This window comes from Sardina pilchardus, chromosome 19 (genome assembly GCF_963854185.1).
Source record: "Sardina pilchardus chromosome 19, fSarPil1.1, whole genome shotgun sequence".
NCBI classification, from domain to species: domain Eukaryota; kingdom Metazoa; phylum Chordata; class Actinopteri; order Clupeiformes; family Clupeidae; genus Sardina; species Sardina pilchardus.
The window spans coordinates 15,532,411-15,676,589 of record NC_085012.1 but is presented as its reverse complement, the minus strand read 5'-3'; the positions used below and the strand labels follow the sequence as shown (position 1 = coordinate 15,676,589).

The 144,179-nt window shown below is 42.8% G+C and overlaps 3 protein-coding genes across 4 annotated transcripts in view; all 3 read left to right on the top strand.

Annotated features, from left to right (window-relative positions):
• Positions 1–32,286, top strand: part of xylb (xylulokinase homolog (H. influenzae)) — a 33,744-nt gene extending 1,458 nt beyond the window's left edge. Inside the window, exons 4-19 of the mRNA XM_062521216.1 lie at positions 2,127–2,207; positions 2,314–2,400; positions 3,130–3,258; positions 3,736–3,801; positions 4,109–4,181; positions 4,324–4,442; positions 4,528–4,609; positions 6,151–6,191; positions 7,585–7,700; positions 11,741–11,856; positions 12,055–12,128; positions 12,914–13,010; positions 16,654–16,712; positions 18,165–18,252; positions 22,296–22,390; positions 31,798–32,286. Coding sequence (XP_062377200.1) covers positions 2,127–2,207; positions 2,314–2,400; positions 3,130–3,258; positions 3,736–3,801; positions 4,109–4,181; positions 4,324–4,442; positions 4,528–4,609; positions 6,151–6,191; positions 7,585–7,700; positions 11,741–11,856; positions 12,055–12,128; positions 12,914–13,010; positions 16,654–16,712; positions 18,165–18,252; positions 22,296–22,390; positions 31,798–31,866 — 1,392 coding nt within the window. The 3' untranslated portion in view covers positions 31,867–32,286. The remainder of the gene's footprint in view (positions 1–2,126; positions 2,208–2,313; positions 2,401–3,129; positions 3,259–3,735; positions 3,802–4,108; positions 4,182–4,323; positions 4,443–4,527; positions 4,610–6,150; positions 6,192–7,584; positions 7,701–11,740; positions 11,857–12,054; positions 12,129–12,913; positions 13,011–16,653; positions 16,713–18,164; positions 18,253–22,295; positions 22,391–31,797) is intronic.
• A 54,882-nt stretch (positions 32,287–87,168) lies between these two features.
• On the top strand, positions 87,169–130,244 carry LOC134065909 (activin receptor type-2B-like). Of its 2 annotated transcripts, none has more exons than XM_062521027.1 (11): positions 87,169–87,679; positions 115,304–115,511; positions 118,446–118,555; positions 119,390–119,532; positions 120,732–120,875; positions 121,393–121,536; positions 122,049–122,197; positions 122,423–122,537; positions 122,631–122,769; positions 123,136–123,266; positions 123,886–130,244. In XM_062521027.1, the coding sequence occupies exons 1-11, from the start codon at positions 87,628–87,630 to the stop codon at positions 124,081–124,083; spliced, it is 1,533 nt and encodes a 510-aa protein (XP_062377011.1). In that variant the 5' UTR covers positions 87,169–87,627; the 3' UTR covers positions 124,084–130,244. The 2 variants fall into 2 exon arrangements, with proteins under 2 accessions (XP_062377011.1, XP_062377012.1); XM_062521028.1 differs by having other exon boundaries at positions 87,170–87,679; positions 123,889–130,244.
• A 2,084-nt stretch (positions 130,245–132,328) lies between these two features.
• LOC134066385 (nuclease EXOG, mitochondrial-like) lies at positions 132,329–137,483 on the top strand. The gene is made up of 6 exons (XM_062521711.1): positions 132,329–132,641; positions 133,695–133,844; positions 133,941–134,080; positions 134,337–134,413; positions 134,506–134,620; positions 136,274–137,483. Exons 1-6 carry the CDS (start codon positions 132,491–132,493, stop codon positions 136,724–136,726), a joined length of 1,086 nt encoding a protein of 361 aa, XP_062377695.1. The 5' UTR covers positions 132,329–132,490; the 3' UTR covers positions 136,727–137,483.
• The last annotated feature ends 6,696 nt before the right edge of the window (positions 137,484–144,179 follow it).

The following is a 144,179-nucleotide window of genomic DNA, read 5'->3' as shown; positions in this document are numbered from 1 at the left end:
CCTCATTTCTCAAAATGAATATTTTGTCCAATGTTTAATTATTTCATTGTCCTGATTGATTCTGTGGAGATGTTTACTGTATATGGTGATATGCATTTGGGTCATTCCGTGTCAAATCAGACAAAATCCAGGAAAATGGTTGCAGCACCGACTCGGATTTTCTTCAAAGTTTGTCTACACAATGTTTAGGTTCCATAACTAAAATCTGTAAAATATTTTTGTTCAATTCTATTGTTTTCATTGTCTTTTTGCCCTTGCCTTTTTACACCCTCTAAATGACCTTATCTTGGAGGCCATGTTAAGGTACTCATATCTTAAAAAGTATCATTCCTAGCCTGACTAAACTTTATAGAATGGAAGACAAGCATGTTCTCAGTAAGATTCAATGATTAAATGTTTGTACCACAGTCTCATTGGTTGTACAGAAGTCCCTAGTTTCTGAAAAAAACATGCAAAAAAAGTGATATTGAGGGTCTCAAAACTTTTTTATTGGGACACACCTGCCATCAATGAGTCTTTTCTATAGAAATATAATCCTTTGTTAATGTTGTCCCAAAATGTGAAGTCTCCAAATCAAATGAATTTGACAATAATAAGGATAAAACAAGACATGTTTGTATTTTTGTGTCATTTTCATGCAGCTGAAAAGCTATGTGGGGTAGGTAGTGGGATCATGAAAATCTATGTGGAAATAGAAAAGTATGTGGACATGTAGTGTGTAAAGTTCTAATATTGCATCTAAGCCCCGTTCACAGAATAAATGCATGTAGTTACAGGTGTTTTGGTAACACCAGAATAAACATTTACAATAAAAAAAAAAAGTGAAGTTTGGCACCCCCCTCTGGCGAAACAGTAGCATTTTGCTACTTTTACAAGGAATTAACTCTGGTAGCTATTTGAATGGAATTAAATTCATGTGCTGTGTGCTGTGCCAGCCTCAGCCACTACCAGGACAGGACGGCAGTACTCCTCGGATAAGAACACGTATGAAGATATTCAAATGGCCTTTGAGAACTTCACAGCCATTTTAGATTAATGGTTAAAACATAATTTCAAGTACATAATTCGGTGTATTTGGCATCCTTTTCAATTTCAAGGTAATAGGAATTTCTGCTTCTTTTTGAATACGAGAAGTAAAATACAGCCTTTCCATTCCATTCAAATAGCTACCAGAGTTAATGGCTTGTAAAAGTAGCAAAATGCTACTGTTTCGCCAGAGGGGGGTGCCAAACTTCACTTTTTTTATTGTAAATGTTTATTCTGGTGTTACCAAAACACCTGTAACTACATGCATTTATTCTGTGAACGGGGCTTAGATGCAATATCAGAACTTTACACACTACATGTCCATATACTTTTCTATTTCCACATAGATTTTCATGATCCTACTACCTACCCCACATAGCATTTCAGTTACATGAAAATGACACAAAATACAAACATGCCTTGTTTTATTGTTATTATTGTCATGGTTATTTGTTGTGGAGACTTCAAATTGTGGGAAAACATTAATTAACTACCGTATTTGAAGAGGAAATAGTGACTCATACCAAGTGAAAAAGATAAACAGTTTTTTTAATACCCTAAATATGCACTTAATGCACGTTTTTCCAAAATTGAGGGCCCTTTCGAGAGTCAAGAGACATTTAGTACAGACTTTAAATTGTTTACACATGCTTATTATGAGTTGATCTTCCACCCTAGAAAATTTGGGGAGGCTAGGGAACATATTTGTCAAGATATTAATGCCCAGACATGGCATGTGTTTTTCAAGCTGTAAAAATGAAAGAATTTCAAGGTCTTAAAAAGATATGAAGACAGATGATTTCGACAGAAATATTTCACAGGCCTTGGTTTTAGGACCCATTGATGATATACACAAAGTTTGAACAAAATCTGAGACGGTACAGCAACAATCTTATCTGATTTGACACGGAATGACCCATTTAGTCACTATTTAACTAATCGTCCAAAATATACAACAATGACTAATGACACAGTTCACATGTTAGTAGGCTATGCATTGTGTAACTGAGGTAATGGCGCTGGAATTATAACAGTGTAAATATGAGCAAATAACTTTGTTGAACAGTGAGTCAGGTTTCTTTTGTCTGTTTTACTTTCAGGCTCTTGACATGATCCTTGACAAAATGAAAGCGGCTGGCTTTGATTTCTCCTGTGTTAGAGCCCTCTCTGGAAGTGGGCAGGTCTATATTGCTCCCTCCGCTTTTGCATTTTATTTCAACACTTAATCTACCCAAAGTTTACACAGAATGTGTCATTTCACTGAAGAACTGCTCTTGTTTCATGCAGCAACACGGCAGCGTCTATTGGAAAAAAGGAGCCTGTCAGGTGCTTAGTCGTCTTGATCCAGAAAAGCCATTGCATAAACTCCTCCAGGTAAAGCCTGTTTGAGCAGCTGTCGTTTGCTGCAGTTTGAATAGTGTTCTAAGTTTTTTTTTTGCCACCAATGTCCTTTTCAGCATTTCTTGAGTGATACTTTAAGCAATTGCTAAACTGAATCTGCAGGAACCAGCATCCGGCTGGTTAATGCGTCAACTAGTGGGTGAAACCCATGTTGACATAATGACTTTCCCATATTTGCTGAGCTTGTAACTACAGTATGATAGGCCTCAAGTTCACTGGTGAAATAGTCTAACATTATAATTCTGAAGGATTACCATGCAAGGAACTTGTAGTCCTGAAGTATTCTGTGATGGGAAGCAATTAGTGTTTTATTTATTTTTTTACTTTGAAGAGGGAGAGAGATCGAGAATGATCGTAATGATGATAGACAATAGACATAATCTATTCATTTTCAACTATTGAATTAAATCCCAACTATCAGTTAATCGGTTTGTGTCAAAAATTCTAATTGCAGCTTCCTAAATCTCGAATATTTTCAGTGGTACTTACTCCTCCATGACCATGAAGAAAACTTTATTTGCAGCTTTGACAAAACAAGGCATTTGAGGACATAATATTAGGATTTTGGAAACCCTGATCAACATGTTCTGACATTTTATTGCCCCAGGCAGCAGCAGCACCAATCGTCAATTGAGCTGATAGTTGCAGCCCTAGATACAGTATGATTTAACAGAAAGTTTGTTTTGTGTGCATTGCATTTAGGATCAGTTTGCTGTTGAAGACAGTCCAATATGGATGGATTCTAGTACTTCGACCCAGTGTTCAGACCTGGAGAAGGCTGTAGGATGTGCTCAAACCTTGGCTGACATCACTGGTTCTCGGGCATACGAGGTGCGACCATTTCTAATCTGGAAAAGTGCTGTAAATGAGTGATAGAGAGTTAGCCACACTGCACACCCTCCCTGTTTTCTGATCTGGTAGCAGTGTTGGCCTACCGACCAAACTGCATGCCCTCTCTGTGTTTCTCGTTCCAGATGGCTTTTTGAAACTTAATGTCACTCAAATGGACACTTTAGAGTGTCACTTTAGAGATTTCGTAAACAGTCTCTGCTAGCTGTAAAAAAAAAAGATCATCATAGTACCCCCTGTAGTAGCCAATCAGGAAGTTTAAAAAGAGATGGGCAATTATTTGCATGTACAGTACACAGCACGCTGAAGTGCTTATCTGATGGCTAAACTATGGAGGATCGAAAATGCTAACATAAGTTAGTAATCTCATTTGGGTTGAATGTAGTCTACTCAATTATCTTAATTATTGTCCTGAACATATGCACGTATGTTGATGCATATTATTCCATGTTTTAATAGCGTTTCACAGGAAATCAGGTCGCTAAGATGCATCAGTCTAAGCCTGATGTGTACAGTGAGACAGAGGTAAGAGGCTATCTGTTGTTGAAATGGCCATTGTGTATGCTACAAGCTTACTTAACAAAAAAGTATTTTTTTATGAAAGAGTGTTCTGCTAGTGCCTTAATGATGAGTGCATATTTTTCAAGTCTGTGTGTGTGCGTATGCGTGTGTGTGTGCGTGTGCGTGTGCGTGTGCGTGTGCGTGTGCGTGTGCGTGTGCGTGTGCGTGTGTGTGTGTGTGTGTGTGTGTGTATAAAGGGGCAATCTAATCTAAAAATGGTGGACGTACCTCTCTGTAAATGTACATGTAGAATGTGTGATATTTATTTCAGAGGATCTCACTCGTCAGCAGCTTTGCTGCCTCCATATTTCTGGGTGATCATGCACCGGTTGATTATAGTGACGGTAAGCACAAACACACTTGAGAATAGTTTATTTTGTTTCTTCTAAGTGTATATTAAAGCTGGATGAGGTTGAAATGAAAGCTTTCCTTTGCCAAATAGAGTTTCCTGGCGTTGACTGTTTGTTTTTTTCCTCTGTTATCCAGGTTCTGGGATGAACCTGATGGACATATTCTCAAAAAAGTGGTCACCGGCCTGTCTTCAGGCCACAGCTCCTGGTCTACAGGCTAAACTAGGTGCTCCAGTCCCATCCACTGCTGTTCTGGTACAGATTTCTACATTCTGTGTTATCTTTTACTGTGCAACATCATAACTGTTTTTGAAACGAGACTTATTGGCTGTCTGTGTAGGGGGATGTGTCCTCTTACTTTGTGAAGAGATATGGCTTTCCTATGGACTGCAAGGTGGTGGCATTTACTGGCGATAACCCAGGTAAATAGGAATCATTTTGCATGATGTCAGAGTTAGTGCTGTGGTTGGCTGTAGGGCTGAAGTTATATGTTTATAATTGCATTCGTCCTTTAGGCTGAAGAGTATCATTGGTTTTAATTTAACTATGGTTAATGGTTTTAAAAGTGTTTTAATTCCACCTTGACTTCCTGGCTTTCTGATATCAAGCCATTCTCTAAGATTTAGTGGATGTTTTAGCGTCATCATGTCACTAGGTGGCAGCAACATTTCACTCAGTGTTTCTTTCTACTACCACTCTGGTGTGTTTAACACACATGTCCACCATCCAGGAGGTGTGTGTGTGTGTGTGTGTGTGTGTGTGTGTGTGTGTGTGTGTGTGTGTGTGTGTGTGTGTGTGTGTGTGTGTGTGTGTGTGTGTGTGTGTGTGTGTGTGTGTGTGTGTGTGTGTGTGTGTGTGTGTGTGTGTGTGTGTGTGTGTGTGTGTGTGTGTGTGTGTAAGAGAGAGGGTAAGAGCTGGCCCAGCGCCAGACAGACAGTTTTCACTCGCGCCTCTTTGGTAGGCGCGGGTTGACATTTTTCAATTAAAAAACACCAGACGCAGATCACCACAGAAGTGACCCTGACACCCGCCACCCCATGCCATCCTGGCTCAGCGGTGTCATCTGCATAAAAGGAGCTTTATGGCCAATAAAAGTGGCGAAGACGCCCCAGCAGAGGGTGTGAATAGCAGCCGCCAGATCTCTGCAGTGTCTGGTGGTCAGCCTGATGAGCGATTTCCCATGGATTAATGGATCCAATTGTGCAATTTACCCCCATTCAATTAATTATCCAACAGGGTTGCCACATCAGGGGCGACCAGGATGCATCATGGGTAAGGGGCTATGAGAGACGGTCAGCTGAATCGTAATTAGAGTCGAAAAAGCACTCGAGACGGGACCAGCTGAATTTTCATCTTCGCGCTAAAAGAACTCCACCGGTGTTGACATTAATATGAAACAGTAGGTATCTCTTTAGTGGGTCTCCCGCGCGTGTTCAAAGATTCAGGATGGAAATGCAGGAGCTGAAATGAAAGGACAGGCGGCTCCTGATGTATTGAAATGAGAATTTGGTTGCGGGATCATTTTTCTTGGACCTGTCATAGCTCGCAGGAGCCCCCCACACATGTCACCACATGGGGAGATTTATCGAACTTTTTCTGCAAGGTCACCAAGAAAGCCGATGGACGGGAATGATTACATTTTAACCCAGTCCGCCCACCGAAGTCCAAATTAAAACATGTAAAAGATGCTGCCTGACACTTTGGGTCTCGTTTATGTCTGGCGCAAAGGTTTAACATCTGTATCACAGTTGCTAACATTATCAAATGTCGTCTCTCATAGATGTCCCTCATTAATGATCAATATGCTGGCCATGCCGTATTGGCAGTTTGCGCCTGAGTAGGAAATATCTGAAGTAGCTCATGGCTGAGATGTGCAAGCCTTAAATTAAAGTAATTTATCCACTCTGTGCATGAGTGCCCTAAGAGCAAGGCTGCAGACTTTGATTGAGCTTCATGTTTTCAGGGTCTCTTGCTGGAATGAGGCTCCAAGAAGGTGATCTAGCGGTAAGTCCTCTTTGAACTCAAGTGTATTAGTTATGCCATCGTTGTGGTTGAGGTACATATATGCCATGTTTGCACCCCAGATTCACTGCACTGGAGTGGGAACATTTTGTGATGCTGCAAATGCAACATGGAAGACTTATACAAGTATTGAGATAATTTATTCAAGAGCTGGTGGGGTAGATATCTCCAGCTGTTCTCTTCATCAAAGTGTGGTTGAGATCGATGTAGTTTATATGTCAAAAGAACAGGCTTTGATCTTCACCCCTAAATGATGTATCATGCATGGATCATACACTCTTGGAATTCTCACTGATAAATAATTCCTCTGACCTTGAGCCACACATGGGTAGCCCGCACATTTACCAAATCCAGTAAACTAACTGCCATTCCGTTTGTGTTTAACTTCAAATACATCAGAAAGATTTCTGGCCAGTAAAATGCATCAGTAAGATTACTGGGCATGCTTGAATTGGGTCTGACTTTTTAGTTGTCTTCGTTGTTAATGCAAAGCAATGTTTTATGATGTTTCAGAGACATTCCCATAATAAACAAAGACAATGAAATAAACAAATGATCCATCCTCCACTTGCAGTGATGAAAACCTTTTTGGTAACCTTGGAAAACTGGAGTAGGAATAACTTATTTTGGTTTTGGAGTTTTGAACTGAAAACCCCAATAAGTATGGATCTGGAGCCAATCAATGTGCCATAGAACCCCACTTCCATAATTTGAATTATGTGCACAGCACAGTTCAGTCAGCTCATAACACTAAATGTGTCTCCGTATAGAGGAGTGCGATGCAGTGGAAAGTAGCATCTCGTTTTCCCTGGCAAAGAGCAGATCTTGCACACATTTGCAAGGTTGACTTTTAGTAAAAGCAGTTCAGCATGGCATACTGAAATGTGTCTTGTACCAGCACTTCATCAGACAGTCATGTGGACTTTAGACAGATGACTGAGATAAATATGGGTGGACAGTGGCTGTTTTCTGTGGTGCATGGGTCATAATCGAAGGACACACAGGAGTGTTATGTAGAACAAGAGTGTCAAAGCTTCATGTCTCCTATGTTGCTATACAGGCTGTTGCAGTAGATTGTCTGGCCACTGACCTGTATCACTAACTGTGTGAACGTGGACATCAGGGGCATCTGCCTGCTGAAACAAGGGTCATTTGGAAGTCACATCACAAATATAAAAAAATGAATACAGTAGGTTAGTGTATTAATGGAAGCACTAAATGAAGAGACGATGAGGCAATGTGTCATAAAAAAATTTATTGTATTTGATGATCCTGGTGCTTTGGCTGTTAAAGAGCCTTTGATCAAAAAAGTAACGTGATAATTTGAATATCAAGACTCGAGATCCAAGAGTTTCACACTTGCTTCTCCCTTTAGGTCAGTCTGGGCACTAGTGATACAGTCTTCCTATGGATCAAGGAGCCCAAACCTACCATAGAAGGCCACATCTTCTGCAACCCAGTTGACTGCCAGTCCTACATGGCTTTGATATGGTAAAACATCCAGCCTTTCTGTCGCACAGTGGGAGCTCTGGATGATTTGTGCATCACATGAGCTCTAAAAAAGACAAAACCGCAGGGAGGGCCCGGCCTGTGGTGACTCGCACAGAACCTAAAACACGACACACAATTAATATAGACTTTAGAGAGGTTGATGCACCCATGATGATGATATTAAAATTTAATGAAGCCTCAAAGGGTTCACCCTCATGTCCAGATAATTTTATCAGATTGTGGTGGACTGATAGTGGTCGTCTATATGAAGGAAGGGACTCATCAGTGGCCTCATGAAATCTGATGTTCCGTGTCTGAAATGATGAGCTGTAGAGACATAAAAGACTGGGTGCCTCTCTTATTCGTACCTCCCCTGCAGTGCCGAGGAATACTGGGATGCAGAGGTTCTGTAACAGATCTGGTAATTACGGTCTTGCAATTAGAGAACAATTGAGTGGCTAAGGTTTTATTGAAGTAGGTTGGATTCCAGTTCCAGGTTTGATTGTAATATTGCGTCAAATATGTTTGGGGTCCAGCTGTATGCTGTTTCATCGTGCCGTTGTTGCGAATCCCTTTTGGAAAAAAACTCCATGCTCTCATGCTGAGCGTTGCCTCCTAGTCCTAGTCTGTAACTGTTCTCTGAAAGTAGTGATGTTCTCATATTTTTGTGTGCTGACAGAAACGCAATCCCTCCTGATGCCACTTTAAACTCTTATTTTACATGTGTATATCTCTGTAGAAGCTTTCCCTGTTCACTATTAAATAAGGGTCTACAGTTAAGGAGGGACGTGTGAAACAAGATGGTGACAGATTTTGTCCTTGTTTTTACCTCTATTATGTTATCCTATAAGTAAGACTTATGCCAGAACGACACCTTTGCAGATTGTCAGCCACAACATCAACAGAAATGCAATATGTCAAGAATGCCAATTACCTGAATTCATGCTCTACCTCCAGGGACTGTGCAAATTGAGAAAAACTAATATGCAACCCTGGCATACAGTATGTGATGTTTGTGAAATTAGAAATACTCATATTCAATATCCACTCAATATATGGGTAGATGACATGACGTGGCTTTTTCACCGTCACAGAAGATAAAACACAATTAATTTCACATTTTCACATTTTAAAATACTGTAAAAGGTTGAACATTTCCTTGCTTTACATGAATTTGTTGTTTTAATAGCTGAGTCATTTATCGTTTTTTCAGAACTTTGAGCCAAACCTTAAAATTGTCCTATGGTGTGATGGTAGACAACATAATTATATAAATGTTAACTTTTATAAATAGAGGAAATAATGCTTAAAATTTTTAATGAACGCTTCTGGCATAATTGTGCAAGTGTCTATTTTACTAAGTGGCAATCACTTTTCCCATACATACATTTCTAAAATGGTAGGAACTCCGTAAAGTTCGTCACAGAAAAAAATGTCCTTTGGTGTTATGCAATAACCTGATGTTAAGTTGGCCAAAATCATGGACAACTACATTTAGTTGAAAGACCCCATTCAAGGTCATGTGACTGAAGACCCTAATGAAGCCCTGGAGCAGTGAACATGGTGAGAATTTCTCTCAGAATTGCTCAAATATTCAACTATGTTTTCAGACCACTGAAGTTGTTAAGTTTTATTGTCCTTTGGTGTGACACCCCTAAATGCCATTTTTGTATTCAAATTTGTATTTTTAACAGCAGGACTATGTAATATTATGCAAATGCATGATGTCAGTTGCTAATGACAGCTCAGTTAGTATTAGCATGGTCATTAACTGCCACAAAAGCTTAAATGTCCTTTGGTGTGACAGGAAATGTCCTTTGGTGTGACACCTAATAATAACTTAAATTCAAATATTTATTGCTGTTTTAGAGACGACATACAATGTTCTGAAGTGTTACCAAAATAACTATAATATAAAGTACATAAATCTGAAACTTTTTTTTATAACAGAAAGAACCTCCTTGCAGGACCTGTGGCCCAACCTGCCCCGGAACTTCCAGTGTTGCCACCAACGAATATAATGTCATTGTAGATAATTGTGTCAAATATGATTAAAAACTGCTCTAACAGCTGAAAAAACAGCCTGACCAGCTTAAGGTGGTTTGCTGGTTGACCAGCTTGTTTGACCACCTTATGATGGTTAACCAGCTATAGACCAGCAAAAGTCTTGCAAAAACATACCTGCAGCTTACGATGGTAATTCTGCTGGTTTTGCTTGTCGTACCATCTCACGCTGGTCATTTTAGTTGGTGTTGCTGGTCTACATTGCTGGTTTTTACTGGTCATGCCAGCTTATGTTGGTGATTCTAGCAAACCAGCATGGCCATCTTACACCTACAATGTCAAGCTTGGCAGGCTGGTCACCAGCATGACCATCTCACACCAGCTGTATCCCACACGACAGGCTGGTCACACCAGCATGAACAGCTTCCTTAGATGGTCACGCCAGCATGTCCACCTGGTGGCCTAACCAGTTATACCAGCAAAGACCAGCAATAGTTGGAGAAAAAACAGCAAAAAACAGCTAAAACCAGCTACCAACATAAATTGGTTTCTTGCTATTTTTTCAGTAGGGATGTTTTAGATAGAGTGGACTTCATGAATGTAACGCAATGTTTTAGAATGGAATTTCCCTATTGAGGATTGTGGTCCCTCTTTTGGCGATCAAAAACGGATGGTCAGAAGCACAACGTTTATAGACATTAAAGGCATGGCAGTCCACATTCACTAATTTAATGGTGTGATTTTGTCAGGTGCTGGACACAAAAGGGTTGTTCTTATGTCTCTTAATCAGTCATGGGTGTGTTTTGGGCGTAACATCCTTTAAAACAATGAGAATAATATCTATCATTTCCTTTAACAGCAAACAATGCAACTTCACACAGCAGCACATTTGAAGGAATCTGCATGCACACAAGACTATATGGAACAGGGATTCCACTAAAACTTGGTTTACTAAAACCTGCTTGTGACTAGCAGAGTATAGCCTACATGCATCTGCACTCACCTATTATTTGAACTCATAGACAAAGTGAAACTTCACAGTGGTTTCATAGTCGACAAATTAGTTAAGTACACACAGTTAAGTACTATTACTATTGACTGACAATGGGTCATCATCAAAAAAATAGCCTGGAAAAAGCAACACTTATCCAACAAATGTCCTCCTTTATCACTGTTACAATAAACACTACATATATTCTGACTCACTTCATGCAATAACTATCTTTGTCCTTTAGTGTGACATTTTGTCCTATAGTGTGACAAACATAAAACAACAGAAAAACATCCTTAATTTCAAAACATACTTTAAAAAAAGCCAGGTTTGGCATGAGGGGAGCTCCAATAATAGCTCCTCTTAGATAGGTACAATTTCAAACAGTTTTGTAAGGTTGGCGGAAAAAAATGTATCGACATTCATAGGAAAAAGTCAATCAAGTGCATCTATTCATGGTGAAAATGATTGTAATTAGTACTTTTATCTGAAATAAATAGAATTTTAAGAAAATAATGATTAAATAATGTGAACAATTCTGTTTCATGTATTTTTTTATGTTATTCAATATCATTTCTTAGTACTTTTTAAATGTCACACCATAGGACACATTCACAGTGCAGATGAGTGTAAACGTGGAAAAAAACATGTGAGGTCATTGACAAAATGAGTGACCACTATTATTTTCAGAAACTACAGTTTCCATACTATATAAACATTTGCTTTTTTTCTTTTAAAATTATGTTTTCCAAAAAAAGCACTTTTTTTTGGCCAGATGTCAACTACCCATATCCTCATTGGATATTTTGAGTCATTTGTGAACCTGAAGATAAAACAAGAGGGTTCTTTGGATATTCAGAGATCCTCAGTATAGGGATTTGTTGGAGGAGGAGAGGTCAATGGACCGTTCTGTTAAGCATTTACTGTATACAGTATGAGGGCATCTGTTTGCATGTGTGTGTGTGTGGATGGGGTGCTGCTGCAGAATGTAATGTTCAATGAATCCCAATTAAAGTCTTAACCTTGTCCTGTTCTGCATCCCTAGCTTCAAAAACGGCTCCCTGACCCGAGAGAGGATCCGTAATGCGTGCGCTGGGGGCTCCTGGGATGCGTTCTCTAGAGCCCTGAAGTCCACCCCCGTGGGAAATCACGGCAGCCTAGGTGCTTGCTCACTTGGAATGTGTTTGTCATTTCAGACCATAGTGGGTCTTAGCGAGTGCTCGAGTGGCAAACATGTTTACTCCATGCCTCTCCATGATTCGGTTTAATGCATGCAAATGCTCGAGTGAGCGGATTACTGCGGTCAAAACACATGTCACTTTTACACACTTTGTCGGGTTTTTTTCTGTGTTTTTGCAGGCATCTACTTTGATGCGATGGAGATTACGCCCCCTGCAGTGGGAACTTACAGGTTCAATAAGGAAGATCAAACAGTAAGGGTTCCGCACAAACATTTTATTATATATACTTTTATTTTGACCACTGCATGCAAGCAGCTTGTAATATAGGGTTTGTGAAAGCTTTTTCTTCTTTTCACAAATGTTTGGTCCTTGATGCATACACTTAAATGTACACTAATCAGCATGTAACTTGGTATGGTTGTAGCTCCACATAGCTAATATGGAAGCGATAGTTTGTTTTACTAGGTGTATATTTCTCTGCATGCTGATATGGAATTGGGTCAAACCAATTTTGGGGGCAATAGCTTGAACTATTGTTGCCGTTCACACAACAGTTCTAGATAACACTTGTCTTGGAATGGAAAGTATCTTGCTATTTCACTTAATTTCTCACTCTTCTTTGCTTAATGCAGCAGTCATGTTATGCATGGCTACTGTACTGTATGGTACATCACCAGGATTGTCCTATTGATGAACAAATCAGCAGGTTCTGGCCTAAAAATGTCATATCAAATATAATGTCTCAGTTAGGGCCTACATGAATGAAAGGAGTAAGAGTCAAACAGGTCAAACTATTTGAACCATTCAATTATTTGACCCAGTCACACTGTGGGAGAATTCTGCAGCTGTGTCTGATGGAGAGACTGACTGAGTTCTGAGCTGAGGTGCATTGCTCGTAGGATGTCCTTGTGGCTGTGTGAGATGAGGTCAGGGGCTCCTCGGTGAGAATGTGGTCAATAGGAGCGCCTGTGTGCAGGCGGGGGATTCGTCGCTGTCTCCTGACCAAAAGTCTCCCTTTGTGCTCGGGCCCCGCGCAGGTGGAGGGCTTCTCGGACGAGGAGGAAATCCGAGCCTTGGTGGAGGGACAGTTCCTGGCAAAGAGGGTCCATGCCGAAAAACTGGGCTACAAGATCAGTGAGTGCTGCTCAGGCCCTGGCTCTTGTCTGGCCTGGTTTCCTCTTTCTATTCACTCCGTTCAGTCTATGGGTCTTCTTGTCTAATTGTCAATTGGTCTGGTCTGCTGTGTTTCTCAAATTCTGCCCCTCTCTCTCGTTGCCCTCTTCATCTGATGCATTCGCTTGGTTGTATTCGCAATCTTTCCGTGATGACCTCTTTTTCACACTCTCACATTCCCCTCCACTCTGTTTTCTCTCCTCTCTGCACTTATCAACTAACTACCTGCTCCCCCGTAACTCTGTCTCTCTGCACTTATCAACAAACTAGCTGCTCCCCGGTAACTGCGTGCCTTTGCAACCTCAGCTCTCTCCTGGCAGAACATGGGGAATCAACAAATAAAGAGTGGCCCTAACGCAAATGGCCAAACCTCACAGATCCCCTCCCCAGTAACCAGTAGCAGTTTGCCAGTAATGTTGAGCGTTTTTTGTTTTGTTTTGTTTTGTTTACTACTGGCACTGAATCCACACTGCTTGTTGTTTTTGATGACGCTCTAAATGAGCGATGGGTTGCCTTTTGTTGTTTGCCGTGGAGGTTGGTGTGTCTTGTCAGATTATGTGGATGAGCCGAAGGGGGCGCGGGGCGCAAAATTAGTGTAATTATATCATGAAGTAGGGTTGTGGCTGCCAACAGTGGCTGAAACAAACACACTTTAATTAAAGCGAGATCAGCCAATGAGCCGCTGATTGCGCACCTCCCATTCAGAGGGCACGGATGCACCTTCTGCTGCCGTTTGCCGTGCTTTTTTAATTCCCCTTCTCAGCCGTGGACGTTTTTGTTCCGCTGGCGTTGAAGACGTGCGCTTGTCGAGAGTGCTCGAGTGTGCTGATGGGATTCAGAGGGCCCTGTGCAGCTAGCCGGTGGCGGGCAGTTTCACCGCCCGTCAATAGTCATCAATAATGAACTCCGTGGTGAATGGTCCCCTCTTAGTGAATGCGAACGGCTATGAGATATTCTTGAATGTATGTGTGCAATATCGTTTTGAAAGGCAGCCTCACTGCATCTGAAACATAAAGGGAAGTACAGGCTGGATAGAATGTAGTCTCATTGTGTGAAGGTTTCTGGGTTCATATCTGAGTGTGATGTTTCTAATAGGTCCACCATTTATCTCCGTCAGTCCATACATTTATGACTGCGTGGGTGGGCGTACATGAAAGAGCCCATATAGCTACCGAGAATGCTCTCTCTGTATGATCTATAACACATTCCACTTAGCCTTGCTGCAGACCGTACACATTGTCCGAATGATTCCTGTTTGCTTTTCGTTCATTTGTTGTAGACTAACAAGATGAGGAGTGCTACAGCTTAGCTGTAGCCATGACATACTAAATACATGTGGACACACACACACACACACACAGCCACACATGCTCCCTCCGGTATAAGGGACATTGATTCCTGATGCAACTGCGCTGTTGGCCTGTAAATAATTCACTGTCTGCTTGGATCGCCCACTGCTCAGTCCAGCAGGTATCGCTGTGGCCGTGTGGAGCCTCCTGGCTGGTCTGCAACATCTCCCTTTGATACCTGAGCACCAAGGATACCCACCAAACCAGGGTGGCCTCTGCGCGGTGTGCCAATGTAGGAATAGAGACTCCGTTGCCTGCATGTGTTGCCAGCATGTCCTTGAATGCATTTATTCACTATCGAACCACCACATGTAGGTGTCATATGTGTATTTGTGTTTGTGCATGGGCCTCAGAGAGAGAGAGAGAGAGAGAGAGAGAGAGAGAGAGAAAGTCAGTCGTTCCATCAATCAACACATGCAGGCTTCCATGAAGTCAAGCGATTGGACAGCCCTCCAGCAGTAGGCCTCGTGTCCAGCGGCATTGGACTGACCGGCATGTGTTTGCACAGCGCACTCCTGAGTCCCCTGCTCTCATGATTCACAGAGCGGGGGATACACACGCCTGCCCCCGTCGCAGTCCTGGTCAAAGCCCAAGGGATCCGCTCAGTGGTCAGCTCAGTGGTCATCGGAGTGGTGCTCGCTCGGCAGCATTCTCTTGCCCGCCCAAAGGCTAAAGGGCCAAAAACGCTCCTGTCCAGCTGCTGACCGGCACACTGTGTTTTAATCGGACAGAGCGGGGTTGCCCAGTGGCCTTCATCAGCGCCTCGACTCCCCAAAGCAGAAAGTGGGGTGATGGACTGTTTGCTATTCAGTCCCTCCGCTCGTCACTTCATTCACTCTAGCTCTGCTCCCAGACAGATGGTGTCGATTTCACCAGAAATCCCTCTAGTCTTTCCATCTAAACAGATTCAATGGGAGCTGTGCTGTATGTGCAGAGAAAGGGAGCTAGTGAAGTAGCATTATCATAAGTTGTGCTAAATCTCAAGACCTCCCGCCCCAAAAGACCTAACATGTACTGCACTCTGTCTCAGCGGGGTTTACTCGTCTCTTTCAAAAGCTCAAATCATGTGTTTGTGGTTACCTGCGGAGAGATATTTTGGAGCTGGCTCTCACTCCCATCCTTTCACCACCTCTCACCGCACTCGTACTCATCAGCATTGATGGTCACTGTGAAATGGAAGCGAGGGGGGTGGGGGTGGAGGTGGAGGTGCTCGGTGGGGCCCAAGCAGCAAATCAATTGTGGAAGGCATATACTGCATCCATTTCACTTTGTATTGGCACCCCAAGGCTACCATCACCGGCGTGACTGTTTTTAATAGTGCACGCAGGAGGGGACATTTTTCCTTTCATGGGTGTATGTTATGTTAATGCCTTTGTGAAGGAAGACTGGAGACGCGGAGAGAGAGAGAGAGAGAGCAAGAGAAAGAGAGCGAGAGAAAGAGAGAGAGCATAATTGCTGTGCCCTTTTTTGCCTCCTCCTCCTCCTTTCTTCTCTGCTTTCATGTGGTACCGAGTGTCTGCCCACACACCATCGTCTTGTGCCGATTTGTATAACCCCACTGTGGCGGAGAGGCGAGAAACGCCAGGGTCAGTGAGCAAACCCCACAGAGAGAGAGAGAGAGAGAGAGAAAGAGATGGAGAGGGGGGGAGAGAGGGATGTAGGGAGAGAGAGAGGGTTGCCGGGGTGGGGTTTGCAGCATGAGCCTTTGTTCCATATGGCAGCCCGCTCCCATTAACAAGCTGAAAACAGCGTATCAGGCACTCGCGGGGTGGCGGCGGCAGGCTAATTCAGCAGCTCCGCTTCCCCCACAGTGTACAGTAATGATGCTCTCAGCCGGGCCCGAGGACCTGTTGTGCCACGGGCAGCACGCGCCGCGGATCGCACAACACCGGCCCCCTGAATGTTGCCTCAGTAGACCCGCGTTTCAGTGCCATGGAGAGACTGTGTGTGTGTGTGTGTGTGTGTGTGTGTGTGTGTGTACATGCATGTGTGTGGCTGGGAGTTGGGTGGGGGTGTGTTTGTATGTAATGAATGAATCATGCCATGCCTCATCTGTGAAATGGTGGTGCTTGGAAATCTTTCAAGAGTGCAGTGTTGATCTTTGCCTCATGCTCTCATGAAATCTGTCATCTATACCACATATTCCCATTCCCCCCCTAATCTGTCATCTATACCACATATCCCCCCCCCCCCCCCCCAATCTGTCAAAATGAAACACCCCTCTTTGCTCACCATAGTTCATTGTTTGTTTTTAGTACCTGGTACCAGGGTCCTGGCCACTGGTGGGGCATCTTCAAATGTGGACATCCTCCAGGTAAGACCGCAAAATAAAATCTCCATCGGTCATATTCCCTGTGTTTGCTCTTTCTGCATGTCTCCTGTTACAATGGTTGAGTTTACTTGAAGAGAAATTCTGCCATTTTTCACACATCTCCGCTTCTCAAGGTCACCGAGTACTGTTGGTGCGAAAAAAAAAAAAAAACGAAAACAGTTGGCAGCTCCAGCTCTACACTCTGGGGGCATGTTCCTGAGCCCGCATGTTCATGCCCCCAGAGTGTAGCACTAGTAGCTGCCTGGCTACTTTAGCTGCTGGCTGCAGCCACTCTTTACTCGCTAGGTAAAAATCATTGCTTTTGTTTTGTTTGTTTTTTTCGTACCGACAATACTCAGTGACCACGAGAAAAGGAGATCTGTGAAAAATCCCTGAATTTCTCCTTTAAGGCTGTAAGGCAAGTATGGTTTGTTCAACTCCTCTCGAGCTTCGTGTGGAGCTTTGCAGGCCAGAGCTCCGCTGCATTGTTTGTGTACAGTATGTGCGCTTCCCCCCCCGAAGGTTACTTGTGAATCTAATTCTATCTGACTTGCGTGTCTCCTGAAGGAGCTCTGCTGTGTTTGGGGTTTGATTTACAATAAATGGACTGAGACCTCTGCTGACCCGCTTTCCCATACATTAAGGCTGCTGCTTGACAGAGAAGAAGAGAGAACAGGCGTGATGGAGGAAGAGTTTGTTGATCCGTTTGTGTGTACTGTTCCAGTGTTTGCCTCATGAATGTATGTGCATGGCGTCTGCTAGTGAGCCATATCTGCTGTGCACACGGTTTTAATAGCAGAGACAATTTTGCTTCTGTGACAAACAGGGATACTTTATTGTGCGGTAGTTAATTTTGTGCAGTCAGGGCCGTCAGTGTGTAAGGGAGTGTATGTAAGGCTGAGCAGTAATTACCCTATCAATACCTGATGGGAAACTTAATGCCTAATGGTATGACATCGCTGTTTTGGCACCCCATCATTTTCCCACTAGGAAATTTGTTTCTTACGCCTGGCATCTCTAGCATCTAATAATAGGCCTTTATCTTCTAAAAAGAAAAGTAGCTATTGCAACTGCTACATTTCTCAACATGGACACGTTGTGATCACTGCCAACCCTGGCCTGAGGCAATTACAAAAAAAAGAAGAGGAGATAAGCAGAAATAACATGGCATCATTACCAAACTATTGTAGCGTTTGCTATCTATCCAATGGGCATTCTCTGTGTTCAATACCCGCCAGGCTTAAGAGAACAGGAAAATATCATGTGTTGCCTTTTCGTAGATGCTTTTAAATGTTCACCCAGATTACTGTTTGTGAAGTAACATATTGCCTAGTTTGTCAATGTAATGTGTCTTGCCCAGATCACTGTTTGTTCATAATTGCCTGTTGCCATGACTATCAGATGATGATGATGATGACTCATATCTGTCATATCCTCTTCACTGGCATTCTATAGGTGCTCTCGGATGTTTTCAATGCGCCGGTGTACACCATTGATGTGGCCAACTCTGCCTGCTTGGGCTGTGCCTACAGAGCTTTGCATGGTAAGGCTGCACCAGCTGCTCCCTCTGAGGGGAGTCTGTCCACCTGATGCTCTCAGTTGAACAATGACGATATTTGCACTTGATCGATGTTTGTCACATTTGGCGCCATGTTCATATTTTTTTTTGATACTGAGATACTTTTTTTTACAAGCCAAGCAACCAAACAATATTGTATTAATATATTGTGCAGAAGATGGTTCTATTATATATATTATATATATATTTGTAGTCTCTGTATTTGTACGACTTGGGTGTGTGTGAGGACTACGTGAATCAGTCGAGGTCAGTAAATCCATACATTGTACCTGGAGGGGCAGAAATGTTTGTTATAATAGATGTTTTTATAAGCTTGCATTGTGACCTGCTGGGTTTGTAATTTAGAAGTTGGTTTGGACAGCTGTGTCATACAGTATGAACACCGTTTGGCAGGCTTATCAAAATGTTCCTGGATTCCACGTTACATTTGCAGCGAGACTCACCGTCTGTTTTTGATTTTCTTCATGTTCCCTGTCACCCAAGACCAACCAGTAAAGGGCCTCTGTCGGCGCTAAGTCAGTCGCGTGTCATATATTGTTTCTTGTCTGCCTTTGTGGGGAAGGGGATGCGTTGCAGACAGACTTATCAATTTGATTTGACTCCGCGCAATATGACGGATAGCTTTGCTTAAAAGCTCTCCATGATCCAATGAGCACTGCTCTCATTTGTTTTGAATGCCAGACGGTGGAATTTAATACTTCCTGTTGCTTAATTAACACAATTGAATGGAGGGGCTTTCAGAGATCAGCATTTTTAAATCGGGCTTTAATTACTCATGTATTATTCATACTTTGTTTTTCTCCTCTCTGCTGTTTTTTGCCTTTTTTCCCCCACCAACTGTAACCCCTATTCACATAATCCACACTAATGTATCGCCCTGAGCGCTCTTTTAATGGAAGTCAAAAACTTGCACCACTGGCAAAAGCTCCTGCTGCTGCACCACCACCGTCGTCTTCTGCGTAATTCCGAGGGCTTCGTAATTTATGGGGTAGGCGTTCTCAACGCAGCCGCTGTTAATTAAACATTGCGTTATTGTGGGAAATGCGCAGGATTCCTGGCGCTGGGAATTTTTTTCCAGAGATGCCACTGACGCTTCCTGCCCTCCTGACCCTCATCATGCATGGTTTGGTAGGACATCCATCTCAGACCCGCAGGTCTGCCCGCGTGCGTACTGTATGTGTGTATTCTTAGATCTCGCTCTCATGCCCGCCGTGTGCACTTCCAGTGAATGCATGTTGTTGGCATTCTATACACCGATCTTAAATTGTGGCCTAAAAGCTTATTTTGACTCTGTGGCCTAAAAGCTTTATTTTTACTCTGTGTTGGAAGTTGAAGGACAGACAGGCCAGGGGATGTTGGTCGTGGAGAAGGGCTTTTTTTTGTTCTGACAGACTCCAAAAGAAATGACGTGCTCTGATGTTCAACAGCTCATGTAATAGTCTGTGGCGTTGTGGTCAATTGAATTCAGAGTGCCTCCTCATTCTGCCTTTCGAGCAGCATGACCGCCAAGTCCATGAGTGTCCTAATAAACTGACCACCACTATCTTCAGTGTTGCTGTTGCTGTTGCTGTTCTTCAGACACTTTAGTGACCAACTCCTGCCGACTGTGCACAGACTGCCATTGTAAAATTAGAAAACTAACATCAGCCGAGTTTCTCAGTCATCTCTTTAACTTTTTACATCTGTTTGTCCGTTTCAACGCCTCATGATCACGTGTTAGATTTCTTATCTCATTAGCTGAAAGTAAGAGATGCAAGTGTTGATTTTTTGTTATCGTAATTAAATCCAACGACGTTACACTCAACAAAAGACACCGCTGAAGAGTTAGGGTGTGAAATAGATGAAGAAACAAATGGCATGGCACACAAAGTTGGAGAGGGTATTCCAAACTTTATTGCGAAATAACACCCGCCCTCAATGAGCGTCTCGTCAAATTAATCAACCTCTGGGTCCTGTGTCTCCGTAATTATTCCATCTCTTCCTGAGTAGGCCATAAAAAGGAGGCGGCTCAGACATCATGGTTGACGAATGTCAGCGCTCTTAATGCTGCTAATCAAAGAATAAAACGGGGGCCATAGTTTCAGCTCACCTGTGTGCACTGTCCCCCCACTTTTTTAGTGGAACACTGAGCGAACTGCGCTCTGGTCATAACCGGTCCGTTTTCATAATGCCCCGCACTATTCTTTAATCGTGCCATTATTTGTTATGGTCACTGGCAACCAGCAGGACAGAGGAAATGGCCATGTGGACGTTGTTGAGTGCTGTGGCCCTCAGGCAGGGGCTGATACATCCATTGTCATTTGGCTAAGCTTGATTTCATTTCTGTTTAGTATTCCTGTCATGTTTGGGTTACATGCTAGTGTCCCACCGGATGCTGTCAGGAAAGGCCCAGTCCGCCACTAGCTCTCTCCCCCTCGCATTTGGGATTCTCCGACTGTAACTGGATCTCGTCAGGGATGGAGAACACGAACCAATAAATGTGTCTCCCACCCTTAAAGGGGATGGATGCCGACTTAATTCAATAAATTTGTCAGTAGCAATTGACTTGCGTTTGACGTGTGGACCACGGATCAAGGTGTGTGTGTGTGTGTGTGCGTGTGTGCGTGTGTGTGTGTGTGTGTGTGTGTGTGTGTGTGTGTGTGTGTGTGTGTGTGTGTGTGTGTGTGTGTGTGTGTGTGTGTGTGTGTGTGTGTGTGTGTGTGTGTGTGTGTGTGTGTCGCTTACACTCTGGCCACTCGGCTGAGAGGCAAATTATCCTGATGAATAAAAACGAGGAAAACTTTAAGTGCCTCCATGTTCTCTCAGCAACATCTGACTCTGTACAAAATGATCTGAGGAAAATATGAATCAATTTAACAGATGAAAGACAGATGAAATATGCTGTTCAGTGTCACCAGCTTTTGTGTTAACGCTTATTGTTATGTAACACAGCTCAGACATAACGGCCTTTGGAGATGTTCTCTGGCTTTGACAGTTGTCTGGCCTTCCTGCTGAAATGAAAAATATCAGACAGCTGAATTGAACCACCTGCAGCAGTCGCTCAGAAATGCCTGTTTGCTTTGGATTCGTTTAGATCAGCTCACAGTAAAGGCTAAAGTAATAGCTAACTGAAGTCAATGGATACCAAAGAGGTGATCTAGACCAGTCATAGCAAAGGTCGACAGTGGGCACAGAACATTGTACAAGCAACTCTGGAGCTCGAGAGAAAAGTTCTCGGCAGATACTGTAGGAACCGACGCCAGACGGAAAACAAAGACTCCTATGTGCCGTTCATCCGATCCGCACATACTGTAGGTACGTTCAACAGAGTACAGGGACGTATCAGAGCTTTCATTAATAGGGTTGCTGCTTTGCATACCCTTCAGGGTTTCTTTTCCTCAGCAGACTGGCGGAATATTAAACTAAATGGAATTCAAAATAATATTGTGAGTGCAGCCTGTTTTTACAGTAAGCAGCAGAACAAATGGCGATTAATAAACTCAAGTGATGAGAAAACGGTATTGTCAAACAGGTACATGCGGTGGTGTTCCATGACAGATTACATCAGACCAAGTAATAGTTCAGGAACACATAGGACATTTTCTGCATGTTGAATTGAGATACTTGTACAGCTGCAGTAACTTGTTAATAGTGCTTCTCCATTATCTGTAAGGATGTTTACGGCATGTAATCACATATCTGTAAAACAACACCCCTAACACAATGTATAGCACATCTCAACTGAAACTATTCCTGTGGATTTTATTGCTATGCTTGGGACAGATTATGTTATTATGGACGTATTAGTCAAACTCGTGTTGTTGCTTCCACTCTGGTTGTCTGTTGTTCTCCACCTGAAATATTTTACCATATATTTAAAGTCCACTCCTTGTTTCCATAATCTTGTTATATTCACACAAAACCTTCCCAGTACATTATTTGTGTTTTCTTCCCTCACTCTCTAAGTTTCTCTTTTAAATATTTCAGTGGCTTGTTTGCTGAACTCACTGTGAGTCATTGTTTCCTAGGGCTGGTTGCTGAGGCCGGAGTAACCTTCCAGGAAGCCGTCCGTAACGCCCCTGAACCACAGCTGGCTGTGACCCCAACACCAGGGGCAGAAAAGGTTAGTCCGCAAACTTATTAAACCCATAAAGAATACAGCAACAACATACTGCTCATGCATGGTTAAGTGTAAATTCAAAGTATTGGAGTCTAAGGTCCTCAGCAAGGCTTCGCAAAATGTAGTCTAACTTTATGTGCCCCCTGTGGACAAAGAATCAGCTATTATTTAAATTTAGATTCATTGCATGCTGATAGTCACCTTCAGCCTTGATTCATATCTTTAGTGCTGAAACAGTGATGAGGCAACAGATGTAGAGGCAATAAAGAAACATGTAGCATCTGCAAAGTGTGTACAGTATATAGTACATTATTAACAACAAGACCATAAATGAAGCAGATATAGCATGTATAAGATGTCCTTAGCTTGACCATATGGGTGAGTGGTTTATGCAGCATGTGCTCTATATGTTTAAGCCATTGACATCAAGAGCACCAGATGTGAAATTTCTCTGGTTAATATTTCAAAGTAAAGAGAGACGTTATATCTCCATATAGTTCTGAATATGCTATGGCAACGACGGTCTCGAGCATCTGTTGAAAACGCTTTCATAGGAGCAGTGCGCTCTAGAGAACCTGGAAGATTGCAGTGCACAGAGCAACCGTATGTGATCCATCACAGTATTATGATGTTCCTTGAGTCATGCTCGGTTCTGCGGTGTCCTTATGGCAGGGTCACACGGGGGGAACCTTCTCTCCCTTCTACACCCCCCCCCCCCCTCTCCCCACACCCACCCCACTCCACCTCCAATCTCTCCCCATCAGCCGCAGATGCCGCGGCCCACGAATGGCCTACTTTATGACTCACTGCTTCTTCATTAAATGCTTCATCCCCTTGGTGAAAGCATTGTAAAAGTAAATTACATGCCACCCAGGCTCGGCGGCCGTTCCTGAAAATGTCGGGTGCAGCGGAGGAGTGGAGGGGAGGGGAGGGGAGAGCGCACCGCGCGCCGTGGGCATGGTGCCGCAGCTGGGTGGGTGGGTGGGTGGACGGATTGGCTAGTTAGGGTGGGGTCAGCCAGGGACGGCGATCAATGAGAGCTAAACGCTGACAGATTTAGCCTTTCCTGGTCCCTCGTTTTCATTACCCTTTTCTTTTCATTTTTTTGCCCTTTCTTCCTCTTCTTCTTCTTTTTTTAATAAATAAAGCAGAGCGACTGGAGAGCCAGCGACTAATTAACGGGCCTGTTTGCCTTTTTAACGCGAGTGGAGTTCATGCCGAGCTGTGAAATGGAAATGGCATTGTGCAACGGGGACGTAGGGAATGGTGAGGGGGGGGACACACACGCCGTGATGTTAATCTCTCTTCTAATTTGGAGGCTGTGGGTGTGTGTGTGTGTGTGTGTAGGGAGAGGTCATCTGGCGTGGGTTGGTCAATGATCAAAAATGCCTCCTGTGAAGTATCCTAACAAAAGCCGGTCTTCAATGCTTCTTTTTATGACAGCGTTCCCACAAAAGATAGGTAGAAGCACATGTACTGTACATATGACAGGCTTGCATGGAGAGCTCATCTCATCACTGACACTTTCAAAATGAGCATTTGGCTTTGTTCTTGAAATGTGGAGAGAGATAGCTGCTGTCGTTAGGCAGTGAGTGGACTCTTTTATCTTTGGGCTGTAAGTAGGAAGCAGTACACACAGACACACTTCACACACAGACACACTTCACACACACAATACACACTTTCATACACACACACACACACACACACAAGTACATACAGTCTCCATAATGTTCTTGTTTATAATGTTAGCCTAGAGAGATATTTGGCTACAATGTGCTGTATGCTGCAGATACTGGCATGCTACAGTGTATCTCTGGCTTTGAAGCACAACTGTAATTATTTTTTCATAGTCTGGCTAGAGTGAATACACTTTCTGTGAACCGATTGTTAGTTAGCTTTTTAGATTTTTACCAAAAATGAAATGAGACGACTGCTGTAAATAGGTTGCAATGTCATCAGATGACCATTTCACATTGAATTGGTAACTCCTCCTCAAATCTAGCACTATAAACAAACATCTAAACCAGTGTCACAATTACAGCTTGACTTCCTTTCAACATACCTGGGCCCAGTCACACAGTCCTCTACGCACACACAAGTACATGCGGCACAGTGGGGGTGTTTGGCTCTAACTAACAAGGGTTATGCTGTAGTTACCGGTGTGGCATGTTGCTGGCTCTGAAGCACAACTTGAATTGCTTTTCCTACTGGAGTGAAACTTCAGCGCAGACCTTTAGAATGTAATACTCAGTTCAAGGTAAATTTTGTAATTTTACAGAGCTGAGAACACTTTCAAATCAATAATGCCGCTATCACCCACACTTTAATAGAAATTAATAGGACACATTGTCACATGGATAAACTTTGAGCAGCCACTAATGTGCAAGAAAATGAAAATGTATGATTCGTTAAGGAGCCATGAATAGCTTAGTTTTTGCCATAATGATGATAATAGGGAGTATTATAATGATTTATATATTTTCCCAAATGGCCTCTCCCCACCACACAGACAATTATACTCCAAATCTGAGGAAGAAAAAGCATCTTTTATGGTTGATGGAAAATTAATTTGCACTCTCAATTCACGAAGCATACCATCCTATTTTCCTGCACTGAAAAGAATAATCTGCTGATATGACAGTTGCAGGCAAACTTACCAATTAGACAATGCCCATGTTCCTTCCTCCAGAGCTTAATCACAGGAAGGAGAGGCATGTGACAAGTTTGTGTGTGTGTGTGTGTGTGTGTGTGTGTGTGTGTGTGTGTGTGTGTGTGTGTGTGTGTGTGTGTGTGTGTGTGTGTGTGTGTGTGTGTGTGTGTGTGTGTGTGTGTGTGTGTGTGTGTGTGTGTGAGAGAGACAGAGACAGGAGAACAATGTATCTGTTTCACTCAACAGTGAGAGTAAAATGAAGAGAGACTATTCTTGTGAAACATACCCAAGTAAAATTGACATTTTCACTGAACTGTAACATAATAAACATGTATTGGAGGCAATGATATGAAGTCACTTGATACAGCCTGGTAGTTTGTCATGTAATATTTCTGTTGAAATTATTGACTTTGGATAAAACACCATTATTTGACAAGATAGCTGTTGCTTGTTTATGAACATGGACGACACGGTCATAGTTCCACCTTCTCTCATAAATGCTTTATTGGGCACAGATGTGATTAGGGGGAAGGCAATGGAAAAAAACATAACACTGTTAGCATGCTAATGAAACAACTGAAGCACATACTCTGTGAAGAGGCCGTGTTAATGCAGGTCACCTCCCCTCCTTACAACAAGGGAGGAAGAGTATTACTCAGAATTTGTTACTTAGTAATTGGCATCTGCCCTGACTTGTCAGAATCTCTAACTAGGAATGGGACTTCACATCGGTTACTGTGTTAAAAGGTTGTTTCTTACACATTTCTTACAGAGATCCTTTGGAATTGTACCCATAGTAACTTCCATGGAAGTACCTGCTTTTGCAATTATTTTTTCCTTTCCTACAATTACTTTGTCCCTTTTGTTTTTAGTCAGAGTTTTGAGTCAGGATTATAGGGGTGTCCAGCCTTGTTGTCAGAAGTTGGATTTGGCATTAGATTTTAATTTAATTTAAGCTACTGTAGGGAGATATCTAATCACTTGTGTTGGAAAAAACAAAGGTAAGTTTTACCTTTTGCCACTCCCTCTGTGCAAGTAAAGGAGTTGCAGCAAATAGGTCTCTTGCTCTCATTCTGTAGCTCTTCATGTAATGACTCATTTGTTCAAATCATTAGCGCTATGGCTCTGTTGTGTCCCTCCCCTCCCTAATATCCTTCGCCATATGGCAGCGTCTCTACTGTCATGTCCTCATGTGGAATGTTGAAGTGCTTTCGCATTGGGCGGCTGAAAGTGAGATCATCGTCTGTGCCTGAAATGTAGATCTGCAGTAATGGAGTGCTTAGTTCATCTCGTCTCCCCATCTGCCAGGATATCCTATAAGTGTGCACCATGACAATAGTGACAGGTCCATTCCGATAAACATGGACATGATAAATATATACATATAAACAAGCACGCAACCAAACGCACGCCATGCCTTTTGGGGCAAGGTGAAGAATGTGGACGTCTATTTACCCTTCATGAATATTAATGCTGGCTCGACGGCAAACATCATAATCTTGTTTACTGTTTTATTCCCCAGCTTTCTCTCTCTTTATCATGTCTTCCTTGCGTGAAGGTCATGCCTGCGGTATGAAAAGAAGACGGAGTGTGGGGGACCTCTTGGTGTTTCTTAATTTGGAGCTTGGCAGAAAACATCACAGTCCGCTGATCATCCCATTTGATGGTGTCTCCAAAAAAAAGGAGAGAAATCTAGAGAGAGAAGAAAAAGAGAGAGAGAGAGAGAGAGAGAGAGAGATAAGTGTGTCTGCGCCACTGATTTCCACCGATGTTGTCATGGAAAAAAAGGCACATTAATGTGGCGACAGGAACGACTTGCCGTACGTGTCCCGTGGGACTGGAGTTTTTTTTCCGCTTGGCACATGTCTTATTTCCCATCGACATCTCAAAGAGGATTCGCTCATAATTATGCTGCAACTTCTGCAGCGGTGAGATGAAGGCATCTGCGGTCACTGAGTTTATTTACCCACTACTGCCTTTGTGCTCATCTTTCCTGATGACTTTGAAGATGTTCTTCATTTCTTTCGTTTCTGAGGGCATGGTGTGTGTTCACACGTTGCAGTCAGAATCGTTTCAATACATTGCTAGGACTGGTAGAAATCCATGGTGTCATGGCCGTATAGGACAAATCTACATATATGTGCGTACGCTGGAGGCTAGTTCACGTTGAAGGAGTTCTCCACAAAAGAGAAGCTGGGTTGTTATTGTTATGCAGAAAGTGTTTCTATGTTTCAGTTGTGATATGCAGCGCCCGTGTGTTATTTAGTCATAGGCCATAAATAGCAATGAGAAATCTCCCAGAGTGTAGCCTACCGAGCAGGTACATGAATTAAAAATGTCACCTTCTTTATTATTTCATAACAAGTCATGGAGAGCAGATTAGTTTATTTCCCAACCTCAGAAAATGATATCGAGAACAATTCACTCCTGCGTGACCGTATACTGCCAAGACTTCAATTATACAGTGTGTGGTCTATGGTTGCCCCAAACTGGAAATGTTTCCTGCCTCAAATAGGTCAGGAAATTACAGAACTTTTCTTCAGTTAAGATTTTCCACGGCGCATTATTCTCTGGATTAAACTGTAGCATTGTCACTACTGCGAGTCGCATTGTGGCCACATTACCACCTCAAATATGCATTAACTTCTGCCACCCGAACATTGTGTCGTCTATTATCCCTCACGCCTTAAGACAGTTATTAGCATAACAGAGAAAAACATGTTTATGCCAGTGTGCTAGGATAAAGAAAAAGGTGAATCTTGGGGATCTGTGCTCAGGTCTAATAGATGAGCTCTTGGCATAACACAAGAGCCGAATGCAAGAGGGCAGTTGAACAAATATCCCAGATGTCTACAGAAGAGTAGTCTCCGACATCCCTCAAATCAAACCCTCCCCAAATTGTCTAGATCACACCATCACACTATACTGTACAGTATGTGTGGCATGAAGGTTTGTTATCTGAAGAGGAGTCCTTTGTTCTCCAGAAGCACGTCAAGTCTGGAGAGAAGAGCTGTTTCTGTGTTATTGAGACTGTGTGTGTGTGTATGTGTGTGTGTGTGTGTGTGTGTGTGTGTGCGCGTGTGTGTGCGTGTGTGTCTTTGTGTAGATGTGTTCCACTCTACGCTCACCAAACCCCAGTGGGACTTCGACGGCAGATCGGGTGTCAAGTCTTATTGGGGGGCGATGTATGTTTAGCTGTCAGGGCCGCCGAGCCGAGGCAGCCTATTTAAGACAGAGGAGGAATCAATCATACTGGATTACTGCTCATTGCGTTTTTATGCAAACCTCCGAGATGGTCCTTCACAGAAAATATTTATGACAGCTACCTGGGCTGCCGAGTGCCGTATGCAAAGAGCCTCAGCACGGCAGCTTGCTTTGAAGACCTATAAAAGAAATTGGTGCAACGCAGGTAAACGTGATGCACAGCAGTAAACGGCTGCTTGTAAATGGTTTCTTGTGTTAGTTGCACTTGCCTCTCGTCCATAAAGCACAGCGTAAATGAAGCTTTCCTTCACATAGCAAAGGCCCTCGTGGTGGCAAGCTAGGCTATGATATTTCATCAGTCACTTTTTCCCTTGAGGTGCAGCCGGTTATTATCGTATTCTGAACAGCCATCTCCGCTGCTCCCTCCCCAAAAGGACAGGTGGGCTCCTGTGTGGAGCACAGCCTGTTCATTTGCATGGGGTGAGATTGATGGAGGTCTGGGGGTGAGGGATGTTTATGGTCGGGTCTGCTGGCAGGCCCACAGCCTCTTTAATTGGGACTTGTCCACTCGGCTTTCCTCGCTCCCACCTCTGGTCTTATATTTTACCCCCAGTGAAATGCCTACCACACGAGCAAGCGCAGGGAGCTGTTGTCATGTAACATACAGCATATTTTTTTCCCTTTATGCCCCCAGGGAGGGGCTGCCCAAGCATAAAATGGATGCAATGGATGGATCATGTCATGAGAGTGAAAGCAATTTTCTGAGCTGGAAAATCAGGCTCTACAGAGCAGGCAGCCTCTCAAACTCGACCTCTAACAGCGAGATCCACCGCCCATGTCCAATGGCCCAGTTTAGCCTTGAGTTCTCCTCATAAGTCAAGATTTGTTTAACTCAAAAATTATACTCTGGAAAGACCTCTTCATATTGAAATGTTGAGGTGTACTGTACACACACATTGCTAATCTGACTGACAGTGATGCCAATTTGAAATAACATTACAATATTTTATTGTATATGTATTTTTAGAATAGATCCTTTGATAATGGCATCAATCCAGTAATAGGTTGTTGCATAATAGAAACTCAGTGGGGATACTTGTGGATACATGGTTAACCCTATGTAACAAAAATAGTCATTCTCCCTCTCTCTTTGGACAGATAAGATAATATGTATTTCAAATAGAACTAAAATATACACTGCCAGCGTGGACTCAGTGGAGCAGTGCAAATGTCACTTACAATTGGTCAACCTGGGTTTCTTGCAAGTCTTTGGATAACTTTGGATAAGAATGTTTGCTAAATATCCGTCAACTTTAACTTAATAAAGTATAATCCTTTGACAATGTTTCAAAAGTACTTTGAGACCATCGGTAGGCCTTGAGAATAATAAATTGTTTTTGAACCAGCTATTAAGAAACCTATTTGGAAATCAGAAAGAACACTGTCTCCTATTAGATCTAATGCATGATGATGTAACAGAGGGATTGCAATGCTTAAAGGCTTACGATTTAATAGAAAGATCACAATATAATCATCGTTATACTCAGATATACTGTACAGTAGTAATGCGTGTAAAAATTCAGCATTGTGGTATGTAATTATTCTGGCTATAACGAAGTACCGGTATTAGTAAGAGATACTCTCCGACCACCGTCACACAGAGCTGCACTCATATTCATTCCTACAGTATTTGGTACAAACGATCTGCCTCAGTCATATAGAACAAGGAAGTGCTTCAATTTATAGATAGATAGATATACTTTATTCATCCCCAAGGGGAAATTACAGTGTTTCAGCAGCATACAAACACAACATTCAACAAAAACATACAAACATGCATACATACAGAAAAAATATTTAAAATGTTATTCCTTTCTCTCTGCCCAGATGGGAGTCATTATAAAGTGCTATTGCAGTAGGTAAAAAAGTCTTTCTGTATCTGTCTTTCTTACAGCTTAGTTGGCGTAGCCTCCAACTGAAAATACTTTTTTGTTTTACCAGTACATTGTGTAGTGGATGAGTGGTATTGTCCAATATATTGAAAAGTTTGTGCAGCATCCTTCTCTCCACCACCAACTCCAGGGGCTCTAGGGCTGACCCCAACACAAAGCCAGCCTTCCTTATGATCCTATTTAGTTTGTTAGTGTCCCTGGCTGTAATGCCACCTCCCCAACATATGGCAGAAAAGAAAATTGCACTTGCAACAACACTCTGGTAAAACATTTGCAACATTTTGCTGCACACATTGAAAGACCTGAGCTTTCTCAGGAAATAGAGTCTATTTGCCCTTTCTTATATACAGCCTCCGTGTTGTGTCATGACAAGCACCATCCATTTTACTGCACATTTACTTTTAACCAAAATACAACTGCATCTGTCTTGAATGCTAGTTTTTGTTAGCCTAGAAATCTAGACGCACCCTAGCAGCTAAATATTTTTGCCTAGCGGGATGGTCTAGGGTCGCACCGTTGAGGCCAAGCCTGCGCTAGGCTCCAGGCCAGCCTAGCCAATCAGAACGCTCTATCTGTGTCCTTGAGCCCGCCTTAGATATTGACGCCAGGGGGCTGGACCATGCGTCCTCGTTTGACGAGTTGGGTGTGACACCATGTAGCACAACCATAGAGAAACGAAGCGCGCTCGTTTGAATCGGCTTTGGAAGTTAGACTCGGGCTTTTTTTTGAAGGTTGAGCAGAAAAAAGCACTCAAGTCATTCGTTTTAAAGAAGGATGTACAGTATTTGCCGTTTTGCCGACCGGCTACGATTGGTCACAAATGCTGGCCTATTACGTGCAGAGGCAGTTTGAAAGACAACTGTTCATCCCACCCATAGGCTTCAGCTCTGTGAATGGTCCGACCCCAGACTATACATTTCTGTATAGTTTGGCTTGCCAGGCTAAGTTTTTGTATAAGTCGACCAAAGCTTTTTGTATTCCCTTTCACCCTTAGGTCAGGGTGAAACTGGGGAATGTATCCTCTAAATGCTGCGCGTCCTTGGACAGCGTAGGCATCAACATATAGCAGAGGTTGTGCATTTTAACCGACTAAGCGTGCTTTGAAGCAGAAGCACCTTTTACCTGAAATGCCCTCAATCAGTGCTGTGTTCTATTATTGAGCATCTAGGTTAGTTCCACTCCCTGTAGCCACAGACATCTGTGGTGTTGCCATTCATCAGTGGTACTAAATTCTGTCCTTTGGTGTTTATGCTTGGTGCACCTGACTTAACTGGGTACCCATTACATTACATTTGGCACAAAGCGAGTAGTAATTTCCTGTGTATTGTATTAGGCATATTGTGTATAAGTCGCAGGACAGTGTATTATGCAAGTTAAAAGAAACAAAACCATATTAATGCCATATTAACTGCCCCCATGCATTAACGTCATAGCTGAAGAAATTTTGCGAAATCGATGTGTAGGCCATGGCTAATAGTCGGGAAATTACGGTGCCCATAGCCTAAAACCGACGAAAAGCGGCATGCTCTTACCTGTGACATAAGATTAGTACAAACCAGTCCATTAATGAGCGATCATTCTGATGTTCTACTCTGTTCCAGGTTTATGAATCACTGCTAAGGAGATACGCTGCGCTGGAGGAGAGGATTCTGAGGGAGACCAAGCAGTGACGGGATTCAACATTCTCAGGGTATCAATCATTCAATCCAAGCAGTGATGGCATTCAACATTCCCGGGGTATCAATCATCCAATCCAATCCATTTTTGATGATTAGAATCACTATATAAGAACCTCAGAAAATTATTCAGAGTAGTTTGGATAACCAAGCAACCTTTTGATCAAAGCCATTGTTGGCAGGGTTTGAGAGCATTTTTTATATTGAATAAGAAAACATTTTTTGTAATTCCTTTGTCATTTGAAATATGCTAAGATTTGCATTGTTGTAGTGATAGAAACAGTAATTTCTTCTCACTATCAGTGTATTTAGACCATAATAGCACAAGAACTGAATCCATCTGCTTCAAATCAAGATCTCTGTTGAAATTTCTTTCTTCAGTGAAATTTGAAATTAAAGAAGAGAGCCATACAATTCCAGCAATAACTGAAGCCTGTTTGTGTCGCTTTGTGATGTTGACTTCATGACCTCTCTCACTTGCTTCCCGCCCTCACACACAAGCGTGCACACAGACACACAAGCGCACACACACACACACACACACACTCTCTCTCTCTCCCTTGTTATATGTACATGAATGTGCCCTGCTCGCGCGCTGACTCCCAGTGCTGTTCTATTAATACTCTGCATCCCTGCCGGCTCTTCACACCACACACCCCCCCCCCCCCACCCGCTCGCTCGCTGACAATAAAGGCCCACCACTGCCACTTTAAATCAATCACTCATTAGGCCTGACTCCCATCTGCACCGCTCTCGAAAACGCCATCCCTTGGACAGACAGGGGGGGAAACAGGCTTTTTGCCTGGCTTGTGCGCTAGGTAAGCAGGGATGCGCCACACACGGCGGATGGATTGCTCTCTCCCACGCTGTGGCCAATTGTCAGGACATACTGTCTGTGGAGCGGAGAGGTCTGCTTCGCTGTGGGTCGCTCGGGCTCAGGCGACTGAGTGTGTCTGTCATCAGCCAATGAGTACTGGAGGTCGCAGTTAATCCAGACCCGCACTGCACACTCTCCTCATAGTGCCAAGGGCACCTCAAGGTGGTTCAGAAGTCAGCCAAATCCTCTGCTTATGCTATTAGCCTAGCCATGAGGATGAAGTGGGTTTATTAATATGTATTTGCTCACCACATGGCGCAGTGCAACGGAGTGGCTGTCATCATTTGACGACTTGCCTTTGTTTACACACTAACGTAATGGTGGGTGATTTTGCCCACCCTTTGTCACTGGAGGCTGTCACTGCCAACTGAGGCAGCTAATTAGTTGCATACCTTGTGGCTGAGATACTGTGGAATGATGAAATGCAATTAGAAGACAAAGGGTGAAATATATCAGATGTTAGTCACCACAGTCAACACGTATTCTGTCGTGCTATATGTTTCCTAATCGGTGGGGTTGTGACATGGAAGAAGGTGAAAATGCAAGAACATAATTATCCTTCATACTGTAGCATATAAACCATTATGTATACCAGCTTGTGCAGTATCTTCCTCTTATGCATTACTGTGTATTTATGTTACCATATGGGAAGCTGTCAATAGACACTGTGGAAATTATATCTCACAACAACGCACATCTCATGACGTCTTATGACAACCATGGTGATCAGTTTAGTTCATGCCATGGATTGCGTCTGTGAAATTTTGCCCACATACAGTAGTATTCCTTCAACCAGTCCATCAGAAATGTGAACGTATTCGCTGCATGTCTTGTTACAGCCAATCACAGATGGGTGAAAAATAACCCGGTGATGCAAATTACTGAGGTCCAGGCCTTGTATATGCACCCTGTGAACCCCAACCTGCTGCAGGACTTTCACAAATGCAGAGTTGTTGACAGGACCTACAGTAGAGTCTCCTTATAACAATGTTAGGGCCTACCAGGACATTTCCATTTTACAGGACACATTTCCATTTTTGCTCCAGCATGACAAGTTTGTTGTATTGTTTCTAACAAGTAATGTGAGCTTGTAAGGTATGTCACAATGACAACATTAAGGTAACATTAAATAAAGTGCATTGGACAGTTAAAGGGATATTCCGCCATTTTTGGAAATACGCTCATTTTCCACCTCCCCTCGAGCAAAACAATCGATATTTACCTTGTTCCCGTTCATCCAGCCATTCTTTGAGTCTGGCGATACAACTTTTAGCTTCAGCCTAGCATAGATCATTGAATCGGATTAGACCATTAGCTTCTCGCCTGCTAGCTTCATGTTTAAAAGTGACTAAGATTTCTGGTAATTTTCCCATTTAAAACGTGTCTCCTCTCAAGTTAGAAAGTGCAATAAGACCAACTGAAAATGAAACCTGGCGTTTTTCTAGGCTGATTTGACATGGAACTACACTCTCATCTGGCGTAATAATCAAGGCAACTTGCAAACGTACCATAGGCGCAGTGATATCTTACGCAGCATCTGAAAATAGTCCCCATAGACAACAAGCAGTAGTAGTGCCAGTAGTCTGCAAGTTGCCTTGATTATTACGCCAGATGAGAGTGTAGTTCCATGTCAAATCAGCCTAGAAAAACGCCAGGTTTCATTTTCAGTTGGTCTTATTGCACTTTCTAACTTGAGAGGAGACACGTTTTAAATGGGAAAATTACCAGAAATCTTAGTCACTTTTGAACATGAAGCTAGCAGGCGAGAAGCTAATGGTCTAATCCGATTCAATGATCTATGCTAGGCTGAAGCTAAAAGTTGTATCGCCAGACTCACAGAATGGCTGGATGAACGGGAACAAGGTAAATATCGATTGTTTTGCTCAAGGGGAGGTGGAAAATGAGCGTATTTCCAAAAATGGCGGAATATCCCTTTAAGTAAATGTAATTCGGCATGCGTGCGTGCGTGCGAAACCACCTGCCAAATGTTCATGGAACTTGCTGGAAAGAACCCATTGAATTGTGGAGAGGCTTTGACTTGCGCGGCAGCTTGATGAATCTAGTTCCACTTCCATTACCCTTGCAAGATGTGGCATTTGGCCTTCACAAGGGTCTGCACTCTCGGCGTGCCCTTTTGCTTGTCTCTGTGGCTGTGTGAAAAGACATTAGCACATTTGCTCGTGTCCTTCAAAGAAAATTCTACATGTGGATAATCCATCTAATGGTACATGCAGTCAGCTGAAGCTATTTGCATGCAGAGAACAAAAAGCACACAACTATTATTGTGAACTTGGCGAGATAAATGCTCATCTATAATTCTCTAATCACATTGTAATTGTATTTTTCTGCTTGACGGGGTGCATGCTTGTACACCAACGAAAACAATGCACAGAAAAGGCAATGGATTGGAAACCTTTCCGTTCGGAGACTCTTGCTAACAACTTATTATTTATGGCAAAGAGGTTAGGATATGTACAGTGAATGAATTACCTCACAGCTAAAGCCAGAACCCAATTGGGTTGAAACATTTGAAATGTATTGATGACTAAATATACTTCTGTTTAATTTGCTAGGTTACAGAAACATGGGAATCATTGGCCATGTGTGGAGATCTCTTTCTTGGGTGGAGTTCTGAAGCAGCGGACATAAATAGGATCACTAGAGAATAGCCGTTTGTAGCCAGCATATGAGTGCGATGAATAGAATATGGAACGATAGGAATAAGCCTCCCTTTTAACCTCTCCGGGTTTTATTTAGATTCCGCTTGCATCACTTCCACCAGTGTGTCCAAATAAACTAGAACAGTGATATTTGAGAGAGGCTAAAGACAAAAGAAATGGTCTGCACTTGTGTGTGTTAATGTGCAAAGTGTGAAACAATTTTGCAACCAGATTTTTTTTTACTGCGGATTAGATTCAACATGGCTACTCATGTTGCACAGACAGTCAGTCTGTGCATGTCCAAGTGGGCACAGTCTGTGTATGTATGTCTATGTGGGCACACTTACAGTAGGGTTACTGTCCCTCCCCTGTGGAATATGTGGTTGTCTGTGGTCATGTCCTCACTCGTGATGGGCACTCATGATGCCCTCCCTACTGTACAGTAAGCTAAGGATCTGCATTTCCCCGTCTCTTGTTTCTTGTCCTCTCTCTCTCTCTCTCTCTCTCTCTCTCTCTCTCCCTCTGCCCATTTTGAGGCGGTGTCAAGCGGTAAAGTGGCGGGCGGGAGCGGCACGGAGCCTCTGCAAAACACACACCTCATTAATCCTGCCCTGCTGTGCCAGTTAATGGGGCACACACAGGCAGACACACAAACACGTGTTCCTATATATGCATAAACATATACACACACTCACGTACGTCACATATTTATGCGCATTAGCACACATACACTGACAGAAGCACAGGAGAAATGGAGTTGCAAACTAAAGTTCGAGAGGAACGTGACGAAAACTTTGCCACGCCTCCACTTCCTATAAACTTGATGGCTTAGTCAACGCTCACCTGCCGGTGCTTCTGCAGCGTTTTTTCTCGCTCGCAAAGCACAGCACCGGCCGGCGGCCTAACTTGCCCAACTTGCTCGCTGCAAGTGACTTGCCTCTCGTTGTCGAACAGAACTTGTTGGCTTAGATTTTCGTTTACAGACTTCATGGCGTCTAGGTTGCACGACAAACAATTGCAGTGAGGCCGTTCTTATTTGTCCTTTTGTGTGTAAAGCTGTTCCGTAAAGACTAGAACTCGTGTTGCAACGTACAGGCTAGCTGAAGCCTCATTGCTTTACTGTTTGGCTAGCTAATTTAGGCCGTGTCGGGTCTGTTCAGATCAGGCTCTCGGAGTAGCCGCTACTAGACCTGCCTCAGAGGCGTTCATTGTTGTTCGGTTGTTCAACAGGCTAGCTACGCCGGTATTCCGTATGGCCCAGTTTATCACTTCCAACTCTTTATATTTCCCTTGCGCTTGATCCCAACCAAACTAGCTTTCCCCCCTTGCAGGTGGCTAAGACTAACGCGTGTATGTAGGTCCTAGGCTACTGCTGCTGCTTCTGCCGTCATGGCCGTATGGGTCTTTAGCAGTCTAGCTAAGCTAAAAGGCTCTCGGCTACATTCCAGTGTTAACTTCTAAGTTTCAATTGGCTCAATTTGCCATTTGCTTTATAACTGCGAAACTGCAAACTGCTGCATTCTCAGGCTTCTTACAAGCAAGCCGCTAACTACCGATAACTTTGCTAACGAGTTTATCGCGGCGATTGAGGTAGGCCTACAAATGTACATGATTTGTTTGCGCACCGTGCATGTGAAATACAGAGTCGAGGTCAATTTAGGCTACTGCATGGAACTAAAGATATTCACTTATGAAAGAATAACACTATATAGTCGGCTGCATTTCTTTAGCCCAATTCAATGCCCGCTGGCTGTAAGGCAGCTGATTCTCTAGAGCCGTTGCTCGGTCACTCATCGTAAAGAGAACAAGGCGTTTTCTCCAGTGTGTGAGTTTTAGAATGTAAATAAATCAAAGCCCTTCCCTAGCCGACCACGGGAGCACCTACACCAGCGTGTATAGCTCTGCTTAGTAGGCTTCTTAGCTGATCGAGCAGCAAACACCTACATCAGCGCGTAGGCTACTGCTCCTTTCCCATAATCGTGCGGCTCACCACTTCTTGATGTTATCTGGCTACAGCTGTTAGGCTACAGCTATCCCATTGCTCATTTGCACTTGATATTACTAAATTTGGTATAAGTACTCATGCTGTGATTCTAATTTTATCTGCACTTTCAGTTTCTTCAGTTGACCATTGGAGCACTAGTGCTGCAGGGCATGTCTTTATATTGTGGTTCTAATTTTATTTCTGCACTTTCAGTCTCTTCAGTCGACCTTTGGAGCACCAGTGCTGCAGCACATGTCTTTATATTGTGGTTCTAATTTTATTTTTCTGCGCTTTCCAGTTGACCAACAGAGCACCAGTGCCGCAGCACGCCCTGAATTGCTCCTGATATTGCTAAATTGGCGGATATCTGATATCTACGATGTACTCAAATGCTGTGGTTCTAATGTTATTTTATGCACTTCCTGGTTGACCAACGGAGCATCAGCGATGCAGCACAGATTCTCATATTTTTAAAGAGTCACTGCACCCTAAAATATGTTTGAGCTGTTGATTGATTGAAAATACTCACAAGTGGTGAACTGTACTATTGCCAGGGTTAATATTGACAAAAAATCGTGCTTCTCGACAAAAGTAACATTTCGTCTGATTTTGTATTGGAGATATTGCTCTCCGCGCATACTACAGGTTGAAACATGCCATGGCATGTTGGTCCAAAATGCTATTGGAATGCTGACGAAGTCCTGTACTTCTCGTCCAACACTACGTCACCGGGTCGTTACAAATTAGGAATGATAGGATATTGTGGTTCTAATTTTTTCTGCGCTTTCCAGTTGACCAATGGAGCACCCGTGCCGCAGCACATGCCCTCAATTGCTCCCGCGCACTTGATATTGCTAAATTGCCGGATATTTGATATCTATGATATACTCAAATGCTGTGGTTCTAATGTTTGTTTTATGCACTTTCTAGTTGACCAACGGAGCATCAGCGATGCAGCACAGGTGCTCATATGTTTAATCCCGGTCATCTGTCTTTTGAACTCGCCCCTCCAGCATAGGTGCCATGCTGAGCCACCTCCTTCCTTAGCATAGCGACCCCGTCGCTATCTCTCTCCCCCATCATCTTCCACCGTCAGCGTGGCAGCTAATTAAAGCTATGCTCCATTCCATCCTTAGCTGACCAAGAGAGCATACACCAGCGTTATCTGCTCCATTCCATCCTAGCTGACCAAGAGATCATATACACCAGCGTGTAGCTATGCTCCATTCCATCCTTAGCTGACCAAGAGAGCATACACTAGCGTTATCAGCTCCATTCCATCCTAGCTGACCAAGAGATCATACACCAGCGTGTAGCTATGCTCCATTCCATCCTTAGCTGACCAAGAGAGCATACACTATCTGCTCCATTCCATCCTAGCTGACCAAGAGATCATATACACCAGCGTGTAGCTCTGCTCCATTCCATTCTAGCTGACCAAGAGGGCATACACCAGCATGTAGCTCTGCTCCATTCCATCCTAGCTGAGGGCATATACACTAGCCTGTTAGCTCTGCTCCATTCCATCCTAGCTGACCAAGAGGGCATACACCAGCGTGTAGCTCTGTTCCATTCCATCCTAGCTGACCAGGAGATCATACAGTATACACCAGCGTGTAGCTCTGTTCCATTCCATCCTAGCTGACCAGGAGATCATACAGTATACACCAGCGTGTAGCTCTGCTCCATTCCATCCTAGATGACCAAGAGAGCATACACCAGCGTGTAGCTCTGCTCCATTCCATCCTTGGCTGACCAAGAGAGCATACACCAGCACGTAGCTCTGTTCCATTCCATTCTAGCTGACCAAGAGAGCATACACCAGCGTGTAGCTCTGCTCCATTCCATTCTAGCTGACCAAGAGAGCATTATACACCAGCGTGTAGCTCTGCACCGTTCTTTGGAATTCACCATAATTCATGCTGCTCACCATTTCTCTTGCCGCTAGCTACTATAGTTGGCTACAGTTTTATTCTTTCCTTGCACTTGACATTACCATATTGATTCATATTGATATCTCTGGTTTACTAAAACACTGCTGTTCTAGTTTTATTTTGCCCTTTCTAGCTGATCCGTGGAGAAACAGAGCCGCAGCACAGGTCTTCATATTTTATTTCTTGTCATGTCTTTAACCACTTCCCTCCAACATAGGTGTCCTACTGACCCAGAGTGATGAGCCACCTCCTTCCCTGACCGTAGCGACCGCGTCGCTACATCTTTCCTCTGCCTATCACCAAACCGCGTTTGTGCCTACACCCCTTTCCCCTAAGGACCGCGTCCTGGGTTACTCCTTCACCTCCTTCCCTGGAGCTGTGCCATCACTCTTGGGGTCACCACATCATTCTAACAATGTTCCTTCCTTTCATTCCCAGGTCAATCTATGGACGTTACTGAATCTTCAGGTTCTCTTTCTGCTCCTTACCAAACCCTCTTGCTTCATCTTCTAGGTGCCTCAGTTGCTTGCATCCCCGGGGTGCATGCACGTATCTGTGCAGTGACTCGATCCCTGCAGAGCATTTTGGCTGAGAATAGACTCTGCCAAGCTTGGTTTCTCTTAACAATCACTCAGTTCAGCTACGACATGGCTTTATGCTTTTCACTTGTACCGCTCACTTCATTGCCCAACCCTCTCCTGCTGAGATGCTCTCAATCTCTAAATTTTGATCTGGTCATTCAAGTCTTCTATTGTTCCAAGTACAACTCCAACATCGACCAATGCTATTGAAATTTGCACAGACCGTTACATCTTTAGGTTACATTGCAGCAGATATGGTCTAGCACCCAGATAACAAACTCCTTATTGTCCAAATTCGGCCGAAACTGACAATACCAAATGTATAGATACTGTAGATCGATACTTTATTGATTCCCAAAGGGGAAAATTCAAGTCTACAGCCAGAATGTTCGCTCTCTGGGCAGCTCTGCCAGGGTTCTTAGATACCTTTCTTAGATTCCCAGCGAAGGTCTTTTCAACTTGCTTGCATTTTTTGGGATGCTTTTGGTTCCTTCTCGACTTCTGCCAGCGCAGTAAGTTCCTGCATGATCCCTGCCAAGCAGTACCGCTTGTACTGACTCTGAGCTCCGCAATGGTAAGCAGTACCGCTCGTACTGACCCTGAGCTCCGCAACTGCATGCCGCACTCTCCTGCACTGACCCCAAGCTGTGCAACTGCAAGCTGTACTATCCTGCACTGACTCCAAGCTTTGCAACTGCAAGCTGTACTATCCTGCACTGACTCCAATCTCTGCAACTGCAAGCTGTATTCCCATGCACTGACCCGTGTTGCCCTGTAATGACCCGAGCTCTGCTACTGCGAGTTCATTGCCCTGCATGTCAAAGTTAACCTTGAGGTCTTAAGCTAACTACATCGCACTATGCTGCTCCTCTGCTTCGGCGGACCCTCTGAGTTCAACACTTACATCAGATCGAACCTTTTCACTTCAAATCTCAATCTCAATGACAAGACATAATATTCAAGGTGGCAGGGTCCTGGTCAGGGGTCCCCACATTATTGGCTTTGTTGGGGTGCTCACAGAGATCACACCAAATGCTGCTGGCGCAGTCTGGTTGGTGTGATACAGCGGTGCACTTCAGGACCCCGGCCTGCGACCTTGCCCAACTTGCTATCTCCGCTTAATTATAATCATAATGTTTCTGCTACTTAAATTGCAATAGTCTCCTAGCTCCGGTCTAGTCTGGTCCCCCTATTCGTGCTGCATCTATCCGTCGTCTGGCATCTTGCCTGGCCTCCGCAGCAGGTTAGGCACGATATCATGTTAAGCTTCACGGGTGCCCGCGGTCGTCACTCCGGGCTGTCGTCTGCCAGCGCAGTTATCGCCCGGCGCGATCCCATGATGCACTTCACGACCACGAGCGGTAATGCCAGCGCAGAGCCACCGTGCTCACGAGAAGCTCGTCAGGACCCTGACTAGTGACCTACACCAAGCACTCCCACATTTATTTATCTGGCAAATTTTCGGATAGTGAACTTTTGAAATGGAGTTGCAAACTAAAGTTCGAGAGGAACGTGACGAAAACTTTGCCACGCCTCCACTTCCTATAAACTTGATGGCTTAGTCAACGCTCACCTGCCGGTGCTTCTGCAGCGTTTTTTCTCGCTCGCAACCCACCACCTCCCCATTCGCCTCCCATTCGTCTCCCGTCTCGCTTATGACGGGGGGTGCTCACAGAGATCACACCAAATGCTGCTGGCGCAGTCTGGTTGGTGTGATACAGCGGTGCACTTCAGGACCCCGGCCTGCGACCTTGCCCAACTTGCTATCTCCGCTTAATTATAATCATAATGTTTCTGCTACTTAAATTGCAATAGTCTCCTAGCTCCGGTCTAGTCTGGTCCCCCTATTCGTGCTGCATCTATCCGTCGTCTGGCATCTTGCCTGGCCTCCGCAGCAGGTTAGGCACGATATCATGTTAAGCTTCACGGGTGCCCGCGGTCGTCACTCCGGGCTGTCGTCTGCCAGCGCAGTTATCGCCCGGCGCGATCCCATGATGCACTTCACGACCACGAGCGGTAATGCCAGCGCAGAGCCACCGTGCTCACGAGAAGCTCGTCAGGACCCTGACTAGTGACCTACACCAAGCACTCCCACATTTATTTATCTGGCAAATTTTCGGATAGTGAACTTTTGAAACATACATTAGCCCCTCCGTCTCCATATCTTTACAGCTCTACAAGGGGATGCACAAAATCACTTTTACACAAACCTACAGGACTCCCTGTTTTTCAGGATGAATGATACTTTAAAACTCTTCATTGAGTATTCATTTTCAACTACTCCAAGTGCTAAGACCTCTAACAGTCCAGTTGCCAATGATAAAAGCTTGCCAGCATGCTAACATGCATATTTGCCTATATATTATTGCCAATTTTGTGCTTAGGTTTTTGATGTATGTTCACATGGTGTTTTGACCTGGACAACAGACCTATATGGTGCATAGCTTGTGGGATGGCTTGTGGGAATGACCATATTCCATCTACCTAAATGAATGTTTAAGATGATGCCAAAAACAGTTGTTTATAATAAATAAAAAAAAATAATTGTTAATAAATAATGTTTTATAGTTAAACTAATTAAACCTGCAAATCATAGCCATCCACCTGATCTCACTTGGAAGGAATACTCTTAATGTTACTGGAAACTGTGTCCACACATCCAGGAATAGCATACTCAGAAATAACACCAAGATGATTGACAGACAACTTACCGTTTTGACATGTTTGCTTGTTTTTTTCTTGTGTGCTCATTCATGACCAAACTCATCAGTGTTGACCCATATGTGGGTTCCAAAAATAGCCAAGCTTCTTTGTCATTGATCAATCATCAATCGGAACTGCCAGATCTGTTGACTGACTGAACTGTGCCTCAAAAAATGTAAAAGAAAGCAGGAACTTCTGAAATAGTGGCATTTTCTTTTTTTATGTATTGTGAACTCGCTCAGAAACATCAGCTCTGAGTTTTGTCTCCTCATTCCCTACCATCTGGTAACCCAAATTTTTAAATGTGTATTGCGATGATTCATTTACATGTTGTGCATTTAAAGAAGCAGCGAGATTATGTGAGATAATGTGTGTTGAGTTTCTTGGCACTTCATTCTTGACATTTAAAACGGGACCGATACTCTCATCGTCTTAATTATTTCATCACTGTGGAATGCAGTGGATGATATGACTTAGCACCACCCTTGCAGGGGTCCTTCTCCAGATGCCAAGCCTTGAAACATAACAGCTGAGAGCCAGAATAACAAAGATGCGCTGGATCAAAGATGCAAAATCACTGTGACAGAACTCTCCTTCCCAGGCACTGAAGGATCAAACACATTTACACTGTGAGATTCACCAAGGGAAAAGTTGCTAGCATATTTCATTATATTTTTGTGTTCATGTGTGTACATTCCTCTCTCTCCCTCTCTCTCTCTCTCTCTCTCTCTCTGTTTACCTTTGGATTCTACTGTTCACCCCACTCATTCCTGAGTATGAAACATTGTTAACCTAAATTCTGTTATGCAGCTCACGCACAAACACACAATTTGAACCTGAAATCTGCATTACAAAGTGATGCAAAATTATTCTAGTTGAATAGTCTATGTTCACTTTATATTAGCCATTTTAGAATGTTTGATGACATTTTTAAAAATGCAGTAAGGAGATTTAATAGCAAGCAAACTAGTAACAAATCCAACAGAAACAGACTTGTTTTGCTGTCATGGGCCACAGCTGCCAATAAGGCAGTACAAGCAAATGTTGATATTGTTACCGCCACTCTTTCCTGTCTTCTTTTGGAAATTCTGTCATTTGCACATCTGTTCAGTTTCTGCATTGTTTTCTGATGTGTGTTTGGGCTTGTGAGTTGGATTTTATGCTATTATTTATAGATTACCGCCTTCAACACTGTGTCAGTCTAGAACATTTTGGATGCATTCCAGATGTGTCACTAGGTCATGGCACAGTTTAGCTGTAACCTCTCACACCGCAGCAAAGGCCTTCAGTCTATGTAAAAATAGGCAACGCATCATAGCTGACCCCCCTTTTCCTCACCTGCATTGAGGCCAAGGAAAGACACACGTTGGCAGCAGTTGGACAGGATAGTCCATTAACGCCTCTATATTCTCACTCGGGGCCTGGTCAGCCATTTTGGGTGGTCTTGAGTGCAGAAGCGGAGCTCCATTACGGAGCCAGAAGGAGAGACACGAGGGTGGGAGTCAGGGGGGCAACCGTCGGGATCGGGTTTCCGAGGCACGCTCGCCCGTGCAGAGGGGAGGCTTCGGGCTCGGGCACCCCCAAAAGTGTTCAGGCGGAGCAATTAACATGAATCACGGCGTCTGGAGGGGCGCCACAGGTCATAAAAACTCGCGAGGGGATCCGCCGAGACCCGCGCTACCGCTGGGTGCCGGCTGCTGCCCTCGTTTTACTTCTCGAGCTCATCTACAACTCAGCTCGTGCCGTCAGGAACAGTTCCAAACAGGCCGGAAAACAGACCTGTCTTGTGCGCTGTTGGGCTATTGACATGGCCCTCTCAAAGCAGGCTTTGCCAGCCAGTGCTGTGGGTAAGCGGTGACGGAGAATTGAGCCATTCGTTATTTTTGGGGAGGAGTCTCTTCTGCATCATGTGCTGCCTCGTCATTTGGCTGGATGGACATAGCAGAGGACAGGGTTGCCAGAGTATGTTTTCATCAGTGGAGCGCTGAAAGGTGTGTGTGTGTGTGTGTGTGCGCGTGTGCGTGTGCGTGCGCGTGCGCGTGCGCGCGTGCATGTATTGAACAAGGACTTGCCACAATTATTCTTAAAAAAACAAAAAGTCCTTTCACATCACCAGCACAGTCATCACCCAGCTGACACCAACTGTGCAGTCCCCTGGCTGAGGCAGGCTGTTACGGCTTGATAATATCCTCGTCTGTTCAATTGAGCCCTCAGCATCCCCACTACCACACCTGCCACCTCCATATTGGAACAAATATGCCTCCCATAGACGATGGCCTGGCCCCCTTTAACTTCACTAGCCTTTGATTTCCTGGTTAGCCTCGCATCAGTGCTACTGTTTGCTGCCATAGGCTGCTATGATGAGAATTGGGTTTTATTATGGGAGGAAAAGTGACAACAGCAGGGGTGTGGAGTGCTGGCGCGTGTTGATTTCTAGCGGGAGCCCCAGGTGGAGAGAGAGAGGCGGCGTTTGGGGTCGGGGATGGTGATGGGTGAGGGGGCTTAGGGTTGGGAGCTGTCTCCTTTGGAGTGCGAGGCAGACTGATTATCCTCTTACCTGCAGCATACTAATGGCGTGGCGTCGGCTCAGGTTCAAAGGAGGATGGATGCCACAGGCAGCGGTAGCAGCACCCGCTCACTCAAAGGAAGCACCATGCTAATGTGTGTGTGTAAACCTGGAGCCCTCGGGCTGCTCAAGGAACAGTATGTTCCTAAACGGTGGTGTCAGGAGGGCTATTTGCAGGTTTGAGTAGATCCTGTCAAAATCAGAACCGGTTCCCACCAGTTTGGCAACCACGAGAAGAGTCGTTTAAGGGGACGGACATCAAAACCCTACCATAGTATTAGCACATGAAGCCAAATGTCAATGTGTTGCAAAGTGGAAAGTTGCACTGTGCACTACTGTAGTCCTTCTGTTGTATGCATGCTGATGCCTAGCATAATCTAGATAAGTGCTTGAGGGAAACAATTTCCCAAATGGAGAATGTCTGGTGAGTGTGTTCATACTGTAACATGGCACGGTGTGAGGTTCAGACTGCACTGAGCAGTTTACTATGAATTTCTTCCTGAGTGAATGATTTCTGTTTACTTATAAGAAACGACTTACTAGATTGTTTTATGTTCTCAGTGATGATGATAGTGCATTGAAAGTCCTGGGAAGTAATGGAAAGCAACTGTAGTGAAATGTGACGATGTCAGTGTGGCATCTGAATACCGCTACAAAGGTAAAAAAAAAGATATTCCACTTTTTTCACAAGCTGTTATTCGGCATGTATTGTGAGTTTTGAACTTTGGTGACCCAAAATGGATGACATTTAATAGCAAGACTCAGAATCTGAATAAACCGTGGCAGACCTGTGAGCCAAAGCAGTTGTACGGTATTTAATTCAGACACTTCATTTACTTCATGTGGCATGACTAGTTCTCTGGCTCCTGTATTCATCCACTAGAATAACACATTGAAAGAGTCATCCATCATTATAGACTTCTAGAACTAGTAATTATCCTGTCAGTGTCAAGGTTTCAGAGTGGTCAAGTATAGCTATCTGTTGATATAATCTATTCAGCGGGAGGTCGTTTCCATTCATCTCATGTGAATAGGGAGGAAATGGGAAAACGGGAGTGAAAAGAACCTGTTTTTGATTTTTGAACCAGAGGTGAGGAGTTCATTTTGAACTTTCAAGGCTGATTGGGCATTTCTGAGTATTTTTTTTATTATTATTTGTATTATTATTTCCTTTTCCTTTCTTGTGAGCTGCTGGGTCATGTGGGTCTTGGAGGGCAAGTTCCATCTTCAGTAGGGAACAAGAGCAGTGCGGAAAGCAAAGAGCAATCTACATTGTAATATTTCAATGCTTTCGTCACCTCTGATCCTTAAACCATACATGTCTTTTTTAATCCTTTACCATTTTATTTTCATTGTAGTATTTTTACACAGTAACATCGGCCTATATTTCTGGGTGCAATAAAGAGTTTCGAGAAAGCAATGACTGAGATTTAGTGTGTTTTCAGAAAGAACTTAGCACAGTGCACATCATTCTCATTAGCACACAGTCTCATCATTGGAAAATTCTTTATCGCACCACACTCCATTTACCTTCTGCTCTCCCAGTTCTCGCCCTGTCCCCCAGCCACCTTTTAGTGATAGTGGTCAAGTCATATCGGTCAAGTTGGTATTTCTCTCTTAGTGAAAATTACACATAGGTACAGTATATGATGACTTACTACGGAAGCTGAGAAAGACCATGGTTGATGCCTTAATTTTAAGTGTATCAAAATAAACCACAAAATACTACCCTGGCTAGCGCCTACAACTTCTCAATGAGACGTGGTCTGGAAGCCAAGCGTTCATTATTTGAAAAAATGCCCAGATCCGTTCATTGGGCGCCATGGATATCTATCAAATGCATCTGTTCTGTGATTGGTCCCCTATCTGAGGCAAAAATTAGGGCGGTACAGTTTCCAGACTGCCTTAGCAGCGTGAATCAAATCGCGCACAAGGCAGCATGGGAACACCCAAGCTATCAAAATACATTAACCATGTAACATACTATATTTTGAAAATACTAAAAGTACTCTGAGTGACATGACTTGCCTTGAAGGACTTTGCCAGTAGTAAGGGAACAGTGTGTGAAGAGAGGGCAGGGCCAGGTAGATCCCAATTTCCTGAAACCAAGAAGAGGGTGTAAAGGTTTGTTGAAACCTAATTTAATCCATGAGGGGATTTTGTTCCAAGAAAACAACTATGAAATGTATACTTTAGGAACAGAGGAGATATTTAAGGGTGTAATGAAATGCTTGAGTCCATCTTTAAGGAAATCAGTGAAAGGAAAAGATAACTGTACCTGAACTTTCATCTTTTACCAAAAAGAATGTTAGCTCAGATCAGATGCACCATGTCTTGGCCTCCAGCTGAGTTTATTTACAAACATTCAGGGGGCACCTCCCTCAGTATTGAAGAATTCTGGTTTTGGTAAGGTGTGAGAAAACAAGCCATTTTTTTTTTACTAATATCATTAAAAAGAGATGTGCAGAACACCTCGCTAGGCAAACCCCAGCACATTTACTCCATATAAAAGTCATTTACACATGCACTCCCATGTCTGTGTTCAAACACACCCCAGTCCTTGTGTGCTAAGGCTCTCGCTCATGTTATCAAACTAGCAAAATGGTTTTGGCAAGTTAAATTAACTTTTGGTCATGTGCTATGGTCTTTGTGTGTTGCTACATTACCCCGAAATAAAATTAAAGTGAATGGATCATGCTTGAAATGTCTATCTCCCATTTATTTCCATTTGATGTATTAGACCGTGAAAAAGCAATAGGGGTAACCAACATACTTTCCAAATCTCTGCAAATGGATGAAAGTGAAATTGTATTGGTTCAAAACTTTTTGGCAGCTCCTGCACTCTCCAAGTAAATACTGCAGCTCTGAGCAAACTGGCCTTTTTTTGTAGTGGTACATATACATTATGGTGTAATTGTTACTGACACTGAGGCTTGTTGAACTACAGCTGCCCAACCAAATAATGACAAGATGGGTCTGTGGCTCAGAATTAATTCTGTAATCTATATGTAAATGAAAACCAATGACTTGACTTTGTTCAGGCTCCTTTCATATGTGGATTTCCAGGGAAACCTCAGCGCTACCATTTTATTATTATTTTTTATTTTTTTTCGCTTGTAGATTTACAGTTGCCTTTGCCAAGTTTGCAGGGGGAGTACACTGGACGCGGGGTATTTATGGATTTTCACTCTGTGTGTCTGAGATGGAGGAGAGACTTATCGCCCGGCTATATTTCCACATTCTGTTTCATACTCCTCTTCAAACAGATGTGAAAGAATTTTACTCAGATGTCCAACTGAGGTGCCTTCCCTGATTGCCATAAATCATTGAAGGCACTCCACAGAAGCTCAGGAGGTGAGAGGGTGGGAGAAAGAGAGAGAGAGAGAGAGAAGGAGGGATGAAGAGGAAAGAGAAAAGGAATCTTATTTTACTATTATACCATGAGACAAAACACAGGGCCACCATCCATGACTGTCTAATCATCTCTGTAATGGAGATAGAAAATCCATGAGAGTTTCGGGGAGAAGTCCTGACTCAGCACAGGGCTTTTTTTGAAGTAGCTTTTGACTGTAATTTTGCATGTCCCATGCAGCATTTAGGGGTCACCCGACACACTCAATCCTCTGTCGCCATCCATCACTCCCGAAGACCTGCGAATCACAGTGGCACATGCAAAACGTCTTTTTACTGCAGTGATTTCACCCTGAAAGTTTTTGCATCAAAACTGGTGAAAATATGCAAGCATCTCATTCGTTTCATTGTTCCTTTTATGATTAAAATTGCATATGTATTATGTTTATATTTGATATTCTCTGAATACTTTCTATTCTGCTAAGCATACATAATTTTAACAGTATTTTCTTGATTGGCAAAAGTATCTGTTCAGCATGTCTGATCTGCACACCATTGTAAACATCCACAGCACTTAAACTGTTGCCATAGTCAGTCCGGTTCAAAAGGTTTACTTGTGGGTAGCGTCATCAGTCATCCTTGCTTGTTCGTTCTTTAACGAGACACCTCAATTAGATCCTCGGCCTTTTCTGAAAGAGGTTGCGTGCTCTGCAGAGCCTGATTACATCATCCTAATTAGACCCTCCTCAACTCGTTTGCACTCGTCCAAGACCCCATAGACACACTGCTGCATTCATTCCAGGTAATTAATATGCATCTTAATTGACTTACACAGGTCATTGTGTGTCTTATTTATGAGACGTGTGTCCTTGCATGCCTCTCAGGCTCTCACACCTGAGATGTTGTTCTCATGCGGTCGGCGTAGCCTCTCTCTCTCTCCGAGACAGCACAGTGCGGCGGCTGTCGTCGGCTGTCGTCGGCAGAGCATTCCAAGTGCGCTGAATGAAGCTGTCCCCTGTAGGCACTGTACTGGTTGGAGGTGTTTTGGAGTCACAGAGGCAACCGTGGCTTTACCGCCGAGACCAGACAGCGTACTGAAGAAGAGTAACAAAAGCAGTGTGAGTTTTGTGAGGAGATATCGCACAGGAATAATGCATTTTGCTCTGGTGTATTTGTCAAGGAGGCTGATGCTACAACACTTCTGTTTCACCCGAGTGCATTGTTGTGATTTTAATTTTAGGATATCTTCAGAGAACTCAAACATGGATATCTGACAAATTTGATAAACAAATTTGATTTAAAAAAAAAGAGTAAGATAGTCCTTCATGATGTGATGAATTTATCATCATAATCATAATACCGGTGACATTTAGACCAAATCTTCCTTAAAATGTTAAGTTGCCATGTTATATGTGTTGAAATGGCAAGATCATATACCATGACAGCTTAATTTAAAACAAAATTGAGTACCTGTATATCCAAGGGCAATAGAATGTATTCTGTCAATACTGTTTTATACCGGAGGCTCTTTCAATTACCACATCAAGTTCAAACTTAACTTACTCTTTGACAGTGTGGTGTAGTCTTGTCATAGTGTTTGATGCACACTCATTCATAATTTGTACTGATCAGCTACATTCTGTAACTAGAATTTTATATATGTCCTTCAGGAATGTATGCATTGGTAATCACTTCTCTAGACCTTCAAGTGTCCATGCGGAATAAGCACACATCTCTCTGAAAATAACGCATGTCCTTGCATCACCCAATTATGCATTTGGAGATCAATTAAAGTGTCAAGTTTAATTTCTTTTCGATGAATTAGCATGTCAGCTGCACTCCGGATCGGGCTGTTTGGCACCCGTATAAATCACTGTCAAGGGGCCGGCTGCTGACGCTGCACATTGCATTGTCACTATGTCAAGCCTGCGGAACCGTCCAGAGCGCTCACAGAGTGCCGGCTATAGCCGCCCCCACTTGGGCCTCGCTAGCCAAGCAGAGAGGACATCCTAACTTGCCTGGCCACTGGTGGAGTCCATCTTACAGTGCCCCCCCCCCTGCTCACAACCTGAACATGTGCCAACATGCCCAATATATTTATACTATTCCACAATTCACACTTATTATGAGGATCGTGTTATGAGGATGGTGTGTTACAAGCATGGTATGCCTAAAGAAATCCTTGTCGGAATGACTTATTCGGTTTTCAGATGTTTCATTGTGAGCGACCGATCAAACCAGTTGTACAGTATGTGCTCCTGAGTTATTACCAAAGGAAGTTGCAATAGTGTTTTTTTCCATCCTTACAGTGTTACAATGTTGAAAGTCCATTGCAATTGGCATTAACATCGTCCATCTTATATAATGCAGTTATTTCCATGGGAGAACCAGAGATTTTACCTGTTTTTTTTTTTTTAAATATGATGTGATTGTGGTTTATGTAGATGTGTATATTTCTTTATGCGTGCGTGCGTGCGCATTTCCATGTATATGTCTGGCGTCAATGTTGGCCAGCAGAGGCCTAGCGCTCCAGATGACAGGCAGACAGGCCACCCGCTGTTAACATATTCCGCTCTCCAGGCCTGGAGGAGAGGAGAGGAGCGACAGCAGGCCGAGAGGCTAGCGGGCCAGAGGGGGCCACCACTGACTCATGGGTGCCCTGGTATTTAACTCCCAGCCCAAACAAAAGCCTCTTGATCTCTTGCCCCAGGATGCTTGGCAGGGGAAAATGTCAGCATGTGAACAGAATATGTGTGTGTGTGCACATGCATGTGTGTGTGTGTGTGTGTGTGTGTGTGTGTGTGTGTGTGTGTGTGCGCGCGCGCTCAGTCTTAGTATGTAATCAGTATGTGCAAGCTCCACTCCACGGCTGAACGTACAGATGGGACGGAAGCGTCAGTGATATGCGAGCGAGCGGAGGAGGGAAGAAATACATCAAGAGAGAGGGATGGAGAACAGACGGTAAGAGACAGAGAGAGAGACAGAGAGAGAGAGAGAGAGAGAGATAAAGAGATGTGAGACTAGAGGGTAGTTGGCAAGACTGTGCGAGTGAGCAAAGCTAGCAGAGACAGATAAACCCAGAGCAATAAGGATTCCGCAGGCAAGACAGAAACAGCCTGTGAAGGAGAGAGAGAGAGAAAAAAAAAATGGAGAGAGAGCGAGAAAGAGGTAGCACAACATAAAGGCAGCAGGGAGTGGAAGGCGGCGCTTTTAAAATTGCCGGTTGGCTCTTTGGGGAGTGCGCTCTGCTGTTGAGGCCCTGGTCTCTCTGCAGTCATAAACAATGCAGGGTGAAAAGGGTCGCACAGCTCTCCACTGGAATTCAAGCCAGCGTGTTAAGAAAACTGCACTGGGGGAAGCCATGCTCTGATTCTCAAGAAAGGCGATAAGCAGGAGATGGACCAGTCAGGCATATCATCATCATAACGACTGGTATTGGACATATTGTACTCCTCAGAAAATGTACATTTTCACTTTGAATGGGTGGACCCATGAAGGCGGCATACTGCACATGTGTGGGCTTGATTTTCCTCATCCTTGATCACAATGCACAAGAGCAGCGGGCCTGCCATCACCCAGGCTGTTCCCACATGTGAATGGCTTCTTTTCATTTTTACTCAAAGAATATATACAGTGAAGGGCACCACAGGCCAAGGATGTTTGTTCAGGATAAGTGGGCCCAACCACAGTTCACTCAGAGTTTAGTCACGTCATTCCCAGCGCCATTGAACATATTTTTCACAGTCTCTGAAGGGCCCTTTTTCCCATGCCTGGCCTTGATTTGAGATATGCAGAAACTTCAGAACGATGGTTTAATGGGGCCTCGTTGCATTGACCCGCGTCTCCATGGCGGCACAATCGCCGTGACTTCGGGGTCTCGTCCTTTGTCTTGTCGTCTCTTCTCTGCCGTGAAAGGCGCCAGTGGCAGGTATTCCGCTCCGATATATTAGCTCTCCCACGGGCGGCTGAATTGCCTCGGCTCCTCCGCGCCGGCGCGTAGAGAGAGAGAGCTGAGAGCCAGTTTGAGTCAGGGCAGTTCAAGCCTCTTTATTTGTTGTGTCTCTCATTTCTCCGGCTTCTCGCCAGTCCCTTAGCTGTGTTCTGCAACTGTTTGTTTTTCTGCTCGGAGCTGGCGGGCAATAGTAGCTCGGAGAAGAAGAAGAAGAAGAAGAATGAAAAAAAGACGGCGGAGAGAAAAGAAGAAAAGAAACTAAAGGTGTCGGAATCACCACGAGTACATCAAAAACAGATCCCCACTAAATAATGCATCAGCTGTAAGTACCACTGGAGGGGGCTGGAGAGAGGGGGAGGGAGAGAAAGGGTAGGAGAGAGGGAGATCATCATAACGGAGGAGAGAGGCCAAGCAAGATAGAGCAGAGAGAGAGACAGGGAGAGTGTGAGAGTGAGACTAAGACAGAGAAAAGAGAGGGGGAGAGAGAGAGAGAAAGAGAGAGAAAGGGAAAGCTGGAGGTGTGAAACAGCCGCTCAGTCAAGCGTCTCATCTCCATCTACCTGGCCCTCTCAACACAGGCAAGGCCAGATGTGTTAATCTTGGCTCATAGATCAGCTACCCCGGACACGAGCATAACAATTACCCCCCCACCACCACCCCACCCGCCTCACCCCCGCGGCCCCTAAACCCAGCCCCCCCACCGACCTGCCCGCTCCCCTCTGTGCTGGGGGCCCCAGATAATGTTATAAAATGCTATCAGAAGTTTAGCGCATTTGCATTCTGCCCCCTCCAGGCCGGCGCGATATAAATAATTGATCCCGCTTAATTCATGCCTGTGCCAAAGGCTTTTCCGCCATGCCAGTGAGCAGTCCTTATAACATAATTACGGAGGGGAACATTGTGCTTACTCAGACAAACAAATAAATCTCGGGAGGACGGTGCCGTCCTCCTCGGCCCCCGACTAGCGGAGATGAGGGCTTCAACGGAGGGTGGGGGGGGGGGGGGGGGGAGTCCGCCCGCTGGATTTATCGTCGAGGCGTCACGGGGGAAACGTGCCGCGGCACACATGCCTGATGGGCTTTTACCGCGCCAAGGAAAGCCAGCGCCGACAGGTGACGGACAACGGCTCGTGGCTCGAGGCGGTGGCGGCGGCGGTGGCGGCGTCCTGGAGTTAACAGGTTGGAGAGCTGGTGAAGTGTGAGTGAGGCATGCATGCTGTCATGGGGACTGGACAGAGAGAAGGCCAGTTTTGCGGTCAAGCACGTGTGTGTCCTGTCGTCCAGGGCGAACAGTAATGAATTTCTTCATTTTATTTCTCTTTCTGCATTCCAGCAACGTTCCAACCCATCCTAACATCCAATTTCCTAAAACCAAAGTATTGAGTGGTGCTTTAGAGGGTGCTAATTAAAAACACATTTCAATTAAAATGGCCCATTAGAAGCATCATAACAGTTTACCTTTCCAAAGAGGCTTGAAATGGAGCCACAAAGTAATTTTATCTTGAGGCACAGTGGAGAGAGGAGACATTGATCCTGAGCATAAAACATTCTGGTAACTGACAGACATATAAAGCTTTGTCAGAAATAAATCCCAATGAGTATTTAACAGCAAATACTGATGGTATGGTGAGCTAAATACGCCATGCTGTTCTAGTTCTCTCTCTGTCGCTCTCTTTCACACACCACAGAGACTGCTCCTGTCAGCCAGTTAGCACATACTGTACAGTCTGCGCCTGTGTGAATATGTCCATTATTTTTGTCCATGAGGAGCTCTATAAGAAGTTCTATGGGGAAAAAAACTTCTCCAGCAAAAATAAAGTCACACAGTGTACCTGGAGAAAATGTTCTGCTGAATTAAAGGTGGAGATATTCAATACTGACATTTAAGTATGATGTGGGTTAGCAGAAGGGATTTACAGATTGATCGATTTCCAAAATCTCTCAAGAAAGAATATGTCCATATTATCCTTTTTGCTCACCAGAGATTGTTTCGTAATATGTAGCTAGTTCTAATTACCTCGGGCAAGGAGGTTATGTTTTCATCTAGGTTTGTTTGTTTGTTTGTCTGTCTGTTTGTTTGTTTGTTTGTTTGCAAGATAACTCAGTTATGGATGGATTTCGACAAAATTTTCAGGGAAAGTCTGAAATGACCCAAGGAAGAAACGATTGAATTTGGGAGTGATCTATATCACCGTCTGGGTCCAGGAAGCGGTTATGTTTTTGCTTGGCAGAGGACTGCGCTCTCGGAGTGCTTTTCTATAGGTCAGATAAGAAGTTGCAAATGGTCATTGGTCTTTTGGATGTGGGAGAAAGAGAGAGTTGGAGGTGCAAAATAAAGGAGAAATCACATAATCAAATCCAGTCATCCATAGACACAGACCACTGCCATAGCTAGCTGTCTCTCCACTGGGAAATATCTTATTACACTGTGCTTCTTTCAAAACAGGTAGCAAGGCCATCAGAGCAACTCTTTCACAGACAGCTCTCTTACACTGTATCAACATATTGAATCAGCCACAAAAACAACCAAAACTGGTCAAATGATGGCTAAAGTACAATGTATGAAGACTGTATCACACACACACACACACACACACACACACACACACACACACACACACACACACACACACACACACACACACAGAGAGACACACACACACACACACACAAAGGCACACAGATGGACAGACAGATGGACCTGATTACAATACCCTCTGCCCCAATAAGTCAACAATTACGTCTATGTCAAGTCACTTACATGGATGGCTTATGTCGCTGTTGCTAGTGATATAAAAAATGTCATCTAACTTCAAAAATTAGAGCCGATATGTCTTCACCAGAGGGTCAATGGGTAACTTACAGTGATTTCAGAGAAATGACTTGAGGGAGAAGCAGTCAGGTGTGGTGATCGGTGTGACCATAAGGAGCTCTATAAAGGAGTTCCATGAGGAAAACGTTCCAGAATAACAAATCTAGCTGTCACACATCATACCTGGAGAAATGTTCTGATGGATTAAAGGTGGAAATATTATACTGACATATTGTATCCCACTACAGGGATGTACAGATTAATAGATTTCGAAAATATTTCAAGAAACATTGTACTGTAATCGGTGAAATACTGCCTGTCATAATATCTTTATTGCATTTCAGCTCAGTTAAAAGACTTCATGACTTTGTCAGTTTAAGGGCTGAAGTGTATGACACAGATTATCACAGTGTTTGAACCAGCAAGTGCAGCTAAGTTAATGTGTCTGTTCCTTCATCATGTATTGTATTTTTCTTGTTTTGTGCCTCTGTGATGATGCTGATGTAAATGGCTGTGTACTGGGTGGGTCAGTCACTTGTTCAGAGGGCAACGAGTTACTAGAACTCACCCTCCGGCACTTGGCAACACATCCACATCGCAATACATCACTCCCACCTTACTGTCAAAATCATGCCTAAACTCTTTTAAAACTGAGAGCCAGATTGTAAGAGACATAGCTGAAAAATACCTCCTGAGGAGCAACTTTCTTTGTGTAATACAAAATTAAACAGTTATATATTTGAAATATTATGCTCGCAGCAAAACAGTTTTTCTATGCTCATGACATAGATGACAGTGCCCTCGTTTGATTTCCCGGGCACAGATTCTGGATTTTGGCTTTCAGATTCTGGGTTTTGGCCCTCAATATATGACACTAAATTGACTGCATTTACACATAGCTGTGCCTGCTGGTGTGTACCATAGATATTATAAAGGAAAGGATATTATAAAGCTTTATAATATCTATGGTGTGAGCATAAGACAACTGCGCTGAGAGGCAATGAGCTGTGCAGGGATGCAGTCAGTCACAAGTAGGAGCAGGAAGTGGCTATGGAGCTGCTGGGTTAACAGTTCAAGCTTACTGATATTTAGCAACACCTTTATCCAAAGCGACAGATTCACATCATCAGCTGGTTTGGGAATCAAACCCGGGTCAAGCGATTGTGCCCCTGCTACCGCCGCTTCACGACGCCTGACGTTACATGGAGGGCTGAGCCATGAGGGCTGAATGATGGGCCGTGTCCTGCTGCCGGGCTGCGGGGGTGAGCTGAAGGGAGGATGTGGTGCCCTTACCTCCAGGAGGATGTGCTGGAACCAGCAGCATGGAACTCCAACCCCCGACCAGTCCCACCTGTGCACATTTCGGGGATGACCTGTGGTCATTCGGGGATGACAAGCATTTCCAATATGCACTGTAATGATGGAAGCAATTACACACCCACACCCACACCCACATACACACACATATGTTACACACACAGTGCATGCACACACACACACACACACACACACACACACACACACACACACATATATATCACACACACACACACACACACACACACACACACACTCACACACAGAGCTCAGCATACTGTACATCACACACCACACACACACACAGAGAGAGAGAGAGAGCTCAGCATACATCACACACCACACAAGCACCGACTTCCCAGCCAGCGCCTCCTCAAAGCCACATTGCCCATTTCGAAATCAGCCCAGCCAACGGCACATTAAGACAATTAAGACAGCCCTCTAACCTCCCCTGTCTGGCTTTGCGCGCAACCTGCTGTCATTGGGCGGCCATGACTGATGGCAAAGAGGAGGCCATTATGGCGAGGTAACTCCGGGACTTCGGGAAACCGTGCCGCATGCGCTAGCAATTACCCAAGATGACCGTTCAGCTCTGGGGGAGAGAGAGAGGGAGAAAGTGCGCGCGGAATGGTGGAGTGTAGATGGCTTTTTTATGACCCAGATTTAACTTGCTCACTCTCTTGTGTCCTTACACAGGGAGCCACAGCTGGGGTGAAAGCCATCAGGCTATGCATTTCAGCACCAGATGATGAGCTCTCCTCTCCTAGCATGGCAACGGGGGAGAAAAAAGGAAGAGGGGGGGGGGGGGGGAATCAATAATCTTGCATGATCCCTTTCTCGTGTTCTCCGCGCAAGGTTCAGTTGCATACATGTACATGTAATACGGATGATTATCATCACTATTTGAAATCCTCTCATTAAAGCTTCTCAGCATAATGATTCCCTGATGGGTTGGAATGATAGAGGATTCCATGCCAATGCCACACACACACAGCGCACTGCACACAGCCAGCTAAACGTCAAGCGGGTCAATAGGAATGCACATGGCTGGGACTGTGCGTCTAAAAGCTGCAGTGCATAACAGCTATAGCACAATTACGGAGGCAAAGGTCTGTCCTTGGACCTTCGCAGCCGCTCCCCAAAACCTTCCGATTGGGAGGCGACCCTCTGGGCAGATTGGTGCTGCTGCCTCCCTCGCTGCATTTCAGACAGACACTTTTATGGGCTGATTTACTGGCCACATGATTTCCACATGGCTAAGCTATGTAGCCTACTTTGTTGAGGTACTCGCAGAGGCCCCTCAACCCCCCAACCCCACCCGCACCCAGCCATCCACCACCACCACCCAACGCCCCGAACTCCACCTCCTGCTCATCCGTCATAGAGATTGAGCTGTCCTCGCTCTCCTATGGCATGTCCACGTTCTGCTCAGAAATCTGGAAGTATCATGAAGCGTTCCTGTTTGTGTTTGCCTTGTAAGTGTTTTGTATATACGTATATGTATGCTATGTGGGAATTATGTTAAGTTAGGGGCTCTCATATGGCAGTGGGAACCCTGCAAAGATGGCCTTATTTACCTGGGAGGGGATGCAATAAATGAAAACGCCTGCCACTTAGCATGGATTTAAATGTCATGATTTATTTTTCTCTGAAATAATTTTGAATATAAAATATGTAACAAGTTAAAATTATGTATTGATTTAAAGACAATTACTGTAAATACAGTGAAGAGAGTTTGTCATGCCATTGCAAAAGATTAGCCTGACTCTCGCCAGACCCTTGTAGTTCCGCCATGCTCCACCAGAGGCGTTTCGCTGAGCTCCACACAAGGGTCTGGACGCGAGGGCAATCCAAATTCGTTCCAGTGATCAAAAAATGATCAACCAATCAGGAGCGCCGAAGCGAGTGTTTGATTCAAACAACAATGGCGGCACGCAGCGAGGAGTCTTGTGCTGACATTTATTCTGCTATTTCAACCGTTTTGTCGAACCTATCGAGTATTCATTCTTTAAAAGATTAACAGAGAATAGTTTTGAAGACATTTATTGGTGGCAAGGATGTTTATACTCTTCTTCCAACCGGGTTTGGCAAGAGCTTGAAGAAGCCTAGCACGTCATTCAAGATAACAGGCAAGTGGTTTATCAAATCACATGCGAGGATGTTTTACAAGGACCCGCCTTCATAAATACATCTCCTATCGAGAAGTCCCAGATCCTTGTGTGAAGCAGACAGCAAACTACAGGATCTGGCGAAAGTCAGGTTAGCAAAAGATGTCATCCAAGGTTTTTCCGAGCAAATCTCTTTTCTCAAAATCTCAAAATCTGTTTTCGGTTTGGTGTAGCAGTTCTGAACAACAGAAAAAGCCCCATGCTTCAGTCATTGTACAAGAGGTCATGGTAAACACTGTCCAGAGCCAACCAGGAATATTGCCCCCCATTTACATTATGATAGTATGTGACAAATTCAGTTAAAAGCTCGACATCGCTGTTAGTCAGCTTTCACCAAGCATTTAATTAACTACCTTTGTTAACGGTCTTTGTTGTGCCTGTGACCACACCTTTATCTCTTTCACTCTCTCTGAAGCATCTCCATTTTGTGTAATAGTGGCAATACGCTAGCATTTATGCCAGTCATTTATACTCTCAAATTAGAGTCCTGTTAAATTTAATTGAAAACTAGTTTAGTTTAGACTCAAATTAAAGATATTGCCTATATATACGAGCCTTTGTAGGCTTTTCACAGCAAGTGAAAAAGACCGGAGAACTTTTAGAAAGTGGAGTGTCCTTTAGCACTAGATTAGTGGTTTGTATGGGGCTCAGACCAGCACAAGGCCAGCACTTTACTATTTCCGCCCGTCCGCTGAAGGGCCATTTAATAAGTCTCGGGGCCTCGCATAAAAGTCCTTGCTCAGACATGTATAAAACAAACACAAGCCGGTTTTGCTGTCACCTCATTCACTGATGGGAAGTGATAGCCCCAGAATCCTTGCATGAAGAAGATGATTTGTTCCTTTTCTGTCCATGAAAGGACACCAGGAGAGTCTTACATCAATTGAATGTTAATCTGTGGAGGACGTGGAGGGTTGCAGAGGGTTGGTTTTTTTGCCTTGAGGAAGTTACTCTTTTGCTTGCTCTGTTTATCCCAGTAGTTATCATTTCAAATGTAGGAGTTGGATGATGGTCAGTAACAGAACAGATACCCTATTTTATTGAGGGGGGTTTGATGTTTTCAGATGTTTGAGATGCTGAGCGTTTTAGCACACTTTTATGACTGCTGCCATTTGTAAGCGCACCAAAACACACACACACACACACACACACACACACACACACACACACACACACACTCATGACACACAGGCCAGTGAGGCCACACACACTCACACACATACACACCACACACACACAAACACACACACACACACACACACACACACACACACACACACACACACACACACAGAGAGAGAGAGAGAGAGAGAGAGAGAGAGAGAGAGAGAGAGACATATTATTCAATTATATCAACTTATTTAAAACTAAATAGCAGTATGACTGAACTACTAGTTGTTGGCTTAAAACCAACTCTGAAAACGATGATGCAAAACCCTGTGATCCCTTCCTGGTTGGACTTTGTCAGTCTGATGTCTCCATTCCTTCCCTGATTTGTTGTAGTCATCTCACCTGATAATGGTAGGTGCCTCTGCGGAAGAAAACAATAAGAATCACCTTTGACCCTCCATGACTCACTTCGACTTCAAGTCCTAACCTGCTAGTAGCGATTGCAACATGGAGAACGAAGTATGAGCTTTACTGGCCTCGATGTATTTGGTTGCATCTGTAGTGCCGTTCAATTCTGAACAAATTCATTGAATGAAATTAGATGAAATGAATGAATGGCCATGTGATTTGTGCAAACAGTCATGTGATCCTTGTTTCAGTGGTCTAGTGTGGACAAAAGACCATTTCGGCTCCGTAATTGCAAACACGTGTCTGGATGAAGATGTTGCTTTTTAAAAGTGTAGCCTCAGTCTCTTTCACTCTCTCTCTCTCACTTTCTCTGTCTTTCTCTCTCCCTTTGACACACACACACACACACACACACACACACACTTAGGGACCTAAACAAAGCTATTTTTACTTCACAGAAATCTTTACATCCAAAAACAATTTGTCATTGTGTGTTTACAGGCATTGATATATCTACATAATAATGCATAGCTGAACTGAATAGCGGGGCGATCGTTAGACTCTGTCGATACGGATGGACTCACAGGGGCTGAAAGGTGAGGAGGGCTGGAGAGAGATGATTGGAGGAAAGAGGACCAAGGCGTCACTAAGCCTTCTACCACCCTAATACAGAGGGGACGGCATTGAAATCTCTCAAGATCACACACAGCTTATGTGTTGCTGTCCACCACCCCCGACACCATCACTTTTCCCCATTTGCACACCAAGTGTGGAGCATTAAACTTTTATGCCGCTGACAAACCTGCAAGGAAATTGGTTCCCAGGTTGAACATATGTGCCCGTGATTTGGAAGGGGAAAAGAGAGGGAGAGATCCGTAAAAAACATCTGATTGAGAGACTGCCTTATGGCTTCTTTCCAGAGAACAAATTACTTATATAAAATCAATATATGCTTATCACACCCAGCTGTATCTATAGATTTAGGTGCAATGCCAGACCAAGTGGCTGTGAGCTAAAGCTGAGAGGGGCGAAGCAGTACCACTTTGTGGCACAGCATGAGAAGTTGCCCTTTGGTAGATTATACTGTAGCACTCGGATGAGTGCAATAGGCTTTTGTCCTCCTTCTCTCAGAGCTCTTGTGTAAAAATGCATCCTACAATCTCTACAATATCTACAATACTATACTGTGTGTTTCCATATGACTCAGTTACTACACGCTCCCTTGTCCTTGCCTGGTAGTAAACTGGAACACTGGAACTCAGAAATCCCCATGTCAGTGTAAGCACATCTTGACATTTAATTTCAGCGATGACATTAGGACGCTAATGGCTTAGAATTACCCATTAGTTCTTTGAGAACTAACAATGGAGATTTATGACATCAACTGATGATCTCCTTTGAAGCACCTTTCCTCATCGAAAGTTGAACAAAGTCATTCTCCTGAAGGCAAAGTAATGGGTGATGCTTTCACACTGAACTAGAGTCAAGGGGAACTCCATGCACTGAATGAACATCCCCATCCAGTTTCAATAACAAGAGGTGAAATGGGCAAGTTGTCATAATAAATCAGTGTGCATACTCAGGCCTTGTTCTCTGTTAGGAAAACCACTTTGCTCTTCAAATAAGTGTCTCTCTTTACCCTTCTGTGTAAGTATGGTCACCTCTAATGGGAACGGCGAACAATTGCCTTAATGTTAAATAGATTCTTAGATGTCTTCAGTCAGAATAAGGACTATTTTGTAATTCAGCATTTGTGTTCAAATGAATTGCTTATTTGTTATCTTATCTCTCTTAGAAGCTGCTTGTCAAGCAGTTGTCCGTCTGCACTTGAATCATAAGCTGTTAATTAACCCTAATTGAGGACATAGCCCTATGTAAGTTTGACTTTCCAAGGTACTGAGCAATTGACACATTTGGTTTATGGTTTAAGGAAATAAAAAGCACACACTGCAAATGTTGTAATCTGTTGCATTTCCCTGCGCTAAAATTCAGTAAAATCTCTCCTACAGCATGAAATAAAAGCAAATTTTGAGATATTAGTATCAAATCAAACTTTAGCCATTTATATATTTTATACTTAAAATGAAAACCCAGACAACAAGCATGGTCTTTATGTGAGGCCCGTGAATACCTGACAGAAGACGGATAGGATTGCTCAGGACCTCAAAAGGTCAGGTAACTTGAAAGGTGTGTTATATTTCCACATCAAAACTTAACAACCTCTCATGAACCATAGATGCCATTAGCATGAAATTTTGCATGCGTGATCTTTAGGTGGGCTCGCATCGTAATGGTTCGTTTGAAGGAGCTCATTAAAAAACATGGCCACTGGGGCCATAAAAACGGCTGTAAATGCTTAAGGACAAAAGGACAGTCAAGCTGCCCTGGACTGGCCAAGGCCTTTTCATGAGATTTCCAGGTTACACACAGCTGAGTGGATATGGCAAATAGAGCATTAATGCTGTTGTCATAATCCGTAACAAAATGATATTTCAAGTTTTCATAATGTATCTTCTATTACAAAAATGATGTTACAGACATAAAGGATTACTGTGTGCCCTGCTGTTTTGTTCAGTTTTCTGGCATTGTGCTCTCCTGGTAGTGGACTGTAGTGGACAGATGGTGGGCATGGACAAATGTGCCTTGCACTTTCAAATTAGGGGCCCAAGTTCTTAAATGAGGAGAATGTGCAGCCTGTTGAAACTGAACTGAATGTAAGACTTTTAGCTTCTCACACTTAAAACACATCATGCTATAAATTTGGACACTGCCTTACTCCGGTTTAATGTGTACAATACCTAGAATGTATTTGTTTAATTACTGTCAAAATATTACTTGACTCTGATCTGTTAATGTACAGAATGTAAACATTTCTTGTGTGTTAGCATATGTTACATCAAAGGCTATTAGGGAGCTAATGGGCCAGACTGCTAAAAGCCTAAAAAGTACAATAACCCAAAAGCTAATAGCTTTTACATTAGGGAAGGTTATTGCATAATGGGCTTGACATGTAAAGCATTACAATCCGTAACTGTTTGTGGGAAAGGTGGCATTAGTTATGCTAATTGCGTAGAATGCATTCCTGCATATTTCCATGACACACGAACCATTGCATGAATATTTAGCTTACCACATTGTTGAGACTGCATGGAACAGTATACATACTAGCACACAGTATAAGCCACACTTTGATTCTTAACATAGTGATTGGTCCTTGTTATACCATGCTGCGATATATGAACACTGGGCCCAAAGTCGGACTGTATATAATTTTAACACCAGTTATATTTAAACAGTAGATTTGCAATAGATAGCCTGGGCACTTAGGACGTATTACTTGTCATAATTACTCCTTGCGAAGACAGTTATCTGATATTTAAGCATAATGAATATTTGTCTCCATAAATGCATTGAATATGTAAGAAAAAAAGAAGAAAAAGCTCATTATTCTGCATGTTTTCTCACTGATAGTCATATTCACAATATTTTAACAAATGAAATTTATGTTAATCATACTCATGAGTGGTTACGGTGAGCACACCCTGGACGAGTCCATTCTCATCTTCTCCATAAATCCTGCTCGACGCTTTATTGAGGTGATGTCATCTTTCTTCTTCCATACATCACCTTCATTAGCCAGAACATAAAACCTGTGGTATGCTCTGAGGCGGTATTGTTTAAGCATGTTCATGTGCCAGGGCTATGAAAAGCTGCCATGGTCGCATGCCTAAGGGGGTAATATGCTCCTATTGGATGTGGGTGGGTGGAGGGTGTTGGGCAGAGGGGCTGCTTTATGGAGTCTTCTTATCCCGGACGAGCCCCCACAATAATGACGAATGGCCTCCCAGTGAATAATGATGGGAGGGTCTACCTGAGACTCATCCCATTCCTCATCATTTATGCCCATTAAACGAGGTCCACTGTCACTCACAGTGTGACGTGACTCCAACACTGATTGATCTATGCATGACGCCTCTGCCGCATAACGAGTCTTTAAATGTAGAGATTGGTGTGGCCCGCCACCTTTTTTCGTTGATGTAAATCTTCTTTATTATGGCTTGGTTCCTACTGACTCTTGGTCTTTATGGCCCTCCCCATACCATGTCGTGACTCTGGAAGCACCAGGGCTGAAAACACTTCTAAGTGAATTGCACCTCATTTTATGTCATCGGTATTAATCTATGGTCTAGATCTCCATACCAGCACTCCCACTCCAAGCCACCAAGCTCTCCCACAGGCCTGTCTTGGCTTAGTCTGTTCCGGGCTAGTGTGCTACTACACAGGCAGGAGCCATTGCAGCAGACATCTCCTTCTACTGTATAGAGGGATCAGTTGTGTGAGTGTGAGTTGGTTAACATGGTGTGCATTTTCTCATCAGTGGAAGAGATGCTTCACTACTCTTTGGAAATGCAACCCTGAAAAGTGCATATCCACCTTATGGTCAAATGACAGATGAGGCCAATGCCAGATTTCACCGCTAGGTAGGCCAGGAGCAGGTGGCAATACATTTTTGACAGATTCAGATTGCTTTCAAGTTTAGGTGACTCCCTGAGGCTGTGACTGTGCTGTTAAGGAAATACATTTAGACAGTTACCTGCAAACAGAGGGTGACACACTGCTACAGCAAAAGGTAACACCTCACTTAATTGTCTGCGCTATGTCTTGCATAGTTGCTTTTTAGGAAAAGTGGAAAACTGTCAAGACAAATTGAGTATGAAATTAATAATGTGCCCTGGTGTTATTGCCCGGGTCTACAAGCCAAAGCATACTTTATCTCTTTTTTTGTTGCTCATATTCAATTATTGAGGAGCCCAACACAGGAAAATGAAAACAATAGCATATTGATGTTGCAGTTGGTGGTTGAATGTCAGCCAAATAGCATTCAACACAGAAGCTGTTTCCAGAGCGACATAATGGGGTAACATTTATGCATGTGAAGCTGTTATGAGCAATGGTGAGGTAATGAAACTTAGTAGCTTGGTGTGTCCACTTTTTGTCCAACACGGATCACTAATGAAAGGGGAGGCAGGCCATTGGCGGGAAAGGGTTTGTGTGCGGGCGCCTGGGTGCACTTGCTGTAATGGATGTTGCTTGGAAACAGAGATGAAAGTGAATGGAATTTCTTAAGTCATTACCCCTCCCTCCCATTCAGACTACCCATGTATAGTTTTTTGGTGAGTTACAGTAACCCCATCTGCTTATTTCGACATATTTCTGACTACCGAAAACAAAAAGGCTGTTATGTTGTGAGTACAACCGCAAAACATAAAAAACCTCAGAGCGTTCCTTTCTGACACCAGTCCTGAAACCCAGCCAACTCCAGGGGCCATGTCCTCCCATCCATTTCACAGAAATGGCTTCTGTTCAAGCCTTCCCAGTATTTCACATGCTCGCAGACCCCATGATCACCCACACAGCCTGTGTTTGTGTGTGTGTGTGTGTGTTTGTGTGTGTATGTATGAGAGAGAGAGAGAGAGAGAGAGAGAGAGGGTGGAAGTGGGTAAATTGAAGGATGTGAGAGGATGTGGGAAAACGCTCACTTGCACACACATACGGATGAGATCAGGCTTTCATACACTGTATTAATTATGTATACAGTCACAACACGGGCAGTATGCGAAGTACATGACCAGTGCTTTTGGTCTCTCTGTGGGCCCAGGACTGATATGAAGGGCTTGATTTCCCCAGGGAGCTGTATCATCTGAGTCTACTCTCTTCAGTTCAGCAAGGTGGAGGAGAAATGGTAATCTCGTGCCATAAAAACCAGATTGTTATTTTTTAAGTGAGTGTTGACAGCTATTAAAATGGATGATATTTCAAGACTGTAATCACAATGCTGTGATTGACTGCCTCACATCGAAGCTGTCCCTCTAAATCTGTTAGGAGTATTTTGTGACAATGTTTCATAGCAATGCTTCCTCTCGCGTTCTCTCTCTCTCTCTCTCTCTCTCTCTCTCTCTCTCTCTCTCTCCACACACACACACACACACACACACACACACACACACACCCTCCAACAATTTAAGCTTGCGGGGTAAGCCAAGCCTGATATGAACATAAATAAGCCTTTAGATCTCTTTAGTGCCTCTCCATAGCTGGGCTGGAATGGAGGCCCTTTTCAAATGTTTTGCTGTGAAGTACTATCACTGAGGATCCACATCCCGTCTCCATTGTCACTGGGGCCCTATGAAGTTAGTGATAAGCTCTTCCCTGAACCCTTTATCAGCTCAGTGGGAGAAATGCACTTAATGAACAGCACCTCGGTGCCTTGTTTACGTGGGGGTTTTAATACCACGTTTGAAGAATTAGTCATTTGTGTTTTGAGATGCTCTAAGAGTCCAATAAATAACACAGTTAAGTCCAAATGGACTCAGTTGGCGATGAGTCTAATGGCAATTTTATTGATGAATGTAGTTTAATGGTCCACGTAACATGCTAAAAATATATATATAAACTTAATTTGAAATGTTTCAACCCGCACCCTTACAGATTGTGGCATTGTCCTATAGATAGTTTGTCCAAATTGTTGATAGTTGATGATAGGTCGAATGGCAATTTCATTGATGAATGTATTTAACTGGTGCATGTTACATGCCACATGTCATTTTGTAAAATATTGAAAAGATATTATGACCTCAATTCAGTCAGAAAACTCTCAGTGCACAGTACTGTATACTGTATATATATTCTAAGAAGAATAACAAATTAGATAGTGCATCCCAAACGTATACAGATATGCTGTATCATTCAAATAAATGTCCCCCTAATCCGTATGCCGATTCAATAACCCATAATGTCAAAGTGAAAACTGGCTTAAAAATAAGGAGAAATGTAAATATCACATTGACTTACTGTACTTTGTGACATGTGCAGGCAGTGCTGTCATAATATGAGTATACTTCTGCTTTATTCAGTTGGGTTGTGACTTGTGAGCAAATTGTTGTCATGGTAGCCATTCATAACCTTATGGACAAAAGTAATTCTCTGGAGATATGCACACACTCTCAGACATACACACATGTTGAAATACAATAGATGCGTGTGCGCGCGCACACACACACACACACACACACTTGCATATGCAAACTGCATATGCACACACACACACACACACACACACACACACACACACACACACACACACACACACACACACACACACACACACACACACACACAGAGAAGACACACAGATCTTGGACACTGACAAAAGTGGCCAATATGTATTAATAGCCTCAGGAAATAGGCCAGTCTCCACAGCTGGCACTCCTGCTATGACATCCTAGTGTACACATCTTAAACATGTTATGCAATGCCCATGTTATATAAGCATTCTGAGAAATAGCACATCAGGGTGAGAAGGCACACTGCCACTGAGGAACCTTTCACAATGGTCTTGCTATATGCTGCTCGATTTCTGTATGCTGTGGAATCATTTGCTCGGTACACTGCGTACCTTAGAAAGTGGCAAACAGCATATCTCATGGAGGCCAAGTAAGGTCTAGATCAAATGTTCCTTGGTTAAAACTGTGTGTATTGTTGCCGATTTCGTTGGTATATAAATGTCACATGGGACTAAATATGCCACAGGCAAGTGGGATGTGGTGGGTTAGGCATGGGGGGGTGGGGGGGGTTAAACAATATGATTTCTAATGAGTGCGAATCTCTTGTTAAAATAAATGTTTATTTAACAGAAGTGACTTGTGGATTTCTCAGTGGGGGTGTAGGCAGGCTGCTAAACCCAAAAGTGAGTCACTATACCTCAAACGGAGCACGACTACAACAACAACGGTGTTGGTCTGTTGTCAGCATCACAGGTCAGACTAATATTCTCCCAAGTTTCTATCCGGTTTTGTTCCAAGTGTGTTCGACAAGATGGCTGAGGGGGTGTTTCAGACTTGGATAAATTCTCACAATAAATATGCATGCATCTTTGAAGAGCCCAGATAGACTATGTGGAGGTTACTGAGAGTACCCATAGTCTGAATATCTGGGCACAGATTTGCGATGTGCTTTCCATTGCTGCCATGTGCCATGATGGAGAGGCCCATTAGCATATCCAGTCATCACTGTCAGTGCCGAGTGCTATCTCAGTTAGCCCTTTTGGATAGCGACATAAACAACATTGGGACTGTTGCTGGAGATACGAAGAAAACTCCGGAGGCAGAGCTGAATAAAAGAATTTCCACCATGGGACATAATTAGAGCATACACATCCTGTCTGTGCATTTCAGGGAAATAGAAAGGTCAATCGATCTATCTTTTGCCGTGGGAACATAAGCTCCAAATTAGCATGCCATACAAAAAGAAACATGTCAGTGGTGATATTTAGACATGCAGACAGCCCATGGCTAGAGATCACAATACCCCCCCCCCCCCCCCCCCCACACACACACACCCCAATAATCACACCATCATGATGAATGAACCTGTTATAGAGCACAGTAAGGAAGGGTGGTGTGTGTGTGTGTGTGTGTGTGTGTGTGTGTGTGTGTGTGTGTGTGTGTGTGTGTGTGTGTGTGTGTGTGTGTGTGTGTGTGTGTGTGTGGGAGGGGGGGGGGTGGCGAGGCAAGGGGTGGGGGGATCTCAATCCTCCCAATGTTCAACTCAAAGCTTCACCCTCTCTCTGTGCAGTAGGCAAGGTGGGAATTCATGGTGGTGGGTTTTCATCTGAATACTCAAACTGCATTTTCTCCGTGGCAGGGACTATGTTCACACATAATACCATGGGAGTCCACAGTGGCAAACATTTTATTATTATTATTATTATTATTATTATTATACTCTTCTATCATTTATCATCCATCCGCTATTATATAATCTCTATCATTCTTCTTGTGTATATGTGTAGTTATGCATGAAGAATTCATACACTGTTTATTGTCAAGCATGCTGGGCTTCTTATCTGAATAATTATAGTCATTTGAATGAGAATAGACAGTTGCTAGTTTTCCTTCAGGTTTTATAAATAGAGCCATGTGTGAAAATGAACAGCTGAGAACATGTAAGGGAGAATGTAGCCTTGGAGAGAGAGAGTGAGATTGATTTTGCTGTGTCGTGACCCAGAGATCCTAGCCATTCTGAACCAGGGCGAGCCACACAAAAGCTGAAGATCTTTTGAAGTTCTGAAGAACCAAACAAGCTGATACTCAGCGAGCATGTGCCATAAATAAAACATCTTATAACTCGAGAAAACATTAATCACAAATGAAAGGTATTGTTCATTTCCGTCTCCATTCATCAGGATACATTGTATTGTTTGTGCATGTATTGAATAGGCTGAAAGAGCATTCTTAGCACATTAGATTTTTGGACAGGATTTCCAGTAGAAATCATTTATCACTGAACAACACATGTTTACAGTTTACAGTATGACAGATGGTCTTTGGAAGACCCTTTTACATTTTTTTGCTGTAATTTGCTCTATATAATATGATATAATAATTTCAACAGTTGAAGAGAATTATTACAGAATACAGAGGGCACTTAACCCTAAGTTACTCCAAGGAGACTAGCCCTGCAATTAATTAACATCTGTAATAAGCTTTTGAGTAAAAAATAAAGAAAGAAAGAAAGAAAGAAAGAAATCACAACAGTTTTACAGATAGAGAAACATAATGGGACATGTACGATATACTATCACTACTTTTGAGTCATGACATTTCCTGCCATCAGGCATTATTCATTTTGACCTGCATGTGACTCTCTTGCAGATGGTGGCATGCATCGGTCATGACAGCTCTCCTCTCTCTCTCTCGTTTTCTCTCTCTCTCTTTTCTTTCTCTCTTTCTTTCTATATCAATTTCTTTATTTTCTCTCTGTCTCTCTCTCTCTGTCTGCCCTAAGGCTCCAGTGGTTAAATCCCGGGATGAGATGAGAGTGGAGAGAAACTGTGGGCTCCCTCTAGTCTCATCACTCATACAGCTGCACTCTGAAGCAAGCAACCACTCCGAGCACCATGTGTTTTCCCCCTCTCTGACCATCATTACACACTCTGAGTCTTGGCAAGGTGACTTGGCCCTTATGTCTCTCTCTCTCTCTCTCTCTCTCTCTATGTGTGTGTGTGAGCGTGTGTGTTTGTGTTTGTGTGTATTCATCATTAATAACTTCAAGCGCCAAAGTGCCAGAAATAAAGGAATAATCAGTCGCCCAGGTGATCAGCTCTCCAAACGTGTGCTGCTCATTGGAGCCCCGTGGATGATTAGCGAAATGATGACTGCTGTGAAGGCCATGACAGTCCCACATGAACGGAGTCCCAGAATGGATGACGCATGGTTTGGCAGCCGAGCAGCTAACTCCATCATGTTTGGAATGGATTGGGCCATCAAACACGGTAGAGAGTGAGAGAGACAGAGCCTGTTTAGGTTGCACAGACAGAGCCATATAGTTTAATTCCTGCCTCATTCCAAATGACTATTGATTTTGGCATGATAGCCACTGATGAATCATGTAGAGCCCAGATTAGAGAAGAAGAATATTGCAAACAGACATATATGCTCTGACACACCCATGGGATACACTGCAGTGGGTTGTTGCATATTTTGTCCCATGAATAGCCTAACATCACCGTCATCACCACACAATGTTGATGCTTATTTTATCATATTTGATAACATCACTATAGTGTTATAGACTAGGTAACATGGTGGGGAAAACACTAACCACTAACTTACAGGTGGGGTTGCTTCAGTGTCCATGCCTGAAACTAGTTGGAAAAACACACCTGCCCTGGCATCAGGGCACACATTAGGTTAGTAGAATGTTTTCACCATTGCCCTGGTTGGCACATGTGTACCCTGCGGCAACCTCATGGCATTTGGACTATAGGGCAGAGAGTGTGACTAAGCCACCTGTTGAATGATCACTATCTGAGCCCCCCTTAAGTTAATCTGCACACACACTCCACGTATGGTGGGTCCCATTTCCTATTGCCAAATACTAACAAAACGTAGGGTCAGTCTGAACAATAGTGGCTAGAATAGTGGCTCTTGAATGTTTGTTAGATTGTTTAAGCTGCAGACATAACAGAGCTGCCAACTTTTCAAAAAACCTTGGAGTGAGATTCTGTCGGGGGTGACCAAAAGTTTGTCCCGCACGCGTCACGATACCAAAATTATTGTTTCGATCCGGATACTAAGTCAAGAGTCAAAAGATTTCGATACTTTTTCGATACTTTTAAAAAAAACTATTTTAGTGTATTTGGTGATTTAATCATCAGTAACCTAATATTGAATATTGTGTGATCATTCACACCAGTGGCCATAAGATTCTGCTCGACCCTCCACACACACACAGAAAATGATGGTCATATGTTTCTATATCATATATTTTGGAATTCTTATAACTGTACATTTTGTTGATAATGTTTAGTATTTTACAATCTGCATAATTATTAGTAGCTAAAAAAAAATAGTCATTTGTATAGTGATTTAAAGACTATTACACTTACTCATAGGCCTATTATATTTTTTAAAAGGTGTGTAGGCCTAGGTCTAATTGAGAGTGCATTAGTGGTGTGTGTAATTGAGTGCCTGTCGCTTTAAGAAATACGTGAGGTGGCTTTCTATCTGACGGTTCTACGCGAGTGAAATAAAAGATGCATGACATGTGGATGCAATTAATTTTGCTTTCTTTGTCATTAGATAAAATACATGTTCAAAACACTAACAAGTTCAAGAAAATCTTTCAGGGATCATATAAGAGATGAGTGTCTTGCAATGTTCCTTTATGATTTTAGTGAGCACTATGATTTAGCTCTCTCCATTTATCCACACGTTCCAGCAAACAAAACAGTGCGATGTCTAAAGTTAACATGTAGGCTAGGGAATCAAGTTCATCCACACAAACTGATTTCTTTCAAGATGTTAAGTTTAAGAGAGTGAATTCTTAATTAATGATAGGCCTATGATTTGTGACATTGTCAACATACCTATAGTTCTCCGACCAGATTGAGATTTTCTCCCGCGGGTCTCTCCTTCTGTCGCAAACTTGGATGTCTATGCAACGAATAGGGTTAGCCTACTGTACAGTGGCGCTTCTTAGCCGTTGGGGAGTTTTAAAAGGAACGAACTAGTCTCAGCCCAAAATCAGATTTTGTTTTGCGTGAGAAAAAATGGATGTATGGCGTAAGTGCGTGTGTAAACAAGCAAAATCGTGTGTCACACGCCGAAAGCGTGAGAGTTGGCAGCTCTGCATATAATGAGGGCTTTTGGCCATAAAACATTAAAAACATCTCACCCTTGCACCAGGCCTCCTCCACAGCACACAACCTATGTACTGTTCTATTGTCCACTCAAAGGAGGTAAGGTCAGTGTCCTTGCATACATGTCTAGCTGTTGTTCAAGCTTACCAATAGTATCAACTACTTCTCTCATTGCTCGGTGTCCTATGAAAGAGCTATGTGATTGCTTTTGGTATGAAGCACTCTTCATGGAGCAAAGAAGGGGAATGCCTTGACTAAAGAAAGTTTCTCTATTGAATGGGTTCTGTGCAATAGCTTTAAGTCATAGTTGGCCACCCAGTTTCCTGTTTGTTGACTTGGCTATCAACAAGCATCTGAAGGAGTGCTTCAATTGTATCAAAATGTAAGAAATACAATGTACGCGAGTCATTTTTGGAAAAGGGATCAGCAGCATCTGAAAATAGTCCCCATGCATAGACAACAAACAGTAGTGCCTGTGCCCATGGTACGTTTGCAACTTGCCTTGATTATTATGCCAGATGAGAGTGTAGCTCCATGTCAAATCAGCCAAGAAAAATGCCAGGTTTCGTTTTCAGTTGGTCTTATTGTACTTTCTAACTTGAGAAGAGACACGTGGCAAAATTACCTGAAATCTTAGTCACTTTTAAACATGATGCTAGCAGGCGAGATGCTACTGGTCTAATCCGATTCAATGATCTATGCTAGGCTGAAGCTAAAAGTTGTATCTCCAGACTCGAATGGCTGGATGAACGGGGGAAAGGCAAATATCAATTGTTTTGCTCGAGGGGAGGTGGACAATGAGCTTATTTCCAAAAATGGTAGAATATCCCTTTAATGTCCATGCGTGGCTCAAAGGAGCTAATACATGTTATCAATACTAATAATCTAGTCTAAATAATTATTTTTAAGTTTACCTCTCTATCCTTCAATGTCAAAACAGTAGAAAAAAGTGTGTATATTGCACATTTACTGCCTTACATTAATTGATTACACTAGCATCTAAACAACGTTGATAAACATCCATATCCAATGATGTCACATGTTGCTTTTCTTTGGACAGATTAATAAACTGGCTATGTTCATGACATTTTTATCTTTCTGTCTTCTGGACATTGTCCTCAGGAAGCCTTTAGATAACTTCTCCAACTCCCTTGAGTGTTCCTCCATGATGCCTCGCGCTAATCACTGACCAATGGCACAATCTGAAATTCCAATATTGACTACACACTGACGTTCAATGCTAGGTTCCTCGGGGTGTATTGACAAGCAACTAAATGGATGTGTTCATTTGATCACACCATGAGACTCCAATCATCCAGATCCTACGGCCCACTGATTCATGTATGAGAGGAAGCCAATACAACTCCTAACCCCTGATAATAAAAACACTGTGCCGTTTAAGAGAAATACTGGAAAACTCTTAGTTGTGTTCTGAAGCCTAACATATGAAGCTCAGTTAAGTTATTTTTGGACAGTCAATTTATGTTCATACTAAACATCAATGCTTTATTTGTCAGTTCTAAACATATAGGCTACTCTCAAAAACAAATGATGGGGGTTAGCCATAGCTTAAAGATATGTGTGAAATAAATCAGTTTTCAAATACAATCTTAACAATATGAAAGCATTACCTGCTGAAAGAATAAAACTTAATTTACTTTAATTTACAACTTAAGTTTCAGTTTTGGGCCTATGTTTGGCCTCTTTCCAGGAACAAGTCTTCTTCAGCTGTCTCTGGTTGCCTGCCTTCTATTACCTTGAAGATTCAAAATTAGAATTGTCTGGTGTCCTTTCTGCAAGACAAGGACTATTTAGTTTCCAGCCATTTAACCAGTGCTCTATCTTTTCTGATTTGTTTTTTCGAAATAGCTTGTTAATGTTTGCGCAATTTCCCCAAACTGGTCCTCAGAGTTTTATGAAAGCAGATTATTTCAATCGCACAAGAATAAATTGCACTTGTGTTACAAAAATTCAAATGCTCTCTGTGGTTTTTATGGGATATTATATGCCTCCCAGCAATTCTGATATTCAAAGAGAGTTGTAAAAACAAACTAAATATAGTTAATGTTAATGTTAGATTATTCATAGAATTATACACTTCATTTGAAGGTTACATGGATATTTTACTACACATACACATAAAATTGAAATAGGGATGGAAAAGCTTATTAAGTAAGCATTCACAAAATGCATGGCTGTGTACATATCATCACATCTCATTCATGACATTAGTATCCCAGGTGTCAACAAAATGTAGGCCTATTATCAATTCAAAGGTCTATTATGTGTTGTGAATGCTGTCATGATCTCGCCATAAACTTGTGTGTTTTTAGATGCTCATGAATATGTTATAAAGTGTACTGCTTGTTAGGAATTGTACATAGTGCATGCCAACAGCCACATAGTGTAACATCACTGCCTTCACCCACTCTTTATGACCAGGCCCATCAATTGTCCATTATTTAGGAGGATAATTTTCATGGCTTCACTTTGTCTGTTTGAGCAAAGCTGTTTCAATTATGCATGCACTTTATTTCAGGCCATGAGATTAATTATACAGTTGTGTTTCAGCGGCCCATGCCGTCCAGGATAGAACATTAGTGGTCTTATAGGGCTGGCTAGGCGTTTACCTTTTCGGAGTGTCCTCATCGTCAGTCTCAGATTTTTTTGTGTGGCAAAGCATTTGCAAAAAGCTATTTGTGTGAACCAGAAAATGACACACTGACCAACATGTACTGTAAGGTGAGCTTCCACAGACCTTTTGCCTCCAAGTAGCACAGCTAGAACATTTTACCATCTGCCTTAACTTCTGACAGTGGGTGGTAAATTGGTATCTGTCACTCCCAAGGCACGGCACACAGTCATTCATTTTCTCTTGCACACTGCAAATGGCTGCTAGAAATCTATTCGATTCTACTCATCAGTTGTAGCTTTGGTGATGTGCCTTAATTTGAAATACTCCACAGGCTCTTAAGTGTAAGAAAGACTGTAAAGCTTGATTACTAGCCCAAATTCATTCGGTAATTTGTGTAGATTGTCCCTAAAATGAGTGCAAATTGTTCATGTCTTCAAATGGGATAATTCCATAATTTTTCAGTGATGTTACAAATCAGTTTTCATCGTATAATAGTGATAGTGTCATGCCAGAATGAGTGAATCAGTGTTGTGCCATCAACAGGGAGCCTATGGCAATGAAGTAATTCTTTATCAGACACAGCAATCTAACCATACTTTATTACCTCATAACGTTCATGGAAACTCATGGAAACAAGTAATTGTTATACAATCTTCAGCGCCAGATTAGATTTCGATTTCGATATAGATAGTGGCTTGTGTCAAAGTCCGTCCACTATGGTGTTGCTTTGAAGCAAGCCTTTCATACATTGAACTTATCTGAGTATCATGGGCACAGCCAAGCATGGTATGGGCTGACTCACGTTAGGGGGCTCTTAGGATCCTACTCATGTTATCAAATTAGCCTAATGATTTTGCCAAGTTATCAAATTAACTTAAGGGCATGCAAAGGCAGACTTTGTGCGTGGCCATCCGCACTTCCCTTCAATAATATTAGTGCCTTGGGCATGTGCATGCAAATGATAGTTATTCTCGACAGTTATACAGTTAACAGTTATACTGTGTTCAATATTGCACCATACCACAGCTTATTTCCCTTTCAAATAAGGTTCCCATGAGTCATCATGAGCTCTATTCATCCTGTAGGCAGTCTGTCTGGTATGTTCCAAGTTCCTTATATTGCTTGCATCCTATATCTAAACATGTTGGCAAGAAATTCAAAATGAGTAAGTCAATAACCTAGCATTCTTGATTTTACACTTTAGAGTCATTTAATTTAAATTTAAGACAATTTTCTTATGGTTCACTGATAATGAATGGTAACTTTAGCATACTCATGGCATCTTGCTCTATTTTACACTACGTTTTAAATATTCTCTTCCAGTTCCTCCATTAGATCTTCCTGTAGAAACCCTCTGCTTGCAGCTGCATGTTGACTACCATGCACCTGAATGTTCCCTGTTGTAATGCCCGATTCCTTTGCACCTGCATCCAGTGGCATTGTGCTCATTAAAGCTACGTGGGAATGTGCCCACCCGGATGGTTAATATCTGGATCTTTTACATTTTTAGATTACGTTTCATTCAATTTACATAATTAAATGTAAATGTAATTATGTAAACACACACACACTCACACACGCACACGCACACACACACACACACACACACACACACACACGCGTGTGCCCACTCCAAGAAATTGGCCTGCACAATGCCCCTGCCTGCATCACCACTATTGTGATGCATGCCCACCAGACTACTTGTCTCTGCATCACACCGAACTACTATTCATCTGCCTCTTGTCTACCTGTATGTGCTGCCCATTTCCACAGGACTGTTTCTGCATGACCACCGGCACGATATTATGATCATCCCTGCACCCCAACTCCCACTCCAACCCCACCAGACATGCAGCTGCATCACGGCTGCCTGTTCCATGCCTCACTGCTGCTTTGACCATTTCTGTCAAAGTCAAACCAAATGTAACTAGAAAAGTCAGTCACTCAGAGAGCGCAAACCTCTGCCAAGCGAAAACATAATGAACCGCCTCCTGGATCCAGACAGTGATACAGATCACTCCCAAAATGTAATCGTTTCTTCCTTGGGTCATTTCAGACCTTGTTCCCTGAAAATGTAATCAAAATCCATCCATAATTTTTTGAGTTATCTTGCGAACAAATAAACAAACAAACAAACAAACAAACAAACAAACAAACAGATAGACAGACAGACAGACAAATAAACCCTGATGAAAACATAACCTCCTTGGCAATTAAAACCACCTCTAATGCACCTCCCAATATACACCTGGACTTATGTGCAAGTTTATATGTCATGACACTATTCCTGCCTCTATGGCATGCACATGGTCTTGAGGTCTGTGGAGCACCATATACTGGACCAACTTGTTGCTTTTCTGGCTTTCAAAGATTGGTAGATAAGTTAATGGCAACTGAATGTGTTGTAGTGGAGGAGATGGGTATCGGGCCGAGCTATTAGAGTCTCTGTCTCCCCTAAGGAAACTGTAGGAGCAGAAGGATCCGCTATAAATCACCCCGGTGACACACACCAGTGGACATTAGGATGCATGTGTGTCCTGCTGCACTGAAATGTGACCCTGGCAGCTTCTCTCAGTCAATGCATGACGTCTGGGTGATCAGAGAAGTCACTCAAAGGAAACTTTAGAGATCAACTGCCGCCCTGCCCCGTGATGGCCCAGAAGCTTCTTTCTCTTTCTCTCTCTCTCTCTCTCTCTCTTTCTCTCTCTCCTACACACACACACACACACACACACACACACACACACACACACACACTCACACACACACACAGAGGACCATAATTGTAGCCACCGGGCAACATTTGTCTTCTTGGTGAGAGAGATGACCTACAGTGCTTTTCACTTTCTGCTGCTCAGTTTAATGACCAAATAAAGCCCCATCATCGCCCCAAATATATATATTTTTTGCGCTTCCTTGTTTCAATTTCAATTTTTACTGAAGTAATGAAACATCATTTTGTCAAATGTCACTGTCAATGTTATCAAAATGTCAATTTCCATATTGCAATTCAATTGCAATATATTTTTTGAACAATCATTCTAAATAGGAGGTAAGTTCAAAAAATGACAATCACCATGATCAACTCATGCAGATCAACATCCAGAAAGGTGTGCACAATGGTGTTGATATATGAATCATATTTGCATTTTAAATGTGGAGATTGAGTGTTTTTCCAAAAAAAAATAAAAAATTGTGATAGACTGTTTGCTCATGCTGTCTCTGTGGCTGAGAGAGATTCATTTTACTGTGTCAAATATTGACATAGCCCCATCTTAATTTGTTGAAAAGATTTTACTGCAGATATGGGAGGAATTTCAACTTAACATCACTGCAGCATAATGATGAAAAGAATTACAGGTCTCATGACTACATTTAAATATAGCACATTGTTACTCTGTGCTTACATATGAATTGTAAAAGTAAAGTGTATGTTTTGTCGGGGATCATGTCTCAGTTAAAAGTGAAATACTGCTCCAAAATCTGTGAAAACTGACAAATGAGGAGTAGTTGTTTTTCCAGAGACATGGATTCCAACCTAGTTTGGTACCAACCATGTGCCCTCGTTAGTGGCTAACTAACACATTACTACGCCATGCAATAACTATGCAAACAGTGTTGCAAATTGTGATATTGTGCCAATGTGTTGTTGAAGTTGTTATTTTCAGCAGGCCCTCTGACGCAGAGCAACTTACAGTGAACTAACTATTACAGGGACAGTCTCCCTGAAGCAACTAAGTGCCTTGTTCAGGGGCACAGTGGTGGCCTGGGATTCAACTCACAGGCTTAACCACAAGCTCATCACCAGCATTCATTTAGCTATTATGAAACAGGTAATGTTCCAACTTCAAGAGCAATATTCATTTAGCAGAAATGCAACCTCCGATGATTCATTGCTGAAAGAGTAGATGGCAAGTCAGACCTTCAGAGGGTTCATGCTATAGTACCAAATTATGAAACATTGGAACTGTGTACACCCTTTGCATCTGGTGAATAGCCACAACTGACCGCTATACGTTCCATATATTGTATGCAGCCTATGTGGACATGTCCTGCTTTGCCACACACATTTTTAGAAAACAAAAGTGATATTTCAGAACAAACAGGACATTGTCGTTTACTTTCTTTTCCTCAATAACATGCTTATGATGAGACAAGATGTGTGAATGCTTCCTCTGAGCTGAAGGCCGTCTGGGTCCGTCTGTTTTATGTGTGTTTATTTAGCATTCAGATAGCTTTAATCCTTCCCACCAGAGAAAGTGTCTGGTAACTAAATCTCTTTTAGCTATTGATGGATTTAAGTGTAATGAAGGAGGATATAGATATTTAGATAGACCATTAATTACTGTTAGCACAAGTCTACTGTACTTCAACAACGTCTACATCATTTGACAAAGTTAAATGTACATTTTACGGCATAAAGATGTTCCCATATAATATGATAGTAATTGAGATCTAGGGTGAGAAATACATCCTTTTCCCTGTAAAACAACTGCACAGAAGTGAATGTTTGAGCACCACATGGCATGATGCATGTCCAGGATATACTGCATGTACTGTTTGTTGAGTGTGATGTGACAAATAACAATATCAATTGATTGTAACAAGGTTTGAAAAAAGTGTGTGATTACAGTATGTGATTAGCCTGGAAAATCCAGACCCTGCAATCTTTGAGATTAAGGGTCTGGCCACGAATAATGTAGGCTAATGGCCCAACCCAAGGGGCGGCACCAATCATGCATTTGAAAATCTCATTGCACGCAATTGGATAACACTACAATCAATGTTGATTGACTTTGAACGTTGCAGCGCTGTCGTCATCAGTTTAGCTCTCCTCTGGCCCACCTATATATCAGATACTCCGATGTGATTGGTTTCCCCCAATGCCTGGTGTAAAAGTAACGTGCATCATTTCTCATTACCAGAGTATCTTGCAGACACTGTATGTGATAGCATTTCTTGACAACTTAATTAAAGAGGGAATTCCCAAAGTATCTTTCCCATCACTAGAAGGTCCAGAATGTCGCATTACATCTGGTTTTCAATCAACCTAGAAGGGCACAGTTTACCCCGCCATTCAGCTGTTAGCTGTTAGCTGTTAGCTGCCTGCATCAAATTCAAGTCACTAATGCTTCCGTAGAAAGTGATTGCTGGGTCTGCTCCCACTTACTTACATGCACTCATCGAGGCTTATGTTACCCAACGGCCACTGTGTTCTTCTAAGGAACGTTGTCTGGCACGGCCACTGTGTTCTTCTAAGGAACGCTGTCTGGCACTGCCGTACAGTGCGCACTCTACAATCCAGACAAATTATTTTGAATTGTTCCCTGTTGGTGGAACGACCTAGCTACCCTCCTTCCTATCTGCCTTCTTCTCCTTCTACCACTACATCCTTCGACTAGCCTACACTTCAATACTTAAACTTCTGCACTCTCACCTTCTGGTAGTATTGTGGTGGCATTTGTGACCTAGGTCTCTTTTTTGCCATGCTTGAATGCTATTCTTAATTTTGTAAAGTTAACCCTTTATTATGAAAACACCTCATTATGAGATACAGAACTTTCAAGACTGATTCAGCACCACCGCACCGGACAGCTACTCATTAAAAAAAAATCTAAATATCAACAAAAAGAGGTGTGAATGTCAATAACTCACATGAAGTTGTGTATTTCTGACTAGTGACACACAGGCTGGCCAGCCACTTTCTCAAAGAAGAGAGACTAACGAAGAAGGGAAACTAAAAGTAATTTCAGTGCTGTGTATCTGACTCCAATAGAGAGCCTCCATGGGACCTATCTTTGGATTTTTTTTTTAATGGCAGTCAATGGAGAAAAATAAATTATTTTCTGGTCCCGATTGTCTTGTGCGTTGAATTACCCATATGATGTTTGTCAATTTTAATGACAATTTTTCATGTAAAGACATTTGAAAAGTATGTCGTAACTAGTGAATTACAACAATGTGAAAGATCGTGTTTCCAACGACTACAAACACATCAGTCGCGTTAGTGACGTTAGACCAATTCACAGCCACGGGCGCCAGCAACAGGTCTTATTTGAGCTTCCCCCTTGCCGATGAAAATATCATGAGTCAGAGGATTAAACACATCAGATAAGTTGTATTTCATTCATAGACTGTACAAACACTACTGTTAAGTGACTTAGCTGGCAGCAAGATGTAACCGTTAACTAGCATAATAGCTAGCTAACTAGCCAGCCTCTTGTTTGCTAGTTGGTGACGTGCATCGTTTGAGACGAGAGATGTAGTCCACTGAACGGATTCGCACAAAACTTACATAACTTTTAAAGTCTAACGAAAAACAGAACTTTGTTCATGTGAAAAATTATCTTTTAAATTCCCACACATCATATGTGAAATGCACGGTCCAACTCGAACGGGACCAAAAAATAATTGTTATCTCTCCATTGACTCCCGTGCATTAAAAAATCGTAAAATAGGTCCCATAGACCGGAAGTAGAAGGGCGGGACTTCGGCTCTCTATGCAGACTGAGGACTCACCAGCAACTCCTGTGGCTCTACAACTGAATGTGTCTGAATCACTTCACAAAACTCCACTCCGGAGGTCCCCACACATGCCTCTCTGAGGTAAGGTGACCAGATGTCCGAGATCAAAACCGGGGACATAATCCTAAAAATTTGGTAAAACGGGGACATTTCCAGTTTTATCTTTAAAAAAAACGGGGACATACTGTAGGTAGTTTTTCTGTATTTCCCCGGGGACAGGCAACCAAAAACGGGGACTGTCCCCTGAAACTGGGGACGTCTGGTCACCCTACTCTGAGGAGGTACAGTATGTATGCACCAGTGATGTTGCACATCGCCCAGCTTCACCTCACCTGTGAGGATCATTTTGATACCACAGATGAATGAAGATAACCTGACTCTCGCCAGATCCTTGTAGTTCACTGAGCTTCACACAAGGATCTGGGACTTCTCGATAGGAGATGTATTTCTGAAGGCGGGGCCTTGTAAAAAAATCCTTGCATGTGATTTGATAAATCACTTGTTCGTTATCTTGAATGATATGCTAGGCTACTTCAAGCTCTTGCCAAACCTGGTCGGAAGAAGAGTGAAAGCATCCTTGCCACCAATAAATGCCTTCAAAACCATTCTCTGTTCATCTTTTAAAGAATGAATACTCCATAGATTCGACAAAACGGTTGAAATAGCAGAATCAATGTCAGCACAAAACTCCTCGCTGCGTGCTGCCATTATTGTTTGAGTCAGACAGTAGGCTCGTTTGACTTCTGGAAATCTGCGCAGATCTGACTTGATGTGATGCATGCTGGGTTGAACACAATGCATACTGGGACAGACTAAATGCAAACTGGTTAGAAATCATGTCCGACTTGTTGCAGACGGGTCACATGTCCTTAAAATATCGCGGGGGTCTGCGCCTCCTTTCTGTTAGCGCAGTTGATCTTTTAGCGACTGCACAGGCCAGGGGGTCAAGGCCGTGTAGATTAGCTTCGGCATGTTAGCATGCGCCATTTTCAAGTATGCCGCTGCATGGAGCATTTAGAACCAGCTCTGTGCACGAAAATCCGTGTTGGGCACGAGCTCTCATGTGCGCACACGTTGGTGGACGGGTACCTACAGCCAATCAGCCAAGCGACACTCCACTGGACTCAGGTGTGCGTTCCCGAGCAACTTTTTCTGCTTGTTGTTACGCGGCAAGCAAGGTATGTGCATTATTGCTACCCTCTGAACTGAAGGATGACTCTCTTTTTACAGAAATCAATGTAGGTCCATGCATCATTTCCAGCTTTGGAACTTTGCGCATGGTCAGAGCCGACAGGTGCTGGATCGGAGCTCCAGTGTTCTATATGGCGTTTACTGAATTGGCCAGATTTACTAGCCTAGCCTCTGCCATTCATTTGAATGGAGGGCGGGACTTAGTCACGCTCTCCAGTTATATATAATACCTCCATGGCACAGGCTGACACCCACCCCCCAATGACGTCAGTTCAAAGTCGTGTATGACAGGTGTCTCGTTCTGCCTCCTTACCAAAGACTCTAGAGCGGACCAAGATGGATCAGTCGATATTTTAGGAACAGCACTGTAGCCAGCATCTGGGACGACACCGGAGCTTATCCCTGTGATCTATCTTGCTCTGTTCTAGAATCTTTGCCCCTTACGTTAGAATGTGCTAAAATGAACTGAAATCGAAGGGATGCCTTCTTATTTTCTGGAACAGCGGTAGGCTAGCCTGAAAACGTTTTGATATTCTGCTATTTTATGCTGTTGGTTAAATAAGTACACACCGAAAACACTTGCTCTTCAATGCAGGCCTGTTAACTGTATGACAGCTATGGTTTATTTAAACTACATCATATCAATTTATTTCGCCAGTCATCATGCTCATTTTAATGAGTAAGAATGAAAGTTACACTTTTATTTATCGCACACAAAATTCTGTGATATCTCCCGTGATGTCTCACGCGATTCACGTCAGGCACACTGCAGCTGGACTGTCCGGGGCCTGCTGCGCCTGACTTTCGCCCCGCCCGGTAAGACTCTCAAGCTCACGTTGACGTATGAAGCCAGCCTAAGTCAGCCGCAGCTCATCGTGAACGAGCCTAATCACTTCAGCGCTACGTCACATCTATGAAATCCCCTCCGGCGATCCTGATTGGTTCATTATTTTTTGCTCCCTTGAAGGAGTTTGCATTGCCCTCGAGCCCAGACCCTTGTGTGGAGCTCAGTGAAGCGCCTCTGGTGGAGCATGGCGAAGACCCAGTCAGACCAATGGTGGGAAGAATTAGGAACAGATTTGTATTTACAATGATGTGCATCAAAGGAGAGACAGCATGACTTCACCTAAAGATCCACCGGAGCAGATACTGTAGCTACTGATGCAGTTATTCAGAACCGTGAAGCTCTGCAAGACTATAATATTCCCTCTTATCTCTAAACACATAATCACACAGAGATATACACAGGGAAAGGAGGAACAGAATTACATCTTATACATGGAAGAGCACACATCAGAAACATCTGTTCATACAGTATGTTGGACATGTGTTATTTATAAACACAAAACATTAAGTTCTGGATCCATTACTCTTACATATTGTCTCCATTTGTATGCTCGGTGTATTTTTTCGCCACTCATTGCTGATGGAAATGCTTGCCCTAGCATGCACGACTAATTATATTTCTCTAGAAGAGAAAGAAAAGCTAAGAAGAGAACACAAACATCCCTCCATGGAAGAAACCTGTTGCATCATCCTGCTCTACCAGTTGGCACTTCATCTGCTTGGAACTGCCCAAAGGACACAGTGACATGTTTAAGGCTACATTTGTTATTGCTACGTGCCAGCCATTATCCCTCCATGAACTTGTGATCATTTGTATGATCTCCTCTAGTGAAACCAGTTTCTTAAATTATTTACTTGTGTTTTACAAGTCCAGATGGTGGAACAGAACAGGTGCAAGAAAACAAAAATACATATTTCATCTCACTTTGTGAATGAAAACGTATTGGTTCATAAAAAAATTAAGTTATGCCATATTAGACTGTTACAGTCATGACTCAGAATATGTTGTCACAACAGAGGTGTCCATGATTACCATCTTGCTGAAACACACCTATAGACATTTTTTTCTGTCACCATGTGTGGCTGTGATTCAATAGTATAACTTGTATGCTGCAGGTCTGCTGTAAGTCATAACTTGTAGTTATCTGCTAATAGGCCTAATAAAACCATGAGCATGAACATTTGTTAAAACTTCATCCTGTCAATAGTTCACACGAGTCATGTTAGCATCTGTGAATATTTTCAGTGTAAAAAAATGCTCACATATTTCATTTGCAATCACTAGGCATAAATAGTTCTCACCTTCTGACATCTCCCTCCTGGAATTAGAATATTTCCAGGTCTTGGGATGACCATTTCTGACCTCTCAAGGATTTGAAGTGTAGAGGTACTGTGCTATGAAACTAAAGCAGGACCTTCAATAGTATTCCATGTCTGACATACTGAACTATTCTGTGTTGTACGGTGGAACTTACGTAATTATTTACTAAGTTTAGCTGTATAGAAGTGACTATTCCCACTAGGGCTTAACTGGAGGATAACATCGTTGTGTTTGATAGAATATAAGGGAGTGAATTATTCCCTCTTGACTGTTTTCAGAACTTCACAGTTTGATTTACAAATACATGGCATTTGGAGAAGTTGTCTGAAGTGCAGCGACTTTAACATGTTTCCAGCTTTTAATTATAGACTTACATTAGTCATGGTTTGCATTGGTCATGGTCCTCTGCAAAGAGACTTGGCAACAACTGATTGTTTAGTGTGTTGGAATAACGGAGACAATTTAATGACACAGTCCAGGTTTTTAGAGGTTGTTTTTTTTTTTTTTGGCTGAGTCCCTTTTTGGCAAACTCCTTGAACAGATTTTTAGATCAGGCACAGATGTACTCCCTCAATCTGTGTAAGGTGTGTTCACTTATGGCTGCCTCTTTTACTGTTACTGTAGTGGTTTTGTTTGACTGTTGTGTACAACAACAAAAAGGGCTCTCTCCATTCAAGCTTTTCCTGCTGAGAAACTTGAAGAGGCAAACTAATACAGACATATTGCCTCGAGTAGCTAATGCAAGATAACAAGTATTAAATTGGTTAGATTTAATGTCCTCATTAAGTAATTTTAGCACTGTGCGGCCCTCCAAATGGCAAATCTGGGTTTTGATGGGAAAATATTTGTCTCTGATGAACTTTGAAATTTATGGGTTGTAAAGTATTCATGCAATTTATTTGTAATTAAGTTGCTTTTTTTTCCTAATGGAAATGAACTTCAAAGCATCTTCAACTTCATCAAACACTAAACTTTATTCCCCCCATCAAACAGTTTTAAGATTCAGTAGATTTGTTTGGAGCTAAGTTGACATGATTTGAGGACACAAATAAAGAAACGTAAATGTGCAGCTGCTGACATCCATCCCTAATATTCCTATTTAGTATGGAAGAGCATAAAGCCCTTAGCCGTCCTTGCCTGATGTTCAGGGTTTATCACTATTGCGCCGAAGATGTGGGGGTTTGTACAAATCCATGTTCATCGATTCATTTTCTTCAAAGGGAGACATAATTTCAAAGGCAGAAACATCTCTGTAATATGAGGCAATCCTATGGAGTGCGTGTTTTAAACATTTTGGCTTCTCACAGAGAAAATGAGCAGCTGGTAGGCCTATCTTAAAGTTACATCATACCTTGCATTAAATTAATCAGGCGTTAAGGGAGATTAAATATAGGCCTAAAGTCTAGAGTTTTTTTTATATATAGTTCATTGATGATAATCGTATTAGGGGTATGAGTGGAATGGTCTATGTGTTATGATGAAGATCCTTTAGTGTATGTAAACTCCACATGGGATGAATCCTGGTGCTGTATATGCAGTCATTGGCCTGTGTTCATTTCCATCTCAGAGACTTATGGCCTATTAGATGTTATACAAAATGTTTCAGTGATAAGTTGAAAGTAGTTGAAGATATATATTTAGCTATCTTAACACTGAAACATGGTGTATACCATTCCATTGAAAGGCCTATTTAGGATTATTCCACGTGTTTTAAACCAAATTCTAATTTAGATAATTAAAATGTCTCCCATAGCTATTTGCTAAAGAGGTGTTCAAATTGTAGGCTTTTTATTTGTATTAATTCGAATATATGACCAAATTAACTATTGCAAATATCGACCTGTAAAAATAAATATCATTCAAAGTGACATTAAACGTTTTTAGTAGGACCGATGAATTCAAATGATATTATGTTTTTAATATTACATGTAGCCTACTAAAATCCTTTAATTCATTGGTGTTTATATTAGAGATATTAAGCAATCTTCAGTTTGCTAATAGCATTATTGTCGTCATATGAGAAGTGCCCTTTAATTCTGACGTAGTTGGGTGCAATTCTGTAAATTGTAATATCTTCACTACTCGCCCGACCATTCTACCCGTGCAAGCATTGCTGCACTTCTCCAACCCCTGGCTACTTTGATTGCATTCCTTTCTTTGTATTTAAACATCCGGGTTTTCCTACTGGCTGTGCTAACTCTCCTCTCAGAAGCCATTTTGGACTCAGTTCAGTTTCTTGTATGTCAAAATCCGACCCTGTCCCTAGCCATTCTCGGTTTCAGAGAGGAAAAGGTGAACGCGCACAGCGAAGAACGACTAACCGATACATGTTTTAGTAGAATTTGTTTGTTTTTATTTTGTTCGTCGTAGATGGAACAGATCGATCGTTTCCAGATGGATTTGTGTACGTTCTAAAGTTGTTATAGCCCGTGCAATTTTGTTGCATTGGGGGCTGTACGCACAAAAGCAAGGCAAACTCTCGGTGCGGTGGACATCGAAGGCCGTGGGTCATTTGGCTCGTAGTGTTGAACCGATCATCTTTTTTAAATGTTCGCGAAGGAAACGAGATTACAAAGTGGAAAATCCGGCGCCACTCTTTTTCATTAAAGGAATATGTTTGCCTCCTGGGTGACTTTTGCACTTCTTCTGGGAACTTTTTGTGCAGGTAAGACCACAATTTATGCGTTTATTAGTTGGCACGACATAGCGACTGTCCTAGGAATTATTCGCTTAAATAGCCTACTACCCTTTTTAAAATAATAGGCTACTACTAAGTAATAGACTTCATAACCCAGTGCATGTGTAGGCTACACACTTAAGGGAGACGCAGACACACTTCTTTGGACTACAGTGTCAAATGTTTAAATTTAGCTATTTGATTAATCGTTGCCTAACTAATAGGAAACAGATCACTGATCCGAAAGCCAACAATTTCAATTGAACATATCCAGATCATTTGTTAAGCAAAACACGAATGACTTTACATTTACATTTACATCGGCTGCATGGTGATTCGGATCAGTAGGCTACTAGACAACATTTAATATGATGGCAAATAAACCACTTTGCTGCTTTACAAATACAGCATGCTTCAGCTCATGTAGATGCGAAAATAAGACATTGGCAGTTACTCCACACATCCAGGAGCACTTCCTTGGATAAGTGGGTTTTCTTTTACATGTCAGGAGCAGCAAGGAGCGATCTGGCTGATTTGATGATGTATTTTATCCAAGCACCTCTCCCCAACCCCCGGTGCCTAGTAGGCCTATATGAAATATGAATGAAACTGGACCAGCGATTGTCTTTACGGTGCTGGTCATGTGGCCTGTTACAGAAATGTATTGTGGTTTCAGATTTTGATAGTGGAATTGTTGGCCTGTTCGATTGTCATTGTGGTTACGTCTGTTTTCGCATTTGCATGCATTGCACATTTTAATTAGCTGTAAATGGCATTGCTATGAAATCTGAATAGTCAGGCGATTGAAGATTCAGACCATCCCGCTACAGCGCAAGGAAATGTGTGATATTTGCGGTTTCAACGTAATTAATGGCTGTATTAAATTAGACGTGGGCCTATCTCTGTCCGATGCAAGCATTTTAGTCATGTTTGGCCAAGTAAATGGCAACTGATGTACACATTGGGTGTAGTTTTTTGTTTTTGTTTTAAAATAAATATTTACAACAGTCACATAACAAAACACATATCGATAGATAGCCTACATTTAGGCTATTTGTCCACCCCGACCCTTTTGTTGTGCAGTTCCCTCCTTGTTTTGACGACTTTGGGGGGAGGGGTACATAGGGGGTGGGGGTGTAGAGATGGTTCTTTTGTGTATGTGTTCACTTTGCCCAGGTTCTCAGCGCTGGGTTTTGATACATTTATGTTAAAGCAAGGATGCTGTCTTACAGGGCAGGCCATTATCCATCAAAACACTGCTGATGGTAAAATGTCACATTATGTGTTCAATTGGGGGGAGCTGACATGGTTTCCTTTCGATGCGAAACCTCTAGATATAGCACTGTTGCCATCAAAGGGAAATTCAGGACAAATGCATTAGGCTCAACACTGTTGTCTTTTTCATTTTATAACATTGGTTGGAAAGAAACTTTATGAACTTCAATATGCATAGAATATGTGCATTGTGTACCAATATGCATAGAATGCATTTCCCAGGATTATCAAAATGTGTTTTTAAAGAATGTTAGGCTGCTACTTTTTTGCTTGAATGTGAGTTTTCATGATGAGAATCATGTGAACTCATCGGAATATGTGCTCAGTTATATGTCTTAGTTTAAGCATTTTATAATAAAATGTCAGTCCTTTAGAGTGCCAAAGGGACTTCACATATCTGAAAACGCCAATCTTAGGCTAGATGATCTGAGTCCTTTATCAGATAATATTAGTTGTTGTAGGCTACCACATGGACCTGTTTCTGTCAGAGGGATGTATCCAATGTTACTTTGTATCATCGACAGTGTTGTTGTGTGTAGCAGTATTTCACATTTGTTTCTTTGTTGACACTTTGAAGGTTGATTTGTCCTCCAAAAATGTCCCACTTTTTTGCCTCTTCTATTCCTGAAATCAGCATTTAATTGTTTGCCTTTTAAAATTAATTCAAAGAATAATTGAGCTGCTTGTATGTGCTGAACATTAGATTTTTAGATATAGACATGTCCTTATCTTATAGTCATACTAGCAAAATAGTCTTCAAAGAATATATATCTTTTCTTTAATGCCACTGGTTTCAGTCTAGGTCACCCATCACCCTGTAATCATAATGGACACAACCTTGCTTGCTCAGTTACATTTGTGTCATGGCACTTTGTAGAATTAAGAATTCTTCTTGTACGGAACAGGCTTTCAATTGTGGTGGCTGCACTAGCAATGAAACAAAACTGCTCCCAATACGCCACCCTCCTCAATACTCAGATCATTGATGCCAGAATTGTAAACGCTTTTGCAATGCTGTGAGGGGGCCCATAAACGTTGATGTTTTGGCTGCCGTCTGCATTGTGTAATGGTCTTCAGTGAGTGCATTCCATCCTCCATGGCCTCAACAGCCAGGGTTGTAAAAAGGCAGGCGAGGGTGGTTTGTCTTTCTAAACACAGACTCGGAAACAAAAGATTCCTATGTCCTTGTCTGCTTTGTCTTGCTTTCTGAGTGCCGAGCTACTTCTAAGCTGTGTCTTTTTCTCAAGGCTCTGTTAGAAGGTGGGAAGAGAGTGTAGACTGGGTTTGTCCCCAAATTCCTTTTGACTGCATGGCATCAGGCAATACGAGGGCTGCTTCTTCCTTATCCTCTGTGTGTGTATGTGTGTGTGCGTGGACTGACCATGCCAGCAGATCCATGAATGTGTTGCATATTAATATGTGTATGAATGGCTGTGTGTGAATGTCTGTGAGGTTGGATCTGGGTTTGGAATGCTAGGTTGCATTGGTGTCACCTAACAAGGTTTAAGTCAGTTGCATTGTATTAAGTGTGTGTGTGTTTGCCTCGGTGTGTGTGTGTGTGTGCACGCGCGTGCGTGTGTGTGCACAGGGCTGGATTTTCAAAGGTTTGGCCACATGATGTAGTGGAAGTGGGGGAGGGGAGAAGCAGCAAGGATGAATTGCTCCCTGTGTGCAGAATCAGCCACCTTTTGTAGATTACCCCTCAACAGTTAGAATCTCCATAAGCATGTCATCTTCTAAACGATGTTACAGCGCTGTGCATATGTTTGTTTGCATTGTGGTTCAGTTCAATGCTGTGCTGCATGGGCTGCGTTGGGGAAGGGAAGGGAGCATGGAGAGGGGTGCCACTGTGGGAGATGGGGGATGGGTTGCCTCTGGCAAGAACAGGAATTTAAAGAGACAGCGTCTATTTTTTCCCCGGCCAAGGATCAAAGATGCAGAGTTTGAAAATTCATGACACAGTTGCTTCAGTGTTACACATTTTGTTTGTGTGTGTGTGGCACTGTCTTTGGATAGGGAAATCAAAGAAAAGCAAGCTCTTTCCTCCAAAATCTGATTGGTGTCTCTTGAAAAGCCCATGGTGATAACACACAGCAAGTCCTCCTTGAGAATGGCAATATCCTATATAGGATGAACCTCATGAAAGTTCTTTCTTTGATCTAAAATGACTGCTGTTGTATTTTCTCGACTTGACTGCCTTTCTATTTGATTACTGCTGGTAGAAACACTGGGCTATTGTCCCTGACCTCATGCTGGATCAAACTTGTTAGCCTTTGTTTAGTATATAAAACAACAGCTTTGATGACCGTGCAAAGATGTAATCATATGGGATGTAGGCTACTTAATTAGGTCGGTTTTATTTACATTGGAGATGTGATACTGCCTTGCTATTTATTAGCACATATGACATAGTCCACTCTTTTGTTTCTTAATTTGATTATATGTTGGAGATATGTTTTGGTGGAGATAATGTGAAAAATGTGGGCCTGAGTCTTATAAATGTAAGTCTAATATGTTTCTCACAAACCTTATCTGATTGACAGAGCACTGTTAGGCCTACTATATGACTAATGAGAAGTCCTTATCCTGCCTCTATAATCAGTGTCTCGAATTGTATGACCATGATAGCTACATTTTGAATACACATGCCTTAATGGTGGACTGGTGATTGGAATTGAAATTGAAAAAGCACAGTTAGTGGTTTTGTATTGTGTCAACCAAGTTTAAGAATCCTATTTATATGTTTAAGTTACTAAGTTTGGAATGAGCACTGAAAGTTTGTGCAGTAGTTTTGATGGATGGGATTTGAATGCAAGGGGCAGCACAATCCGACTTTTAAACAGGCCCTTTGGTTGTCGGAGAAGTTGATATGTAAGGTCTGGTCAGTGCTCACTGCATGGTGGGTCAGAGAAGCCTCAGGGCTCTTGGAGTGTAGTCCAAAAACACAGATGCACACACTTATGTCTCCTTGTTACTCTAGTTTTGCTGCTGTGGACACATATTTCCGTGCCAAGTGCAAGATAGAGGACGGTACAATCCCTCACAGCTAGATTGTGTATATTTCTCTGCCCCCTCATATCCGTTAACAATGCAAATAGGCATAGCTACCTACCTAAAAGTGCCGTTGCTGGTAATCTAATCAGCTATGCTTAGAAATAAAAGCTGAATAAATAATGTAAATGGAATTTGTTTTCTGTTGGCCCTGAGCCAGAGCTTTTAAACTTGCATGCTCTTGCACCGTTTGTGGAGGGTGGCAACACAGGGTAGCTGACATACAATGCTGTCATGATATGTCACCTACAATAACAGTGGTATCACCATACAGCAGTGATCCATGATAGTTGATGCAGAGTAAGACAATTGTCCTCAACACAGAATTTCACAGAATTTGTCAAGTGAGATGAAACCGTTTGCAAAGAATGAACCCTGGAGATGCCAGATGGAGGCTGATTCTCTGGAAAACCAAATTTGTGATTAGATAAATGTTCTCTCATCTCTCTCAAATATTGAAAGTATTATTGAAAAATGTATCAATATTTGGCATATTGTGAGCAGAAATATTGTGGTACCCTAGTCCTACACTGCCCATCCTGGTCAGCAATATTGTCGTGTTCCCCGTCAGACCCAAACATAGCGTACGGACGTACTTTCACCCTAATATGGCTCATTGTAGTAGTGTTGTGTGGTGAATAAAAACATTTATTTTAAATGCCCTTAATTACAATTTTATTCCAGTGCTCTTTTTTCAACAATTTCAGTTGATTGGATTACTTGCTCTGTATTTGAGATAACTGGGCATTCTGCCCAATGCTTTTTATGGTGGAATTAGTCGTTCTTTATGCTTCTCTCATTTGAGCATATCACAGCTGTTTTTATAGAGGTCAAGTCTCAGATGAATTAGTATAGAAGAAATTATTTGCCTTGAATATATTTATACCAACTCCACTGGTTCCATTTTTTCTATTATTAAGTTACTTTTGGAGCTCTCCAATGTTTGGTGGTTATACTGTATAGAATTGTTCACAAAGACTTAACATTTATTTGGGTACATACTGTCATGCATCCAGGGGGTTATTGATGGTTATGTTTCTAAAACAACTGATTTTTTGCTTAATGGATGTCTTGTTACTGTGATATGATGGGCATGACTGGTGTCTCTTATATTCACTCTTACAATGCAAAGCCCCATTTTCTTTGACATTTGTTACTCGTTGGCAGTAGCGTGAGTGGTGGTTAGGCATATGTGTATCATATGCATTTGTGTATTTCTTTGATAATGCTGACACAAAAACCCTCACCATCATTGACCCATTTTTGCATCTTATGTCTTAAGAGTTTCACAAGCAGTCTGTTCTCACAACACCGATCAGGTCAATTGCGTGGTCCAGAAATGAGTGACATCTAAAACAAGTGAAATAGCTGTGTGAAATGGAGCTATGGATTCTTCATAGATACACTAGTTAAAATATACTGTATATGCCCATATGAATGGATGCATGGATCACGTCACGTGACATTAAATAAAATGAAGCGCTAATGTGAAAAGGTCTGGTGCCTATACAAAAGATACATTTGTCAATGTCACAAAAGGGATAATGCAATGTGCTAATTATGCACTCAATTACTTAGAAATAAACAGTGGACATAATGAGAGGTGCCCTGGGATGTGGTGTGGTGTGCCAGAAGAGCAGGAGAATTCATTTGGAAAAGCGGTCTATCTTCCAGGCACATTCTGATCATTCATTTTCTTGGTGAAATCATGCCTGTTGCATAACCCATGTCCATTGTTTAAACATTAAGTGCTTACTATCCCAATGATGAATGACATCATTCCAACCCTCTGATGTTAAGAGATTTATCAGTAGCTGATGCCCTGTGTTTGCATTTCAGTTTTCCCCTTTTGTGTTTGTCAGTTCATGCTGCTCAGGGATTGCACTATATCGTGAAATGTTAGGCAAACACAGGAAGTAGTGTATTCATTGGAGCTGCTCATTGACCGTAATTGACTTCAGTCCTGAATGTGGACCAATGTGGAATCCATTAATCTGTCATTTACTCTTTGGCTTCCGTCCTAATTTGTTGCAGATCCCTGAAACCCACATCTAACATACAAGCTAATAAGATGAGTGGAGATCAAAATGGTCACATTCCAAAGTAATGTCCTTGTGGCTTGCTCTAGAAAGCAAACACATGTGCTCGGTGCTTGTTTAAACTTTATAAATAGAATAAGTGAGTGAGGTCTTCGAAGAAATACTTACTGGGGAAACATGACCATTTGTGAATGAGGAAGGTGGTAGTTGAGAAAATAATTGAATTTGAAATGGTAGAGTAATTCGGTCATTCTGTAACAAATTAGACAGAATCCACGAAAATGGTTGTTCTGTAAACAGGGTTTACATGTGTGTACTGACCCCTGTTGGGGGCGCTCGAGAGTCCGGGGGTTACTACAGTAAAGACAACTTATGCATCAACCTCGTGTCTTCATTGTTTACACCTGTTAGTTATATTCCTAACGTAACATGGTGTCAGAAGTGACGGATTTTAAGTCGGACTAAACCTGGATGTCAAAGAAAAGCAGAGGAAAGCAGGAAAAGGGTGGAAATCGCGAGGAGATGAGCCAAAATAGAGAAGCTGCAGCTGCACAACAAGCGATGGCCCTACCCGCCGTACCACAGCTAGCTCCGCCAGGCAAGTTCGATTTTAGCAATGTGAATGAATGGCCGAAGTGGAAGAAACGTTTCGAACGATATAGGATAGCTTCGGGACTGGATAAACAGACGGAGGAATTCCAAGTTAATGCATTTATGTATGCAGCGGGAGATGACGCGGAAGATATCCTGAACATGTTGCCATTAACGGAGGCTCAGAAGAAAGCATACAAAGACGTTACTGAAGCATTTGACAAACATTGTGTGAGTAAACGGAACGTCATATATGAAAGGGCGCGTTTCAATAGCCGAAACCAAGAACCCGGTGAGTCAGTTGAGTCATTTTTAACAGCTGTTCATGCGCTGGCCGAATTTTGTGAATTTGGAGGACTGAGAGAGCAATTAATAAGAGACAGAATTGTAGTTGGTATTCAAGATGCTAAGCTCTCAGAAAACCTGCAATTAGATGCAGAGCTGACACTGGAAAAAGCGATGACAAAAGTAAGACAAAGCGCAGCAGTGAAGAAACAGCAGCCAGTGCTACGTGGGACAGAACAGGCAACCGGGAGTGTCGTCGAGGCTATAGGCCTACAAAAAAAGAGCTTCAGGGGCCGTCCATGGCAAGGCAATGAGTATTGAAAATGATATCTTCCTCCATAAAGATTTGAATGTAAATGAAGTTCTCACTAAAAGAAGGAGGTGTTCTGTAAACAGGGTTTACATGTGTGTACTGACCCCTGTTGGGGGCGCTCGAGAGTCCGGGGGTTACTACAGTAAAGACAACTTATGCATCAACCTCGTGTCTTCATTGTTTACACCTGTTAGTTATATTCCTAACGTAACAATGGTTACCGCACCATTTCAAGAGTTTGTCAGTGTTTAGGTCCCAGAGCTAAGATTTGGAGAACAGTTTTCCTAAATCCAGTGTTTTCATACTTGTTTTTATTCACCCTTGAACTTGATAAAAAAAAAATGACACTCTAAAACTGCCTTATCTTGCAGGCCATGTTTGGGTAATAATATCTTAAAGTATTATTCCTAGCCAGCTCAAACTTTGTAGTGTAGACAAATATGTTCATTATGGCTGGATCATTACAATTTTGTACTGCATGCCCAATTGCCCATTGAGTTTAATTAAGGTCCTAGATTTGGTGCAAAACGAGTGATACTGAGGGTTTTGTCGACTTTTGTACCCACATGGCATCAGTCAGTATGTTGTCTGTGAATGCAATACTTTGTTAATATCAACAGGTGTGTAGTGGTAAAATAAGAAGTATAACTGAATTTTGTGACCATGGCAAGGTGGACTGCACTTTGCAGTATTGGATTTAAAAACTTAAGAACTTTCCCATGTGCATAAGGGTGCATAAGTAAAAAATTCTTCCCCTCAAATTTGTCATTTTGCATATTAGGAAATCCCACGTTTTGGGTGGACCAACTTCAATATTATCTGGGCGTTTCTTATGTACAGTATACAACTCTTGCATGCATTCTGCCACTGACTTAAGCGCCTTTTCAGCTATGTGCTCCTGAGCGCTGTATTATGGTCGAGCGACACTACAAGGTGAAACAGCATGTTTCTTGCTGTCGGCAGTAGGCCTAGTTCTAAATACATGTGGGTTACATGGAACGTTACCAACTAACATAGTATCAAATTTGGTGCTTAATATGCTGATATGACTTTGTTTTTTCCTATTACAGTGTTTTCCCATAACATTTGGTTAAGTCAATTCTTTGTTAAGCTATGTGATGACACAACATTTTTTTTACTGTAGGCCTTTCACTATTCAGTTCATCATGCTTGCGATTTCAAAATCAAAGACTGATTTGTGCTCTTGCTGGAATTTAAATGGCACTCATAAGGTCAGTGAGAAAGTCCACATTCCACATTTTCATATCAGCCTAAATTAATGAGGTGGTAGCTCAGTCCGGTTCTATTTTTAATGAATCATGGCTCTTTCATAAAGCCGCCTCGATGTCGAACTTGTGTGGGTGTGACCGAAACAGGAATGGGAGAATGTGCATAACCGAAAAGCGCGTAACTGAAACGCATAAAAAAGGGCTTGTAACGCACAATTTATGCTTGAATGGGAGAACTTGCCCCTCAATACCTACACATTGAGCTACCTAACATGGGTTGTCATGTGCCTGGCTTCCTCTGTCCTTTGGACTGCAAATTCTAACCTTCCCTTGTTTCATCCTTAGTATCGCCATGATCATATGTGGAGAACTCGATGAACGAATTCATAATACCCTCCATGTCACTCTTTTGGACTGAATCTACTGTAGGGCCTCTCCACTCCTCTGTTCTCCACTCTCTGCTCTCGTCTCTTCTCTTCTGTCCTCTTCTCTCATCTCATCTGCTCTTCTCTCCTCCTCTCTCCTCTGTTCTCTTCTCCCCTCTCCTCTCCTCTTCTCTCCTCTATTCTCCTCCTCTCTTCTGTTATCTCTTCCTTTTCTCTCCTCTCCTTAACAGTGTCTCTCAAATATCTCTCAATCAATGAGCATGCCATACAAACTTGGTATTGAGCCAAAAACATATTGAGAACATGACTGTCTTCCACCCTACAGTTTGGGCTGGCTATGAACAGCACTTTTCAAAATATGAATGTCCAAACATAGCTGCCCAGATTATGGGTTTGTCAGGGTAAATAAATATCACAGACAGAAAAAAGATATGAAGACAGGATTTGAGCAGACATACAGTATTTGACAAGTATTGTTTGTAGTGAATCAACTCAAACACACTTAAGTGACATGAATGACTAGGCACTGTTGCTCATCTGTGCATCCTGGTATAAAGGCCTCCCAAATTATTTTATAGGCCCAAACATTTGGATCTGGACAATGGAGTGACTCCAGACCGAACTTCTCAAATTTTGTCACCGGGCTATCTACTAGGGGTGTAAATATTAATCGATTTGCATCGATGCATCGATTCTACAGCCGACGATTCAATGCATCGATACGTCCGCAAGATAATCGATTAATGTATTTATTTTAGTATTTTTCCGTCTGTTTATTTTCAGCATATGCTCCTATGCGTAGCCTACTACCTGCTCCTAATCTGCGGGTAGAGCTATCCTCATTATTGTCTTCTACTTTACAGCCTAGTAGGGGTTTAAAATTGGCACCCTCTGCCACTTGCCAAATGTGAGTGAAAATCTGCATTGGCGAGTAGAATTAAAAGGTCATTCGCAACTGGCGGGTTGTTGACATGCGTGCTTCACTGTAAACGTTCAGCACCGCAACAAAGCGTTTATAGGCTGCGAATTTTGTCATCATCGCAAAGTTGGTGGACTACGTTTTTTATTTAGTGACCCTCACTGTTAGGCCTACCATAGCTTCACTGATGCACACGTTTTTTCCCTGTGGAAAACAGCTGATGGATTCGTCAGATCAAGTGAGCACGCTAACAGTGTCATTCATTATTATACGCAATGACATTTGGCCAATGCATTCTAGAGACCTTTTAAGTTAGGCTACGTGTTCTGAACATTTCTGTGTTCTGAGTAGCAGGTGTTATTTAATAACAGTTATTATGACGAAGTGGAATTGGAGAAACGAGTGTCCAAACGAATCAATTTAAAGTTTTGGGGAAACGTTTATCCCGTTAGTTGAACATGCTTCAGATTATGATTTGTGTTCATTTCCCATACTGTCTTGGCTGAGCATGTTCCTCAGACTCAAAAAGTCCTCCAGTTGTGGACTGATTTATTTTGAACAGTGACAACTATCATAGCCTGTACCGCTACGACACGGCCAGGGAATCTTAACAACTTCAGAACGTTTTTGCAAGTTCACGTCCTTAAAGTGACAGACACCTATTTAATCTCACATCGCCAATACAGTGAAGGCTGCCTATGACTTAAATTACCTAAAGTTAAACGTTTAGCTAATTAATCTTCTAATATTGATTACACACAAAATGCATATGCAATAGCAGATATATTGGGCCTACAATTTGTATTAGGTTATCTCACAGTCAGCAGGTAGCCTACTGTATGTCACAGCGTGTGGAGGAAGAAACTGCACTAAAAGGCTGGTAGAAAGATCATTTGGCCCTGTTTATACTGTAACATACACATCATGTGAATAGAATAGGCTACTGTTTCTGTATTCTCAATAAAAGGCAAATTATTTCTATTTTTCTAGAATTTTTAAACGTAATAGATATCATGTAAAAATCGAATCGAATCGAATCGAATCGTATCGGGGGGAATTCTAAATAATCGAAAAGAATCGAATCGCTGACCTAGGAAATCGATATCGAATCGAATCGGCATGAAGGCTCCGATTTACACCCCTACTATCTACAGGTTGACTTCTAGACCACTATAGTGTATTGTGTCAGGCTTAATGAATCCACATTTGCACATTTCTACATTTGCAATAATCGGCAGTATTGAGAAAGAAATGTTTCTTCCCATGACTGCTTGAGGGATGAGTGCCATCCATTTTTCATGGGTCTCTTATTACATGACGGTGATATCCTGAGGGCACCATCAGAAATTGTACATTTCCCATGTGGCGATATATCAAGTATTTATTAAAGTTTTACATGGGAACTATTCAGTATCCACTTAAAATTGATTTGGATATAAATCACTTTTTCAAGAAAAGTATGACTGACACAAATTAAACTTGCTGCTATGCACTAGGTTGTTATTAAAGTCAATTGCCAGATCATAAAGTCATGAAAAGCCCTCACAATCTTTGGCCTCAAGTTCTCTGTGAATCTCTAAGTGATGAAAAATGGATCAGTCGTGCTCTTCTTTGCTTCCTTGGTTAATTTCTTGTGTGCTTAGCTCCAGTTATTGTGTGGGGTGCAACCGCAGCGTTTGAAGTGCGCTGAAAGATTGCGAACATTCCCGCTTGGTCGCGTGCTGTTCAGAAGGCACACTGTTCTCGTCCTCGCGTTTGTTTACCTCTGCCGATAGCGCTTATCAGGGCAAAGCTGCATGGGTGGAATGCGGTACATAAACAATGATATTCAGCAGGCCTTATCTTGCGTAGGCCGTATCGTACATCACACGCAGCACTCAAAGTCCTTATGAACATGTGGAGGGATGGGATTAGTTGAGCATGTGTCAAGCTCATGAGGAACTTTTCCCTCAGCGAATGGCTAATGTGTGACAAATTCTTGCGGTTTGTTTTACAGTTGTAGCGGGAAGCTACGTTCATGCAGTGTTACACTGGAGACCCAAGTCTGAAGCTGCTAATTAAAACCCCAACATGCCACAGTGGTGCAGACGCAGGCATGGAATCATACATGAGCACATTCCATGATGGATAAATCATTTTGTATCATTTAGTTTTTTGTTAGGCCTCTCTACCACAATTGTTGAGTGAAAGTCAGAGGCAATCCGCCATTATTTGTAGTAGGCTATAACTTCAGTGGTGTGTTGCCATGGCTGTTTTTAACAATGTCAGAAACGTGAGCGATGGGATCGTGTCTATTTTCTTGCCTGAGATTGTGTCCACTTTACTGTATGTGACACCAAATCAGTCGGATTCCCCTGTGTTTCTGTCACTGACCTTGTCCACGTCAGTCACAGCAGCATATTTCTGTTTTTGGAGAGAGAGAAAGAGAGAGAGAGAGCGCGCTTGGGGAGATGAAGGAAGGCAGAGGCTGGTGGGGGGTTGGGCAGGAACTGAGAGCACTGCGTCTCCCTTTTGGAGGCCATTTGTCTGCGAGGCTGGGGCCCCTGTCTGGTGAGGCAGGCCCTGCCCCTGTGGAGGCCCCCTTTTGCTTTTGTGTCCCTCCGTCTGTGCGGAGATATGTCAGGCAGCAAAGGTCTGTTTGTTGAGCCCTGGCCTCATGTTGTGGCCTGCAGGGGGGGCAGGGTGTAGGTGGGAGGGCCGGTGGCCACTTCCCCCTATTCTCAGCGTGTTAGGGTATTGACACCAATCTGCCTGTGATCCACATGTTTTTTTTTCTCTTGCAAGGGGGAACAAATGTACCGCTGTCGCAAAACCCCAATTTGAAGCCAAATGAAATAGCTGTAAACATAGATTTGTATTGGGGGTTGATGTGGCACACAGGACAATCGCTAAGGATCGGTATTGAAAATATATTGATTGATTAAGTGATGGTGATGAAGAACATTACTAAATATGAAGAAATTGTTTTCTACTGAGAACTCTTTCTACTGAGAGATTTTTCTACTACTCATTTAAAATATAAATCTTGCATTTTTACAGAGGCCAGGTGGTGAAAAGGGGGGATCTATTTCTTCTTTGCCCACAGATGTTGCCACATTTTGAGATTAAAATGTTAAAAATCCTAATTCAGTGCAACAGTGTGAGTCCCTTTTGGGACGTTCGATGTCAGCCCCATGGTCCAGGGTGCCTCCTGAGAGAGCCAGACCTTTGAGCAGGCTGCAGACTGGCCATGCCCCTCGCGTCTGTGCCGAGCCCATTACTTATGCGCTCCTCCTTCTGCTTGGACTTGGGGGGTTTTGAGATGGAGATGTGGCAGATGCTTGTCTCGTTTCCTCATTCTCCCCGTCTCCAGATGGAGGTATGCAGTGTTTAATCGTGACTCCCAGGCCCCTCTGGTGACCTCTCCGTCTCTGTCTCGATCCCCAGCTGTCGCGGTCCGTCACCGGGCCCTTCCTTTTGACCACGCCAGTTTCTGCTCTGATCCACTTTGCCTGGAAAATTCAGGGCAAAAGCGACAGACCCTCTGTCTTCAACAATTAATGGCATAACCGGGTTAGTATTAGCAAATCCCAGAAGGGTCATTCTCTCAGAAGCCTTGACATGTTTTTGATAGATTTGAAGACTGCTTATCATTAGTCAGTTTCTCAGCTGCTTGGAAAGTGCTCTATCGCACCAAAAAAAATCATCTCTGTAATAAACCTTGCTGTCTGCTAGGGGTGTGCGTGCAACTTGACGTTTTGAAGGAAAAGCAGATGTGTGAGGCCCAATTAGAACGGCTCTGTTCAGTTACATGGTTGCTACAGCGTAACATTAAGTACTATATTAGAACGGGAGTCTCTATTTTAGTCAAATATGAATTGGTTCTTCAGTCCACTTCTATGGTTGCCATTGTTTATTGCTTTTGAGGATTTTCAGAATGCACCCTAGTTTTGATATACACATGTATTTGAATTAGGATTACTATGCAAGAATAATTTCCATGCATTTTCACATATTCTCATATCCACATATTCACGAAAAATGTAGATCTAAGTGAATTTCACTTTTAAATGGACTTTGGCCAGGATCTGTTTGACATAATCATCTCGTCACCATCAAGTGACGTCTTGGTTCATAAGAAGTTGTAGAGTAGATAAATGAAGAGTTTATTGCCGTGTTCATCAACAGTATATTGCTATATTGTTGCTCGAATCTGACTCCGCTACATTGGAAGCAATAAACATTTCAGATGGAATCGTAGTGGAAATATTCTAGTCATTTGCGGCCGTGTGCTCAGGGAGGTGGTCCTCCATAGTAGATGTAGACATTGACAGAGGGAGAATGTCAGAAAGGGCATTCTTTTGTTATGGAAATGTCAGAGGTGACCACCTGCTTAGAAATGAGGCCTGAACAACTACAACCAAGGTCTGCATGGGGAAACTATCTTAAATTACCCAGACACTTCAACTCGCAGACATTTTCATCTGCTGTCAAAAGAAAACCTGCTCTTTATTCAGCGTGTTTGAACTCAGTGGGTAGTAATGAGTGGGTTGCACTCACAGGTTGCAATCATGCACAAAATTACAATATTTTAAGTGTATTAATAGTAATTAACAAGGTGATGTCCAGTCCACACTCAAGACTGCATAATAGTGTGAGTTGCCAAGAAAATGGGAAGCGGGGCTATTTTAATGTATATTGTTGAAATATTGTTCTTGGAAAAAATACCTTGACATGTAGTTGAGTCTATATCACACAACCTTAATCATGTTAAATGTTCACCCATTTTTTCTGTGTCATTGATTTAAATTATGTTTTTGCACACACCAATAAGTGTATGTTCTAATTTTATGAACAGTTTTGATCAAGCAGTGTTATGAAGAATAACTTGACGGAATTTGTAGTCCATTTTGTCTTCTCCGTTGCAGTCTGTGGAGGGACTGGTTTTTTTGGGGCTACAAAATTGCCTCCAGTTATTGAAACCAGAAATAAACTATACTTCATGTTAACTGGCTGAAGCTAAACCTTGAAGCCCCTTAGTGTGTATGTGTGTGTGTGTGTGTTTGTGTGGCTGTGACATTATTGTCGATACCGCTGTGTGCGCATCACAAACCATCGTGTGGCACAAGCATGTCAATTTAACTCACAGAATTGAATATGTGAGACTGATCGGTCACTCTGCTCATGGCTGCTCAATCTTTGCATCTCTAGTGTCGAAGACAACTTCAGTCTTTTAGCAGGAGATGGGCATGGCTGTCATTGGAGGCTAAGTTATGGTGATGGCGCACCACCTAGATTTAATTCCTGATTTAGCCTAGCAGAATGTCAGCAGAGGTACCTTTAGCCAATTGATGGAAAAGACTTTAATGTGTGTGTGTGTGTGTGTGTGTGTGTGTGTGTGTGTGTGTGTGTGTGTGTGTGTGTGTGTGTGTGTGTGTGTGTGTGTGTGTGTGTGTGTGTGTGTGTGTGTGTGTGTGTGTGTGTGTGTGTGTGTGTGTGTGTGTGTGTGTGTGTGTGTGTGTGTGTGTGTGTGTGTGTGTGTGTGTGTGTGTGTGTGTGTGTGTGTGTGTGTGTGTGTGTGTGTGTGTGTGTGGTGTGACTGGAGGTCTGCGATGTTGGCCTTCACCTTGAATGTCTCAGTTAGCCGCTGCTGAGAAGAGTCTCACCCAATGTCACATACATTAAGCCATAAAATGAACGTGCCCACAGAATGTGTCTGCGGTGGTCGTGACCCACTTTAAGAAATGCCTCGGCGCCTCATGTGAAATCACGGCTGGAGGTGAAATGAGGTCTCCGGGATCCACGCATGTTCACTTTTTTGATGGCGAGAAAGAGAGAGGAGAGAACGCGATGTTTCTTTTTTCGTGTTTCTTTTTTCCTCTCCTTTGCCGCAGCACGCCTTATTGCTTTAGCCTCCCAGAGCCTGGCTGACCTCAGATTCCCTCTTGTCTTCAGATCATTTGCCAGCACAGGCAGAACAGTCAGGGGCTCCCAGATTTCCCAAACTTGTTTCGTCTTATTGTTTTTCCTTCTCAGCTGCCTCTCTTCTGTGTATCATTATAATGATTATAATTATGATTATGATCGTATTTCTCCCCCTTCCATGCACTGTGGTTATGCGGTTTGAGTTGTGGTTGGTGTCATGCCAGCGGCTATAAATAGAATTGTGTTAGAGTTAGCATCTGAATGAGGGGGAGCGGCAGAGAAGGAAAAACCCTTTTTGGCATCCAGCTGGCTGCCTGCCAGCCAGCCACTGACTGAGCGTTGTTGGAGGTGGGAGAGTAAAGAGGGCTGAAGAGCTTTTTGAGATTTTTCTTCCTTTTTGTGCCTCTTTCTCAACCACCGCTCCCCTTCCCCTCCCCCCCACGTCTGCTTCTTAAAATAAAGGGCCTTGTGAATGAGAGCCGAGGCAGCACGTTCTCAGGCCTCCCGGTCTCCGCTGAATGGGCTGATGTCAGTGTTGTCATTATGTCATCCCCCTGTTCTCTCCAAAATATAAACAGATGTTCGTTGCGCTTCAGCGTAGGAAATGAGATCATGTCAAAACGGGAGTAGTAAAAAATGGACATTTCGTCCGTTCGGTATGAAGAGTTGTATTGTTTTTTCAAACGTTCCGCAGCAGAAGTAACAGAAAAATGCCTTTGTCGGAGTTGTTCTTTTTGTTTACATTGCCGTGTTTGACAGAGCCGAGTTTGTAGGATTCCTGTCGTTTTGAGTCATTCCAATGGGCTGTGTTTTAGTGGGAAGACCTGCCGTGTGAGGGCTTTCCCTTGGACTCTGTGAACTCTGCCAGCCTCGGCATGTGCTCGCACCACAATCAGCATATTTTAACAGTTGCCGTCGAGGAGGAGGTGATTTGGCGGTTTGGCGGTTTGGCAGTGGCAACAGTTTCACAACAAGGAGTAGAAAGACTGGGACTACCCTTTCATGTAAGAAATTAGCGCGAACAATCAAACAGCCAGACCTACCAGAGCATGAATTTGATCCACTTACCCAGCTTTCTGGGTGTAAGTTCTGTAATAAGTTAGAACCCCTTAATTTAGCCACAGGAAGTCTTTTGTTTGTATTACCTCAGGAAAATGTTGAGCCTTCCGAATATTAATATGGTTGTTCTTTGTTGTCTTGTCGAGTGTAAGCTTAATTGGGTGAGGTACAGACATTTCTAGGTCCAGGCACATTTCTAATGTATAATGTGATATTCATTAATTAGACTCATTTTAGACCGCAATCCTGCTTGTCAGGTTTAGTTCATGTTTCAAAAAATAAAACACAATTGATGACAGAAGATTGTGTGTACTTCTATTTGTCAGAGAGGGAGTTATTCATTTGGGATTTAAAGAGAAATTGATTGATCATTTTTTGTCAACACAACCATTGGTATGCGTATTTGTGTGTGTGTGTGTGTGTGTGTGTGTGTGTGTGTGTGTGTGTGTGTGTGTGTGTGTGTGTGTGTGTGTGTGTGTGTGTGTGTGTGTGTGTGTGTGTGTGTGTGTGTGTGTGTGTGTGTGTGTGTGTGTGTGTGTGTGTGTGTGTGTGTGTCTGTGTCTGTGTGTCTGTGTGTCTGTGTGTCTGTGTGTATTCTAATGCAAAGCGAGACTGGTCATAGTCTCTTTGTGGGTATGAGGCTCATAGGTCAGCCAGACACCTATACAAATGCAAATGAGTTTGTGTGCGATTATATGGATTTTTAAGATGCACACATGACAGTGGGAGGTTCAAAGAACCGAAATGTGTGCATTCTCATGACACCCCGTGCACTTTGAAGATGAGAGGACTTGGACTAGCATGATTCAGGGACACCGTCACATCCGTGGGCTTTGTGTAGGAGTCGGTTGGCTAGAAGATGGTCCTCCCTGTGAGGCATATGGCCATGTAATAACGTGCCATTCATCTGTAGGCTGCATTCAGCAACATGACCAGGCCACTGCTGGGCAGAGATGATGAGGCCAGTGCAAAGCCTCTGCAGTGAGACGAGGTCATAGCATGATGGGAGAGTTAGCGAAGGCTGGGATCAGTTTTGTATACTGCACTTTGTGTGTGTGTATGTGTGAGTGGTGGAGCACTATGTATGTGTAGGAAAATGAGCACGTCATTTTGCATACACACATTTGTAGCATTAAAATCACAGAGATGACAGGCAGGGGAAATTATGAACATTAACAGGAATTCACATAAAATCATAGCTCTTTTTGCGAGATGTGAGGAAAATAGATTTGATCCCAATTAAATGTATAGACACATACGCAATACATCCACAGAGTATGACTTTGTGTTAATGAATGACAAATGGATGAAAATATGTTCAATGTTTAGTTGACATAATTTGTTGACCATATTTTTAATCTATGTCAGAGTAGTGGATTGCAGAAGGCAATTTCATTCGTGTCAAAGATCCTTTAGATCCCTGGTCGTGTGTTGCCATTTCGCCGGTGTTGGTTCTCACCTATAGAAAACACTGAACAGGTCAAATCCAAGGAGATGCACCTGTGGATTTTCAGTGTTCCAGAAGACGCAGGACGAACTGAGATGAGCTCTCTTTTTCATTCTGGTTATGATTGACACATGGTCAGGACATACTTCTGTGGTGAGCTGATATTTGAGCTCGTCTTTATCGGCTTCTGGATTGCTTTACTGCGTAGTCCTTCCTCAGCTTCACACGTAATGCAGGGCGTCCCCATAATCACACTCATTTAGTGTGAAACTGCCATGATCACTTACAGTCTAAACGAGTGAGTGTAATGAAATTATGAAATATCTGTGTTGTGTGAAGTTATTTAATTACGTTAATTGTTTTATGGCTGTTGAAATTTCAAATTAAAATCCGGTTAACTGGCTTGAAGTAGCCTAATTCATTTCGGAGATAGAAAATGGTATCTGTCTTCCTTCAGGGCAGAGTGGAATGGGATTGAGAGAAAGGTGGGGAATGTTGGCATGGCATCACATGTTATCCTAATTCTTTAAATAAAAAAGAAGATTTTTCTTTTCAAAATGGGCACAGCCTTTGCTCTGACCATTTATTACATAAGCTTGTGGCCCCAACATTGCACTTTACAAATGTCCAAGGCTCACAGCCACAAACCCAGGACAAAGTTCATGGTCTCTTATTACAGTTCCACTAACAAGCCTTTGTTCAATGTTTACAGGACCCACTCACACCATTTAGCCGGTGGCCTCCGCTAGGAAGTGTTTAGCCTACATAAGCGTCTTTAGAAAAAAAACATGTATTCATTTTACTTAGAAAAGTCAGCTTTACAGTAATAGCCGTGTCAATCCAGAGGGCAGTTGGTGAAATGTTGCTCCAAGTGTACACTGCTCGTCTCTTTTCTTCAGCATTGAACCTGTTGTGCGACTCTCTGCCTCAGACCGCTAATGGACTGCGCGCTAGGGTGACAATGGTATCTCTCTCTCTCTCTCTCTCTCTGACCCTGCAGTAACAATGCGGCCCAGTGTATATAGCCTCATGCGGCTCTCTGGCCTCCAGCATCCATTACACAATCATGTCTCTCATTCACGCCCTGTGTAATCCTTCCAAGAAGTGCTTAAAAGACAGATGTTGGTAATTAACTTCTCATACGTTGTTAGATAATGGACAGCTGTGATGAATGAATTTATTGTTTCACGTTACGAAGTGATTGTACGAACCAGGCCAGGAGGGACATTGCTCATCAATAATAATAAAAAAAAGAACAGAAAAATATCGGATAGTTCAATTCAAACACTTTAGTGATTCTGATACAGAAAACTGTTTTGCTCTGTGAGTAGTTTGGAGGGTTTCTGTTGGATTATCTTGCTTCTCCCATTCAGATGTTTTCCCCAATTTTCAGAGGCCGTCTTGCTCTGAATTCAGTACAATATCTCAGATATGTAAAAAAAAAGCTGCCTTGTAGGTAAGCAATACATATTACGTGTCAATATGAGGACAAAGACCAATTCTGATAAAGGGAGGCACTAGATCATATTGCTGTTTTCTTTTGCTAGTGTGTGTGTGTGTGTATGCGTGCAGTCTTTTGCTGGCAAACTCACACCGGAGTAGAGTAATCAGGGGGCCTGTGCTCTGTGCTGTGGCTTGGCCCGCGCTGATGGAAGTGGATTCTGGAGGCGGCGCGAGCGCGTGCTCCACCACTCAGGTGAAGGCGTCTGCCAAGACCAACCCTGGAGCGGCCTGCTCGCTGACGGGCCCCAGCGTGTGAGAGGGAGCCCAGTGCCAGAAGAGTGAGGAAGCGCTGGCCAGCCAGGACTCTAGCAAAACAACAACAACAACAACAACAACAACACCCACAACAACAACAACAACAAAAATCACAACAAAGCAAATAACTGTGTGTGGTGAGGGAGGGAGTGGATTGGCACGGTCGGCCCTTGACGGGCTGCCTGGGCTTTATGGCTAGTGTTTTATTTACAATCCTGGAAAAGACACGGGGTATCCCTGTTTTTAGTGGAAAACTATTTTTGGAGTGTTTTTTTTTAGCAGTGATTTGTCCTGTGAATGCTCCCATTCTATGCCTGTGTGGAAGCTTCTACTGGTCGGGCAGGAGCAAACATGTCGTTTGACCAGTGCTCGTCGTCTCCATCAGCTTGTGGTGCCAACAGCAATATTATCTGTTTTTAAAACAAGCTCCGGGCGTTGTAGAATGTGTTCTAGTACATTGAATACGTTTGTGTCTGGTGTGGTATCAGAGCTGCATTTGTTTAACAGAATAGCTTGCCAGTGAAACATTCATTTTAACAGAGGACTGCACTGCATGGGAGGCTTTGATGCTTTGAGTTCTACCAGATAGAAGGTTCCTTCAGAGTGTCTGCGCTCTGCCTCAATATCTCCGACTTCGTAGTGTCCTTTTAAGGTGGGACAGTTTAACAAAGTCTCCGTGGCTGCCTGCCAGGTGTCTCCATGTGTGCTGTTCACAGGTAGGGACAGCCAGTTCATCTTAGCCTGCGTGTCATTTCTTAGCCTGCGGCCATTTCATCGTAAGGAATGCGGCAGCCAGTGTGACTCCCCTGACTGGGTCTTGGCTCTCTCTTACCTCATGCAGCCGTGCGTGTGTGTGCGTGTGTGTGTGCGCGAGTGTGTGTGCTCCTCAGCTCCCTGGGGATCAGTGGAACGGTGAAAAACCCATTCGAATGCTGCTGGGAGCGAGCTGTACCCCTGCTGCCATCAAAGGTTCACCCGTTTTAAAACGCAAATATTTAGGATGGGCGGCACTAATGAAGCGGCATGTGAACCACAAGCATGTTTTAAAATGGGGCTTTGCACAGAAAAGCACTATAGAGACATATATATCGTAATGGTGCCTCCATCGGGAAATACTCACTGTCTGAATCTCTCTGTAGGTGTGCTACTTCTACTGTAAGTAATGTTCATTCCTAACTGGGCTTTTAAAGTAATGCATTGCTCCCATCTACATTTGTTATAATTACTTTATAATGGCTTCTGTGCAGACTCCTAAATTAAGCCCTTGGTGCTTGAAGTCAGTAAGTGAAGTAAAAAGCCTATATGATGAGCGCGCATAGGCTTCAAGTGTTACATGGCTGTGCGTTTTTAGAATGTGGAGAACATGCTTTGAGACTCCTGCCTGTAAAACACACTGAGATGTGTGCAGATCTGGGTCTGATTAGACAAGTGATTAATGTTGCATCTCTCTCGCTGACTTGAAAGGGACCGGCCAGCTATTTTGGATTCAAAGAGTAGCGTTTGAAGGGAATGATATAGGTGAGTGCGTGCGTGCGTGCGTGCGTGCGTGCGTGCGTGCGTGCGTGCGTGCGTGCGTGCGTGCGTGCGTGGGGTTTAATTCCACAGTTTCTGTACGGATGTGACCATGATGTATGTAGCAGCAAATATGCCTTTGAGACCAGAGTAAGACATTTGTCTTCAGTGATCTCGTTGAGAAATGAGCCCTGCTTTTTTTGTCACCATTTTGATGTCGCCAAGATGTTTTGCCCTTTGACCGAAGTCGAATTGTGGCTGTTCTGCTCCTATGACCTGACGTGGTCCTCTCGGGAGTAGAGGTCCACAAGACTCCAGTTTGGATTTTTTCACTCGGCTGGTTGTTTGTTAGGTTGCTGGGGGCTTTATTCACACTGCAAGCTGTGATTGTATATCAGCAAATTGTATTGCCATGTCCTTTTCACACGACAAACACTAAATGTGAAACAGCAATCTACTGTATAGGCTTATAGGCTCCACATAAAATTCCGTACCAGGCTTTGCTTTTGCGATGCTCTTTAAAGCTAAAGCAGTGCAGATTAAGACGCTAGTTTCCTCTATCATCCTAAATCATATTGGACCTGCGAGAGTGAACTGAGATCAATAAAGCAGTCTCATTTGTTTATCTAAGCTGACTTCTGCAGGTGAACAGGGAAATGCATCCTCTCATCTGATACTTCAGTAGTTATAGATTATTTTCCCCGTGAACTGCGTCGAGGGGGTTGATTTAAATTCCTCATCAAAGAGGAGAAATGATTGCTCTGTGGACACCGAATGCTGTGGTGCGTTAGAGTGGAGCCTGATATTGTCTTGCGGAGGGTCTGTGTTGGGGCGGTGAGGGAAGACAATGGTAACAGTGAGCTCTGGGCTCAGGTCCTGTAGCTGAATCACAACCATATTGGTGAATCCCAGGCTCCTTTCATATGCTTAGCTGAGCCTCCGCCAATGCCACTAAGGGGGGACAGACAACCGCTTTCTCTCTCTCTCTCTCATATTCCAAAATAAAGATTACATACATAGTTTGCAATTAGCTAGGGGGAAGGCAATTAGCTCCCTCAACATTCTAATTGATGTTAATGGCTGAAGACTCTTTATATAAAAATATAAGGGCTCTGCAGAGGATTACCACCAGGAAATGGTTTTGCTGTCGCACTATAAAAAGATATAGCATGTTCATATGTATGAATAAACCAGTAACGGGGTTTATGGGCGCTTGCAGGCAGGAGCCAGTCAGGGTTTATGATCTATGGATTCCACATTTACGTTATAATAGTTTTTCTTCTTATTGTTATTATTGCAGTCATTGGGTCAATCATTTAGACTGAAGTCAATTTAGGTTTGACTAATCATACCTCTTATGCAGACCAGCAGCACCATAAATCAAGCAGCAGTTGTTATTTCAGAGAGCACGATTTGTAAGCACAAGACAGCTCTCCAGTTATTGAAATGATCTGTTGTTTATTAACTTGACTGTCTCTTAGGTCAGAACTTCAGAAGATGTCTGGAGACCATAGCTTGTTTAGCACGATAGAGAAACTCTGCCCCCCCCCCCCCACCATCTTCGCCACAGAGTTTTGTGGCTGACCAGTTCTGTTTGTAATTACAGAGTGCGGTCTTGGAAGGAATGTGAGAGTGGTGCTCGAGGTTTTAGGCTGTGTGTCCTTGTGGCCTGTGTGTATATATACAGTAGTGCTATCTAGCGGTCTTTAAAGAACCACACTAGATCAGTTCCAGACTTCTCCCCTTTCGCTTTTTAATTTTTTCACATTCCCCCTTTTCCCTGTTCACATTCACATTATTACACTTTTCCTTTGCCTTAAGACTGGGCAGTTCATGCCAAATTCCGCAGCCTTGCAGAATGTGCACCAACGAGGGTTTACATGATGTTTGGTTTGTCAGAGAATTCACCATATTCCCTGTGTGACATAATACTCATCTTTTGGATTGTTGTGAAAGCCAACCTGGTGGATAATAGTTATCAGTAGCTTGTTTAAACACTGAGAATTACGGCATCCTCTATTTGCCTATCGGACTGTCGTGTAACGGGCCAGTGGGTCAATGCTGTACTGAATACACTGCACTCCAGTACACCGCATGTAGTCACAAGACTTGCTGCCGTGGCTTTTAATCATGTGGTCAGCGAACCTCAGCCATCTCATGCGAATGGCCCCTGGGTCGAGTCCCTCAAGCCAAAATTACAGTTGTTGTGACTTCATTCAGCAAGTCCTCCTCGCATCCAAAATACTATTAGTGGCTACAGTCACCCTCGTCATTTTTAATACAACCTCAGTTATTGCAACTGGATGTTCTGGTCTCGTCTCATTGTGTTGATTGCACAATTCTCGCCACACGCCGATACAGACGTGGGACTATACCAGGTCTGTCACTGCTTGGATAGAGTAGGAGATTAGTCCCGCTAGCTCTCGCTGGAAAATAACCGACTTTAGTTTTTTGATTAAATGTCTTTCTGCCATAGACTTCACGGAAGGCACAAGAGACGAAGGCTTGTCAGAGCGCCTGTTTCACACTAAATGCACTGTTGATATTTGGTGCTGACCAGTCTCGAGTGGAGAGTAGTGTGTGTGGCCTTTGTTATAATCAACACTTGAGGCTGTAGCTCTAGGCTCTCTGACTGGACAGCGGTTCTCTGCATGCAAAACAGAACCTACAATATTTCAATGCTGTGAGAAAGCTTCAGAAACAGGACACTTCCCTGCTAGACATAGCAAATTAGTGACGACGTATGAAATATCACATTTATGTCACAATAACAGGCCATTCATGCCTAAAACAATGAATGGATTTTCAGACTGGATACCCATGTGGCTGTGAGTCACTTAATGATCCACATATGTTTGATGCACTGCACAGGCAACAGGCATTACCATTGCTATTGCTGAGACTCGTGCATTTGTTGATGCCGATGGTTAGATATTTAGAATATAAGATTTATGTGTCTTCTGGTCTTTATTCGTTTGTGACATTGTTGCTCAGCAAAAACAAATTGCTGCCGACAGATGTCACAGAGCTGTGGGCTTTCATAGTCTAGTGGCAACAAGAAATTGTTGAATAGAACATCAACAATTTTCTTTATCAACTTAGACATTGCTATTGCGACATTATTGCATAGCGAAGGTGAACTGGCACACAACTTGACCACGGCAACACACAATAGAACTCAAACTCCAGTTGAACTTTGAGTTGTTATCCAATCAAGCAACTATCTCTGCGCCATATGCATTTTTTTGAAGTCGCAGTAAACCCACCATTCCAGAAATTTTTAGTCTTTTGTCAAGTGATGCTTGTGGTCTGATCTTTAAATTGACCTATGAAGTCTATCTGTGAGTAGCCTAAATATGTTTCACTCTCTCCTATCCATGACTGTGCCATCAGAGTGGGTTTTATATCATCACATCCACTTACATTGTATGAAAAACTCTGTGATCGGGTTCTCAGACTTTCAGACTTGTTAAGGCATTCTGAAAGAACCCCCTTTTTTTCGGTCAGGTTGTGGATTTGACAGTGATTGGTGGCAGCCATAGGAATTGGATTCTGTTCTGGGCCAAATCTCCCAGGGATCTGGAGCTATCAGCCGCGCCGGCGACTGGATTGGGCCGCGAGTGGTGTGAGGCTGCTCCGAAGTGAGATTTTGGAGAGCGCAAAGCCTCACAAGTTCCAGAAACAGATGTTCGCTCGCTCTCCCGCTGGTCTGTGGAGCTGTCTGTGAGTTGGCAGTCTCTCCTAAGGAAGGAAGTGGACATGCTGGCTTTAGTGTACCAGTGGCTTGTGTGCTCTTTTTCCCTTTTTGGTTGCCTGCCGTCCCTCCTTCCCCTCCGTATGTTTGTGCCTCGAAAGAGCCAGGCCCGTTCCGTCTCCAAAGTGGAGTGCTACCGTACCTCTTAGCAGAGCCGTCAGGACTATGCTAGGGCATGTTCCGGCCCTCATGAACATATATACACATTGTACATCAATGGTAGCTAATGCTATAAACATACTACCCCCACATTCAATCTTCAAATGTTGGATGTCAGGGTTACACTTACTGGGGTCAGACGCTCTGAAAGGAAGAAATCACAAAAGACCTGTTGCCATCAAATGTATATGGGCAATAAACTAGAAAACGTTGTTGGTTTTATTGAAATTATATGGGCTGTATAATGTGTTGGCCAGGGGATTCTAGTTCTGGGCTGCTCAAAGGACCAGGTTTCTGAAGTCATGTTTTGATGGCATACTTCCTTTTGTGTTGCTGACATCTGCTATCGCCATTAGCCTTAATATCCCCATGGAAGCCTGTAAATAAAGCTGCTGAATGCAGATGAGGGCCCTTCACAGTGCCGGCAGGGTTTTAGTATGCGAGTGTAGTGCAGCGATGTGATCACACACACACACACACACACACACACACACACACACACACACACACACACACACACACACACACACACCGGCTCCATAGTATGTCGATTTGTGAGGGTGTTTGTGTACGTGTGCCTGTATGCGTGCCTTTTGTGTTTGTTTGTACATGTACATATGTATGTCTCTACATTTGTGTGTATGTGTGTGTTTGTGTGTGTGTTAATGTGCATGCTTGTTTAGACCAGTGACTGAAAAGGGCTTTGTCTGGGGGACGAGGCTATGATTCTACTCCCACATTTGCGGTTGCCTAGCAACCGTAATGCACAGATTGGCAAGAACATCTGCCGTATCCAGCGCTGCCAAATTTCTGTTGTATAGTAAACATGGCTCCATGCTCTTGCACTCCAGCAGAGAGGAGTGGCGGAGAGAGAGAGAGAGGGAGGGAGGGAGGAGAAAAGAGAAAGATCTAGTCCTCCTCCCCACTGTTTGCCTTTGGCTGCTCTTGTTTGGAGGGAGAGAGAGGGCCTTCCACTTTGTGGGCAGACCTCAGGGTGTAATCTCCAGAATGACCCTCATATCTGCGCTCGCAAGGATACACTGCCCTTGTCAAGAGTGCTGTTCTGATATCTCAAAGGGAAAACAGACATACTGAAGCGCTATGCTGTTTCCTTTTATTTACTGTCCATTTCAAAAACCATGGAATTTCATTTATACTCTCACGTCTATATGCGAGTCCAGCAAATGACCCCCTCAAAGACCCCTTCTTAGTTAAGACTGTCCTTGACAAAGACTTGTATGGGTTGATGTTGCTGTATTGGAATGAGCTATGGATTTCACTAGTCCTTAATAGGAACTCTCTCAGACTCTCGCTGATCTTCGCTGATGCGCACCACCTTGCTCTTTGTGGAGTCGGGATTGCTGTAATGACCTCATTTTGTACGGGAGATTTGGAGGAGTTCAAAAGTCCTCGGTGAATGAAAAGCCACAAAGAGCCTCAAACGCTCTGTCCCCAGTGCTGCCCTTGAGCCTCCCCAAACGATAAACGTTCCCTCCCATTAGCGGCTGATGCAAGGAGCCTCGCTTAGTCTGAAAACGCCAAGGGACACTAATGGCCGAATAATGTTCGAGATCTTGGTGCTATACGGTCTCTCCGCGGTCATTGGTGTAGTTTGTTAAATTTCGTTCTTCCTTTTTCATACTTTACAGTTATGCCATGTTGAGCCACCTGCTTTTGCTAAAATCCAGTTTTATGGTTTTAGATACTGCGTGCGTACGTGCGTGCGTGTGTATTAATTAGGTGTTAATGTGTAAGACTATTTTGGCTTCTTTTACAACACCTCACGCGTTGTTTAGTTGCCACTTCTGAAAGACCTGTGTGGACAAGTGAGTCATAGTATTTGCCCACTCCATCTCTCGAGCCTATAGATGTTTTTGGTAACCAGGAAAGACTGACATGGTTCTCCTCTTGTTGTGTGTGTGTGTTCTCAGGGCCCAGCCATGGAGAGGTGGACACCCACATGTGCTTGTACTACAACATCAACTGGGAGATGGAGAAGACCAACCAGAGCGGTGTGGAGCACTGTGAGGGGGAGAAGGACAAGCGCTCGCACTGCTACGCCTCGTGGAGGAACAACTCGGGCACCATCGAGTTGGTGAAGAAAGGCTGCTGGTTGGATGACTTCAACTGCTACAACAAGTAAGCCTTTGATCCTTTCGGTTACACTTCTTTCTCTACAAGCAGCTGTGTAGAAAATGTTAGAAAGTGTTAGATTATACTATATCATAATACCCCAAGTGTGCCCCCTCCATTATTTCAAATACAAATGCTTTTACACAAATAGGCCTTGGAAAATAACACACATTCACAAACAATGGTAGGTCAGGTATTGAGTGGTGTGTGATTACTATAGTGTTCCTTTTGTCCACAATTGTCTCTGCTCTGTGAAAGTATGAGAGATGCAGTTTACCAGAGGAAATAAGTGTCACAACACTTGAAGGTCAATACAGGATCTGTTTTAATGTCCGCCCATGTAATCTCCGTATGATATTTACTTCCCTTAGGCCTATAGAGAGAATGAAGATGGTCTGCACACTTAATAGCGCCGTTGAGCGATTCCCCTTGGGTCATACAACAGATGGCGTGTGTTCCCATGCACATGCATAATATCTGTAGAGTTTGGGAGCAATCTCGGGTCTTAATGAGTCACCCTTGACTGGCTGGCGTGGTGACTATCTTATTTTCGAGCGTGTGTCGACCGCTGAAAATAAGCGATCTAAGACAGGTCTATATTCTGTCAACATCTCATCAGGTGGTGGTTTCTTATGTTTAGGAAATTGAGGTCTAACAGCTGTATCTGAAACAAGGATGCAGCGGGAAAATTGATACCATTCATGTAATAGCGATGCGGAGTAGTGGGTTATGACCATTACATGGTTCTCATCAGAAATTAAAACATTATTTTAATCAGCTGTAAAATCTGTCAAACTTCTTACTGCTCCCTAATCAAAACATGCTGTATTGGTTTCATATTCACAATTATTCATAAAAGATGGTGGGGTTTAGTAGTGTATGCTTGTGTTATTTATCCCTATCTGTACACCAGGCATTTCATACCCTTTCATAATGATACAGTTAGTGGTATAGGTAATGCTATAGATTCTGTCCCCTCTTAAGACTGTTGACTCGCTGTTGGAGCTACCTGTGCACTGGCCTTCTAAACTCTTGTGCAACAACCAGTAATAAGAAGCCGTATTTAATGCATTGCCAAATGCATTTACAATGACATTTAAATGTCTCTTGAATATCCAATTGACAACCCCCCTGCTGGGCTATAAAGGTGGCAAATAGCCAAGCTATCTCTATGGAGAGCAAGATGAGCTCTGAGTTGCGGTTATGTTAGATTTTACACTGCTTCCCCGCTATGGAGAGCTATTTCCAGACCCATTCTGAGGGCTGAGATAAATGGTAGAATGGGAAGCTGAGGGCATCCCAGTATGCGCATAACAGATGAGGTATTGGAAGTTTCATTAACTAAAAAAAAAACAATTTTCAACATTGTTGTGTATTGGGAAGGAAAAATGCCTTGTAGATTGCTGTGTGCTTGAATTGATTTCTGTTAAAGTTGGATCTTATTGACAGCCTGAAGACATAAAAAGAAAAATCAACCTTAAAAGAGGGAAAGCAACTGAATGCAAAACAATCAGCCCTAATCACCACCTTCTGTGAGAGAAATATTGGTTAAATGATCCCACCGCTCCCTGTTGGACTGGTATCAAAGCAAAAGTGGGACAGTCACAAATGGCTGCTCCTTAAGAAACAATCTCTGGCTGTCCCAGGTTGCCTAATCTAAAGAGAATTGCTCTGGAAATAGCTCTCCCATAAGCCCCAGGTGTAGCCTTCACATTCCAAACATTCCTGACTAAACGGCAAGCTGAAGAAAGACAATTCCAATTAATAATGCCTTGTAAAGGTGGTCCGCTGGAAAAGATGCCATATTGTGTATCGGTGATAAAGACTGATTTGTCGTAACGCGCCAACCGAGTATAACTACCTTCGTAATTGTAAAAACGGGCCAACCTGGTTCATGCATTTGTGATGAAGATAATAAAGACCCCAAAATGGACAGTGGTCGGTGTGTTAACCCCCTGCTGTTGAGGGAGTTGATACCATCTCCCGCACTGAGTAACGTTTGACCCTGCTAATGGTCAGGCTGGGTCTCGCTGGCCCATCTGTCAGGGCTCCGGCTTTGCCCTCTGCTTTTGGCCTTACAAAGAGGACGAGGCCGCTTGCCTTGAACGAGTGGGCCGGTGCGGCGCTGGAACGCTGACGGGGCCCGGCGCTGGCGGGGCGGGGGCGGGGGGATGGGATGGGGGGGGGGGGGGGGAGTGCTCCGTCAGCACTACCGTCACGCCACGGGCCCGGACCTTTTTCCCAGCAGTCCCCAAGAAAGGTCAATAAGTCGTTTTCATTTGCCCGGTTTTGCGAAGAGGGGGCCCAACGGCGCGATAAGTCATCTGCGTGGCAAAGAGCGAGAGAAGGAAAAAAAAAAAAAAACCCCGACTGAAACGGGGATGAGCGAGGACTCCCGTGGCGTTAAGATAGGATAGTTTTCACAGGCGTCGCGGTCTCCCATGTGCACTCCTTCATGAATGTGGAATAATGTAATAAGAGGGCTCGTTTGGGTGCACACACGCGTGTGTGAAGAGGAGCTCCGCACATCACGGATGTCATAGATCATAAAAGCCGCGAGGAATCCTATTTTCTTTAAATGTTCTCAAAAGCGCCGGTTTATTATCGCCGGGAATATATTGCTCGTTCTGCGGATATAATGAAATATCAGGGGCAAGTCTGAGAGGATCCCCCAGTGCCAAAGCAGGGCTGAAACGGTTCTACCTGATAAGGTAACAACCGACTAGAGATGGCATAGTGTGCTTGAGCGCGGTAACTAGGTCAGGTGCTGTATGTTGTTGAATTCAGGCTGACACTTACCAATATACCTACGACCCTAACCCAGATTTTTCCCCCCACTTAAAAAATGGCCACAAGATGAGTTTGTGCTGAAGCGGTGTTTTTGCGTCTGGGAGCGCGGGGCGCGTAGTAATCCGTCTCCTCTCTTCTCCATGGCAACAGGCAGGAGTGCGTGGCCACCGAGGAGAATCCCCAGGTGTTCTTCTGCTGCTGTGAGGGCAACTCCTGCAACGAGCGCTTCACCCATCTGCCCGAAGTCGGCCAAGGACCAGGTGAGAAACTGCTCTGGACTGCTCCACACACACACACACACACACACACACACACACACACGTGGGTGCACACACACACACACACACACACACACACACACCCTCACCCTCATTGCTGCTCTGTGAGTGTCCCTCAGCAGCCCTTCACCTGATCAGGCCCAGCTCCGCATGGCCCCATGTGAAACAAAGACCCAGCACAAACCAAAGCAATCCCATCAGTTAACACGCTCGCTCATACGCCATTTACCAAATGCAGTTACCACGCAAAATGCCTCTTTTCTTTGCATTGATCGCATTAGTCACATCAGCTGGTGCCCAGATCTCATTTTTCTCCTTTCTTCCGTAATGTATTCAGTGATTACACGAGAAACAAATACCTTGAATTTCCGCAGCTGACGGCTTAACCCAGTTTGAGGCATTTACATTCACTGTTTAACATTAACTCGAATCGCTCTCCTTAGCACGGCTGTTAGAGGTAAACATGGGAGACGTTAATGTCCCCCCCCTAGTTCACACGGCAGCAGAGCGATAACTTCCTCCTTTACTGACTCTGTTCGGTGGCACTGTGTGTGACATATCTCTGTCAGGAGAGCCGTGCATCTCCCTTTTTTACAGTCTCCGGCCTAACCTTCAAAACCCACTGTGCCGAGCTCCGTATTCTAGTCGGGCTTTTGTCTGTATGACTAAGTCTTACATCTTTATTGCAATGAAATGACCCGACCAAGGAAAATCGAATTGACGTGACACGTTCTTTTGTCTAATCGCTCTCTCTCTCCCTGAGTGTCCGTGGTCAGTAATACGTGTGTGTGTGTGTGTGTGTGTGTGTATTCTCAGATATCAAGCCCTCCACGCCCTCCCTGCTCAACGTGCTGGTCTATTCCCTGCTCCCGGTCACCATGCTGTCCATGGCGCTGCTGCTGGCCTTCTGGATGTACCGCCACCGCAAGCCCCCCTATGGCCACGTGGACATCAACGAGGTAGGGGCCGCGACGTGGCCGCGCTTTCTGCTCTCACCCTTTTTTTTTTTTTTAATGTTCTCGAAGCGGAACACGCTGTTCCCTCGCGTCGACCCGATTTCTGTGACGCGTGTGCTCCCCGCGTCATTTTTGAGCTGCCCTCTAAACTCTTCGTGACCCTTTTAAATTTAATTATTTTGTGTTTAAAAGGCATTCATTGAATAGCTCACAGGTAACCAGGAGGATCACTCTGTTTTCCCATCTTACAGCAATGGTGCCACCTTGTGGTGGTTCAGTATTATTCCTCTGCAACTGATATTCAGTGGTTTTAGCTGTCTCCTCGGCGTAGGTCTTGTTTGGCTATTGTTTTTCATTGTAAAAAAGGATATTCAGCACACAAGATGACCTATCCATCATTTGATTATTGAATTAATCATTCATGCACCATGTGTGGCTGTCAACAAACCATTCAGCCACGCTGTGCCTTCCTAGATAACAAACAGATATTTTCTCCGCCTCTACTGTCGGCCTCCTTCCCGGAGTGTTCCTGTTTTTGTATGCATTGCACATAAATGTTTTATGTATCGCACATGAAAACAAATTCATGTGTGCTGTCTTCAGAAAAAAAAGACTAAGCAAATCTCTGTCAACTCGGGGCTGGCAAATCTCTGAAGACGGATGATTTGCAGTGTCAGCGCTCAAGCGTTTAACACAGTTCAGTCCAGTTCAACAGTGCACTCATCCTGTAGGTTCATTCAGTTTAGTAGTGGACTGGAGGGCTGACGCCTGATGTCTTACTGCACATTGGCTACCCATGTTCTGATTGCGCTGGCCTGACTCTTAGGCGGGGATCACGTTATCCAGCGACAAGCGGCAGGTTTCTTATTCTCTATGGTTCGGCAGCGGACCGTTGACAACGCTGGCGTAACGCTAGCGTTGAATTTACTGAGTGTTGAACTTGGTTAGACTTTGAAGCGCAACGCTCGGCTCATCAAGGTCAATTTTAGAATGTTCAGTTATTTTGACCAATCCGTTTCGTCTAAGAAAGTTACCATAAACACTGTCTAGTTACTAAGTTGCGTAGCGTAAGTTAGAGTGTTTTGAGTTATTATGGTCTGAGTGTGTTGAGTTACGCTTGCCTCTTGCCACTTGCTAACGCCTCACCCATATCTGCTCCAACTCTTCACTTCTAATTCCTTGTTGTTCCTCATGTTCTCCAGGATCCTGGCCTACCTCCACCCTCTCCACTGGTTGGACTCAAACCCCTGCAGCTGCTGGAGATCAAAGCCAGGGGTCGCTTTGGGTGTGTGTGGAAGGCTCAGATGATGAATGACTATGTAGCTGTGAAGGTCTTCCCTATTCAGGTGGGTGCAGTTGCATGAAGCTCCATGTGGAACCTATCTTTTCATTAGAGTTGGCCAATTACACAGCCTCTATGATCCCTCTTCCTGTCCTCCCCTCTCCCCTTCTTTTTCTGACTCCTGTTCTTCAGTTACAGTTACAGTTCTTCAGCCATTAATGTGTTTGCTCTAAGGAGTTGTTACTGGATTGCTTTCAGGTGTTTTGGCCTTAGTTTCTGCGTTTATGGTCATTATTAGTGGTGCTTAATGGAAACAGTCTGTCTGTAACATAATACGGCAGGGTGTACTGGATACTGATGTACTAGATAGCAGTACAATACAGATTAGAGTAGTTAATGTATGTACATTAACTGCGGGCATAACCATGTAAGTGGTCCAACTAAGTGCAATTAAAAACTTCAATCCCTGTAACACATCTGTCTATATTGACCTTCCTACATTTTTGATGTCTCACACTTGCGTTAAATTAAAACTGGGTTAAGTTGTTTTTGTTATTCTTCTCCCACTGTTTTGTGTACAGGATAAGTTGTCGTGGCAGAACGAGCGGGACATCTTCATTATGCCAGGGATGAAGCACGAGAACCTCCTGCGTTACATCGCTGCAGAGAAGCGTGGGTCCAACCTGGAGACAGAGTTCTGGCTCATCACGGAGTTTCATGAAAGGGTAAGTAGCACTCCAAATAACTCCCTTGGTGCCACATATAGGAAAAAAGGAAAGAAAAAAGAAACACTCTCCCTCACTCACAGGGATGGTAAACCCAAGAACTCATTTTGGTCTGATGACTTCCCCTGTGTGTACTCTGATGAGGGAGCAAAAGGTCTAATTGCTGTGTTACAGTGAAAAGCTCTTGCTTTAAGCTTGTGTGCTGCAAGCCCATCTTTGAGCCAGTTTGTTCATCACCAGCTACATAAAGCTTAATAAACCAAGCAGGCATAGTCACCAGCTGTGCTATACAAGGAGGTCTTCTTGAACTTTGACAGGCCCTGAGAGAGCTAAAAAAGATTTTTTACTCTTGTTGTTTTCTGTCAAACTTGGGGGTGGTGATACGCTTATGTAAAGCTAGTAGTTATATTAGAAGCTAAATATGATTGCTGTGTTTTGTCTTAAGAGTTCTACAGACAGTCCATCAGTATCACTACATATGCTAAGATGCGTGTGTGTTTCCCTCTCTATAGGGATCCCTGACGGATTACCTGAAAGGGAACGCGGTGAGCTGGAATGACATGTGTCACATTGCGGAGACTATGGCCTGTGGCCTGGCCTACCTGCATGAGGACGTGCCACGTTATAAAGGAGAGGGGCCCAAGCCAGCCATCGCTCACAGGTACACAAAATATTTCTGTTTATAATTGGAACCTTTGCCAACCCCCTCTGATGGTTTTATCGTCGTCATGTGTTTGTACACAACAGACAGTCTGTTGGACGCAGGTTGAAATGCATGTTGTTTAACAATAAATAGCTTATTGTGGTGTTTAGTCTGTGACCAATCTTGTCTAGAATCGGTAGACTGTCAGCTCAGCCGTGTTGTTTTTTTTGTGTGTCATTTTAGGGACTTCAAGAGTAAAAATGTCATGCTGAAAAATGACCTCACCGCGGTCATTGGCGACTTTGGTCTGGCCGTGCGGTTTGAGCCAGGGAAGCCACCCGGAGACACCCACGGCCAGGTGAGTCCCCCCATCTCCACCCAGATGGCCCCCGCCGTACTCTCCTGATGAGTGGGGTCATGACATTACTGTTGCCTGTTCTTGTTCTTGCAGGTGGGAACCAGAAGGTATATGGCACCTGAGGTGCTGGAAGGAGCCATTAACTTCCAGAGGGATGCCTTCTTGAGGATAGACATGTACGCCATGGGCCTGGTGCTCTGGGAGCTGGTGTCACGCTGTAAAGCAGCCGATGGTAAGGACTGGAGTGTACAATTGAGACTGCCGACGGCAACGGCAACTGTTCAGTTACTTGCATATACATCAAATGTTTATATTTATAAGGCTGGAATTCACTAATCGTGTGGCTGTGCGTTGTAACCGAGGCTACCTAACTTGTTTTCATCACATTGAAACATCATGTCTTTGAATAGTGTGATTAGTGAATGCATTGCACTGCTAGAGGAGAGACAGTATGGTAAGGAGGCTGTTGAACGCTAGACCTCAACATCATGTTAGTGATATTTACAGCGTCATGTATATTTGGGCTTGAAGGCATATAGTATTTACACTGTGGCAGGATTAATCCTTCACCGGCTGAACTCTGCTCCTCTATCCTCAGGCCCTGTAGATGAGTACATGTTGCCCTTCGAGGAGGAGATCGGGCAGCACCCGTCCCTGGAGGACCTTCAGGAGGTTGTGGTTCACAAAAAAATGCGGCCAGTATTCAAGGACTGCTGGCTTAAACACGCTGTGAGTAGACTCCTGCTTCATTCCTGTTATGACCCTGTGATTTCTTTAGTGGTTTCACAAGCAAGCAATCTTAAATATATAATTGTGTGCAAGCAGGCTAATAGAAACGTAGAAATGCGCTATCACACTCTGAAGGAAATACCGTGGCAGCCTTAAAACCACAGTTTAATGTTAAACCTTCCTCAGATGCACGTAAAAGTGTGTTATAGGCTGCCAATGGATCAAAGCTGACATAGTGCTAATTGTCTGGTTTCTGTTCAAACATAGTCTTAGTCTGGGACAATCTGAAAGACTGCATTTTCTGTGAATTTAGAAACTTTCCGTCATTACATTCTGTTTTTAGAATACATGGAAGTTAAATACGGTGTTTGAAAGAAAGATGTGCAGTATATTCTCAAATGTTAGTATGTTTGGTGATAGAAAGCCTGGAGTCCCACAGTTTACTCTTTATAATGCACATATCCAGCACATTGATGGTAGGAGATAGACACCCACCATGACTGTTGAGTAGTCTGGTGGAGGTTTGCAAACCAGATAAATTGTCCTGTCAGTCACATTGCAGACTATTTTTTCCTGGTGTGTGATTTCATATTGTGTTTTGACATTGTCTCGGCCTAAGCAGGGCCTGGAGGCGTTGTGTGAGACGATAGAGGAGTGCTGGGACCACGACGCCGAGGCCCGACTCTCAGCCGGCTGTGTGGAAGAGCGGATCTCCCAGATCCGCCGGCTCAATAGTGCCACTACCTCGGACTGCCTGGTTTCTATGGTGACTTCGGTCACCAACGTGGACTTGCCACCCAAAGAGTCCAGTATCTGAGTCCTACCCTCCTTTCATTTTTCCTCTATGGTACAGAAATCAAAACAACATCAACAAATGGAAAAAGACATACCATGAAACATTGTGAAACAAGCAAGCAAAATGAAACAACCTTCATCTTTCCAGACTCAGCGGATCTCAGACAACAACATGAATGCAGCTGCTATTTTATTCAACATTTTTTAATTATTATTTTTATTTTTTTCTGATCGGATCAATATTACCAGCACACGTCTCTACTGTATTTTTATGAAGAGAGGAGAAAAAAAGAATAAAGAAAAAAAAAAACAGCAAATGGACATCTCAAAGCGCATTCAGGTGCCGACTTATGAATGCTGACAAGGTGCAGGTACCTCAACCTCTTCATTTCAGTTCATTTTTCTCTTTTTTAGGTTTTATCTATTCCTATTTTTCTGTCTTCTGGACAAGATTGCCTGTGACAACCAACAAACCAAGCAACCATCTACCATGTTGGACAATACAATAATGCTGCAAACCTTGGAGGAACATTTAAGACTGTTACACACAACTTTCCTCAAGGGATTTTTTGTTTGTTTCTGAACAGTTTTTTTTTTTTTCTGACAGCATGTGCTATACAAAACTACGGTAAACGTGTCTTTTTACGGAACTAACGGGTGTCTCTAGAACACAGAAAAAGTTGGAAGACAAACTAATTTCTTTTTTTTTTTTATCGTTTTGGTTTTGTGGTGTGAAGACTGGGGTGGGATTAGCGAGGGATTGGATGAACAACATTTCTTTTTCATGACCAGGTGTAAAAGAAAAGTTTTTTTTTTTTTTTTTTTAAATGGAGATGGCTTGCATCTATAGTTTGGTTAGTGCATTGTCAGTGACGGTGCATCTCATTTGGTACGGAACTACTTCTCAGGTAACCAGTCTCAAGGGGGTGGGGGGGTTACGTCTTTTACGTCTTTCCGTGTAGCGAAAAAAAAGGCAGACCCATCAGGAATGAGTTGGGCAAGAAGGGGTCTACCTGACCACTTCCGCGTGGCTCAGTTCGCCCCGTGGGTTGATGAGTCAGACTGGAAGTTGAAGGTAACCAGTAAATTAAAACACTAAAAAACTAAAACAATATGTGCAAGACCATGGTGAAGATGTATGGCTGTGAGTGGGTGAGTGAGAGAATGAATGAATGAGTGAGTGAATTCATGAATGAATGTACGGTATGTGCAAAAGAGTCTGAACAAGGAAGTGGGAAGTCGACCACAAAACAAGTGTTGGCCTAGATGGCCGTCAGTAGATAAATGTGTTATGTTGGCTTTTATTTAGTTTTGTTTTTTCTTTGTTTTATTGTTTGTTCGCATTTTTTTTTTTCCCCCTTTGTCTTTAATCCAGAATACATTTTGGATGTCGGGAGTTAAGGACCTAGATTCTAACAACAGAGGCCAGCCTCATTCTCATAAAAGCCTGTATCTTCAACTAGTGTTGGACATGAAGATGGATTCCAGTACATGCATCTTGGCCGGGTCCCTTCGTATTTTACCTCTTTCTCACAGGGACCAAAATTTGAGTTATGACCTCAGCGGTCCTGAATTGTAGAGACATTTCCACAGGGCAATGGACAAGACAGAAAAAAAAGAGTTCAAACTTCACTTCATGACTGAACGGCCACATTCTATTTGAATAGAGGGGAGAAAAAAGAAAAGAGAAAAAAAGGATCATTATTGTTCTTTGTCTTAAACGTGGCACGTGAGAAACCTTATTTCTGTATGCCATAATGTAACAGTGAATGTCCACAATGCTGCTGTTTCAACTCAAAGATGAATATATTTCTATATATATTCCTTTTTTCTGTGCATTACACATACAACTCTCGGTACAAAACTGCATACAAATGCATATATTCGTCAACAGAATTGTCAAGGCTTCCGAGGTGAACCAGAATAACATAAAACAATAAAGTCTAGAGCGAAAATGCTAAAAAAACAGATAATTGTTCATGAACCACAGACCACCTCAAACCAGAAATACCTCAGATTTTTCTATGTGTATGACTTCTGTTATATATTTTGTTAGTTGTGTTGACTTGTAGTAAGTATATTTTAATGTAAATTGGCTTTTATGATTAGGGCGTTTTGGAAAATTAAAAAAGTCCAAAATCTTTTAAGAAGTGCTACAGAGTTATGTTGCATAATGTGAGAGAAATCATGTAAATAGCTGTATACAACTGTAGAATTCTGCCTATTCATGACACCTGGGCATTATTCATTATTTGTGCTGGCTGTTTCCTCTAGTGTTCTTTTCCTGTCTGTTACTACAAGGGACATTGAACCTTTATCTATTTGGCTTAAATCCACTATAACAAAAAAAAGAAAAAATCTTCAGATTCGCCTACCCCTTTCTCTTGACTGTATTATACTATATTTTATTTGCACATCCCCAAAATGCTATTTCTTATTATTGCCATTTGTTTACTATGATAACCTTCTTTAAAAGCATTATGAATTAGCATGGAGGTAGACAGGCGATGCAGATTGACCCTCTTCCATTTTTTGTAACTCACACAAAGTGACCTCACCAAATTTATCATTGTAAATTTGTTTGTGAAATCCCAGCTCTTTAAAACGGATGTATTTTTACACAGGGAAAAAAAACGACTGATCAGTGATTTCTTTGACCGAGCTGGTGGTTCCAAAAGGGAGGGGAGTGAAAGGTTTGGTGTCCCACCCCTGCTGTGTCCTTGGCGCATATAGGCTTCACGAGGCTCTGCAGTGGCTGCTTTAGACCCCCATGAATACACGTCACCCCCCAAACGAAGAGCTTTAATTTATTTCTCATGGTGCCATATGTCAGCTCTGGGTTTTCTACTTCCACTTCTCACACATGGACCACTCAAAGATTTGAGAGCATATGCTCTGTGACCGTGACAGAATAGATTGATAAAGTCAGAACCCCCTTGGACCCATCTTGGTCATCATGGACTCTGTTTTGGTTACTTACTTCCAGATGGATGTGGTTCATTAGCATGGATGCTAATAGCCGTGCTGGCTTAATTTGCTGCGAGTATGCTTTAGCAGGTCTTCATTTCAACTCAGAAAAGATAGTGAATGAAGCCTTTCCCCAATGAAGCTTATTGCCAATAGTAAAAGAAAAGGATTTGCCCCACTACCAAAGTAGTTTTTTCTCTTTTTTTTGTTGCTTTTCAATTCATTATAATACAGTGTAGGATACAGTTAATTGTACGAGTTTCAGACATCATCAAACCCATTTGTTTTGGTCATTGGCATCATTTGCTCTGCCAGTGCCCTCAGATTTGTAAGATAAGAGTGCATCAGCTCTTGGCCCGTTTTCTGCTGACTGGTGCTTTGAATAGTTGCCAACTGGGACAGACTACATAGCAAGCAATATCTTCTGCAATAGATTTCTGTTGTTTCTAAACTGAGCGTAGGCCTACTCAGGGACTGTAAGATCCTTGAGCAATCAACCAAATCCACCATACTTTAGGTGCTGTGTTTTGATTACGTCCGGATTATTCTGATGTTCGTCGATCCTTGTCAATGCTTTGGTATTTGTTGATGGTTTGTTTCCATTTAATGAATTACTGACCTCCTTTTGTACATTTGAGATGTAGCCAAATTCCTTGCATTTTGAAGTCTGCAAGAGGATAACCAAAGTCTGTCTGTCTTCACTTCTATATGGGGCTGATCTCTGGGCCCTGTCTTTGAAGTTCTTCATGAATTTGCAACATGATTCAATTAGCATCAAAGCATTCATGAAAGTCACGTGAAATCTCTTTCAATATGAAGCCTGTAAGATTGTAAGATGATGATCAGCTAGTCAGTATTCAAATCCCCATGTGTGATAATTTAGGTAACTCCGTTGGTTGCTTGGAAGCACTTTGTTTTAAATGTTTATATTAAGAAAGTTTAAAAAGCTCAGACATGATTGGCTGTATAAACAATTGTTTTAAGTTATCCACATTACTACTGCTACATATGGTCAGAAAACATCTGAATGATCTTATGTATTAGCAACAGTCTTGGAGGTTTTATGGTTTTATGAGGCAATGGAAGAGACTAGTATTTCTCTGGTGTTTCATCATATTTCAGTTTCCCCCGTTATGCCAAAAGGAAGAGTCCTCTATGTGAATTGAAATATGCTGAGGTTAGGGATTTGGGATAATGTATTTTTTTTTCAACATGCCACTTGTTTCCAAAAATAATTTTAGCTTAAGTGCTGCAAATGTAGATGTGCACATATAGAACAGGCACCCCGTGCGTCAGGGTCCATGTTGACTAAGATGGCCTCTCCGGAAGATTAAATGCATGAAATATCAGCAACGGTCCAAACCTCTAGCTGGAGGTGTTCTGATGTTGTGCTTTTGTTTTCCACATCACATTACCCAAGCAGCCTCTGCAAAAGCCTCTCCCTTGTTTTTTGCTTCCTCTCTTGTTGTTTCTGTCATAGTACCACAAAAAGTAAAAAAGACAAAAAAAAGCACCATATATAATATAAATCTCTAAAAAGTGACCAGCTGTAATTCTGGATGCAGTCTTAGATCCAGGTTTTCAGGAACCAATTACCTCAGACCTCATGTGAAAACAGTGTTGCTAGCTGGATAGTCGTAGATACTATGATTAAGTGATGTACACTTTCGTCTTACGAACAGGAAAACCTCTTTTGTACTGGTGTAACATATGATCATATGACCATGCACCCCTTGACAATGTGAAAACCTCTTCCTTGCTGAGCTTCTGACTTCTGTTTGAGATGAAAGAAATGGTACTGTATGGGAAGCCTCTATGGATCTCCTGTGAGTCTGTTTCACCATAGAAGTGAATGCAGACAGAGGGAGGCCTAGAGGCAAATGCAACATGCACAGGCTCTCAGAGATTATCAGTTGGCACAACAACAACAACAACAACAACAACAACAACAACAACTACAACAACAAAATGACATGCAAACAAACAACCTTATTGGAATTTGTATCTGGTAATTGAACAGGTCAAAAAATAATCTACTGCTAAAAAACATTCTTGCATGTTAACTTTGGCAACAAGCTTCTCTTTAATTTTGTATATTTGTTGGTCTCATTTGTGCCATTTACACCAATGTATCCTTATCAAAGTATTTTCCGATGTAAGCTATTGTTTTGTATGACTGCACTATAGAAAGCTGAAGCAAACATACATGGATAAGTGGATGATTTAATACATTACCTCAGTTGAATCAAAATTCAGGTCAAGTATCAAAAACTGTTCTTATCTTAGCAGTTGCTATACAGTACTACTTCCATGGCCTCATACGACTTCTGCAATGTCTGGAGTGATACCTGGAATTATATTTTCTTTTTTTTTCCCTTTTTTTTTGCCAATGTCCCCATCAGTACCATGTTTTTGTCCAAACGGGTCAAGGTCACCATAGAAGGATACTGGAAGAAATCAGTGGCTTCCTTGAATGATACCAGTGACATTGCAGCCACTCTGAGTACAACATGCTGTATTCCTCTATTTCACTGATACACAGTCTTTGTTTTTCTATTAGTCTTCAGGTCTCATGTCACCACAGTCCATGTGATTTGGCCAAGGCGGTTCCAAAGGAGGTTTTCTTTCTTGTCTTGTCAAGGGGTCATATTTAAAGTGCTGTTTCTATACCAGGATATGTGAAATGTAAATGTTGTAGGTTATGTTTCACTATTGTAGCTAAATTGTAGAACAGAGATGGCTTGTACTACTGATTTTAACATAAATATACTAAAAAATCTGTATGAGACAGAAGTGTATACAGAGTTGAGCTTGTTGCTGTAACCCCTCTTTCAATTGAAGAGTATGTTAAAAGAAAAAAGGTTTTATATATATGAAATGCCCAGGAAAAATCCAACATCCATTGTATTGCCGTAATGAACAGAGGACTTTTTGAACGATCATTGTAACATAGTTCTTTAATTTGCAGTGGATCATTGTTCCTTTTTACTGTGGTAATTTTAGAGCTCAGTATCCAGAGTTTGAGATAGATTTGCCTAGATTTCGGGATGTGGTTGTTTCAGCTCTGCATTGGTGCCAGAATAAACCAGTATGAATGTAGTATTTGCCCAGTGTGAAACAACTACAACCTGACTGTTAGAGAAAAAATACTAGAAAGGATTATTTCAATTTTATCTTTTTGTATATGAAAGTAAACAATAAAATACTGATAAAGCATTTCATTATCATGTGTTTCCTTTTGATGCATGAAAATATACTGTATATTAATTTATTCAAACATGAATGAATTTAAATGAAATCCTATGCTAAATGATCAATGTGATTTCAATTTCTAAGCCTATGTGACAATTAGCCCATTTTCTCACTACTGACATGTCAAAGCCATTGCTCGCCAGCTGCCTTCTGTCACTTTTAACAGATCACTTTAAAAATTCAACACTTTTGAAGACACAACGTCTTCATCAACTTTGCTAAGGTTTAGCTTCTTAGATTTGTAACGACAGAGTTAGAAAAAGTGACTCTTCAGCAGTTAAAAGAAGAACAGAACAGATCCTTTCCACTTCATACAGCGCTGTGCAGATCTGCCTGAGTGTGACACATGTTGGACTTTTTATGCTATTTTCATGCATTATGTTTAGCCAGTCAGATCTGCACAAAACTGCATGAAGTCGAATGAGCCTAACATCACTAAATTTAGTGACTGTAACAGCCCTTAGTGTCTTTAATTTAGCGTGGACATTTACCAAAGAAAGAGAAGACTTATGCTCCAAACACCCAACACACACAGCATGGAATCCCTGGAAGGTCTTTGGTGTTTAAAATGGCACAAAGCAGTCTCCTCGTGTGCTATGGCGTCAATCTAGCTTTCAGACCTATTGCTTGCCCACGTTTCTTGTCAGTTGAAACAAGTCTGTTTAATGACTTGTAAAGATCTGACAGAATAAGGTCTCTTCTCTCACAAATGCAACTTGGGACTTCTAGCCAGTGGGTGGCCAGGATCCAGCAAGAAAATGTCCATCCCCAGGATGTTCTAAGAACATACCTGCTGGTAAAGGACATTGCCTTGTAATGAGGACATTCCCAAACAATCACTGTGGATTTATTTTAAGGGTAGGGGATTTTATTATGGATAATCAGGAAATGTTCAGGATGTCCTGAGAACATTTCCTGTTAATATATAGGAGGAAACATTTTCTGTTTTCAGAATGTTTTGCAACATTCACAGAGGAACATTATGGGGACCTTAAGTGATTTAACATGAGTTGCCCACTATTCTAGCCAATTAATGCAACTGAATACCTCCATACCATAGGCTGTCAGATCAGTCAAACTGTTGTCTTGACTGATCTGATTCAGTATCAGCATTCATGAAACATGGCTGAACTTGTGCGAAATAGCAAATTACTGGTGTTACAATTTAAATTACTTTAATTTAAAATGAGAACAGAGTGGCTTTGAATCTCAATTGTACAAACAGCATGACCGGTCCTCTTTGAAATAGGCCTAACTTCTGGTTTAACTTCTTTGTTTTTTTATTATAAATAATTTGCAGTTAATTTCAATGCAATCTTCATCAGCAGAGGTCATCAGTAGCCTGCCATGGAATTCAGTCCCACTGCCCTCACATGGAATTCACTTCCCATTACATCAGGCACCGTGAATCCATCGTTTCAGGCTAGCATTGCTTTATTGTAGGCCTACCATCATATTAAAGTTTTTGTAATACATTTTTTACTATTGTAAAGTCACCTTGAGTGTCATGATAAATGAGATGTATTGTTAGGCTATTGGCCCAGTTTTCATAAATGCATAAAATACAAAATTCAAACAAATATAGCCTACAAGTGGTATTGGAGACTGCCATGAAGATTTACTGTGGTTTATTAGAGTTATTCCAGCCAGCTATATACTTTCAAACGGGGAGACTTGAAGACAAAGCACAATCTTTGCAATATAAAATTTTTGCAAGGGCCTATTTCACAGTCTATTTAAAGTGCATAATAATGTTGCTTGATTGTTATTTATTGAAGTATAGGCAATAGAGGCTAGTCTATGCCTAGCCTATGTGTTTCCAGGGGCAATCTATCTGGCTTCCAAACCAACAATATTTCTGGGATAGAAAAAATAAAATGAAAGAAAATGTCCTGCCATTATTTACCGGTATGCATACCCAGTAGTCTAGTCTAGGCCTACTTTGCACAATTGCTGACTTTGAAGGACACGTGTCTTCATGCAAGGCTCCTAGTAGGCTGCTCTCTGGCGGCCTATATGACGTATCGGAATGCATTAGGCTACAAGATGGCGCCAATCAGGACTCCTGACTCCACATGAGTTCCTTGTTCCAAATAAACAGTGAAGTCTGGCTGCGTTTCTGTAAAATCGAAACTTTGTGGAAAGCCTACTAGTAGTCTAGGAGCAGGCTGCGGCTGTCGTTGATGACTTGAAATATAACTGGGCATAAAATGAGTTCAAAATTAAAATCTTTGAAATTCATGGGTGGGTTTGTATGTGGGGCGGTTTTAAGCACGGGCTCATGTGTCGCTGGGATTCAACTTTATCTACAGAGGAACCAAGGACCCAGTCCCGCTGACCCCACCGATGCAGACCCCAAAGGTAACGTTATTTGCCCGCTAAACAATTACAAAGCCCTCAGCAGTCATAGGCTATCACCGGATGGGGCTAGCTAGTGACCACACATACAATGTTCAAAATTGTCACGTCTCACCTCTGTGACACGCGAACCTCGCTGTCATATTTCACTATTTTTTTGCCCATAAAGTTTCCGACATGGCAAGAAGTTCTGCTCACTGAGTGAGAGACCGCTGTATTTCATTTTGAGGCTTTACATCCTAGCCACTGTGGTGGGCTAACAATTACATGATGACATGTACCGAAATTGCAGTTATTGTAGCGATTTCCTGAAGATGTCATGAGAGAGGTCAAACTGCCCCCACTAGGCAAGTTTCGCTTGACAAGAGACTGTCGCTACATTGTAACAACACACATTAACACAGAGGACGTGAGAATGAATCGACGCAGGCAGACCTTGTGGTATGATGTCTGGCCTGTAAGGGGCGATGATGTTGCAGTTCTCTTGAGGCCAGCAGGCTTCATCCCACTGCTCCGATTACTTTCTCTATAAATGACCAGACCCACTTCTGTCACCAGTGTGCTGTTTGACACACAGCAGAAAACATTGCTGGACTTCAGAAATGAATGGCTGTGATTACGTGAGCCAGTTTGAATTGACTGTGGGATTACTATGGTGTGTAGCTCTGTTGGGTACGACCACAATTTAGTTACCTTAATATTCAAATGTTCCAGTCCCCTCCATGGCTACTGTCATTCATTCTGGCAATGCAACCAGTGGGATGGTTTAAAAAGTATTGTGATATTATTTTCTTTCAATCGGCAGAGGTTAAGATTCAGAGTAAAGTAGGCCTACACTTATTAATAACTTGCAATAGTGTTTTTTAAGCCTTATAGGTACATTTAACAAAAATGAACATTGTGGAAACATTTCTTCATTAATTTATTCCAAAAAAGTCACTTTTCCTAAGTCCACTTCTTGTGAGGTTCCCTGTGATAGGTTATTATAAATCTTTGCAAAGCATCTGTATATTAAAAATGTGATTTCATGGGTCCCATTTTGACATCCTTGTTTAGAGAGCCCGGCCCAGCAAGTAATAGGGTATTATGGTTTACCTCTGACTGGAGCTGAGACAAGGTTCTACACCAACCACACTCTGTCCTATGATCAAGTGAACAGAACACCAAGATGGGTAGCTGAACATCTCTCAAACAATAAACTGCGAGGTAAGTCATCTGGCTCAGTATTTTGTCTTTCTTATCATTCATTTACATACACATAGTCTATGACTTGTAATAATTACCTCATGTGCTGCTTTGTAGGACTAGCTGATCGGAAGCATTGCAAATTCAGGCCAGACCCCAGCATCGCAGAGGCCTTCACTGCCCACAATGATGATTACTTGGGCAGCGGGTGGTCAAGGGGACATATGGCACCAGCGGGGGACAACAAAGGCAGCACAGTAATGGCTTTTTGACCTCCTTATGTGTTTATATATTAAATATACTAGCTCAGTCTAGATACTTCTAATCTATCATACATTAGAGTTCATAATTAGAATACATAAAAAAAAAACTTTTTCTTGCGTCATAACTAAAGTTGACGATGTAACTGGATTACACACCACTCAGCTGACAGCTGTGTCAGTTAGGTGTATTAGTTTACATATAGCCTCAATAGTAATGGCTAAATGAATTGTTTTTTTTCTGTTTACACAGCAATCCATGGCTGAAACCTTTTACCTCTCCAACATTGTGCCTCAGAACTATGAAAACAACGCTGGCTTTTGGAATAGGTACCCCTGGCTATTATTAATATTATTATTAGTAGTAGTAGTAGCAGCAGTATTAGCTATATAATGTTACTCAATGTGTGTGCCATTTTTAGATTGGAGATGTACTGCAGAGACCTAACCAAAACGTTTGAAGATGTCTGGGTGGTGTCAGGGCCCCTGGTCCTTCCTGAAGTAGGAGAGAATGGCAAAAAGACTGTGTCGTACCAGGTAATACAAATTACGTGTACTCATGTGCATCTCTCAATCTGTGCTAACACTTGCTGTTAAATCTTGAATTTTGCATTGCACTGTATTTATAATTAAACATTTCACATAGCCTTCGGTAAATTCGCCAGTACAATACATCACTACAAGTCGCTGTATTTCATTAAAGTGCCCATATTATTACTATTTTTCCATAAGTTAAAATGGGTCTATGAGTTCCAGAAAACATATTTCTGAAGTTGTTTGCTGAAAATAGCTTGGATTTGCCTCATACTTTGTCAACAATGGTAAATATTACCCAGCAACCACTGTGCAAAGTTTTAACCTTGCATCCACATTATTTTTTTAATATACTGAATTAAATTCAACTTCATTGGGGAGAATAAAATTAAAGACAACAAGTAGAACGTTTTCTTTTCAACATCCAAGTGTTTGAAGTTGGACTGCTTGTCATTTTGAAATTTGCTGTACAAATTGCTGTACCCATAACTAACAGAACCAGTGAAGTTACATTTTAAGATTCAGATTGTTGTTATACGGATCATTTAGATATTTTTTCATCTAAATTATATAATAAGATGTGAAGAGCTTGTTTACAGTGGCTTGTATATGTTGGCACACATTCTCATCACCCTTAGAAGTCTAGCATACAATGTCAATCTCTCTGAATGTCTAATGAGCTCCACGATATCTTAATCTAGGTGGCATCTCCAATGTAAAACGAATAGGAATAAAAGGAATAATTCAGCTGGGTTCATGTGTGTAGTGACACATTTTCAGAATTTGTACATCAAGAAATTCTTTAAATAATAATCGTATTTATTTTTATTTTAATTGATTTAATACAAATATAATACTATAAGTTATGTGGTGTAGTGACATCTCCAGAAGCCAGGCTTTTCAGCAAAGCAGCCACAGTTGGTTTCTAGGCAAACGGTTTGGTTTCCCTGGTGAGGCTAAATGGACAAAGACAGCCGCCCTCAGGCCAGCACCTACTGCAAATCAGCTGCGACAGGAGCCATGTTCCCCCCATTGCAATGCACTCTAGCCTCAGGAGGCACTCAGGCTCAGATGGCTCCCTCTGTCTCATCTCTCTAGGATGGTAGAGTCCTCAATCAGTGGTTCTCCATTCCGCTTTTCAGGTTATCAGAAATTCAAAGATGACTTATCAGTAACTTCTACTTGAGCTTTGCTCATCACATTTTGCTTCATCAGTCTGGAACAAATTCTTTTTTTTCTCTCTCTCCGTAGCCAGAGTGTCTGAAAAAGTATGTTTGGCCGAGCACGTTACACTGAGCCTGTTTGAAATGATCAAGATTAAGGCATCAAGACTGACCGGTTTCAATTGTATTTCTGTAACCAACTTCAATGTGATCTCTCCTGTAGGAAGTTGTATCAAAGGTGTATTTATACATCAACTTTTGGCTAATTATAGCCAATAGCTAAATAATTGTTATTTAAAAATGTCCTCTTCGAAAAAACTGTTGAATTGAAATGAAGGCATTTGTTTGTAGATAATTGCTTATGGCTAAAACTTTGCTTTAGAAGTGGCATATGAACATCACTTTGCTGTTGAATTTGCCTTGTAGCCTACTGTTTGATCCCATTGTCATTTAAAATGACAAACTTTTCTGTGTGGTGTGTTTGTCTGGCCAGGTCATTGGTAAAGACAACGTTGCTGTTCCTACACATCTCTTCAAAGTCATCCTTGCCCGAAAGGGCCCATCATCAGACACTTTGGCACTGGGTGCTTTTGTGGTGCCCAATCAACCAATTGGGTTTGATCATTCTTTGACGGAGTATCAGGTCAGCCTGTCTGACCTGGAGAGGATGTCGGGGCTCTCCTTCTTCCCCAAAGTGGACCCTGCCGTGACTCTCGCGGACCTCTGTGCGCTGGACTCGTGTCACCTGATGGACTTCAAAGAGTTCACCCTCTACATCACAGGCCGCAAGGTGGGCAGTGCTAGAAGTCCAGAGAAGCTGGAGAAATTCATGGCGGAGCTGAAGGAGAGGGAGATCCCTCCAGATGACTACCTCCTGAAACTCTACCAGCGAAAGAAGGACGAGCTCGCGCAAAAAGAGCAACCAGATGGAAAGATAGGAGACTGATCACTTGATCTGCTGAGCCTTGTTGTCATGTTTTCAGGTGACTGTTTTTTTACCAATTGTTGGCTATCTAATTAAGATAGTTATCAGATAAGAGTTTTGATCACTTTAGTTGTTACAGTATGTTTCATTGTTTCATGTTTCAAATGATAGTAGGGTTAAGAATTATGTTCAATGAGTCATGAAAACTTAAAACAAATCAAAATTTTAATTATACAAGTGAACAATTTTTTTAATTGTGCAAGTGTACAGTTTGAGATCGCCATGCTTGTTGAAGGTTACACTTTCAGTTTTAAGTGTTAATAGGAACCATCACAAACAATACTCTCCAATTGAAGTGTTCTTTATAACTGGTTAAGTGGCCATATGCACTTAGGTCACATCACCACAGTTAACGTTTACTGAAAAGCAGAGCCAAATGGCCAGCTACTGAGTAGTCGGCCCTCTTCAGTGACATGGAATAAGACTGCAGCCTTGAAAAAGCTTCTGGAGTTGTGTGTGTTGCATAGTACATATTCATATGCAAATCATACAACACAGATTTTTTTCTATAAATTTTTTTGACTGGCCTTCTGTAATCCTTGTCTTTTGTTAACTGCGATAAATGTGAATGTCCAGCATGGACCAAATGTTTTTACACCTGTTAATGTCCTTGAGTGCAGTTTTCTAAACATGTTGTGTTGCACTACGCATATAAAAGCATATCAATTTACAAAAGAAATTGATTTTTTTTTTTTAAATGTGGCAACATCTGATAATCATTACATGTCTTAGAGCTGTTGTTTTAATGAAGGAACCTTGATTTTTTGTTCCCATATATTTAAGCATGTTTCAGACATCAAATTGGAATAGAATCTGTTACTTCCGTTGTGCTTCCTGTTGTGGAAATGATGTCTTAAACATTTTGAACTCAGGGGGTCTCTGTTTCCCATATTGAGCTCTATAATACTGCTAGAAGACTTCCCTTGAATCCAGAATCATTTCTAACAATTGAAATTCATCACAGGACTATCTACATGTGCCTTGCTGAACTCATGGGAACTAACTGATGGATTAGAAGTGCATATAGATAGTAATTAATCCCTAAAAGGTTATGTTTTCGGTTAGAGATTGACTGATCCTAAAAAAAACATATTCTATCTATGTTTTAAGGCAGGCGCCACCCACTGGACACATACTCGGCATAACAACTCCATTGTTTTTAACTGAGCAAAGCCCACTAGAAAAGTCTGAGCTTTTCAGTTGAGCATTTGAGCATCCCCTCACACTCCTACTGTGTGTTCCCTCTGGCCAGACGAGGTCCTTGTGTGTAGTTGCTTGGAAGTTGAATCATGTTTGGTATCTCTTGTGTCTGAACTTGTATGGCTCATCTTACAGCTCAATCGTTTTATCAAGGGGGGTGGGGGGGGCTTTTGTGCAGGACGAGACTAATGGAGGAGTGGGACAATTTACTCGCTGGCAGAAATCGTGCATAATTGCATTTGACTTCTAAAACTGCGCAGAAGGAAATCGGGTATCTGAGGTAATCTAACTTGTCAGATTGGAGCACATGCACTAACAAGACGAATTGATTGTTTATCATCCTTTCAACATAGCACAGTGCCTTACTACTTATGCACTCTGTTGATGTATGATAGAGTCAGCAGAGTAGGCCTGCTGTTCATCATCCTTAACCCAATCTCCTAAGGTATGCATGGGATTATTTCCTGTACATCACTGTTCTTATCTGATGTGTGTGTGTGTCGGAAGGAGTGCTGTTGTAGCCCCAGGGAGGGCTAGCCCAGGTCCACGGAATGCCTTAACTCAGCGCTGGCCTTATATTAAGCATGTGTGGTTACGCCACTGCTGTGTTCACTTCTGTTATGTTTTCCATTAGCCGTGGCTGATGATGGAGGGCCATGCTGAGGTCAGTAGCATTAATAAGTCAGGGGTGAAGTGACTGCACCGCCGGAGGGTATTAAACCAAAGCAATGAACGCTACAAGTGAGCTGTGTTGCAGTCTGACCAAGTCACGTTGTTCTCATAGAAATCTTTGCCATCAGTCAAGATGGCTGACAGTTACAGCTTGAAACCTGGTGTAATTGTCACTTTAGTTTCTGGTAGTACGTTGAAACATAGAACCTACTCTGTGAGAGTGCTTTTAATTTATTCCATCAAAAGGGTGTTTCCTTAGCCAACATTTAAATCATGATAGCATTTCTTTTTCTTTTTTTTTTCCTCTCCCAGAGCGTGGATTTCACAGCTTTAAAATCAGCTTCAGGGGTAATGGACAATAGCATTTAAGTGGCATAAACATGTTTAAGTGTTAATACAGGAGCTTACACGGTTACACAGCTGTAGAACTATTTAATTATCCCTGTTGCTTTGATGCGTCACACCAGCTCTAGTTGTGAGTAATAGCTCATCTTACAGAGGAGGGAAGCAAGTTCACCAAAGATCAGATGCCAAGCCATTATTTGATTGAGAGGTGACAAATGTAGCCTAGCATGTACAAAGCATGTGTTAAGCTTTTTAAACCCCGAAATCCTCTTAGACATCATGTTTCATGAAGGGAAGCTGCCCCAAGGGAAATGAGTGGTCTCCATAATCAAGCATAAGTTCTGTCCAGCTAATCCTGTTTACCTTTTTGGAGAGGTGCGGGGTCACCTTTAAACTGATCATCTCTAAGTATCTAAGCAAAGGCCAGAGTTTAGTGTAACTGGTCACCTCCTATGCTAATTCTAACAGGAGCGCTTGTATTGTATTCTTACTCATGAGCCTTTCATTTCTGTTAGTGTGGCACTGAAATGGAATTTATGCTTGTTGCATTGTCTCATATTTTAATGTGACTAGTCAATAAGGTGTGATCCAGAGACGACATTATGAAGTACTTTCCTAAATGAGGAAATGATTAATGGTGAAATTAGACTTTTTGGTATGGTTTTTGGTAATGTTTCAGAAGCCCCTTCCCCCAACAGACACTCTGTGCTCTCTTCTCAGACTTATGTACACGCACACACACACACACACACACACTCACCATTCTCTCTTCTCAGTCCAACACACACACACACACACACACACACACACCCACACACCGTCCTCATCCTTGCTTCTCAGAAGGCAGGTGCCTTGCCAAACCCCAGGCTGCAATTAGCATTCACAGTCTGCTGTCTTGTTCTGGAACATTCCTCCTTTAAACACCCAGCTCCGTACAGTACACACTTGGCCCATATTTCCAACCGTGCCAAGGCCCACTATACCTCCCCGCCCACTCCTCCCCTCGTGGTGGATGTCTGATTTGATTTGCTCCGTTTTGTTTCGTAATTATCTGTAGTAATTGGAAACCAGTGATCCATCAACAGCAGTCTGATAAAGTCCTAAGTAGATGTGGTTAGCGTAACACTCGGGACTATTTTGCAGTCTCCATTTGTTTTTTTGCTACATGGAGAAGCATGGAGAGGTGGGATTTCAAATGATGTCCTGACTGTGGCTGCAGGGATTGCTCCAGATGAGCCGGGGTCAGACGCAGTACGGCTGCACAGTTTTCGGAGTGTCGGCTGGGAGATCCCCCCCCCCACACACACACACCACCCCCATACACACACACACACACACACACACACACACACGCGCGCGCGCATATCGCGTCCCTCCGCTCAAGCAAAATGACGTGATTATGTGTTCGCTGGCTTGTTTTGGAAAGTGGCTCTCTGAGGCCTGTCCCATTAGGTTTCTCACCTTCACTCCGCGTCAGGAGCGGACGTCGGGCAGGCTTGGCGTGTCTCGCCTCAGTTTGGGGGTTCCTTAGCAACCCTGCACTGTGGAGCTTTTCCCAAAGGAGACGTTTCTCTCATCCCTAATCAGCACCATGCTGTACCATGGTAGTTTACGCAGTTATAATAATGATAATAATAATAGTAATAATAATAATTTGATGTTGTTCGGAAACAAACCTAAAAAAAAGAATGAAAAAAATTGAATTCAGACAGTAAAGTTCAACTTCACCCATCAGCTGAAATTTTGAAAAAAATAATAACTGTAAATGAGCAATTATGTTTACCAACTGAGAACGCTATGAGGATCTTATAGGTTATGAACAAGAAAGTGTTTGTAATTAAATTGCAGATCAACTGTGATTTCAGTCCATATTGTCTGTGTGGCGAGGACAGGGGAGACCATCTCTAGATGAGTCTCCATCCTTCCTGCCAATATCATTTTTAGCCAGCAGGTGGAGATGTGTGGCTATCACATCCTTTCCAAACCACTAAATTCTGACAGTCAGGGCTTCTCCTGTTGATACTCCCATATGCTTTTCATATGCTGTCAGCCTAAGATTTTTCTCTGTGTACAGGCATTTTTTAATTCCAGTTGTACTGTGGGAGTTTGCGGGGTTTATGAGGTCGTATCAGCAATCTATTTATGCTGGCAAGTGAGAGTTTGTCTGTGGTTGTGCATCTATCAAGTAGAATTTTCCATTTGATACGCTAGAGAGCATGTTAACAGGCAATAGTCATTCCTATGCCAAATGAAATTGCTTAGTACCCACTAATGACTTGTACCATTCAAAACTTGAAATGTTTTTTTTTTTTTTTTAAGATATGTTTTTTTGTTGTGTTGAGTCTCAGGTCTTTTGTTGTGTTGACCTTTCATCAGGCATTTGAGATTGCATTGAAAAATGTTGAGATCACATTTTTTTTATTAAACTGAAAGTTTATTTTGGTCAGATAACTTTCACGTAAAGCTGTGGTGGTACTAATTAGCTTAGCACACTGAGCAAACAATGGCTTTAAAATGGATCTTCAGAAGCTCGCCATTGTTCAACCCTAATGTTGTATGTTTTGTTCTTTTGTCTGTGCTTGCTAGCCAGTGCCGTCAAATGACCTGAAATGGATACGAGTGCACGAGGTACCTCTCATGCATTAGAATTAGATTTGGCCAGACTGTACTGTAAACACTGTGGGTCCTCAGAGAAACTGCTGAGTCGCTGTCCTTACGAGATGCTTTAGCTGGCAACACTGGGAGACAAATTGGGAATAAAAACCCCAGAGATTGGTTGTCCCTCGGGAGAGCGCGGCATCCTTCGAAGGTCCCCTGCTGGGTAATGTGACTGAAATGAAAAGGGGAGTAAGAGAATGCAGGAGAGCCCACCCCTGTCCCTCCCTACTCACCCTGCTGAAAGCCCATGGTTACAGCCCAGGACTCCTCAGTGTACACACTGATGAGTGGTCCATGAAATCCTATGAGGTCCTAAGAGGAGTTCTCTTATTGTGCGACTGCATCAGATGCTTTAAGTGGTTAAATATCTCTAAATGCGCATATTTGACGCTTAAGTCTTTTTTGGACGTGTTTTATTTGCGCGCTTAAATGTGTTTACTTAAGTCAATAATTTTGTTCTATTAATATACGTTTTATTGATTCAAAATGTTTCTCTGTGAATTGTTTGCGTATGTTGCTTTAGCCAATGTTTAGATTTCTTCCTAACCTTTGCCAGACGTCGACACCACAGGGGTCGGCCCCCTGCCAGCAAGGTGTGTTAAACAAACAAAACATTTGACAGGCACAGACGCCCGTCTCTTAATTGGTCCACGTAGTCTGATCGTATTGTAAAATTGAGTTGCTGAGCCCAAGAGAGTGGCAGATAATTCTCTTTTCTCTTCCTGGTGGCTGTCAGATGCCAGCCAGCATAAGAGTGCCAAAAAATATATCGCTTACAGCAGCCGTACACTAGGAAGCTGCTACAACAGATTTTTCTTGGGCTTACTTTGCTGTCTCATTCGGTATATAGAGAAGGAGAGACTGAGGAATTACCCCTCACCTGGTCGAGCTGATTCACCGATATTAGTCCAGATCTGCAATGTGCAGTATCTTTAATGTGGAGAGAGAATTGAATCTCCTGATTCAATCCAATATGCTACCACCATATTACATTAATGTATCTTTACAATGTAATTATCTAGTCCATCTATGTAAATAATTACAAATTCTATTCCCTTGTGCATTCACTTATACTGTAGAAGGAATAGACCCTATTTGTATTTGTAAACTTAGTATAAAGATTATGCATGCTTTATGTATGTATAAGGATGCCCACAGTGGTTAAAGCATGTTTGTATACTGATGATAGGCATGTGCACTGCAGAGACACACTAGGTCAACAGTAGGTCTGTACTTGACATGTACAAACTCATTCAGGCTGCCAAGGTGCAGCCTTTACATCCCCCCATGTGCGTGCTGTACAGCGGTGGCGTGCCCCCCATGTGTGCTCGTGCCCGTGGCTGCCATGTGCCCGTGCGCGCGCACGTGTGCCCCTTGTGTGGCGGCGTGCGCCGCTGTGCCGTGCGAGCGCGGTGCCGGCTTCTCCCGTCGCAGACAAACAGGAGGATTAACCTCCGGAGAGCGAGGTCAGCGCTTCCCACCGGGAGAACACACTCATCTTTCCCGCTCCGCCGAGACGCCTCATCAGGGCCGCGCTGCCATGGCAACGCCATACAGCAAACACCACTCTCGTGGGTCCTCACTTATCTCTCCGCGCATGAAGAGGCACAGAGAGAGAGAACGAGGGAGAGGAGAGGATGTGGGGGAAAAAACAGACAAAGAGAAAGTAGGGACCGAGCCACCCAAGTGAAATTCGGACAGACGGAGGGACGAAAAAAGTGGATGGAACTTTTTACTCCACCCTCACCCCCCCCAACATCACCACCACCCCCTGCCTTTCTTGTAACTACACTGCTGATTGTGACAACGAACCCACCGTATTCTGTGCTGCCACCGATTTTGCATTTTCATCATTCATTGGTTCTGGGGAAACCGCAAAACCCCGTTGTGTGCATGCGCTCCTGGGATGCCTGAGCCTGCAGGTAATTTGTTGCCTCGCTATTGCTAAACAGCTTCGGATTTGTTCCCCACAAGACGCGGCTACCCAGCAGCCCGCGTGTTTTGGAATCAGGGCTTCAAACAAGAGATGAGATCAGGAAATGAGATGGCAAGGCAAGGGATGAGAGCGGGGGGGGGGGGGGGGGACAAAGTGTGTGTTATGACCATAAAACTTCCCGCGGTTCCTTGTCATTCCCTGTGTTCTGTCTTTGGCGGTGACAGCACGAGGGGTAGTCTTCATAACATTTTGATGTTCCAATGCCATAAACAACGCAAGGCCTGGCTTTTGGGTTAGAGACGGGGGGAGGGGTGTTTGCAGAAAGGGCCTTGCGAGTCCACAGCCTGCTCCTGTCTCTCTCGGGCTCATTTAATCACCAGGCTGGCACCCCGCCCGCGTCCCTGTCTGCCGGGAAGTCTTCACTCACAGAGGTGCTGATGGGAAGGGCGACGGACACCGTCCTCTCAAAAAGCCAGCCCCTCTGTCGCCCCCAGGATGCCCCCGCGTCGCCTCTCCCACCCCGGACTAACCAAACCAAGCAAGCGAGCAAGCGGACGCCAAAGTCTTTAGATCACTTGGGATGTCTGGAGGATGCGAGTGTGA

Excerpts from the sequence above, each read along its gene's own strand:
- LOC134065909 (XM_062521027.1), top strand. The coding sequence starts at position 87,628 with ATGTTTGCCTCCTGGGTGACTTTTGCACTTCTTCTGGGAACTTTTTGT. Across the intron at positions 121,537-122,048 it reads TCACGGAGTTTCATGAAAGG|GGATCCCTGACGGATTACCT; the intron begins GTAAGTAGCACT and ends CCCTCTCTATAG. Across the intron at positions 122,538-122,630 it reads CCGGAGACACCCACGGCCAG|GTGGGAACCAGAAGGTATAT; the intron begins GTGAGTCCCCCC and ends TTGTTCTTGCAG.
- LOC134066385 (XM_062521711.1), top strand. The coding sequence starts at position 132,491 with ATGAGTTCAAAATTAAAATCTTTGAAATTCATGGGTGGGTTTGTATGT. Across the intron at positions 132,642-133,694 it reads CACCGATGCAGACCCCAAAG|AGAGCCCGGCCCAGCAAGTA; the intron begins GTAACGTTATTT and ends ATCCTTGTTTAG. Across the intron at positions 134,414-134,505 it reads AACGCTGGCTTTTGGAATAG|ATTGGAGATGTACTGCAGAG; the intron begins GTACCCCTGGCT and ends TGCCATTTTTAG.